Source organism: Calonectris borealis, chromosome 1, assembly GCF_964195595.1.
Source record: "Calonectris borealis chromosome 1, bCalBor7.hap1.2, whole genome shotgun sequence".
In the NCBI taxonomy this organism is placed as follows: Eukaryota; Metazoa; Chordata; class Aves; order Procellariiformes; family Procellariidae; genus Calonectris; species Calonectris borealis.
This window is the reverse complement of record NC_134312.1, coordinates 79,374,522-79,518,700: the sequence shown is the minus strand read 5'-3', so window position 1 is coordinate 79,518,700 and position 144,179 is coordinate 79,374,522. Positions and strand designations below refer to the sequence as shown.

Here is a 144,179-nt window from a genome sequence, read left to right as displayed (position 1 = left end):
GGGCCTGACTATACTTCTTCAATGAAGTGAAAGACAAAACTTCTATTGACTTACTCGGGAACAGAATGAGGCCCTAAGAGAATTACTGCTGGGTGTTCCCTGTGCAGAAGCCAGGTTTATTCTCCTTTCTCCCTTCAGAGCGGAGAAGAGAAGAGGCGGACGCCGAATACCTGTTAGCCCATTCTCCCGCGCGGATGCGTTAGCGGTAGGGCTCGGAACCGCCGGTACCTTCCCCGGGAAGGGCTGTGGAACCGGAGAGGGAGCGCTGCCCGTTTCCCTGCCCGAGCGGCACGGATGCGCTCCGAGAGCTCACCGGCGCCTCTCCCCACCATCCCCGCCAGCATCCCTGCCTTGCGCGGCCGTGGGGAGAGGAGAGGGGACCCGCGTGGCAGCTGCCCGCTGTCAGCGGTTGCCGCCCCATTTTGCAGGGAGCCGGAGGAGGACCTCCGGACAGCAAGACCGACTGACAGACGTGTTAGTGGGCTCCCAGCCGGCGCGCTCGCTAGTTTCTCAGTGAGCGAGTGTTCCCACGCAGCAGAAACAAGCCGGGGGCTTTGCAAATGTTCTTTCGACGGCGGAGTGAAAGAGGCTTAAACTGAATTATCAAGTACCCCGAAATATTCTGCTTTCATTCACGTTTCAAATAAATTATTTTATTAACGACCCATTAATTGTTTTAATGACCCATGTTATTCAATCACCAATGCTCCATGAAAGTTATTATTTATTTGAAACTGCATTGCAATTTCCAGTCGCTCTCCACTTACCGTGGGTATAATATACACTATAAGAAGAAAGCGAGAGGGCTCTCAAATAGAAAAACACAGAGTTAGTCCCACATATTGGAAGACGAACACTACACTTAAGCTCCTAGTTCCATTTTTAATACAAATAAAAGTATTTTCCCACTTGCTAAGCACTCACTATTCCTGTTGATCTCCCTGGAAGGTGTTGGCCTTAGCATAAAGGCCTAACTATGGATTTAAATAGCCTAACTTTAAGCACCTACATTAACAAACAAGAAGCCCTACGACTTCATTTCAATCCCCAATTCACTGTACCACGCTCCAAAGATGACATAAACAGATGTGAGCACTGCAGAAACAGTGTGCGAAAGTTAAAGCCAAAAAAAAAAAAGGCTATCGTAAACGAAAAATGGTTTTAGGGGATGTCAGCACAGTGATAGCCGCACTTCAGAGCACGATCTCAAACTTGTTCATTCCCTCTGGAAACACAGTCAGTCCATTCCTACCGTCGTCCCAACAAGAATATCGGCAGTGCTAAACTCGCCCGTCAATCCCCATAGCACCGGCACCGACCCGCGGAGAGAGTATTTACGGAACAAGGGCCGCCAAGTAATAACCCCGTAGCAAAACTGCCGGGGGGACCAGAACCGGGTGATGCCCCCCCGACACCCACGATTTCTTTTCGTCCGGGTCCGGCCTTTGCAACCGATCGGATTTTTGCTCCGAGACGGAGGCATAAAATAACGCCTCAGTCCCCTAAAACTTAACCGTGATGTGTCTGAAACATGGCTCTGCGCCTAGCTTGCAGACTTCAGATGCAGCGGAACAGATTAAGCCCACGAGGGAACCGAGGAAACCACGGCACGAACAGGGTGACACGGGCAGCAGCTGGGACTCTCCGGTGGGGCTAGGCAGGGCTGCAGGATCGGGCCCGCACGCTTCGTTCCCTGATCGTTAAATTAGCAACAGAAATAGTTAAAAGAGTTACCGCAGACCTAAACTCAAAACATTGTTGAGATCTCAGTAAAGCAAAGAAAAAAAAAAAAACAACCCACCACCACCACCCCCAAATAAAAACAGCTTAGGGCGGGCGGTCAGCACCACAGCACTACGTGTTCCTAACGATTGGGCTGTCGCTCGGATTTTCCTCCGCGACGCTCCCACCACGGAGGGAACGAACCTTTTTTCCCTGCAACGCCTGTTACCTTTTCTGCACAAGGCAGAAAAGATCCCGTCTCTCCGCGCTAGGCCTTGCACAACGTCCTAAACCAGTGCAGTGTTAAATAAGGGGCATGCCCCAGATTGAGATATTCTGCTGGACATTTATTTTATTAAAAAACTGTATCTTTAAATACAGCGGGAACAAATTAGACCCGAGGTAATGCAAAGTCAGTAACAGAAGCAGCTTTTCTAGCCAGGCATTGTCTTTATGTCTGGTTTGTACAGTGCTTAGTAAAATGGATTAAACAGAACGATCGCTCGGTGAATCTGAGCAGTATGATAAACCACAGTGATAAAATATGACCGTACCATTCTCTACATAATACCTCCGGATTATTTTATAATGGTACATTCCCCGGTTATTACCTCTGCTCATGACTAATGACCGCGGGGTCGGCTGCCAGAATTAAAATCCACAATCTAACCCGGGGAAAGTTTTAAATCCCAGGACTGACCTTCCTCTGCACAAACAGTAAAAAATGCAGAGTTCAGGAGGTGTAGCGATAAACTCTCATTAAAAAATTGTGACACCGGAGCAATGCATATATTTTTAAATAATCGGTGTGATAATTTTTAAAGATTTGGTATGATTTCAGTAACCGTGTTTTAAAAATACACTTCGGGGCCGCTGGGTATTACGTGTTCAATTACTCGGGAGGCAAAGGGCGGACCGGGGCACTCTGGATGTTCGCATTTTGGTAATTTTTTAAGAAATAAGGCAGTACAAAACGAAAGGAGACCAGAAGCAGGAACGTTCGGTCGCTCCACACAAGCAGCACGCAGACACCCTCGCCATTTTAAACAGTCACCACGAAGGCCCCGGTTCCTGCGCATTAAGAAAGGACAGTGGAGGGTAGGATTACATCAAACAGGAATAAAAGCATTAACTTGGGGACTGCGAAGAAGCCGAATAACTGCTCAGGGAGCGAGGTGATCTCTCCGCGCTGCCGCTCACACTCCCCGCCCGGCTGCGGAGCGGAGCGCAGCCCAGCACTGCGCCGGGCGCGCCCGGGGAGGCCGGTCCTGCCTGCGGGGTTCCCGCAAAGGCTTGCGATGGGAGACGGAGGAGAGAAGCGGGATACGACCGTCCTTCGGATGGCGACACCGCCGTTGGGTTCCCACAGACAGACAGACAGGCAGGCAATCACAGCCCTGCGCTCCTCCGCACGGCGCCCGTTCAGCGAGAGCGCTACCGTTTCTGAGGACCGAAAAGTAAACAAATAATAATACTTAAGGACAAGAATGGCAACCCTTTCGAGTCTTTATTTCCAGGCAGGGCCCTCCAAGAAAATAAGCCTGTCACCCAGCCTGGCGGAGGGGCTAGGGCCGAAAATAAAGATGTCTGCGTGCTGCCATCGGGTCCTCCCCCCTCCTATGGCGGAGGGAGCAGCGGGGCAGCTAGCCTCCGCCTCGCAAGCCCGGGATCCCGCTGGCCGGCACCTGGCGGGCCCCGTCGCCCTCCCGCGGCACCCCGGGGCCGTGACAGCCCGCACTCCCCCTCCCCGGCCCGCAGGAAAAGGGCGGGCTGGGGGCGGCCGCGTCCTGCCAGGGCGTGCGTGCAGCGGGGGGAAGGGGGGGCCGGGGACATCTGCCTCCGGGAGGCTGCGCTCCCCGGCACGCACAGCGCGGGGGGGCCGGGCACAGCGAGGAAAGCCCGGAGCGGCGAAGGGCGGAGAGAGAAAATGGAGGAAGGCGACGGGAAGGGTGCCACCGGGGCCGGGCCGAGCCGAGCCGGCTGCGCCAGCGCTTCGCAGCTGCATGGCGGCAGGCGGGGCAGGCAGTCTCGGAGCGGGGACGAGGGCGAGAGGAGCGGCGCGGAGGGGCGCAGCGTTTCTTTTCCGCCTCCAAAGGCGGACCGGGGGTGGGGAGCCACTCGAGCTTCGAGCCAAGGGGGGAGCGAGCGAGCCTCCCCCGCCCGCCGTGCCGCTCGCGCACCCTTAACCGGGAAACTGCAACGACACGCAACCTTGTCGTGCCTCCCCCGCCGCCCCGAGCCTCCCCAGGAGCGCGTCTGGCCCGCCCGTCACGGCCGCTGAAACTCCGCGCCTCGACACGCAGCGGCGGCAGCGCCCCGGGGAGGGGGGTGGTATCGCGGTAACGGATGGACACGGGTGGGTGCCCCCCCCCCGCCTGGCGCCGCGCGGGCTCTCCGCAGCCGCTGCACAGTCAGAATCCGCTGGGGACGGGGTGGCGCGCCCAGGCCGTGCCGGTCGGCAGGGCCACGCCGCCCCCTGCCCGCCCGCAGCGGCTCGGCCCCTCAGGAGGGTAACGGGCCGCTGGGCGGAAGACGTAAACAGCGCCTTCCAGAACGTTCTCCGCGCGCTGACTGAGAGGCCGGTGCTGCCTGCGGCGAGCGGAGGGCGCCCTCTGCTGCCGGCGGGGGAGCACGCCGCCCCGCCCGGCCCCGCCCCGCCGGCGGGGTCGCCTCCCGGGATGGCGAGACCCCTGTCCCGGGAGTCCTGCCCCGTGCTCCGCGCCGGGACCACCCCTCGGAGCACCGGGCAAGCAGAGGGAAAAGGTTACAATTAAAAATGGAAAATCTAATAATTTTGTAGGGAAGAAAAACCGTCTTTCAAAGCTGATTTGGCATCCCACAATATATATTCCGCCCCCCCCCCCCACCTGCTGTTTGTAGAATTTTTGTCAGGATTGTGTCAAATTTCTTTTATTTACACCCTGAGCGTTTTAAGGCGAAAGTGCTGAGTTGCCGAGTAAAATTAAAAGTTGAGTTAAACTCAGCTGACGAGCACAATATAGATGTTTTCATTCATTTTAAAAGTACGTGCGCGATTTATTACCACTTTGTGGTGGTTTGTAGTTCCATTAAATGGCTCCAAATATCAGATCGCAAATACCAAAAATGTAAATCCAGCTTGTCTAATCCAGAGTTTAAAATATTCTTGTGATGTCACAAAATGATGGCTTATAAAATATTTTCATTTAATTAGGAAGCACTAAGAGGATTTCTGCAAGGAAAAAAAAAAGCGAGGAAGCTCAGTTTGAATTATTTATGTGCTGTGAACTATCATGACTGCCGCTGAAGCTTTTCAAGTACAAAAATGCAGGCTTTGCTCGCTTTTCATTTTTAGGCCCTAATTCTTTAATTATTCAGGCATGCAAATTCCTGTGAACGGGGATTAATTATGCAGGTAATCAAGGTTTTATTCTGTTAACTTTGAAAAAGCAAAGATTATCTGATGTACAGCATTGCTGACGCTGTGTTCATGCACTGAAATACTATTTTAAGGTAGGGTAATGGTGTGGGATTTCGTGGAAGTAAAAAGGGGTACGGATGAATTTGTGCCTCGCGTAAACCGAGGAACGCCGTTCATTGCAGCACTGCGATGGTCAGCTGGCACAGCTCGCTGTCCTGCAAGAGAGAAGGGTGTCCTCCGTCGGGATCGAGTGCTCGTCGTCCCCTTCCTTTTGCAGCGACGTGTACAAAGAGATGTACCGCAGCGTATGCCGTGAAGAAGTGGGGAGATCGGAGACTGTTTCGCATTGGGACGAGCGAGCTCGGGAGTGAGAGGCAGGAGGAAGACCCTTAATTCCACCATTTGTAAAGCTGAGCTGGCCTCTGTCCGGGGTGCCCGCCCCTGCCTTCAGGGGGCTGTCTCCTCCGGGAAGGTGCTGCGTTCATGACACAGTGTCGTGGCGCTTGATTTAGGTGCCCTGTTCCCACTTGCTTTGTGGGTGCTTGGACACCAAGATGGCATTCAGTGTCTCGGTTTGGGTGCCAAAGCCCCCAAATCTAGCGGTGGCAGACCGTAACGCGGAGAAGCTCAACTTCCGTACATAAACGCTGCACTGTATCATTTAATAAATGATGCTGTCAGAAGTACCACAAGATAACACCAGCAGTGAGCACCATTTACATCTCAAAAAATTTTTGCAGCTGTAATCGCACTTAGACACTTCAATTAGCAATCCCTTATTTAAAGCTGACGGTTATACTCCTATAGTTTCCAGATGCAGAACTGTCATTGTGTCTTTAGTATGACTTATTCCAGTAGAACTATAATTCGTTACGAAATACCTTCTCCTGACCCTTCAGACTAATATATTTGAATGCAGAGCTGAGCTTCAGTCCCTGAAAATAGCGAGGTTCGGGGCAGGGAGCGGTGGAGTCCTGGCAGGTCGCCGCAGTGGCGTGGCCTGCCGCCATCCGGCCCTGGGCCATCCGTGGAGCCATCTTGTGTGAGGCGGCAGGGAGGTGGCCGGTGCCTGTTCTCACAAGCTGTCAATCACTTCGGTGCTTCTGGCTTCAAGGTACAGTGAGTTATGAAGTCAAGATGTCTGGATTGGCCTTTTTTGGGAACCGCTTAATCACGAGTCCCTTCAATCAGTTAAAGAAATAAAGCCATATCCTACAAAACGCCTTTTTGGAGTTGGAGGAAGGGAGTTGTTTTATGCCTCTGTCAAATGAGCTGGGTCTGACGAGTTAAGGAATAACGTTACTTTATTCGTGATCCAAGGAGAAGAAAATTTTATTTTAAATGCCAGAGGATTATTTTAAAACATTAGGACAAGAGCTAGAGGTCTGTAGCATGGGCAGCCAGAGTCCTTTGGAGGCCTCGTGGCTCTTTCATCTTCCTCTCCCCCGGAATTCCCGCTCCACTCCAATTGTTCGAGGCACCCTCTGGGCAGCAGGGAGGGGTCCACGCCATTAAAAAAGCTATTTTATTTCAGACTGACAAAAATGCGCTACAGCGTCTGTCTCATGCACGCACAGCAACTAACAAAAACTTTTAGCTTCTTTCTACCAAAGTAGCTTCCTCAAGCCTCCCTCAACAGCCACTCCTTAAAGCAGGAAAAGGAAAACCCAAACCCTAACCACCTTTCCCCCACCAGCTAAGCTGCTGGCGGATATCCAAAAGGAGAAACGGACCTCTTGCTTTCATTGAAGTTTTTTTTTTTTAACTCACTGATGGGGCTGGTGACTGAGCTGCATTTACAGTGTGGCAGTTCTGACAATGTCAGAAGGAAAAGACAGCATGGGGGATACCGGTAGAGCAGGGAAAAAGTCTACACATTTTATAACCAGTCACATTCAGTTAGATGAACATCATAACGAAGAAGGCTGAGAGAGTTGGGGTTATTCAGCCTGGAGAAGAGAAGGCTTTGGGGAGACCTTATTGCGGGTCTTAAAGGGGGCTTATAAGAAAGACGGCGGCAAACTTTTTAGCAGGGCCTGTTGCGACAGGGCAAGGGGGAATGGTTTTAAACTAAAAGAGGGTAGATTCAGACTAGATACAAGGAAGAAATTTTTTACAATGAGCGTGGTGAAACACTGGCAGAGGTTGCCCAGAGAGGTGGTAGATGCCCCATCCCTGGAAACATTCAAGGTCAGGTTGGACGGGGCTCTGAGCAACCTGATCTAGTTGAAGATGTCCCTGCCCACAGGGTGGGGGTTGGACTAGATGACCTTTAAATGTCCCTTCCAACCCAAACTATTCTATGATTCCATGATTCTAGAATGCAATTAATTATATAGAAAATATTTATAGTAAATATAAATTTACTATTTACAAATAGTAAACAGCATTCTCAAAGAATAGAAATAGTAATGCTCATACTAATCAGTATTAGCATTAGTATTGGCATAGTGTTTTTCAGCCAGCTTGAAGGAAGACATCCTGTTATGAACAAAACATCCAAGTTCAAGCTCATTCTTTGCTCTGAAGATAACTTCTGCAATCTAAGAAAAAATGCTTAGAAAAGGAACATGATTAAAAGAAATCATGACTAGAGAAGCTGCACGCTTGCATCTTCTGGTGACATTTACTTGACATAGGAAAGGAGAGGAGAGAGAAAGAAATTAAGCTCACAAAGAAATCTGATTCACCCCCTTTTTTTGTCAAAACATGATGAAATGTGAAGAAGAAGAAAAAGTCCATCATAAAAATGCACACAAAGGAGAAAACCATCAGCACTTAGTAATGGAATTACGACATTCTATTTACTTCACTGTAACAGTAAGGTATCATATATTGTCCTGCTTTTGGGACAGTTTACAGATGGTTTACAGAATGCCCACACTCAGGACTTGCAAGCCATAGGGTTGCATGCTGTGCTGTAGTTACATCAATATAGCCATCACGGTGCAAATCCCTTTGTAGATACTGTAGTATTGGTGGGACTTCTGAAGAAACTTCCTGCCTAGGGACAAAAGGGGGTGGAGGGATCAGGCATCTCCTCTTCTCCCTTATTCAGTTTCTCAAAGCATTGTTTCTCCTGCCCCAGGGGTGGAAGCCACTTCCAGCTTTGAGTGGCTGGAAGAAGAAAGGCCAAGGAGCTGATCTTCAATTGTATGGAGTGAACAGCAACAGATGGAGAAGTAGGAGACAAATGAATTGTTCCTTCCCTTTCTGGATCTCTCTCTGGATTTAATTATCCAGTGATTTTGTAGCTGTCAACTGATGGATGTGCAGTCTACCAGTGCCTGCTGGCTAATCCACTTTGGGGCTGTATTAGATTGGTTGAAAAATGATTGAATTAGAATAATATTCTGCTGTAACATAAAACAATAGTGGGAGAATGAGGAAGTCTATGGAAAAAGTATTATTGGTATCAACAGAAGAAACTGAGTTTCAATTTCTAAGGGGTAAATCCGAGTTTCAGTTACATTAGTGCAGCACTACAGAAAGAGTTGGGCTTGTTCTTATGAGATTGAGAATTACATAAAAGAAAAAATGAGAGACAGAAAAAATTAGCAAAAAAATAATAGAATATATGGTCTTGTGGTTTGGTAGGAATCCAAATAGAGGATATTAAATTTGGTTTGTGTGGTCAGTAGCATCTTGTAAACCCAGATGCAGGACATAGTGAGTGGTAAAACAATAACAATTGGAGGAAGAGAAATGGAAAGTTGTAGACCTATCAAAAGAAACACAAGTGAGCTCCTTTAAATAAGTACTTGAGGTTTACATAGCTGGAGATTTGTCTTATGCCATGAGAATTCTCTGTGTGTGTGTTTTTATTCAATGAATCATGCTTAAATGAAAAAAAGAAAAAAACAGCACCAAAATGCAGAATGGTGCATAAACTGGAGTTTTGATGCTGTGTATCCATTCTCATTATCTTACCTCTGAATAATGGTTTACTCTTAAAGCAGTGATTTGGAGTTGAGCCCTGAGTAAATGAGGGATACTCTGTATAATTTAAGGTCCAAGGAAACTTGTTTAGTATATTTTTTAAAAAATATTTTGTGCTTAGTGCAACAAACACACTGTGTGAAAATTGTTTCTGCATCAATCGTATGCCTTTATCATCCTGAATTGTTTTCTCTTAGATATATCTACATACCAGTATCACCATTATGTTGGTTGAATTGAATCTGACTCTTCCATTTTCCCTACGTAACGGGAAAAATAAAGTATTTTTTCATACAGACTGCTTGCATACTGGGAAATAGCATAGAAACAGAAACAGAAATAGAAATAGAAAAGAAAAGAAAGAAGAAAAGAAAAGAAAAGAAAAGAAAAGAAAAGAAAAGAAAAGAAAAGAAAAGAAAAGAAAAGAAAAGAAAAGAAAAGAAAAGAAAAGAAAAGAAAAGAAAAGAAAAGAAAAGAAAAGAAAAGAAAAGAAAAGAAAAGAAAAGAAAAGGAAAAGAAAAAAGAAAAGAAAAGAAAAGAAAAGAAAAGAAAAGAAAAGAAAAGAAAAGAAAAGAAAAGGAAAAGAAAAGAAAAAAGAAAAGAAAAGAGAAAAGAAAAGAAAAGAAAAGAAAAGAAAAGAAAAGAAAAGAAAAGAAAAGAAAAGAAAAGAAAAGAAAAGAAAAGAAAAGAAAAGAAAAGAAAAGAAAAGAAAAGAAAAAAGAAAAAAAAAAGAAAAGAAAAGAAAAAAGAAAAGAAAAAAGGGAAGGGAAGGGAAGGGAAGGGAAGGGAAGGGAAGGGAAGGGGAGGGGAGGGGAGGGGAGGGGAGGAGAGGGGAGGGGAGGGGAGGGGAGAGGAAAAGAATATTTCAGTTGGAAGGGACTTACAACGATCATCTAGTCCAACTGCCTGACCACTTCAGAGCTGACCAAAAGTTAAAGTGTATTATTAAGGGCATTGTCCAAATGCCTCTTAAACACGGATAGCCATGGGGCATCGACCACCTCTCTAGGAAGCCTGTTTCACTGTCTCTGGAAACTTCAGTGCTCTTAGGAAAGATAGGTAAATCATTATTTTAGTATCCAGTGTTTATGAAGGGAGTAGAAATGGCCACTGAAAGCAGAGGCCTTGTACTTCCACAAAATTCCCTGAACAAGTCCAGAGTGATTCAGGGAATGTCAGTATATCTCACAAGATACATACGGGTTCTTCAACAAGATAAGCCTGATCTCCTTACTTGTTTCTGTCCCTGGGAGGAAATGGTAATTTTTCCCTGTTTCACCCGTATCAGTAGTCAAACAGATAAAGAAAGGAAGGCGTCTTAGGTGAGAACACCAGAAGCAATATTCCCTATAAGGAGCAACAACTGATGCAGTCACTAGCATCTACAGATGACTTCTCCAGTTCTTCTCTTTTGTTTGGTTCCAAAATCTTTCTTTCCTTCACTCCTATTCCGATCAACACGTCTTCTCTTTTCACTGTCAGCTGAACTCTTTTCTGCACACCATTTTTCTCTTATATCACTGTTTTTTCCCAATTTCTCTGGAAATTACTAGCTTACATTTTCTGTTCTCTTACAGTCTTTTTTTGTCAATGTGTAAGTAGGTATAATAGCCACCCTTAAAGGCCTTTGAATACTTATTGTCCTGTATCGAGTTCTTCCAAAGCGTATACTTATGCTACATATAGAAAACAGATTGTTCTGTATTATGACATCAAAAAGTAAGATTTATTAATAGGGCTGTCTCTACAAGAGCTGACAAAATGCAATTCTAAGGAATGACAGACAATTAAGATTTGGTTTCCACATTACAAAGGAAAAGTACCATACAACAATGGGAAAGTTACAAAGAAATTTCTAGAAAATTGCATGTCTTTTTTTTTTAATTGCCAAAAGTAAATGGACACCTACAGCCATCAGCTGTAGGGTTTACCCCCTTACCATTATGCTCCATTGATTGTGAGAGACATTGTCTGTGGACAGAATAGGACACTGCTTTTAGAATCTAACCAAGTTATGACTTTCTAAAAGAAGAAAAAAGAGAGGGAAAAAATTGAATAAGGAGATTTAGCCAAGAGACTGTGTTTAGTAAAAGCAATAAATACCTTCTCAGTGTACGGCTCATGGAGACTCAGTAGACAATAGCGTAACAATCAACTGTTGTATGAACGATCCCTGTTATACCAATCGAAGAGCAAAAGGCAAAAGACCGTATTAGCTCCGGCATGCACACAAACAAGGCCATTATGATTCTGTGAATAAAGCTTTGTATCACTTCAGAGGGAATAATTTACTCAGCGTAAAACTCTCCTGCACCCAGAGACCCTGCAGACAAAATGTGAAGTGGTGAGGATCGTCCCACAGAGTGGTACTAGATTTCAGGGCTCTACTCTGGATTTGGAAGGATGTTGGGGACTAATCATTTAAGGTTGGTAATCAGCAATTCTGTGTTGCAGTGCCAGCTTGGGGAGGAGGAGGATGTCTAGTAGATTAATGGAGGAAACAAGAGAAAATCTAGCAGTCAGGATTCCTAGATTCTTGACTGTGTTTGTTCTCTAGCTAGACCAGACAATAGACAGCCATTACAAATAGGAAAAATTATGATTGGCTTACATGCATTGTCATATATAGAGAGACCATATCAAGACATTTCCTGGTGCGAATTATGTTTCATTTATATTGATGCATTGTCTTTGTTTAGGACCCTATGAGTGAACATAGCTACTTTACTGCTACTCTTTTTCATATAAAAAATCTCCATTGACAGATGATCCTGCCCCACCGTTTCCTACTAGCACAAGTAGCATTCATTGTTAATGTTTATATAGTAGTATCATGTAAAGGTCACAAAGTTAGTCTCCAATTTGCTAACCCATGTAGGAACATGTAGAAAAAAGGCATTGTCTGCACCCAAATAGGACTGAAAGAATTTCGTTTATGCCCTGATGTGAAACCTGTCCATCCTACAGGAGCTGTTTATACTTTCTCCAAAGATGCCCCAATTCTTCACTTTTCTGGAGGCACAGGTAGGGGTGCACAGGTACAAGCACAGTGGCACCTATACTTATTTCCTCCCTTCTTTTAAAAAAGCAGAAAGATAAATTGATTCTAGAAGCCACAGAGAATCGAAGACTTTAAATAACTGATTTCTGCTCCATGCTTTACATGTTTTGCCATCATGGATGGTATCCATGGAGCCCAGCATCTGCCAGCCCAGTATCTTACAAGATTTGTTTTGCATGCTTCCTTAGGTAACCTGTCCTCACACTTTGCAGCTTTCAGGGAGCACATTGGTGGGGCGGGGGGCGGGGGGGAAAGACAAAGACTATGGCAGCCACATGATGATTTCAGATAGTGCAGGAGTGCAGGTGTCATGCCAGGAAAGCCTAATGGAGAAGCTACTGCCCTTTTAGGCCCATGCCCACTAAGCCTGTGCTTAGTTCGGAAATAATTTTTTTAACATCTTTTATAATGCATGTAAGGTATGTTAGGGCTGCATCAAAAAAAATGCTGAGAACCTTCAGCTCCAACGAAGGTGATGGAAGAGGCAGTCAACACCACTTAAGATTTAGATCCTGGTCTCTACAGAAATCTTGTATTGAGATTAACCAGACACTGGATTCAAGGAAAGAGTTAAATCTGAAAACTAAAGTATGCACTTTTAAACATCTCATAAATTGCTTATAACTGCACAAAATACCGCAGGGTGCATGTGAGCACCCCCACATGAAGCTGAATTGCAGCCAGATAAAATATCCTGCAGCTTTTGCTGATAATCCTGATGAAAGAGAGGCTTATTGTAATAGAAAGAAAATGTAGGAAAGATTTGTAGATAAGTAATCATTATAATTCAGTGACCTGAGGGAGGACATGACACAAACAACATTATTTGATGAATCGTTGAAAACCGTACAGGGAAGAGTGGCAAACCTTTCTAGATTATTTCCAAAATCTGGCCATTTCTGTGTAACTAGGTTAATATATCCAATGCAATTATATCATAGAACTGCAGTGCGACAACATAGCTAGGTTAGTCAAAACCTGATACACAGAGGCAATGATTAAAATATCAGTGTAAAAGAGACAAATGTTGTGGAAAATGGATGGAGGGTGAATGAAGGGTAAACTTAGTTGGACACAGCCTTATAAAACTACTCACTAGGCATCATCTTTTCCTGAAAACCTCTTTAATGGGACAGTTTTTTTAGATTTAAGACACTAAAAATAGATCAAACTCTTACGAAGTAGGCTAATGAATGGACATATATCTCAGCACTGTCATTACTGTAGCTTTAAATGAAATGCAGTCCCTCCTAGGTAAGAGCAGTAGATGGTCCTTGATGGAGGCTGGGTGGAAGGGACAGGAAGCTAAACAAAGTAATGTCCTCATGTTTAGGTTGGCAACATTAGTATCATCAATCCTGTGCTTTCAAAACTAATGCCTGGACTTTCCCTCCCCCCACTCCCATTATTAGATTTATTTTAAAAATCAGGGTAATTTTAAAAATAGCAATTTTAGATGTGTTTTCTTTTTTTAGAAGGCCACAGTTTCTGGGAGGAGGGGAAAAAAAATCACATTTAGGAGTTTTTCTTGGCAACTCACATGTATGGAAAAAAAAATCCAGAGGTTCTCATCTCGTCTGTTATTTAAAAACATCAAGCATTGAAAGGCATGAGATTAGCTTTTGAAATCTGGCAATGATGTACTGTCAAGTGTATAAAAAAATGGATCATCAGAGTAATTTTTAAAAACAACATACACAAAATTGAGAGATGATACTTTTATTCCAAACAGGAGGGCACCCATTCATACAGACTTATCCCAAAATAGTAAGCAGTATACAATAAAATAAATTAATAATTTCAATATGAGTAAAGCCTATAAAGTCCTGTACTTTTATGCAGAGATGGTTATCGAGTCCTTTAATGAGTTATTCTTAGGAAAAAAAAGAATGTTTAAAAGCTCAATTACAAGATATAAAATATGACCCAAACATATGGCTGCTGTTATAAAGTTTCTTAGTGGTTGCTGAAATCTGTTTAATATTTTCTTGATATGAGAGGAAAAAAAGATACTATTATATAGTTTTCTGCACTTACTGTTGGCCTTTCAGGATGTTTCCCTAACAGGAGACCGTACCAGATAGCTGGAGCTGTTACAGCAAGAGACGGATGTGCACTTTGACTCTAGACCTGAGATTTCTGGGAAATGTAGTTTATAAATCAGAAAGAAAGAAAAAAAAAAAAAGGCGGGCTTTGATATGGTTATTTGCAATTAGTGAAATTACAAGATCTTTGTATTTGCAATTAGTGAAATTATAAGATTTTTGTATGCTTAAATGCAGTGATGATCTACTGGTCTGGTGGCAATCCCACAGAGGCATGTGTTTCTTCTGATGACAGAAATGCAGTTAACGGTTTATCTGAGAGATTATGAGTAATACCTTTGAAAGCAATAAGATGAACTGCTAAAGAAGATTCACATGATTAAGCTGTATCACCAGTCATATATTGATAAATGAAAAAAGAGGTAAGCTCATCCACGTTGTGGTCAAGCCAATGGGAAGTGAGTAATCTCCACACCGCTCAAATTAGAAATGAGTAAATTCTCTCTCACTGTCTAGCAATGAGGCAGGGGCATGGATGGATGGAGTTGAGGCAGGGTAAGTGGAAACCTCACTAGACCTTAGAGCTCCAAATGTTGACCTCTGACTCAATTGGAGGAGAGCACCATTGTACCATTTTATTTATCACTAATGCTTTTTTCCCCCTATATTTCTCCCATTTCTTTTTTCTTTCTGTATACCTTTAACGATTCTTACCAAGGTGGCTCAGCTTCTTACAATGAAAAGTACCTCTGCAGAGGGTCACCTGAAGAAGGAATCAAAAGGACTTGCAACTCCAGATTCACAATCTAGCTACACAGAATAGGGATGAAGCTAACATCGAATGAGGGTACAGCTGCAGTGGCAGAAAGGCTATAGTAGGGCCTGGTAGAGTTTTCTGTTTGGTAATTAAAGGGTAAGAATGTTTCTCTCATATTTCTGCAACGAAGCAATCTCCCCTTAGCATTGGTAGAAGAGTGCCGTGCTCCATATCTACAATCTCATCCCATAATTTTGCACTGTGGCCCCTCTGGCCTTACCGACACTGGGGTGCTGCCCTAGTGACAAACACTCTGTGTGGCTCATTGTATCTGAACCAAGACAAAAATACTGCTCGCCTTAGAGAGATTTCAAGGTTTGTTCCTGTGATGCAAACAATAATTTCTACGTCATATTTGAAATCCACAGTCATGCAGTTTCACTGGGACAAAACATCAGACCAAATACATAGAGTAGGTATGGCTTTAGTCTTCACAGGCTGATTATCAATGCTTATGGGTTTGCAACTCATAGAAGCCAAAAATAATTTTGCATCAGATGGCGTAAAGTTAAAACAGAAGATCAGTTAGGAAAAAAGCCTGTCCTATAGACTGCTTAACAATGAGTAGCTTGCCTTTTAATATTATAAAAATTCCAGCACACCATAGGCAGGCAAAAAAATCTATCACATAAAGCTATTCAGTCACCTAGCTTTTGAAAAGATGATTTTAAGGGGTAAGTGTAATCTAAACCCACCATAGTATCTTTTGTACTCATCATTTGAAAACACAGATAACTAAAAAGATGTGTGTCCACCTAGACATGTCTGAGAATATGATTAGAAGACATGACTGGAGCATGTAAGTCACAAAAAATTACTTCTGAGTCCTGATTTTCATTTGTTGCTTTATAGGTAGTTGTTGACCTAGAGACCTGCAATGGCTCCTAGAAAAAAGGAAGCGAAGGGATTCCTCTTTAAGTAACATAAAAACGACAGTAGAAGATTGTACTGATTACAGATTAGATTACTGGACTAAATTTATTTTATTATGATTCCAGTGTAAACCTTGCTGAACTCAGTATTTGGTCTGCATTCATTTGGGCTGCCTTAGTATGGCTACCTTAGGCAAACAGCAGACTTGGGTTCAATGAGGTTGTTTCTCTCCAGTACGTTACCTGAAGTAGGGGATGAAAGTTGTTCACGGAGTTTCAAAACTGAAAGTTTCAAACCTTTAGTCTCTGAATTGCTGACCTAATTAGAAATGTGCAGAGACTCCTTTTATTAGACATTTTCTCTGTGAGAACCAGTGAGAGCACTTGCTACTGCAAGATTAGGATGAAATGGGTCACCTCATGAAATACACCCTAGACACAACTGCTTTGGGTGTTCCTCTGAACTCCTGGATACAAACTACATCTCCTTTGGTCAAGCTAGATGCTTTCTGAAACTCTTTCAGAGTAAGTTGGGAAGGTTTATTTTTTATCTCGCCATGCTTTATGAAGGAGAATAGAATTTTCACAGAACAGTGCTTGAAAGCAGAGTCACAAAATCACAGGCATCGTGTCTAAAAGGGACCTTTATGCTTGTAGCCTGAGGTAGATCCTGTAGGATCCTGTACTACTACATTTCTGTAGATGTTTACTTAACCTGATCTTAAATCTTGGGATTTTCCCTAGTTCTTAAACTAATTTTGTCTGCTCAAATCCATTTATCCCCTGTGTCTGTGTACAACAATTCCTTACCTTGCCATCTTTTCAACATGTTTTTGCACATTTGAAGACTATTACCTTCTCTTTGCTCAGTCCATGTTTCTTTAAAATAAACACACACAGCTGATTCAACTTTTCTTCATGGATCACATCTTCTACACATCTTTCTGTTTTTCACCTCTGGGTCACCTCCAGTTTATCTATATCCTACTTGAAGTATGCTTCCCAGGAGACACAGTTCATCCATCAGTCTAGGCTTCCTACTGCTGCAAAGAGTAAAAGAATTAGCTCCCATACAGCACGTACATACAACATGCTAGTTTATTCAGAGTATTTAACTTTTTTTTGCGGCTATATGATATTGCTGATTCACGTTCCATTTTAACTGCTAAAACTTCTTCTGCAGCGAATTTTTCAGACTAACATAGACAATGGAGTAAGAAGCCGTTTCATGAAGAACAGAAAAAATGATCTAAAATTGTATTAAGTGCAGTGCAACAAAGCCAGTAAATATCCACTTAGTAAGGGAGGAGTTAGTGAGAAAGTCTGTTAATGCCATTTCATGCTGGTACCCCAGCCAGGAGTAATGTATGTAATTATTCATTTCTGTGGTTTGAACAATGCCTCTCAGCTTTGATGAAAAAAAAGTAAACAAACATTTTCAAACCAGGATTAGCCTGAAAATGTGAAATACATGAAGCAACTGAGAATGGACTCCTATGTTACTCATTAATCTAATTTGGTGTCTGCTAAACTGACAAAATGTTAGCAGGCTTAGGAATTACAGGAAGCAGATACCCGGAGAAGTAGAACATATTCCAGGTAATGAGATGTAAAAGAGAGAAAAGAAGAAGAGGGAGAGAAATAAGGAATGGAAAATAGAGAAGGAAGATAAACGAAAGCTAGTGGCAACCTAAGGTGCAGACAAATGCTATTTTGCATAATACCAAGTGAGAGAACAACTAAGAGTAGCAAGGGAAAGCTCAGTTACTATCTAAGACCAGATTCAAACCTGGACCTTGGTGCAAACTTTCTATTACCATTAATGGGCGCTGTGCTGGACATCTTGACAGACGTATGCCCCGAAAGGATAAACAGCGTGTAATTTGCCCGCTCCCATCAGATGAGTTTCATACCCTTCTGCTGAATCAAAGCTCAAAGACCAGATGACTGAGAACAGGGCTCTGCATTGGAAGCTCACTGAAGGACATCCCGAGTCTTAAGAAAAGCTCTAGAGGCAGACAGTGGGTTTGGTAGTCTCTCAAAAAGAATGGCCATCTTACACCTAGGAAGCAGCTGGGTACATGAGAGAGACTCATTTAAGCAAAGGCCCAGTAACATAAATACAAAATATTAAAGACTAGTAGTAAGTGCATATACTTAACATACACATTTGTTAAGAACACGTGTAAATTGTGCGTAAGATCCTGCTCAGGTATAAGATACCTCTCTCTGTAATGCTTCTTATTTTCATTTTTCTTCTTTTAATTCTTTTCCTCTCTTTCTTCCTCAACCACATATGCTCTGCATATTTTCTCTGAGGAACATTATTGCGCTTTTATTTTCTTAGTGTTGGATGGGGCCTTCATCTACAATTGTGTGGAGCAACAGTGCCAGACAGTGGCTGGCTGGGATAAATGCAGCTGGATTCCCCCTGTAGTTAAGCCTTTGGGACCTGTGACAAGCCTACTAGTTACCTGTGGTTGATCTGAGCAGTACAGAAAGAAGAGAAAGGCACGTAAAGCAGCCTGTCACAGAGGAATTATCCCTGTTGTCTGCATTCCCCAGAAATTTCACGGGATTTGTTCTGATTTTGAACACTATGCTTGGAAATAAGCTCTAGGGAAGATGATGTGAGCTGTGACCGAGAATTTAAAATTCCTTTGCCCTTTGGCACTGCTCATACTTCCATTGACGGAGCTTTACAGCGGGCTGTGAAGCTCTCCTCATACAGTGAGGGTTGCTCCTCCTGCTGGGACAGAGTCCCCTGTCTGTAAGGCCCTGCAAGCCGTGGTAGCCCAGGTCAGACCAGCAGCAATATGTCCCTTGTGGCACAGGACGGGTGATGTGCAGTCTGGAATAAAATGAAACCCATGCCTCAGCCAGTGAATCTCGTTCCTGTCATCTCCTTTTTTTAAGAGACTGACACCCAAGTTACCCAAGTTACCCTTGAGTAACTGCACACCCAGTAGTTACCTCCTGTTGACTAAGCTGTCGGACAAATTCACAGCCTGACTGGTAACTTCTGAAGGTCACTTGGTGCAGGAAAAGCCTTTCCAGTTGAAGGAGTGGAGATAAATGCATTTGCAATGGATTGTGAAAGCTGAAGTCCAACGGGCCTTTGAAATATTTTATCATAGGAACCATTTTATCAGAAGGTTATGGGGAGGTATGGGGATCAGGCAGCAGTGTGGTATAGATGACCTTTCCTTCTGCGAGTTTAGAGGACTGAACCTTAAGCTTTGTCAGCAGAAGGTCAATTGGTGGAAAAACGAATTTTCAATTGACTGTATCACCTGCTACGCCAATTATTTTGGATGAGTAAGAAATAATGATTGTGCACTAGAAGAGCTTTCAACAAATGGTTTCAACGCACATCTATCAATACTTTTGTATTTATGAACATGACCTTACTTTCTGGAAGTCTTTTAGCATTACTGTGGTGGTATTTGTTTAAAGTAGTTTAACAAGCTTTACGTATTTTGCCTATAAAGTTGAAGTAACTGTATGAATTTCTGAATAGTAATATAAGAATTACCTATTTTAAGATTCTATGGGTTTGGGGTTTTTTAAATCACACAATTATTAAGCTTCATTAAATCTTCTTATCCTCAGCCTAAGCTTTCAGCAATAGTTAAACCAATGTTTGAAGGAAAGAAAATCTATCATTTATCCCCAGTCCAGCATCTTCAAACTGATTAGCTAAAGAGAACGGTGGAGTAAGGGTCAAAAATACAAAAAGATTTTGCCCTGAAAATGATGCTATCTCCAAGCTAGTTTAGACACAATCTAGTTTAGTTTCTTTTGCTGAAACTTCTTGGGTTTGCATGGAAACACGAAGAAGGCTTACTAGTTCAAGGAAGCAAGTAGGACGCGCCAGCCTGATGGTTAGTACACAGTCATTGAGGAGACGAAGGTCATCTGAACTGCAGTCCTACTTCCATGGGTTTTGTGAGAAAAAAAGCAAACACACCTGCATATGCCATCTTTAGAGAAGTAACACAGCAATTAATAGTTGTGTTGCTGAGCCCCTCACTCTTTCTTCATCTCCCTGGCCCTGCAAAAGTCTAATTCCTGTATACAGACCGGCACAGCCTCACAGCGAGAGGGAGCGTGCCCCTCCACGCTGGTTTTCAGACCCACGCCCGGGTTTGTGCGCGGGTGGGGGGGGTGCAGAGGAAAGGAAGGCAGCCCACGGGCAACACACGGATTTTGCGCTCTTAAAGCCAGCGGCGGGGCCCGGCCTGCTCTGCCCGGGGTGGAGGGCAGAGGCCGGGGCTCGGGAGCTGCGGCTTATGAGCCCGTCACAGCCCGGCGGGAATGGGGAGCCCCCTCCCCGCGCCCTCCGCCCCCACGAGTCCCGGCAGCCGCCCCTCGCCCAGCCGTCCGGGCCCTCCTCGCCCCGCCCCGGCCCGGCCGCCCCCGTCGGCGCCGCCGCCTGCCGCCCCTGGGTGGCGGTGTTACCCCGCGGGACGCGGCCGCGCCCGACGCCGGGGCCGCCCCGGCCCTGCTCTCTGCGGCTGGGCGCCGGCCCGGCGTTGGCGGGGCCTGAGGCAGAGGCTCTCCGCGACTGCCCGCTGCCGCCGCCGCCTCGGCCCTGCCGCCGCCCGCGGGCACGGCTCGGCCGACGCGCCTCCTCCCGCCCGGGCTGGAGGGAAGGCTTTGCGTCCTCTGCGCCTCCCACCGCCGCCCCGGCCGCGGGCAGCGCCCGCTCCGCGCCCCGCGGGCGCCCGAGGCTCTCGTGGGACACTTCGCCTTCAAAAGGCTTCAAAAAGCGGAAAAAAGAGGGGGGAAAGAGCGGGGAAGGGGGGGCGGCTGCATCTTGAATGCCCTTTGGGTGTTGGTCGAAGAGTTTGGATGGCAGCTTTGGGTAACGTTACGAGGCTCTAGGAGAAATGGTTTTGCAAACGGGAAACATGGCCTCGCCTGACCTAAAAATCTTTTAAAAAAGAGTCGGGATGCAAATAAAAAAGTGGTATTGGGTCGGGGGGGGGGGGGGGGGGAGAATAAAGGACACTTAAATACAAGGGAAAGAGCGTGAAGGGAAAACGCAGCATTTTAAAAGGACAAATTGTTCATAGTTAAGTATTAGGAAAAATGTAGCAGAAGCGGTCTGGAGGAGGGCCGGCTGCCTGCAAGAGCCGGAGCGTTGATTATTAAAGAATAAAACGTGAGGAATGCGGGGGGAAAGGCAGAGCGAAACCGATCAGCAGGGAGAGATAGCGGAGGGCGGCGGTGGGGTGGGCAGGCTCGGCCGTCTCCGTCCGTCCCAGGAGACTCGGCGGGAGCTACCCCGCAGCAAGGCCCTTCTCTGTCCCGCTTCGCTTCTGCTTCCCTTTCCCAGGGACCGGCTTGGGACCTCTGCGCGATGCCCCAAGGAGACACTGTTTTCGGGAGCTGGGTGGGTGATGGCAAGGTGCGGGCAGCGTTGGCTGCGGGAGTCGTCTAAAAATGACCTGCGATTTCACACTGCATCTCTTCAACCACGGCAGCCTGGCCGGGCTTTAAAAAACCCTTTGTTTTCGCCGTCAGGATAGATACTTCACGATGAAGTTCTGTGTTCAGCCTCTTTTGCTTGCTTGTCACTGCCTGCTTTCCTTTCAGCCTTTACTGGTGTGTGTTTAGCCGATTCTCTTTGAGAGATGCCTAGAGCTATCTATGTTTACTGTTACTACATGTATATAAATGTATGTGTATAAGTGGGCATAGGTGCACGGGTTTATCCATATCTATGTAACTTACCACAGCCCACAAACTTGTATTTGAGTCCTATTTAAGCGTGCATATGCATGCAGATATATGCCTCCAGACAGGGACACATTGTGTAGTAGACTGGAATAGATAATTCCATAGAATGCAGGAATAAACTGAGCAGCTCAGAAATCAGTGAGAAAAAAGGAAAGAAAAGACAGAGAAAGAAATAAAAGACAGAGAGAAAGAACAGACAGAAAGAAAAGGAAGCCTTGCTTGACTGTTAGTGCCTGAACACAAAGTGAGTTTTTGTCTCACCGATTAATCTCCCTAGGAGCAGCGAACTGAATATCCTAAACTCGTGCTAAAAGCCGAGTATATCTGTTTCTTAAAGGAGGAAGAATGTTTTCTTACGGTAGAAAATGAAATGAAATTTAGTGACCGGCTTTTGTAAATGTTCAACAGGGTCGGATGGCCGAAGAGGAATAGTCTGGACACACACACACACCGCCTTTTAGGAGACGGAGCTGTAAGCAAACGGGGGTTAACGCCTGCCTCTTTCTGATTGGGGGGGGGAAGAAAAAAAACTTTTAACAATCTCTTTTACAAAGTCCATACATTGCAAATCCAGCCGCATTACCATACTAGAGGAAATGAAAAAAAATGCTTCGGTTTGAGAGGACGAGTCCTTTATTTCCCTTATTGGATACGTTTCATGTGTTTTCCCCAACACTCCGGCTGAAGGACATGCCTTCTGAAACACAAACACACGCATAACTCGCACACGCACATGCACACAGACAGATAAGATATGTATTAGATCCTGACACATACGGGGTGGGGGGAAGAGCAGGAGAGAGAGAGAGAGGGAGAGAGAGAGAGATCCTCCTACCTGGAGCCATAGATTGCAAGATACGTAGTGTTACCTGGGGAAGTCAGAACAAGTAAAAACACATTGAACTTCAGGGCTCTATGAGGCAGTTGATCAAGATCAGTGCTTGCTCATTTTCTCCCTCAGACTGACTGTCTTGGGTTTTTGTTTTACCGTTTTGAGCAGCTCTTTCTATTTTTGCCTCTCTCTTTAGCTTTAATATCGGAGCCCGTTTCGGTCACCATGGCTCTGGGAAGAGCTGCTTATCTGCACGGTGTTGATTTTTTACTGTTCGGCCGGCTTTGCTCCTGGGTAGCTTCAGCAATGCTCTTGACTGGGATTTAATCGACAAGATCAGTTCGACTTTTTGTGCAATTTTTATGGCTCAGTCCATTCTCTAGATCATGCACAGAAACTTTCGGAAGTGGATTTTCTACGTGTTTCTATGCTTTGGAGTCATCTATGTCAAATTAGGGTAAGTCCTTGTGCACGACAAATCTCCTTGGCTTTTGGGTCACGCTATTACAGAGTTGTGAACAAAATGTTGCAAAGGAAAAAAAAAAAAAGGAAAAAAAGAGGTGATTACTTCTCTCTCTCCCCCCTCCCCCGGGTGTCCGAGCGGCGGCAGCCTCCAGAATCACGCCCGTGTTTCTCCCCGGTGCCGGGGAGCGCGGCGGGGCGATGCCCGGCTGCGGGGCCGCCCAGCGCCGGGCGCTCCAGCAGCGCCGAGCCTGGAGGGAGCCGGTCACGGGTGATGACGGATCCTTTTATTTTGTACTGCTTAAGCGAACTTAAATATTATCTCTGGCGTACAGTACCCTCAGGAAAAAAAAAAAAAAAAAAGCAGCCTGACAGAGTTAACTCAGCCGCTGCTGCTGGGACAATAGAGCAGAGCTTAAGTATTAAAAAGGCGAAGGGGGCGGGAGGAGGGGAATCCCTGCTCTGAACCTGCACTCAGGGATTTGTTTTATGCAGGCCTAGACACAATTTGCGTTTCTATCCATCACACAGACGTGTTGAAATTAACTTGACAACTGGTCCGGCTACCTCCGCGCTGAAGCGCCCGGGAAGCCGAGCGGGCTCCGCCGCAGGGACCGGCTCGGGGGGCCGCAGGCCGGCTGGCAGCGGGGGCTCCCGGGAAGCCCGCTGTTCGCTCCTCGGTATTTGATCACCGCGATCGAGATCACTCTGTTATTTTAGTTGCCAAGCTTCTCCCTCTGCCTCTCCCCCCGTACCTGTATGCCCTTATTAATATTGCTCGTCGCAGTAGGCTGACTTGAGTTGAATTTCCACATTCCTGAGCCCCAGCCGAGTCCTTACCTGTCGAGCTACAAACTCTTTAAAGATCCTGTCTTTGCATAGCTGCGGGATTTTTTTTTTTAAATGATCAAGAATGCATAAGGTGAGTTGCAATCCAAAAACTCTCGCTTCCCACCTTGAAATCAATACGGGGGAAAGGGGTGCAGCCGAAGGGCAGCCCCCAAAGGCGGCAGAGCGGGGGCAATTCCCCGGAGGGACGGGCAGGCCGGCCGGCAGCGCGGCGCGGCGCAGCGCAGCACCCCGTCCCGTCCCGGAGCGAGAGGGCAGCGGCGCAGCGACAAGCGGGGAGCTGCCCGGCCCTGCCCGCCCGGCCGCCGGGACCTGCTGGGGCCGCGCAACCTCCCCGCCCCGCCGCCCCTCCTGCCCGCCCCGCCGCCGCGGCGGGCGCTGCTCGGGGCAGGATGCGCGGCGGGGACAGCCCCAGCCCCGCTGTCAGCAGCCCGGGTAGCGGCGGGGAGGAGGTGGCCGGCGGGGGAAGGGAGGGAATCGGCAAGAGGGAGCACGCCAGAGCCGAGAATTAAGGTTACACCGCGGGGGGAGGCATTAAATCAGGCTCCTCGGGGATGAGAAGGGAAGCGGCGCTGCCCAAGCGGGGTCGGTGCCTCCCACCGGGAGCTCCCCCAGCCCACTCCTTCCCCAGCGGCGGGCAGCGAGGGCAGGGCTGCCGGCGAAAGCCGCGGACTGCCTTCTGGAGGGTCCCCGGCAGGTTGCTCGGCGGGCGCCAGCCGGATTGCATCCCTGTGCGTGCTTGCTTATTTATTTATTTTTGGCACGGCTCTCAGCCCGCCCCCACAGCCGCAGGTGCTGCCACGGGGGCCGGCGGAGCACGGCGCTGTCCCGCAGGGGACCCGCGGAGGATGCGCGGACGCGGAGGGGGCGCGGGAAACGCCCTCCGCGCTGCCCCCTGCCCTGCCGCAGCGGGGAGACCGCGTCCACCCCTGCCCTGGCCGGCGCACGTGCCCGGGAGTAGCCCCAAATCCTTCCTGCTGGAGACAGGGGGTGTTTTCCGTGCCCTAACCTCTGCGGGGCTACATACCTGCGCCGGCCTTTGTCGTAGCTGTCGTCGGCAGCGATGGGCTCTGTCGTCCTCCAGGCTCAGATTGACAGGGGTTTAGTTGAGGAGTGAATTTGGTGAGGCCGTGTATCCATAAATGAAGTGACGACGGGGGCACCCCATCTACTTCAGTAGCTGGAGGACTTCGTACAACGCATCCCTCACAGAGAGGCAGGCAAGCTCAAAGAAAATGCTTTGCAAAGTAAGAGTAATGATATTGCTATTCGCTTTCACTGCTGTTTTATTTTTAAAGGGAACAGAAGATTGGGCACATGTTATAGTCTGGAAGGCAGATCTCTTTTCGAAATTGATTGTGGCTGTTTTAGAAGGGAATTCAGAGCAAAAATCACAAGAATGCCGTTGGGCTGAGGCTGGAAGTAAAACCGGGTAGACAGCAAGAACAGTAAAAGCCCTTACAGAAACCCCATCAGATCCATCACCATGCCTGTAAGGCGATGAGGATACTTCACTTTCTCTGAACAATAGGAGAGAAATTTGCTCTGAGACCCAGGGCTACTTCTAGGCTAGGCATGTGGGATGCAATTATTGCCTCTTTCATCAGCCACTGGAACTACCATTTTGTTGAAACCATATCCGTTGAGTGTAATGATACCTTTTCTAGTGAGCTCTTCGTATAGAAAAGGGGGGAGATGAAGTGAGATAAAACGTAGTTTGTCTTCCAGTGCACTAGGTTTATTTTGCTGCGTGAAGGAGAGCGCCATTGTGTCAGCGATAGCAAAGAGGTTAGACTTGGTAGGCTTTTTTTTTTTTTTTTTTGCTGCGGAGCACGTGTTCATGTCTTAAGAAAACGTGCTAAAAGCTCCACTTTCAGTGGCAAACATGAAAACAGAGGAGAGAGAAAATAACGCAATACATAAGTGTTCACCCAGCTGTTGGACGTGGCGGGGGGTGTCCCATGGGGTCACACGGCAGGGTACCATAAAGAAGCCGCTATGTCCAGTTAGGAGGAGAGAGCAAGATCCCGCTCAGGTAGTCCTTCCTCTCAGGGAATTCCCGTTGTTCCCATTTCTATTTCCTATCCCCGAGTCTGCCGGAGATAGATAGAGAGGCGTGAGGTGAAGCATCCCTTGATATTTCTGTCGATGGCGTTTCTGTCCAGGGACCGAAGCTTATGCAACCCCGCTGGCTGCACGTATCCCTTCGCGAAAAGAGATCACATCAAATATTGACCCCGGCTAGCAGCGGGATTGAAATAGAAATATTTCCTGCGAAGATCGCAGAGCACTCGGCTCCAGTTTAATTAATAAATACGTCGGAAGTTAAAAATCACAGCTGTACCACAGATGCAAATCACAGCGGACGCTCTGGGGATGAGCGATGTGACCTTCGGAAAGACGGAGCCGCGGGCAGTGCCCGGCTCAGGGCTCTGGGGGCAAACCTCACCTTTTTCCTCTTTATCTTTTCTGGAGGGAAAGAAGGGGGCAGCCGGGCAGCGCCAAGGGGAGCGGAGAGGACACCCCCCCTCCCGCGGGGAGGAGGTCAGGGTGCGGTTCGAGGGATGCAGGCGGTGGGAGCTGGCGCTGCCCAAGGGAGCAACGAGAGGTGCCGGCACCCCTTCGGGGGGCGGCGGGGACGCCTCCTCCGTGCCCCTGCGGCAAAGCCGAGCGGAGATGGGGGCGCACAGGGCTGCGGGTGCCGGGCACCCCGGCCCATCCTGGGGAGGCCGGAGCATGCCACTCCCTCTCGGGACTCCCGGGGACTCTGCGGCGAGGAACGGGCCAGCCAAACGGGCCGGCGAAGCTCTTCTTGGCTTTGCGGCGTTTGCAGCAAACGCCAACGAAATCCCGCTCCCCTCGCTCACCCCCCAGGCTGTCCGGCGGCGGGGAGCCCGGGCGCCCGGCCCGGCCCGGCCCCCCCGGCCCCGCGGCAGGCAGCGGCTGGGGCGCAGCCTCGACGGCGGGCACCACGTGGCAGCGCCGGGAGCCCCGGCGAGGCCGCCGGGCCCCCGGGAGGAGACCCGCGGGACTTACGCTCTGAGCCCCGGACGGTGCGGCTGCGGCACCGGGGCTGCCTGCCACCGTCCCCCCGGCGGGACGACACGCTCCCCGGCCCCTCCGTTGTGCTGCCGCCGCCGCCGCCACTCCTCGCCCTCCCCGCCAACCAGACATCCGCTAATTTCAAGCGACTCATCATTCCCCGCCGCTTCTTTCCCCTGGCACTGGACTCGGTGAGCTACAAGAAATACCCGGTTCCGCCCAGAAAGGAGTGCGGCGTGTTGCCTACCGGCCGTGCCTTCAAAGCTCTTCCCGGCTTCCGACGTGCTCTTGTGCCGGACACTCTGCAGGCTGGGGGTAAAAAAGAAACCGCAGCTGGGAATAGACAGATACAAGAAAAAAAGGAAAGGCTTGATTCGTGCCTGCTCTGCTTCATCTCCCGACTATGGTGTCGGCAACCATTTCAGTGCCGTTCTGCCCCTATTTTGTCCAAAATGCACGTGTTTGTGGAAGAAGGAACGACAGATGCTGAAATGCCCATATTAGGTCTTACCGACAATATCCTTTCCTCCAGTGCCACATCATTTTATTGAAGCGTGTATATTCGGCTTCAGTCAAGAAAACAAGTGCACTTCTCGCTACCCCCGGCTGACATAGGTATAGAAACCATTTGGATGGAATTTAGCAGGTTATTCTTATCATCATCATTATGAATTTTCCGACGTAATAACCGGCCCGTGGTTTTAGAATAAAATTTAACTTCCCGAAAATAAACGGCACGTTTTGGTTTCTTTTGTACAAATTTCCTCCCCCTACACAGCTAAGCTGTGGATAAAACCAGCTTCGATCCGAAAATTGTGGCGATTGGTAAACCGTCTTCGTTTCAGCTGGACTGGGTCAGACTCTGCCAGCACCAGTTCGAATTTTTCCAGCCCCAGCCTTTACTTTTCATTTTTACAATTCACGTTTTTTTTTTCTTCTTTCCCCCAGGCACATCTTTAAAAGCAGATGCACATTTAAAAATATATCCGAAGCCGAAAAAATGCTAGAAATAAAACATCAAAAGTCGTTACCCGTTCTCCCAGTTCACGCTCAGCACAGCTGCCCCAACCACAGCCTGCATGTCTGAGAGGGAGAACGAGCATTACAGGAGATAGACATATAGATGTGTATCTATCTATCTATATATACATACGCAAACAAACACTTACAGAGGTATAAATACGACGATTTCAGAATCTTAAAGAATTACAAATAAGACGATTCTGGGATGTAAACAATCGTTGAAAGGTTTAAGCTTCTGTCTCCTGTTAATCGAGATTAGCGTTTCTCAAAAGGACGTTGACTGTTCCAGCGTCTGCACCGAACTGGTAGATGAAAGTGGTTAGATGAAACCAAACCCCGAGAAGATTTTTATCGCATATTGGGCGGCAGACGACGTTTTTACACCAATTCTGCAATTCCCATTCCATCTGAAGGAATATTTCGTTGTGTCACGGAGACAGCTGCACCCATGTGCCGGGGCTGGTTAACTGGAGGAGGTGTTCCCAGGGTGTTTGGAAGAGCTCTTGGCCAAGAAAACTCCTTCAGTCATTAGGCAATTAACCTGAGACAAGCATTTACAAACCCTACGGACCGAGGAGACTTCGGAGCCTAGTTCTTGCTCATTTCGGCTGCGTTTGTATTAAATTACCTGTGCCAAATTTGTGCACGTTTCTCTTTCGGGGTTCGTTTTCAAACCCTAACCCTGGCGTCCGCAGCGCAAGTCTTTCCACCATCTCTCCCACCGCTAAAACGTCGTTTTTTTTTTTCTCCGAAAAAAAGGACAAAAGCCCGAGGAGGCAAAGAGAGAAAGCGACTGTCTCCTGCACGGCTGGGGCTGCGCGGGGCGAAGGGCTCCCGCCCGCCGGAGCAGGGAAGGATCGAGCATCCCCTCACCCCGGGGCGCGGCGGTGCCGAGGGGCAGGAGCCACGCGGCGCGGGGGAAAGGCAGGGGAGAGGCAACTAACCTGCCGGGAAACGTCTCTTCGGACTGGCATCTTCTCAGGAAGGAGAGAGGGAGAGGGAAGAGAGGAGACGCCAGCTCTTCCTGCGGGAGCGGCGAGAGGTGCGGGGACCCGGGAGCCGCCGGCAGACGCTGCCGCCCCGGCCAGGCGCTGCGCCCCCCGCTCGCCCGCCTGCACCGGCTCTTTCACACCAGTCCTTTCCCTCCCCTTCTCTCACGCGAAATCCAATCTCGCCAGGAAGCTACGAGTGTGCACGTCTTTATTTCTCACTCAGGCGGGCTACGACAACATATACGCTTTTTTTTGCTTTTGCTTTTTTTTCCTTGGAAAGATCCCCCTGACACCGGAGCTTAATTTTCAACACCGAGGACAACAAGAGCCGAACCCCTGCCGAGGCTGGAGGGACGGCGGAACCCTTCGGGGGAACTGGGGCAGCCGCCCATAATAAAGCAATTAACCGAGAGCGGAGCTGGGAGCTGCCAGCTCCTTCAGGATCTCTCCCGGGGCGAGCTGAAAGGGTGCCACGGCAGGCGCAGGAGCCAGCAGCCGGCCGAGCGCCGAGGGAGAGCTTTAAAAATGCCCCATGAAGCGCGTGAGGAGCGCTTGCGGAGCGAGGCGTACGGAGAGGGCTCAGCCAGGGAGCACGGATTCGTTGCAGCCCGAGCTAGATCAGTGTCTCTCCATTGTCATCCTCCCCTTTAAAAAAAAAAAAAAAAAAAAAAAAGGGAGAGGGAGAGAAAAAAGTAGGCGGATTGCAGTGACTGACTGCCCAATGGCAGCCCCGAGTCTCAGGAGAGTTACGGGGGGGGGGGGGGGGGGGGAGAGAGAGAGAGAGAGAGGCACTTTCTGCCATCCAAATCCCTTAAACCATCCTCATTCCAACACGAGAACCCACTGTAACAACTTCCAACCACTGAGACATGACAGGCAGGAGCCCAGAGGCAGCAGCAGCAGCGAGAGCAGCAGCAGCAGCACATACTCTGCACAGGGAGCAGCATTAGCACCAGGGGAATACTAGACACAACAATACAAACAAACAAACAAACAAACAGACAAAGCCCCCCAAGCCCAAGGGACTGGATTCCAACTCAGATTCAAGCCACAGCTGACACCAAAAAGGGTGGGGAATTACGACCAGGGGGGGCCAGAAAGGAATAACCAAGGAAGCGAACTCCAAGAGTGTAAACGGGATTCAGCCATGATCCTTTTTTCATCTCGCAGTGTGTTACTCTCAGTGTATTACCCTCAGATTTTCCTCATCCTTACCAGTGGGAGTTACCTGTAAGTGATCCAGATTTTTTTTTTTTTTTTTTTTCAAAATACTGTTTGAAATGACCCCGCTAGCAGCTACCTAGGGGTAATGCGCAAGGCAAGCAGAGGGAGCCGGGAGAAGGCAGCACGGGCGGCAGCTCCGTGCAGTGCGCGGTGGTGAGGATGATGGTGGCGGTGGCGGCGGAGGTGCTGTGCCGGTGGCGGTGCTGGCGCTGCTGGTCGGACCCTGCCGAGGGAATGTGCACACCGCCAGGTAACTCCCGGGGCTGCCCCGCCGGCGGGGCCGGGGACCGGCGTGCCCGCAGCGGGGGCGGCGCACCTTGGAGGGCGGCGGGGCAACGGGGCACGGAGCGGCCGGCGTCTCCCCTGGGGACTCCGACCCCGACTCCTCCTCCTGCCAAACCGGAGATGGGCATCGCTTCGCGCTCGTCGGGGGAAGTGTGTTTCTGCGCGGAGATCCCGAGGAGCGCGGGGCTGCTGCAGCCGGCGGCGAGCGCCCAGCCCCGCAGCCCGGCGAGAGCCCCCCGGCCGCGGAGGCGCTTGCTAGCCGGCTGCTTTTGCTCCGGAGGGATCTCCAGTCCTGCAGTTAGCGCTGGCTCCAGGACCTTTTCCTTGTGAGGAAGGGGGTGGAGGTAGGGGTGGGGGAAATGAGAGTCGGTGGGTGGGACTGCAAGGAGTTTCGGTCTCTTTTTTTTTAATATCTATATCTGTATCTAACGTTGCGGTGGATAAGTAGCGGCTGGGCTTAGTCCGTGCGGGCTGCGGAGAGAGTGTCCGCCGTCTTGCTTCTGCAGGTCCCCCGGCAGGTCTCTGTCCCCGCCGGGCGCCGCGTTAGGGGGTCGGGGGTGGCGGGCCGGGGTCCCCGCGCCGGCCAGCCGCCGTGCCGAGGGGAGCCGGGCCCGGCCGGGGCTGCACGCCGGAGCCCGGAGGGGCTGCCGAGGAGCTGTCAAGGGCTTCTGCTCTCCCGCGCTCCTGGCGAGACCCGACCACGCTTTGGGGCAGCCGTGGGGAGAGGAGGGCGCTGGGGGCGGCAGGTGCCCCGGCCGGTGGAGCCGGTTTAAAATCGGGACCCTCCTCCCTCCCTTGAGCATCCCCCCCAGCCCCGGGGCACGGCGTGCCCCTCCGTGCGGGGACTCGTGGATCGGGCCCGGGGGAGCTCTGGGAAGCGCAGCGGGAGGTTCGGGTCCGGCCCAGGCTGCCCGGGTGCCGCGGCAGAGGGGCTCACCTCGGGTCGGGCGAGCTCTGGTCGGTGATGGGGGCCTCGGAATCCCCGGTCCCGCATTCACCTCAGCGGCGGGCTCCGGGCGGATTTCCCTTCTCTCCCAGCCCCGTGCCGCGCTCAGACGTTTTTGCACCCCGGAGGGTGCAAAATTTGAGCTCCTACCCCTGAACTGTGTGTGGATTTATCTCTCTCTCTCTCTCATTTTTTTCTCTGTATGCATGCACGGGAGCACACGCACATAAAGTAGCACGTGTGCGTGTGTTCCGCTGTATGTGTGCGCGTGTGTATTTTCTGTGGGCTATAGGAAAATATAACCCACTTCTATGCAAGAAAAGCAGGAATACACACACCCATAAAAAGAAACTAAACGCCTATTTCTACATTCTTAATTCTTAATGAAATGCACATGCCTTGGCTACCGATTTTTAAAGGCGGTTGATTTATGGAAGCACGTTAGCTTTAATTCGCTTGGATGCTATTGATTAAACCAAATAGCCGGAGCTGCCTGTTTCTATTCACAGGCGGGATATGTCTGCTGGTAGGTGACCAATAGCTTGTAAAAAAAATTGCAGTGCTATCTTTTTTTTTTTTTTTTAAAACAGGAGGAAGGAGTCGTAATAAATAAATAAATACACCCTTTTAATATAAGCGTAGCCATATTTTTCTCAAAACCGTAGGAAATTACTATCCTACAAAGTTTTCCTTCTATAAATAGTTCAAATCTTGAAACAAAAGTTTTAAACCGCACACCAGATGCTGGGATGCTAGCGGTTTCCCTTGCTGTGTGACATAATTATAAGGTCCGAAAGCAAAAGCTATAGAAGTATAATAATAATACTAAGGCGACTGCTGAGGGGAAATACAAGGGAAGCAATGCCTGCTTTATTTAGAGCGAACTGCTTGGGGATCTTTTGAGTGCTGCCCCGCGACAATGAGAATTTGTGGCGGATAAATAATGCTCCCTCGCCTTTCCCTGTGCCATCGCAGTTCATCCCCTCAGCGGCAGGTCACTCGGAGCTGGACCCGCGGAGCCGGAGCCGAGGTGGCTATTGCAGTCCATCAGAGCAGAAGGGAAAGGGATCAGGAGGTGAAACCCAACAAAGCGGAGCCCCAAACCAACGCGCACCTCCCTCCATCCATCACTCCGGAGGGAGGGAGCCGGCTGCCTCCCCGGGGAGAGAGCAGCGCGCCCGGGGCCGGGGGGAGAGGCTGCCCGTCCCCCCTCCCCCCGCGCCCCGCTCTCCCTCCGTGCCACCCCCGGCCCCAGCCCCCGGCCGGGCTTCCTGCATCTCGGCTGTGCCCCCCGCTTTGCCCCCGGTAAGCGGGGAGCGGCGGCGGGGAGAGCCGGGCAGGCTGCGATGCTTCGCCTCGCTCCCGTTTGGAAGTTAAAAGAAAGAGGAGTTATTTCGGTGCTTAATGGATAGTAGTCTAGCGAACTTGTGGTGTTTATCTTGTGGGTAAATATACTTCTCTGGCTTACTAATGGTAGCTTTTGAAGATTAAAGCATAGTAGAGCCTGTTCGAGCATTATCTTCTGGTGTCTGTTTCTGCTACCCTCGCTCTCTGGAGGGCAGGATGCTTCCCAAGCTGCTATTTAGTGAGCTCCCATGCACTGTCAATGGTTATGTTAATTTTGCCCGAGATCTCTATCATCTTTTGGCTATGGGAACAACTGCTCGGCCTGGGAGTTGCTGCTCCTTCGGGGATAGAGACGAATCTACCAGGGGCAATATGTAGTGGATGAGCAAACCGAGCACAAGGGTGTCCGTGCTCTGTCTCTCTTGGTGAGTGTGAGTCGGGGCGGAACGGGGGGATACACGATGCAGCTTGTACATTCTGCTAGAAAAGCTGGAAAGTAAAAATCCCATCGTGAGGAAATGGGATTTTCAGAAGGAAAAAGGCAACGATGAAATGAAATTTCATTTTCAGAACGAAAAAGGTACTGGGGCCTCAGTGTTTTGTGTGCACTAGCTGGGAAGAAAGTTAAGTTTTAGCAGCCTACATCCAAAATTAGTTTAAAGAACCAACTTCTTTATGAAATTGATTTCTATATTGTAAGTATGGTATCTGATAAAGTAATCTTCTTTGGCGTGCTTGCCTACTAACCCTTGGCCCTCTGGGACACTGTAAACATTTTTACATCCAGAAGCAATTAGTGTCTGACTCTTCAAAAAAGAAAACTGACTGAAGCTAGAATAGCTGGTAGTAGGATGATTGATACATTTTAATGCTCTGGACATATTTTGGTAATCCAATTATATATTTAAAGTATAAAATTGACATTTAATAATATCGATGTAATTAGTATAAATGTCTAAAAACCAGGATTATATATAATACTGTCTGGCAGCATTTCTTGCGGTACATGTTTGAGTGCGCATGTGTCCATACATACATACATATTTAGCTTCTTCTAAAGAAGATGGTGCTAGTCTAACTTCCCATTTGTGTACTCCTTTCAGTGTTGATCTTTTTTAGAGTTGGATGCATTCAGCAGCAACATGAGAGTCAGTTCTTAAGAAGCTTATTTTGGGGATTATCTGCTGGTACATAGACAGACTTAACTCAGTTATTTGCTATAAAGCGATTGGGAATAACTCGTAAGAGAGAGTGTGTGTCTTTAGTAATAGCAGCATAAATCTTCAAAGCGGCTACGTATTCTAACACCATAATACAGTAAATAGTTTGTATTAGTGAGTAGATATTACTGGTTGGTTAGGAAATGTAGAGGGAGAAAAATCCTCTGCACGTTTTGCATCTGTTCTGCTGATGCTCCCATGTCCTTACAATTCCACACCCTTTACAGCAGGGCTTCTCCACACTCGTGGGAAGTGGGTTAGAAAGAACACATATTTTTCATATGCCTACAGGAAAGTACTCACGCCTAATCCCTAAAGATTAGGACTGCTGGAGGCAGTCCCTGAAGTTTGTCTCTTAGTCTGTGCAGTGCGGGAGGGAGCTACACAAGCAGAGAACAGCCAGCCTGCTCTGTGGTGCAGACCCTTCAAGAGGACGGCGGGCACGGCTTCCCCATTAATATCAACCAGCGTGACTGATGCTCCCACATTAGCTGATACAGTCAGGGCTACACAATCTGGCCCACTCTTCCCGTCCCATTGGATCAGGACTGTATCGACCTCCGTGATAAAACTGGCTGTTATGGGAACTGGATTGTCCCTGGCTCAGTCACTGGACTGTGGTGTAAATCCGTCATTTCCTTGCTTTTGCACCTTATTCATCTTGTAACTGAGACTGTGCACTCTTTAGGGCGAGCTCGCTCTCTCGATCTCTATTTGTGCAGTGTCCTGTGCCCGAGAAGAGCTCTGTTGAGAGCTTTAGATACTCCTTTTACATAGTACTGCAATAATAGTCATCTATAAGAGGATTTGGAATAGGACTTCAACTTTACCGTCCCCCAGAGATGTGTTGGCTTAGAGACAGAACAGGTGAACCTCCAAAGGGTATCGATTATTTTCAGGATCACCTAAAGCTAATGCTTTTGCTCAGCAGAAACAAGAAAGATAAAGAATATTTGCATGCTGGGCTGCCATAATCACCGTGAGCTTGGCTTACCTGCCTGAGAGAGGCTATTTCCACGTATTGAAGCTGCCCCACAAAGATGGGAGAGTGATTGTGATATGACTTCTTGGTAGCTCTTGAAGATAAAGTCCACCATTTTTCTGAGAGACCCAGACTAAAATTCCCTGTCTAAAACCGCAGAGCTTTGGTAAATCTGTGACTGGCCACCCCTCTCCCTGCCATGGTCTAGGCCAAGCACCCAAGTTCTCAATATCCTTGAATCCAAATGTGGATGCATTTGGATGTAGGTGCCTCTCTCAATCCGTTGTGGCAAGCAGGTTCTGACAATTAGATGTCTAGCACGCCTTAAAATTGAAAAAAAGTAATGACTGAAGTAATTATAAGGAAAGGTGGCAGCATCCAGAATTTGTAGGATGACAGCGTGGAATTATTACAAGTGCTGCATTGCTAACATAATATAACAAGTGGGTATAAAGCAACATGAAATATTCAGATGAGTTGGTAAGATTAAATGCCGATATGGTTGCATATTAAACAAAGAACAAGGCTAATCCCTCAGAAGACAAATCTTTCAAAGGAGGTGTTAAAGAGCTAAACAAAGCGAGCTGCAATTACACAGTTAGACTGACAAACACATTTTATGCAGTGGAAAAAATGCACCATGTGTACCTGGCAATATGGCATGGTAAAGGTAGAATGGTGCCAAGTATTTTCTCAGTGCATGGGGCTGCGTAATTTGGACTCAAATACTATCAGAGAGATTCCTAACCCCCAAAATACAGTTTAACCCTCTAGTCCTCCCAAATTACCACAAGCAACAGAAAGCTGGGACCAGCTATAGATCAAAGGCGTTCTGCAGACGCGCTGACACCACGCGTTACAGAACTGGTTAATGTTGCAAGCCCGATTTCTTCAGCCCGTAACCTTTGCATGCCGTTTTACCCTCAGTGGACTCCCAGCGCCTGTTGGCAAAACACCTCTACCTGCTAACTACCTGACAGATGGCTTTTTGCAACTCCAGGTTCACCTGTCTGCTTGATTCTTCTCATTATTTTTGCACTTTCTTCCTTGATCCTTCACTGCCCTCCTGTACAGCATTACTCCAACCTGCCCCAGGTATATAACTTATATAGAATTACAGCAGTGTTCTACATGGAAGAGCCGTATGACAAACCAGCCAGGCCTATAGTCACGAGAACCATGACTAAAATATCTACGTACGAAAGCAAAATCTCCATGACTTCTGGGTTCTGGGATTGTGTCATGCACATGTGAATACCCTGGCAATGAGCTGAACAAACTTGTCACCAAAAGCTTCAGGTTTACAAGCCCAGAATTACTTGGGAGGCTAAGACCAGGAGCTCAGGCGCAGGAGTGCTCTGGAAGAAAAGCCAAGGAAGGCATGTTCCTGTAGAATATCTTTCAGTCCTTTAGGGGTTATTAGCACCCTTTCCTTCTCTTTTACTCTCCCTTCAATCCTCCCCCAAAGGTAAAAGGATACATTTTCCCTCCATTGTGGGGAGCTGCATAGGACTTCCTGGCTACTTCTTGTCAAGACAACTCCTACGTATCTGCTTTTGCTACAATACATGCATAAGGAGCATTGCAAATACTTCAACTAGAGCAAATGTGAAGAAATTCTAGATACAGAGACTTAAAGTATTTTCTCAGTAGGTTTTTCTGTCCGTATGCAATATACTTCTATGACTTCTCTTCTGTTACCGCCTAAATGTTGTTAGGACAAACCTTTAGCTAAAGCACTGAGTTGTCTTTTCCACGCTTTCCTCTTGGGCTTTCTTTCTAAAAGGCAGTTTTCTTGATAGTGCGATGGAGCTGAAAATTAGCTGCCTCGTTCAGTTTTAATGGAGTATAGGCAGCTTTTCTAAAGTTAAGATAGTTAAGGCCAAGTAGTTGCTCTCATCATAAGAAAATCTTTCTTCCACTAGGATCTGACAGCAAGATGATTATAATCTTTTTAATTATTTTACAGCAAATCATACCTTCTTTAAAAAATCTGAAGACAGGCTAAATTAGAGAGTTATTTTATGTTTTTCTGGAAATAATTTTAATAGTGTATACCGTTTGTACCCACGTTGTACTTACAGTTTTGAACAATTATTTTCTTTTCAGCCTATGCTTGTGGATCAGATTTCTCTCGTGGCAGGAACCCACAAAGGATAAAATTCACGTTTATGCAAAAATCCCACTTAATCATCATGGTGAAATAGTCTTTGTTCCAGCACTTTGTCCAAGGTCAAATTTCACCCTGAGTTCCTAAGTAATAAGAAAAAAAGGACACCCAGTGGTATAGCAAGTGTGCAAACGAGGGCAAAAGCTAGCCTCAGATGTTTAACACGTGGCAGAGGAATTTTCCCCTGTGAAGTAGCACCAAATCCACTGGTCACTGTACTGCACATCCCAAATTTTTTATTTGAAGTAGAGCCACCCTGTTGCTAATCAGTGGCATCACTTTCAAAACTGCTTGAACTCCAGGGACTTTACTGGCAGATTTGTGGTGCAAAGATAATGCTGATGAGATATATCTTTCACCAGCACGTACCTGGAATGACAACAAAGGCATTCAAAAATATTTCCTTCTGGATGGCCATCGCTGTAGAGCTGTGCAGCATTTTGGGAAGCTCTTATATCTTGTCTTTGCAGCCCGAGGCTCCTCTCCCCTGGGGTTACATCCACAGGTCAGCAAGTTAATAAAGCAGGAGCAACCCTGCCGCAGTCAACGGAGCAACTCTGGTGCAAGTAGGAGGAGAACCAAACAGAAAGTCAGCAGAAGCCTTGTTCTTCCAGTATCCATTCAGCCTTGGCACAGGCTGCCATATTATGCAATTTAAAGGGAATGTGGCCATATTTCCCAAGAACATACAGCAAAAGCAATATTAAGGGGAGGCCATGTCAGATAAAACCCAAAATCAGTTCTATGGCCTATTGAAAGAATCATTACGGCCTCTGGTGCCAGTAAAAGCTGACATAAAAACAAAACGTTATTTATTTTTCGAGGGGAGAAGCACTTCAAAAGCACTGCGGCATTTGCTCGTTATGTGCAAGGCATTGTGGGGCAGCCCAGCTTTCAAAGCTGGAAGTAAGCATAAGCCATACAGATACAAACCACTGTCTGCCTGCAAGTAGGGCCTGGAAAATAATTTGAGGTGTATTTAACTTAAAACTGTTTAAGTGCTGCAGTACTGGGACTGGATATCATATCCACCCTCCTAATCTGGCTGAAGTGAGACATAATTATGAAATGTGACTACTATTTAATAATAGTTTCTTTCATTCAAAGATCGTAAGTGAATTAAGCCTCCCAGTATTGAAGTGAACTGGGCAAGGATCATTCCACTCACTGCCGGGGTGGAATGCAGCAGCTGCTACGTAGCGCCCAGCAGAGCTGTATGGACATGCAGGACCAGCACCGGTCCTAACGTCCCCAGCAGCAAGGCAAGAAAGCATCTGAAAAAGCCCAAGTGCATCTCTAATTGATCTGGACCCTGGCCAGGGCAGCAGGACAGCCCCTCTAACGAGTACGCTTCTCCATGGTGGGATTTGCTCTGCTGTGAAGACAGGCAAGGTCAGAGACTCGACCGATGCCTGAGATGCTGAATAGCAGTATGCTGACTTCTGCCTGCCTCAGTTTCCCACAGCTTTAATAGGGCAATAACAACGCTGGCACGGCTTGGAGGTAGGGGAGGGGCAGGGAAGTGGAAGCTGCCACAGCACTTTGAAAATGGAAAACGTGGCGTAAGTGCCACGTCATTACTTTCAGTGACTCTTTTCCGACCACAAGCACTGGAGACGGCATGGTTGCGTCTCATCTGAAACATGGCATCGCTATCGCCTACTTCACCACCATGTCCAGAGGGGGCAGGGGGGAAGCGCCACTTACCAAAGTCACGAGCATAATTTCTGACACTGCTTCCTCCTTCCACGGGAGCCAGCCAGCCACCCAGGGGCACAGCCGAGCAAGGTTTGGCTGAGGAGAGCTGCTGGCCTCGGGGTGCGAGGTGGCTGGTGGCAGGCGGGGTAGCAGGCAGGACATGGTTAAGGGAATGCTGAGGGGAATGGCAGCATCTCTCATGACTCCTTTGGCTGCTCGCCAGGGAGCCATGTGACTCCTTGGTTAAAAGAGTCCTCTCAACCATGAGACACTTTTTCTTCCCCCTCTGGTTGTACCTTTTCTTTTCTGAACTTAAAAGAAAACAAAACGTACCCACAAAACTTTCCACATTAAAGTTATATTGTAGTCCGATGACTCAGGGTGAGAAATTCAAGGAGAATGAAGAGGACGGGGAACATTTCTGAATCAGACCTGTTGTGCTGAGCCTTAAAGGAGAGGAGGATTTTGCTGGGTGGAGAACAGCACTGCTGTACAGCACGGTGAGCAAGGAGCAAAGGATGGGGCTTAAATCTCTTCCCTACTGCTGGGGGCTGCAGCTAAGTCTCTCAGAGTAGCTTCAAATCCAGTGGACTTTGATGCTATCAAAAGGGCCAAGAGTGGGAGTGCGAATAAATATGGCTTCATCTGATTCACAGTAAATTCCTTTTTCTCCACTCCCATGGCCTAAAGGGTACATCATCTAGCTTTACAGTTTTTGGTTGTTTTCTTTTATTGGCACCTCTCATCACAGTATCTGAGCACCGCCCACAACAATTAGATTGGCACATCCCTCGTAGGCTTCCCGGAGTCTTTTGTTCTTCTCCCTTCTCTGTCTCTGGGGAGCTCTGCCCAGGGTAGGTGCTTCTGAGGGGAGGGATGGGGTCAGGTTATTGTTGTTAACGTCACTCTGGTTATGTTGTAAAAGGTATATCAAAGAGGAAGTTCTTGCACTATGACCTAAAGGTCATCAGACTCTGGATTAGCCTAATCTCTGAAAGTTTGTTCCCCAGACACATCCTTTCGACCGAGAGTAACTTACCTCTGGGCTCAGAGCTTTGTCTTGTGTTTTACGATCTTCGTTGTTCCAGAGGAGCTCAACAGGCCTGGCAGAGGCAGAGGTTTGGTCTGTCTTCTCTTGCTGGGCCATGATCCACTAATTGCTGTGTGGAGGTTAGGCTTCACACCTTGAACTGGGGATGAAAGAGAACAGGCGAGATGAGAAGGACTTGCATGCAGAGGCAATATGCACAGCGTAACCTCACCTGGACACATGCTATCTACTTTGAAGTCGGCATGCTGTTTTCATGGTCAGAGCACTTTGGAAGTCATAGAGCCTGTGTCTCACTTTGGCTTTGTCCTCTTTGGGAGAAAAGGGCAAAACGTTTTGAAAATTGCCAACAGGGCAATTTTTCAGGCTCATTCATCTGTTCGGGGGTCTTGTAGGCTGCACTGAGTGGTTGAAAAAGCTGTGGCTGGAGAGTGGCAAGTTCAGGGATGTCCATTAACTAGTAACGCACAATGCAAGCGTGCTGAGGATGTGAGGGGCGCCGGAGAGGATTTAGAAACAACAGCTTGCTCCTTTGTAACCCCCAAACGCAGATGTGCTTCTGAACAGAACCAAGGCATCGTCTCGGTGTAAATACTCAATTTTAAGGAATGCACTTGAGACAAGCATGTGTGCCTGCCCCTGTGTGCTCCTCTCTTCTCCCCACCCCAACTACGCAGCGTGCCAAAGCCAGCTCCTCAGCAACAAGACTTGGCAGGTGGCACCTGATGAGATAATCATGCCCCTGGGACATTAGGAGGCATGAGGTGCAGCCAGGTGCTCCTAATCTGTCCATGGGTGTGATTTGCTGTGGTAACCACACCCTCAAGTGTTGTCTTACTGCAATTAGGAAATTTGTTCAGTTTAGGTCAAGTACTTCTATTAGGGTGCTCTTCACATCTAACATGTGTTGGCACGGCAGGAGCATGTGGACGTCCAGGGTCAGGCAATGCACTGTGCTGAGCGGTGTTCCTGCAACTAACAGGGAAGAGATCCTACTTCTCACCAGTTTGCTCTCTGCTTGTTTCCGAACCTGGACCCTCTCTTCACGAAGACTCACTAATCTGAGCATGAATTCAGGTGCAAATAAAACCAAATGGAAATGGCTCCCTGGGGCAAGACACTCCATTTCATATCTGTCACAGACAAGGAACCTTTTAAGAGTTTGCCACTTTCACTTCCTGGGATTTCCATTTTGCAAGAAGTGCTTTAAAAATTAAAACATATGAGGGCCATACTGCAGCAAAGGTCAAATGACAGTTCCTTCTTGTAGGTAGAAAATGCCTTGCTTTCACAGGCTGGCTTGCATTTCAGTCTTACTACAGGCAGGCATGGAAGCTAGGTGTTGAATCAGTCTGGTAGTGAAAAATACCAGTCAAGTACTCACACAGGTTCCTACCTTCTTGTTAAAGACTTGGTGTAATAAGGTCCAACAGACAATGAGGCGCCCTGGCTGTCAGAGAGGTGAATAGGAAAGGGGGGCCTCCAGCTGCTTGCAGAATTCGTCCCCGTGTCTTTTCTCGGGCAGAGCTGTCGTTGCTTGCCATGTCTGTTGCAATACTGTAAGAGGTATAAAATGAAACAGCACAGAAGTGACTTCAAGTGCTGCCGAGGTCTGGGTGTGACTTTGGGGAAGCCTTTCCTGCCCGTGTGCTGTGGTTCCTCTTCCAGCGTTGCCTGCTCGGGCTGCAAGCGGGGGAAGATCTCTTTGTGCCTTCACACAGGGAAGCACGTGCAAAACTTGTGCGTCACTCAGCCAGCCCAGGTGCTGCCTAGTTTAAGTTCAAATTTTGGCTCCATCCAAACATTGCCTGAATAACTGCAGGATTTAACTCACGGTATTTTGTTAGAACAGTGCTGTGTATTGGAAAGAAATGGTAAAATCCATCAACTCACTGAGGAAGATCTCCTACTCCTACCCTATTGGGTAAAGATAAATCAGAGGGACTGGTGTAGGTTACCTCTCCGAAAATGAAAAACACGTTCAGTGCTAACAAAAGTCCTGCTTTTCTTCATATTGCACAGGTATGTTTTTTGAGGTGTATCAGATCTTCGCTTACATGATAGTTGTCATTGCATACCTAATTAGAAATCAGCTTCAGCTTTCTGACAATAGCTGGCACGGATTATGTTCACTCTAAGACATCTTGTGAGATAATTAAAGCGATGACTGACAACATAGCACAGCAAAAGGAATGTTTCTCAAAGTAGAGCCGCTTTACAGGTTGCTTGTATGCATTTTGTTAAATGCAGCCCTGGTATAACTCCCCTGGCTTTGATGAATTCCCTGGAAATGAATCTGGTGCCTTATTTTTTGAGAGCAAATCCTGAAATTCTCTCTGTTTCTGACTCCTTTTAAAATTCATGTTTAAACGCATGTACATGAATATGCTGCTTATGAAGGGTGCCTGGATCACAGCCCTGGAAAATGAATTCCTCTCCTTACCCACAAAACCAGTACAGCACAAGCAGAGGGTGTGTGAGCTTCCCCACTCCACCCCATCCTTGTGTCTCATCCATGACCTAGAGGGGCAACCTCTAGCTAGGCATAAGCGGGTGGCTCAGTCTCTGTACTTATTTAATCCTTGGCCAACCTGCTAAGGCTGCCAATAAGGGTGCCAATTGTGGTGGTGGTTTCTGTGATGTGGATAGTCATCCACTGGGAACTGGATTAAGACCATCAACTCATTTCAAATACTCTAGGCCACAAAGCATCTGCCAAACGGTAACCATTTTTTTGGTCACTACTGACTTGGGTCGTGTTTGGATCAGCGATGAAAGGCTCCATATCCCAATACCAATCCCCTGAGCCATACAGTTTCCCGGAATAATTTTTTTAAAGAAGGAAAACATTATTTATTGTCCTAGATTCTACTTTGATCTGCTGATTTTTAGGGTGCATATCGGCCCTTTAAGGTGCACAATTTTCATTACTTGATTGTAGAGGGTTCAGATGCTGGGAAAGATTTTGGAAGATGGCAGGTGGCAGTGCCATGCGGTGTGATCCAAAATGAGCTCTCAGAGATAGTGGTTACACACTCTGGCACCTCACTTGGCATTATATTTGGAGCTAAAATTGATCTTATACCTTCAAACTTATCACACAGTCCCTCAGCAGGGAAACTGCCATTAAATTGAAGAAGATCACATTGCTTCCTTTGCTCTTGTTCTTTCAGAGATACCTAGATATCTGTGTCAGATCTGTGGCATCAACCAGATGCCAGCTTTGCTGGTAGCTCTTCCAGCAGCTAATTATATTGTCAGTGGTCCCTGCTGAACCCACCACAAACTTTTGTGTATGCCCACTAGCACCCCACGTTGTCTGGAGATGACTTATTTCACAGATGCTGCAGAACTGCAGGAGGCAGAGGCTAAACCATTTGGCTCAAATCACACAGCCCAGCAGGGCAGCGAACTGGAGCGGAGTTTTCCTGATCTCAGCCTAGCCCCCAAACCATTAGCAGTCCTTCTCTCCAGCACACCTGAGAGTGGAGCTAGGGCCAGCTGAAATTCTTACTTTAGTTGGCAATGAATAATATTGCTTCCTGTGGCGGTGTCTCTTGTCCGGAAGAAACCCAGTCTCAGACAATGCCGAGAAGCACATTGCCAGCATGCTGAAGGAATGTCTTTCTGGCCTTTCTTGGATAATACAAAGCTGCGCAATATTGCCACCAGTTCTCCCTTGAGCTGAAGCACATCCTAAGAGGTGACCGGGTTTTTCCTTTCCTGGGGGTAATTTACATCTACGCTGGCACAAAGGCACTGCTTTGCTTGCATTAGTTCCTCAGAACAGTGAGTCACCTACCTTCTTCTCTATTACATGTGGAAGTGAATCATGATATCAAAGGAGGGACTGTTAAGATGATAGAAAATTCTGAGCAGATCCATTACAGTTATGGATGTTCAGAAGCAACAGATAGAGGAAAAAATGATGGTACTGAGTTGATGGTATTGTGAGGCTGTGGTAGAATCTGCTTTTTGTCACACCAGAAAAGTGTCAGGAGCATCTTACCAGTAGATATCTCACAGTGGTTTATTGGTATTAGACTGTGAAACACATATTTTGGATATATTTTGGATTTCCCTTTATTCTGTTTAAAATAATAAACAAAAAATTATTTTAGTCAATGTATCCCTCCACTGTGAAAAATTGCTGCTGTTACGAGAAATAGAAGAAGATGGAAAAAGTAGGGAAAAAATTGTGTTTGAAAGATTATATGCAGTCATATAGATATGTATAGAAATCTTAATTCTTTAATTCTTAAAAAAATAAATGCATCACTGCAAAGTCCTCTTTTTTTAAGTTTCTCTGCTTATTTGGAGCCTTTTTATGCATAGTTTCTCTTTCCAGAATAGAAGCTTCCCTTTCAATAGCAACCGAGGCTTAAATTCAAGAAAACACATGGAGAAATGTAGGCATACCGGCTTAAGAGAGCTTGTAGTTACATGCATATATTTAAGCAGATCACGTCCCAAACGTAGAAAACACAGGACATATACAGTGCCTAGCACCCTTCTATGTTCCCTGAGTACAAAGGGATTCCAACATATGCTTAACTCTTCCCTAAACCAAGTTCTAAATTCGGGTGATAGCTCTCAATTTTACTTTTTCACGAGCAAACCCATGAAAAGTGAGCTGAAAACGTACAGTGTCAGAGTGTCAGTGAAATCTCAGCTTGGGACGTATGAGTTTATATAAGTCAGTCAGATTTTTCCTTTCAGGCTGTTGGCTGTGCGCGAGGACCAGACTTGCCGTCTCAGGAGTTTTGAGATGCAAGGTGATGGGGAGGGATGGGTAGCAAGGGAGGGACAGCCAGGGCCGGGCCTGCGTGTTCCCCAGGGAGAAGGGAAAGGAGAGAAGCGGGGGGGTAGAAAACTCAACGGGAAGGAGAGTGAGTGAACCAGGAAAAGGGGAAGGAGCCCAGCAGCTGGAAGGAGGAAAGTGAGAAGTCAGGGAAGCATGGAAAACAGAAAAGATGGAGCTGGAGAACGAAACAGGCTTTAGGGTGGTTGCCAGAGAGGGAGGCAGTTCTTGGGAGGTTCAGCGTTTAGTCGAATTGTCGTTCAACCTGTCTTGATGGCCCCATCAGTTGGTCAGAAATTTAATCACCTGAGAGCAGCTTTGTTTGCAAATCAGCGTGAGGACCACAGGGAGAGGAGCACAGCCTGGAACCAGGAGGCAGGCACCAAGTTGGGAAATATGATCGGAAAGAGTGAGCAGAGCAGCTCAGGAAACCGACCTCAGCCCAGAGACACCCGCTGTGCTCCTGAGCCTTATTTGTCCCCAGAAAGGATGCGACTGACCATCACTGGTCAGGAAGAGAGACAACAAAGGACAGAGCACAACTCATAGCTGGCTAATTTCAGCTAGCAGAGGATGATCCCCCTTTTGAGGAGGGGGCAGGGGGAGAGGTGCAGGAGAGGGAATGTAAAAGAGGTAAGAGACAAAGCGCAGTTTGCATCAATAAGAGAATTTGGCTTTGGAAGAAGATTTTCTGCATGGCTGCTCCACATAAATTGTGCTTAGCTCTACAGTTGCAGGATTTTGGGGTCTCTGATGAGGGTCTTGAACTCCTAAGGACAATTTTACTATTTAGCATCCCAATATGCTACCATCACAAAACCTAAAGCCTTATGTGGGTGCACTTTTGAGTTTAGAGGTTCAGAAATGCTGTAATACTAATGGTTAAAAAGGACATGGATTAAAGGCTCTCTTTACAGGATTTCATTTGTGAGTATTGGGGTAAATGTACTATTTGGCCTGGGAGTCCACAACTGGAGTGTGTAATGGCAATACATAATATTACAATTCTTCAGTCACAGCAAATGCTGTGTAATACCGGTGTGCAAAGCTGAACTGGGACAGTCACTACTGAGGGGATGCTCAGCTTTTCTTTCCTCTAGAGCATGAATTCATTTCAAAAGCCAAGCTTTCAGGGGGTATTGCATTGTTTGTGTGCAGCCAAACCATGAAGGATTTTCTTCTCAAATTAAATTCAGCTCTTTTCTTCCCATCTCTAGAGCTAACTCTTTTCAATATTTCAGCTGACAGGGATCCAGTTTTTAAAATATATATAGGAGCTATTGCTTGGCACAGAATAGAGACCTTGGCTTTTATAGCATCCATGCACTACCAGGGTCTAGTTTATTAGTTTGTAAAGTATTTTTGGGATATAGCTTTGTTTATATAAAACTAAATCCAGTACCATGCATATTTCACATCTCTTCTGTTGTTTTCTTCATGGGCACAAATATATATAAAGGGTTTATAAGATATAGAAAGGCTGTGGAGAAGGTCTTTTATGACTGACTATGGTTTTGGGATCTTCTTTTTAGCTTTGTTTAGAGTTCTCTTTCCAAAGTTGAACACAGTTTTAGTTGAAATTGGTGCCTCATACACGCATATATGATTTCAATCTATGTCTCACAAGCCTGATTCTCGAAGTTTCACTCAGCAGTTTTCACTAAGGACATATATGCATAGACCTAAGACCAGGCAAAATTTGACGTAAGCTGGCTATCGCATCTCATCTTCCTGAGGTGCTCAGATTAAACTCTTTGGGATGAACAGAGCAAGATTGTCATCTGAAGTAAACTATCTTATAAAAACTAATCTCAGTGTAGCTATGCCAATTTCAGTCTTGTCATACAATCAGAGAGCTGTATTTTTTTTTTCTCCCTCTCCTCTATTCCCTCCATTATTGCTTCCAAAATAAAATGATTAAGGAAGGGGAAAACTGACAGAGAAACACAAGAAACTGAAAGGAGGCTCAGAAACAACCTATGATCCCCATCAGTGGATTCTGCTCTTTGGAATAAACCTCAGGTCACCCACTTTCCCTGAGATGTGAACCCAAAATATGCTTCCCAGGGACCAGGGAGCACCTGGCAAATACCTGGAGAGAGACTCGCTCACATGTTCAGCCACACAGGCTGGCACACACGTGCAGTCACCCAGGCAGAAGAGTAAATGCTAGCTCCAGCGCTTCCAAGTCGAGAACACATATCTGGGCAAACATAGGTTATTATAACTCTGGACAGCAAACCACAAAGGCATTCAAAGAATCACCACCACAACATTTTACAGAATATTATTACAACTGTCACCAGCAGTTCTGTCAGAAATCTGAAAATTGCAAAGGACAAAATTTAACTACTGAGGAGCAGGAAATTCTCAAAAATTGTCTGGCAGTATGCTAGCACGTTTCAGACCAGAGAGGAAAATGCTGGATTTTGCTGCTAACCATCCTGCAGAGCACAGGGGGAAAACTAATATCAGAACGGTACTCGTCTACACCTCTTCCTTTAAGATCCTACATGCATTCTCGTTAGTATTTTTATGTCTGCTTGCTCTCCTCCTCTGTATTGCACCACCTCTGGAGCTGGACTAGCTCCAAGGACTAACTCAAACACTGTTCTTCATCAAAATCTCCAATCTCACCAGAGCTGTGACTTTGCAAACAAGTTTCAATTTTATGAGAGAAAAGAAATGGAGCTGTGTTCATCTGACCTGCACCAGCAAAATGTGTCTCAGTAACGTTGCAATTAAATTATACCTCTGAAGTCACATAAGACGTCTGGTTGGGCATGACCTCTTGTGCTGTTAAAAGACTTATTTTATGCATTTATATATTCTGATATAAAATACATGGCATTTTGTGTTGCTCCAGATTTTAATTATGCAATATTAATCCTTTCCCCATGCCTCCTTAATGCAAGAGGTTGTCAGACGAGAAGTAGAGATTTGGACACAAGGATCTGGGAGTTGGCACTTCTGGAGCTGGGAAGCTTCCACAGGAAGGGTTTTTGGTGGCTTGAACCCTTGGGATATCTTCTAGACAGGAGGTGGAGCAGGGCTGTTATACAAAGGTGCAGAGCTTGAATTCCTTCCTTAAGTCCCACAACCAACAATGGCTCTGAGGAACCTTCTCCGTGCTGCATCCCTTTTTGCTGCTACTTCAACCAAAAGTGATCCACGAGCACATTGCCTAAAAGCTTTTAGTTACATTATTAGGAGTGAAATGGTTAAGCACACTAATTGTCATTTTTGCCAGATTTCAGGAAAAGCAGATTTGTAGCATGAACTGTGCAGCTCACATTTGTCTCAGAGATATTGTTTCGGACTCCTTGCAGACTGAGGGGAACAGCAAGGTTGCGATAGTTTGTATGTTGAAGGGCTAATGAACCAGTTGAGAAAATATTCAGGATCAGAATGGTGTTGCAGCTTCCAAATAGTGAGCGAGGACATGTTAATGTAGTTGGCCCCAATTACTGTCTGTGTGAGAGCCTGCCAGTATATGTGCAAAGTGTTGCCGTGCGTGTGTAAACTTCTGCCAGCAAAGCCTTGTTGCCTCTGTCTTCATGTATTCCAGGGATGGTTTTCCTGGAGCCCCACACATGGCTCAAGCAGACCCTGTGAGCGCTCCTGTATGCTGGGATGTGACTGCAGTGCCCAGAGTGATGCCCGGCGGTGCCTGCCTTCTACGTTCCTGTGTAATGCCCTGTATAGAAAAAAGATTTATCCTAGAAACACCTGGGAGAGTTATAAAACATACTGGTTTTACTACCGGTCATGCCCATCTCCCTTTAAAGCCAGGTGTTTTTAATACTAAGGGTTCAAGTATTAAACCCTTGTGCTGCTGGATAGCACCAGCGTTGTGGAGTTGTGAAAGTGTCCAGTTGTGAAGGTGTCCAGTTGTGAAAGTGTCCAGTTGTGCAAAATCCCTTCAGCTGGCACTGCCTTGATGACTTGGCAGTTGGTGTAGATCTGGAAACCGAAGTTCGGCATCATGTCCTCTCACTTTGGTCCCAATGCTGGACGGGCTATTTTGTTATCTAGTGTAGTTATTTGCAACCAGGAGAAAATGCAATTGTAAGTGTAAAAAGCCTCCTACTTTACAGGCCACAGGGCAAATGAGAACATGTCATAACAGGAGCGCTTTTTAGGCAACCTGAGGCCACTCTCTACATAAAAGTGCAGATTGCCCCAGAGTCAATAAGTATGATCGTGTAAGGCCTAGAAATGGACAGAAGACAATTCCTAGCTCCCCAGTGGTACAGCACGCTCCTTTCCAGCGGTAATGACTTATAAGATATTACACATGAAGCCTGTCAATCATCCAAGGCTGACTGTTGCATCTCTGACGTCAGAAATACCCATTCTGGGGGGAAATATGTTTATTTACATGCTAGTGGTTTTATAACTGCTGCTTAGGTTTGGAGCTTCAGAAGTGGCTCCAGCAAGCCTGGGTTAATGGCCGGAGAGCAGGAGAGGTGCAGGATAAGTAACGCAGGAGGCATTTCCGCAGCTTACCAGCCGATATCACCACAATGTAAGTGATATCAATGTATGTGCTGAACAAAGCATTCTGTTGTATTGGGTTCCCGCCTCGCTCAGTTCAGCAAGAGGTTGACGTTTTGTGGCCTAATTTCACCAAAGTACTTAAGCCTGGGAGTATCCCACTGGCTCTGGTTCGAACTCAGTGGGAACATATGCGTGTTTAAAACTTTCCACACGCTCTTAAGAGCATGTCTAAAGCCCATGCCCGGTGTGCTCCGTGGGACGAGCACCGAAAGGCTGAGTGTCATCAGCAGCCACTGGTGACGTGTGTGCTTCGGTCACAGCACGTTCCCTCGGGTGGGTGGTTGCTTCACCAGACTGTTTTCAGTTACATTTTTTTCCTGACCAGGGTTGTTTAATTCGTCCCTTTGCTCTCAGACCTTTGCTTGGACAGTTTGTGTTGCTTTTTAAGAGCTGCCTTTAATGCAGGAGCTCAGACCTCTTTGGGAAATCCGCCTGCAATCATCAAAATCAAAAGGGACAAATCTGCATATGGAACATGCTGAATGTGTAACATCACGTAGATGCCTAAAGGAGATATGAGCTCTTTAGGAAATCAGACTGCTCCTGTGCTGGCTTTCAACTCTCTGGAAAATCTGGGTGCTGGAGAGATTTCCTTTTAATTATCTGTCTCTGCTGTCATCCCTAGCACTGTTAAAAGCTTACTGAAGGTAATCACCTTCCTGAAAGCCTGGAGAACATTCATTCACTCACACGTGTGTGCTATTGTCCCTACCTCCAGCTGAAGATGCTCGCATTCCCTGGCTATGTGTATAGCACTGACTCCCTTCCCGGTGCCTCTTCTCACCTATTCTGCACCCCCAGCTGCCTCACCACCCCATATGCAGAGACGTGGCGTGACTCTTTATTTTTGGTCTTCTCCAGCTTTGCTCCAGGGACGGTCACTCCCCCCCCAGCGTTGTTCTTTCCCGTTCATTGCCATTCTAATAGTTGCTATTTATTTACTTTTAAGCTGAACCTTTGCTCTACAGCTGCCCATACAAAGCAGCTTCTAGAAGGGCCAATCACCAGCACCAGTGGAGTTCATCATCTACCACCCATCCCCTGGTCTAGCAGGGAAGGAAAGGGAAAAACCAGTGCCCAGGCAAGTGTCCTGTGCGGAACAGGAACACTAAGGCAACAGGAACAATAAGGCAACACTAAGGCAATAATAAGGAAACTAACCCTGGTTTCCTATATACATATTGCCAGAGAGGACAGTCATTTCTTTGGAGTCCCCAGAGACTCTTGTAGAGTTAAACGGACTTTGGCTCTGGCCACCTTTGTTTGATACAATCATTTGCTTTAATGGGGTGAGTCTAATTACTCTAGTTCCCTCCCAGTTTGAGACGCGGCTGATTGAAGGGGAGGGTGTGGAAGTTGCAGTGGGAGGGAGAAAGAGGGAATAGTCTCCTTTGAAAGCAAATAAATGCTACCACTTCTGCTAATTGCATAAAAGTCAAAAGCTAAGCCATAAATGGTAGTGCAAGTCTGAGATTACTTGTTATTCAAATGCAGAATGCTGTATGAAGCAGATATAGAAGAGCTTAGTGTTAGAAAAGGCTCTTATCTTCACTTGTTAAACCACTCATGTGTTATGACAAGTCATCCCCAGCCTAACAAATGAAGATTAGTGCACCACCAGCAGCATTAAAAAGTATAGATACTAGAAACTCTAACAGTAGACCCAAATGGCCCCTGATCTTTGGAGAACCGACACCTCAATCCAGTTGTAGCTCAGACCCCGCTCTCATGAAACATCTGAAACCCACCTGTCTGTCACGTACCAATGAAGATGGAAAGTACTCTTTTTGATATGAGAACTGATTTCCCAGTCCAATTAATCTAGTGAAAAGACTCCTGCTGTTTTCAATGGGCTTTGGATCAAGCCTAGGAGTGGCTAATAATGCACACAGAGCCTTAACATGTGGCCCAGAAGGGTGGCAGCTTCTGCTCATATTTGGTAGCCCCTGTTAAAGCCAAGGTGTATCAGAGTGGCTCCTCAGAGGTGACTCACTGTGGAGTGGCAGAAAATTGGCCTCAGTGTTAATATCCAGAGTTGTTTTCCAAGTCACCTGGAATACATATTTGTGTGTAGGATTTTTTCTTTGAAAAACTCAATATGCGGAAACCACAACTGCTCCATGATAAGAGGTAAACAAAGAGAAGAACAAAAGGAGCTGTGAAAGGCAGTGGCGTGTTGCAATCCATTTGAACGTTTATCTGCAGCAACATGCAGAGGTGGATTCATACAACCAAATTTAGGCAATGAGGAGAGGCTCTCAAGTTAGGAGTTTGGTCTCCCTGGGTACCTCCTATGGTTAATGGAGAAACAGGCAGGTCCAAGGGGTAATTCAATCCACCTCCATTCTGAATCATCCTGGGAGGTGGCTGACTCTTTCCTTGATGGTAGAGGGAACCTGGGGCGCCTGGTTGCCTAACTCAGGCACCTCTGGCAGCACCGTGAACCGCACAGAAAATGGGGCCCAGTGAAGAAGACTACCAAACATCTTTGTTTAATTCCCATTAAAATGAATTAGACCTAGCCTGACTGCCTGAATGCTGAGATGCAAGAGCGTTAGAAGGGAGCAAATGGGGTGGATGCTAAAGAGGCAGAGGACCAAACTCTGCTCTGTGCCCATGATCCCATGATACACGTGGGTCACAAGTAGTATAAGGAAAAATGCAGCACTGGCAGTCTTTGTGCTGCATGGATTTTTGGACTGATGAATAGGAGCTCTAAAAGCCCCTCACAAGTTAAAATAGTGCTGAGGTGCTGCAGCAGTGCAGCTGCTTCTCTAGGCTGTTGGACCGAGTAGCGTGATAGCACTGACAGATAGCAACCTTTCTTTGAAGGTGGGATAGTTCCATCAACACACCACTGTTCCTGAAGAAAAACAACTTCTCAGCCTTTGTTATAGGTTATCAGCACCATGGTCAATGTACAGTTGAGGAGGAGGCAGAGCAAACCTGTTTTCTAATTCAGGTAAGGGGTTCAGCAGCAGTTCGGGGAGAAGTAACACAATCTCTAGAGCTGCCGAAGTGTGCTTGGGACTTCCAGGCAGCAAGAGTGAGTCACAGGGAGGGACAGAGAGAGAGAGAAAGAGAAGCGAGCTCAAATCTGGGAAGGTAGAGAGTGTGGGTGGAAGGCAAATACCATGAAAGAGCAGAGGGCTGCTGTGTGAGTCAATTGAATCCTATAGATACTAATATTTATCGTAAATACCAAAGAGGTTTTAGCAACCGCAAACTCTCAGAAAGTATTAAATGGAAACTGTTTCCTGTGGTTAGAAGGACCAGAGAAGGAGACGAGAGTGGAGGAAAAAGAGATAACAAGACTGTGAATGCAAGGGAAGGGGTATGGCGGAGTATGACACAATGGAATATGGATTAGCAGCAATTATGTGGCGTGGACAATAAGATCAGTTGATTAGCTTTTCCAGAAAGATTCTGTGTTGTTTTTCCCAGTAATCTCTTATTAAAAAGGTGCTAGAATGCATGAACAATACAAGAAAACCCCTTCTTATTCTAGTGGCTTTTCTTTCTGTAACTCCGTAAGTTTTGCACAAAAAGCATTGCAAGATTTTTTTTTTTTTAAGTGCTGCTTCATTTCAGTTTTATGCGTCTTGCTTGCTTTGGCTTTCAGATGGCCCTGAAATGTGAGGCTTACGATCTATGCAGAAATATTTTTAACTCTGAAAGTTGCTTTTGGGGAGCTCTGTCAATGCGGAGATCATAATTTACTACTTTCACTTCACGACATTATCTCTCACAAGGGCCTGCCCTGTGGGGCGCAATAGCCTGTCAATGACTCATTTTTCTTCTTTCTTCAGAAAATGCACTGGAGGGTGAAGGAAATGATAAGCATTATAACAATCTGCTTACATAGATTTTTGATTTTAATAACAAAAAAGACATTGTGGAAAAAATGATAGAAATGCATCTTCGAAGGCAAGGCAGCAAAGAGTGCAATGCCTAGGAAAATACAGAGTTTTCTTTGACTCTTTGAGAATATTATAAAATAAAGCCTAAACTTTGGGCATTCCCAACATGCAGAAATGATTTTTTTTTCCTTATCTGGAGGACAGATTGCAGTGAATTTCAAATATAATTGTCAATGCTGGACTCTAAACCTTCTCAGGTGGTTCCATCTACAGGTTAAGTAGAGCACTATTCAAAATGGATGTAAGGGTGGGAAACTGGGCCACAGCTGATATAAGTTAGGACTATACATACAAGCCAAGGCAGGGAGGGAGAATTTTTATCTAAAATTATAGGAGGGATTGTTGCGCATTTAATTTGGCGTTGAGACTTTTCCTATTCTGTGACTGCCTCAGTGATTTCAGACAAGACAGTTCAAAAGACTCTTAGAAAGAGGCTACAAAAAAGGATACTGCCCTGACCTTCATGACTGTTTCTCTCATAATGTCTAGAGTGCTCTTGAACAGGAATTCGCAATTGGTATCGGAGTTGTGTCCAAATTTGACATTTGAAAGCTCCAAGTTTGGGTTAAAATTTCAGATTAGTAGTTATTTCTTTTTTCCTGAGAACTGCCAATGGATCCTGAGTGAGGCTCCCGCCTAAGTGTGTGTTAGTATGTGGTCTTTAATTCACGGTCACATTTTTCTATAGGATCTCTGCCTCAGGAGCGCACACTCTGGGGCATTTACTTAAAGTGACTTTGGGTCAGTAGGCTTTCCTCCAGGGGCTGTGATTGAGCACAGGCTGTCCGGGAGGGAGTGGGAGGGTCCTGGGGGTCAAGAGTTTGAGTGTTTCTATTGGGAACTATGCCCTGTTCCTTCCATTGGTCTGACTGCCTGTGTATTGCTAGCTGAGTCCTTTAAACTTTTTTTTTTTTTTAAAGTTAGTGGTAACTGTTCCCTGTATTTGATTGCTTGATTCAGGTTCCCAGGATGTGACTTGCTGAAGTGGGGAGCAATCCCAGCTGCAGCAGAAGTCAGAAGGATCAGTGTTTCAGACAAAAAAATTATTTTGAAGGCTGGTGTCCTAAGAGTTGTCAAACTGAGCTCCTTGGATCGGCAAATACTTCATAGCTAAATCTTAAATTTCTAAGGTGGGAGGAATCATGTTTCCTCTCCTCAAAGGGGTATTATGAAATGATTTTTCTGTGATTCCCTCACACATTGTATTGATCAGCACTATACAAAAGCCAAGGTCAAGCTCAGAATTCGTCAATAAAATGGAGTTTGAAGCGCTAATAAAGCCTGGGGTGTGCACAGCGAACAAGAAGAAAGCAGGACAGAGCAATTCCTCATCAAGTGAGTGCATCTACCCTGTGCACTAAGTGGAGGAGAGGGTCCTGTGGAAAAAACTGTTGTGTTCATAGAATCATAGAATCATTAAGGTTGGAAAAGACCTCTAAGATCATCGAGTCCAACTGTCAACCCAACACCACCATGCCCACTACACCATGTCCCTAAGCGCCTTATCTACACGTCTTGTAAATACTTCCAGGGATGGTGACTCCACCACTTCCCTGGGCAGCCTGTTCCAAGGCCTGACCACTCTTTCAGTAAAGAAATTTCTCCTAATGTCCAGTCTAAACCTCCCCTGGCGCAACTTGAGGCCATTTCCTCTCGTCCTATCGCTAGTTACTTGGGAGAAGAGACCAACACCCACCTCACTACAACCTCCTTTCAGGTAGTTGTAGAGCACGATGAGGTCTCCCCTCAGCTTCCTCTTCTCCAGGCTAAACAACCCCAGTTCCCTCAGCCGCTCCTCATAAGACTTGTGCTCCAGACCCTTCACCAGCTTTGTTGCCCTTCTCTGGACACGCTCCAGCACCTCAATGTCCTTCTTGTAGTGAGGGGCCCAAAACTGAACACAGTATTGGAGGTGCGGCCTCACCAGTGCCAAGTACAGGGGCACGATCACCTCCCTGCTCCTGCTGGCCACACTATTTCTGATACAGGCCAGGATGCCATTGGCCTTCTTGGCCACCTGGGCCCACTGCCGGCTCATGTTCAGCCGGCTGTCAATCAGCACCCCCAGGTCCTTTTCCCCTGGGCAGCTTTCCAGCCACTCTTCCCCAAGCCTGTAGTGTTTTATGGGGTTGTTGTGGCCAAAGTGCAGGACCCGGCACTTGGCCTTGTTAAACCTCATACAATTGGCCTCAGCCCATCGATCCAGCCTGTCCAGGTCCCTCTGCAGAGCCTTCCTACCCTCGAGCAGATCAACACTCCCACCCAACTTGGTGTCATCTGCAAACTTACTGAGGGAGCACTCGATCTGCTCATGCAGATCAATGATAAAGATATTGAACAGGACCGGCCCCAAAACTGAGCCCTGGGGAACACGGCTCGTGACCGGCCGCCAACTGGATTTAACTCCGTTCACCACAACTCTCTGGACTCGGCCATCCAGCCAGTTTTTACCCAGCGAAGAGTGCACCTGTGTAAGCCATGAGCCGCCAGCTTCTCTAGGAGAATGCCGTGTTGCCTTTGAACTGCAGGCTGTATCACCGTGCGCATACAGAAGACAGATGAATTAAAGTTTCACTGTCAGTCCTCGCTCTGGCATTTCCTAACTTACCAGTACTTGGCCTCATGACCTTAAAATGTTAGTGTAGAGTTGCTTTCTATCAGTTAATATTATGTATGCTTACAGTAGTTTAAATGGAAAGACTGATAAAATGAAGTAGGACATGAAACCCTGATGTAAATTGTCTTTTTTTTTTTTTTTTGCATTTTAGGGAACAGTTCTTTCCATACTTGATTTTCTGAGGCTTCCTCTACGATACGTCATAATCTATTGGCTCACGCACTTTTAAGTTAACAAGTTAATTGAAGCCTGTTAAATCCCAGAATTTAGCAGTTTGGAATTTTAGAGGCGTTGCCCAAATTCATCCTTCATATTACTCTAATGATTCTGGTATTTGGCTTGTTGCACCCCTTTCATTTTGGAAGGTTAATCCTGCTAGCCTTACTCACAATGAAGAGATACATCGGCTTGGCCTATTACACTGGACTCCTTTGTGTCAACAACTCAGTAAATGAAGAGACATATTTGGACGTCTTTGCAGGGGAAAAAAAAGAACTACTTTGTGTCTTGCCAAAGAAACAGAAGCATTCAGAGGGCAAATTAAAACTTTGCCACATAGCTGAGGGAAAACTGCTAAGTGATAATTTCACACGGCAGTTTGCTGAAGACTGCACTCTGCTTATAAGCTCTTGGTTAAATCCATCCTAACTCTTAAACTGTAGGTCTTACTAAAACAAGGTGTATTTTTAGATAAAGACGTTAGAACACACTGTAATTTCTCTGGCTGATTACACTTTGCAAGAGAAAGAAAGCAAGGTGAATGACTGGGTGTGAGTGAGCATAGGTACGTGTGCGTGTGTGTGCAGGGATCTGTAACAAAGGTGGAGTTAACTATTATTTGAAAGAAAAAATCAACCTGGCAATTTCTGGTTTTGCTTTGTGTTTTTTTAAAGAAAAAAAACTTGTAAAAGGTGCAGCCTGCAAACCAGCGTGGCTGTGTTAGGCCAGGGTAAATGAAGAAGGGTGGTAGTAGAAGCAGGATATCGTGGAATACATCTGAAGAGAAGAGTGGTGGCCTGAGGTTGACCAAAGCTCATGGAAAAGAGATCTCCCAGCTGGACAGTGATCAGCCCAAATTCTGTCTAGAGCAGCATTAGTTGGAAGACATCATCACACCACAGCTGCTGGGTGGTTGAGGAGAAAATGGGTGTTGTGGCTTGACAGCAGCTCCCCCATGGGTCCCACCAAGCCACTTCTGTAACTAGCAGTAATTAACATCCTTATTTCCAGCGTTAGCTCCAAGGGCAAGAGGCAGGCCTGGAAAGGTGAGAGTTCTCCCTCTGAGAGGCCCTTAGGTTGTGGCTAAAGTTGTAGAGTGAGCACTGTAGTACCCTCCGGCCTTTGAACACCCAAACAGAGTGGGCGGCTGGGAAGAACATAAGTCACGGGAAGCAATGGGTTAAATTTACTATCTCACCATTTCAGTACCCTGAGGAAAAGCAGTGGGATTGGTTAGTGAAGAAAGAGAAAGCAACTATATCTCAGGATGCTACTGTCAGCGTCATAGGGCACAACTAAATTTCGTACTGGAGAGGTTTCAATTTTATTTTGGCTGTCGTTTGCTCTTCTGTAGCAAACGTTAGTGTCTAAATCAGTGACTGGAAGCTGACCACAGAATCATTCACTTTTTTATGACAGCAAACATTACAGCAGGAATCACTAGAGCAAACCGCTAAGGGGAGTGATGGGCTGTTCACCTTGGGAAGCGCTCACGTAAAGTCTGGATCCTTTCTGGCATGTGCTTTAGTTCTGTGTTTCTCAGATGAGTAATTCGTGACCTCTTTAGGGGTCAAAAGAGGATTTGGGTGACATTACAAAGTTTTAGATGGCAGCATGCAGCCACTTGGTTCCTCCAAGGTGGAGGACTGAGAGGCAGCGCAGGTATGGGCGTCCCGTGGTTGCACTAGCCAAGGCACCGTGCGGAGCTTCAGTTTGTTGGTAGGAGCTCAGCTCCTCCAGACCAAGGGGGAGGAGGAGGGCAGCAAGCAAAGAAGGAAAGGACAGCGAAGCAGAGAAGAGGTGTGTTATTGCCAAGTGGGGAGTAAACATAGTCAGCATTTATAAATTCACAAAACTTCTGCTGTACTTATACTTGAGATGCATCTATGATAAGAATTTGAGATATAATATATTCAGTATGTCCTCCTTGTCTTTAGTAGGAGATAGTTGATACGCAAACTAACATTAACATCTTAGGCATGTAACTAACATGTTAGTTAATGTTAGTCTGTTTAACATAGCTGAATTTGAAAATGGTCCTTAAGGTGGTATTGCTGAGCCACCTGAAGGAGACATTTAAGATTTGCTATACCTACACTCAGGTATCTTCTCTGGAGCTGGAAAACACTGACATATGTTTGGCAAAAGTCAAGAGGATGGTTTGTTTTAGAATTACTACTTTGACAATAACATCAGCTCAGCTAGGGAAAAAACATATGGGCAGCTAGAAAGACAAAACAAAATCCCAACCCAACATCTTTCTTCCATGCAAATGAATAACAGCAACTACAGCAAAAACGATCAGGATCATTTAAAAGAGTTTGAAAAGGATAATTTGGATGTCAGAGGGAAGGACTAAAAATGATGGTACTTTTAAATTTTTTAGTGCCTCCCTTCTTTGCCGTCAGCTTGTTTGTTACTGGTGGTACCTACGTGGGAGTCAGTAGGTATGTGCCTTCTAATTAATTTTTCAACTAAATTAATGCCTAGTATTGAGTCCATACCATGGAAGAGATTACAAGAATGGGCAAGTCACCATCCTGGCCCACATACCATCTAGGAAGGTAAAACAGATGAATGCAATGAAGCAGGAAAGAAACACAAGGCGATGAGGTGGCTTGCCCAAAGATATACAGCAAATAGGAGCCAAGACTAGGATCAGATCTTGTTATTCTGATCCACTACCCGAGCCACTGGAAAAGTGGCTCTCCACCTCTCATCTGTGGACCTCCTGGAAGAATAGGTAAGCGAGGAGAGCAACTGTAGGCTGCTCATCAGGACCATGAGACTCAAAATCCTGCACCTACCTGATGCATCCCTCACACAACCTGATAGGTTATGAACATGGGAAGTGAGCTGATACCCTAGATGTGAACAGAGCAGTGTGACCCCTGAGTCAGGTTGCCTGATTTTTCATAAGTCTGTGACTCCAGAGGACAATCTCTCAGATTTCCATTTCAAATCCTAAACATATGGGATGGTCTGGCTTATCATCTCCTTGATTTGACATTATAGTGCTAAGGTCTCTCATTCAGAAAGACGATAGGAAGTTAAATGTGGTAAAATACTGCACTAAGTATATGCCAGAGAGGCTTCCCATGCCATTTAGAAGCTGTAAGCCTCTAAAATGTGGAGGATAGACAACTAAAACCAGCAAAACTTAATCTAGTGTCCAGCAACTGCTTGGTTTTGATCCTGTCTAAAGGTGTACGTCTATTGGAAACTATAGCTAACAATTTTCTGCAAACTCCTGTGTGGGGTTTTGATCCCTTCCTTTTACATTGTGCTATAATGGTTGGAATCACTCAACCACAAAAGGGAACGGGTGATTCTGCAAGTTTCAATAAGCACTGAGAAGCTGAATAAGAGTTTGCTTCACAAAGATACTACATGTGAAAAATTTCACTAAGTTAAGATGGTATGGAGCCATTTAAGATATTCTTCTCCAGTTTTTCCATTAAAGTTCATTAAAAACTTTGTGAAGCAGAAGATGTTTTGGATTAATTGCCACATTCTAATTCAAAACAAACAGTTTTTTGCGTAATTCTGTGCCTCAGTATTCACATTTCTAACAGTACCACTTCTCATCTATTGCTATTGCTAGGAGTTTTTAATCCCTGATTTTTTAAGACCCTAGATTTTTCTTTATTTCACAAAGGATAGGTTTGAAAATGATTTGGTTTGCCTGTACGGTGTCTCACCATGCCCAGAGGAAGGTTCAGAACGTGTTGGATCCCACTGACAGCTGATGCCAATTAAGAAAAAATAATGGAAACTAATGCTTTGTAGCAAGGATAAATGTAGCGTTGCTGCAGGAACACTTAATTCCTTGATAAAGTTGCTGTACAGAAATCACAGAATCAGGCTTTGATTCCTGGCTGCAGTAACTCACAAGACCGTCACAGGGACCTACTTCTTCATGTCTTCTTTTTAGTCATCTATACCAGTGTCAGGTTACAATTTGGTTGCTTTCTACACAGGTTTCCTTGTGACTTAACACAGGCCAGGACAGCTTGCAAGTCAACAACTTGCCATCAAACCCAAGGATCTCGGCCACTAGGAAGACAGTCTGTCAATAAGACAAAAATAAAAGCCACCCGACAGTTTACCATGCTTCAGAGTAAGGGATATTTCATTCCATCCCCTCTAGCTTGAAGTAACAACAGTTTGAAAATATTAACTTACTTCTGTGTGAGTTCACAGAATTAAGTGAAGTGCAGGTGATACTGGTGGAATCTGCAGTATTTGGTGCAGAACTTTAAACCCATGAAGACATAAGGGCATTGCAAAGAATCAGTGACCAAGGAGACATGTTGCTGTAGGCAAATATAATACAGCTTTTTATTTTCACACAGTTGATTCAGACAGTGATGAAACTGGTAGTTTTGAATGACGTGAGTTTGACCAGCCTTGGGATAATTTCCAGCAGGCCAGAACACCACAGCTGCCATTATCTGCCACTGCCTCGTTGACAGTTTCTACGCAGAATTCAAGGACTAAATGGTTATAGAAAAGGAACTGTCTTTTCACCCTCAGAGAAGATTTTTCCAGTTCAGGACTGAATACTGCAGTCATTGGCTGTGGAGAGGGAAATAAGGGAGGGAGAACATCAGTTTCTAGAAACTTATCAAAAGAAATGTGCCAGAATTTTTTCGTCCTCTCATTCTCACATTGAAAAATACACAAACTGTATCTTGGAAGAGCTGGAGGAGAATTTATTCTATAATGGGAAAAAAGCCATCAGGCAAACACCCACTATTGAATTATCACTTATTTTATCTTGGCTACGTAGAGTTTTATTTTCCTTTGCAATCCCTGTGTTTGTCACACTGAGTCATCTAAGATCGAGCAGCTCAATCATCTCTGCCATAGCGTATGTCTTTTCTGGGATCACTATTGCCATGTTTGCATATTGCAGCTGTTGGTGTCACCAGACCCTGCTTAGCCTGGGTACCACTAGCAGCGCAGTGGGGTGCTTGGTGTGGACTAGCAGCCCTACCAAGCACAGCTTCTTCAGACCAGACTGCATTCCCTTTTGCCTTCTTTACGTTGCTTGGTCTCTTGCATAGATCTTCCCATGTTGCTGTCACAGCTGTGACCACCTTATGGACATAGGTGACATTCTAACAATGGAGGGCAGGAGGTTTGGTCTACGAGGTCTCTTTCTCCTAAGATCTCCAGTTTTCTCTGGTCTTTCCTAACTCGTTCCTGGAAGTTACTAGCATTTCAGCCAGGTCTTGCTGTAGACTTTAGTCAGTAAAAGTTACTTTAGTGGGCTGCAATGTGTTAGGACCTTATACCACAATTTTATTTCTTGTATATTTTTCCTTCTGAGTGACTGATTTTTTTGTCATGGGAAACATTTCTTATTCTTGATGAACTTTTATCTGTGTTAGGGTTTTATGCAGTGATATTGTGTAGAGTTGGAGGATACACTGTGCTGAACATTTGGCAGAACTGAGAATAATCCCTTCACCAAGAAACTGCCTGTCAACATTTATGTCTTTCACTCAAGTAGCACAGGGGTGGTTTTGAGCTAAATAACCAAACTGGCTAGAGGACCGATCATGACATCTATGGTTCAAAAAGGGTCTATGGTACAAAAATGATTATAATGTCAAGGTTCCTGTTTGAAGTCTCTAGTTCTGTGAATCGCATTTTCCTCTACTAGCAAAACAAGAAGGGTGATCATCTGTGCAGTGTGGATTCATTCACTGCCATTTCTAGAAAGCCCTGAGATCCTCAAAGTACACCATTTAAGTTCAAAAGTAGTAAGCCTATTTCATAACTCTGGACATACTGTAAGCCAGCTCTTTTGCCATCCACAGTTCCTCTGTGGTAGGTTATGGCCAAAATCCATCCTGGCATCACTTCACTTCTCCAGTCAGAAAGCATCCTAACACACACACAAAATCATACACCTTTTATTTCTGGGTTAGAGACACATACACCTACGCTTTGTATGTGTTGTATATAATTAAGTCATGAATATACAATATTTCTGTCCCTTCTGAAGGAGTCCCAAAGCAGTTGCAGGCCTCTGACACGTGTGCTCAATTCTACATTCACAGAGTTGTCCCACTGGGTCATAGAGTTAAATACCAAACCATGGCTAAATTCCTGGGTAGAATCGTTCAATTCGGAACTGGAAAATATCAGCCATTCAGCAGAAAATGGTATCATATTTACTCAAGTAATCAGCAGGTTTCTTGCCCCCAGCTTTACCAGAAAAAAGCTAGGATGGTCAGTGTGCAGACCAAATGCAGAAAAACTGTTTAAACAGAAAGAGGAGAATACAATATATAGTTAATACTTACAGGAATTCTACACAGGCAAGTATAATTATCTGATTTTCCATCAGTTCTCTGACTCAAAAAAATGCCAGAGGATTTTTAACACCACAAGAGATCAAGCCCTCTTTTTCATCTCTGGGAGGCAACATCAAACTGTAGGACATGCGTCATCATCTATCACCATCTATTTTCACTGTGAATTAGGTATTTGGTATCTCCAGGGGAACTGGATTTTGGGTTAGCATGAGATCGCATTGTTTTGTTCGACAACAAAGACGCTGATTTTTGTTAGCTTTTGGGAGTTGGTTTGTGATGTTTGGATTGTATTATCAGGATCGTGCACCATACGGGTTAGTTATCAGATCCTTCATGAAGCTATAGTTTTCCAAACACTAAACAAAAAACCCCAAAGGGGTGATTTTCTTACTCTTGTACTTCTGTAAGACAGAAAGAATGCTGTGATTTTTTTTTTTTTATTTCTGGGTGACAGGAAGTTTTGAAGCATAACAAACAAGATGCTTAAGAGAGGTCTAAAGTATACTTTAAGACATGGCATTAAGGTATTATTTTATAATACCTTTTTTGTGAAAACATTTAAAACATTCTCTTTATTAAAGTTACTGAACAAATACGTGTGGTGTTCACCCACTGCAACTAGTTTTTCCTTTAAAATAAAGATTATTACAGCATTCTGTAAGTATTTTTTACAATACACCAGAAGTCAGAATAAAAGCACTTGGCTTGGAAAACACTAGCCGCCACAGGAGGATGGATTTTGAACAGCATGAACTGTGATTTTTTTTTTTCTGGGCGTCTGTGGGGTAGGCTTCCCCCCACAGAAAGGCAGTTTGTGTCTCACGGTCAAATTTTCACAATAAGCGAGATTTCTCTTGACCCTCCAAATGGGTGGCCAACTCATCACAAAGAATTGTCTGTCAACTGAGTAGATTTGTGACAGGGGTGAGTGGTCCTACTTACGGACTGAACCCATGACCTCCTAATCCTATCTCATGTGTAGTGCCCGCTAGACTGTTCAATGGTCATTAGACCTGGGTGAACAATTTGGACAAAAAAATTGAGCCATTCTGGGGATTAAAGATCCAAAGAAACCAAAACCCAGCTCTCAAAGTTACTTTGGGCTTTCACCTTCCACGCAATTTTGTATTACAGTGATGTCTTTCCTGTGCTGTATGTTTGTTTTGCCGTGACCGTAAACTTTCATCCTGGATCCTATAGGCTAAGCTAGGAAAGCTCGAGGATACAGTATAAGTCCTTTGCGTGTGAGCTAGAGACACTGGAATTTAAGGATTCACTTTGATGGAATAACGCAATGGTAATCCAATAAAATAAGGCACTTTGATTTTTACTAGGACGAAATGCTCAGAAGTTGAATAAAAAATATGAACGTTGGCTTAATTCTAGAGCTGTGTATTTAAAGTAGTATTGGGTAGAAATCTTTATACCGCATTCTACAGAAAATCCACGAATTATAGCAAATTCAGAAACATCTAATGAGTTGGACTCTTAATCTTAACTCCTAGGGCCCCTTGAGCATACAGACTGGCCTAGAAATTAAATGAAGAGAGACTGCATTTTAGCCTGCCACGGAAAGACACATTTTCACCAACACATGTCATTCCTTACAACGAAAACTTCTTTTTGAGACATGAGAGAATGACCCCGTAAGGCTGGAAGTGATGCCACCTCACTTCTCTTAACCAGTTCACAGATCTCTGATTAGAGAAATTCTCCTGCGCAGTTGTTCTGATTCTCAGAAGTACAACGAAACCAAAACGCGTCAAGCCTACTTGGCTATCACTTACTGGGAAATTAGTTTCCTCTGCTGTAATTCTACTCGATACTGCACCAAAGCTTGGTTTAGCTTTATTCAGACTGCATATCGGTGGGATCCAACATATGCAATATTTCTAAGACTCTTAAAATAGATGTTTTTAAAACATGACCTTTTTGTATTTTAAGTATTTAGTGAAGATACTTTTACTTGCAGAGTTTATCCTGTCTCAGACACTAAAAGCTTTAATGTAAATATCAAGCATAATCTATGCAAATTATGTTTCTACACTTTTTACGATACTTCCCCTCCATCTGCCTCATGTTTTCAAAGTCAGATGCTGCAACTCCCCTTATTTGCAAATCAAAGGAGTGCTGATAACTGGATGCTAATTGCACAACTGCTACTGCTCAACTAATGAGGGGGTGAGACACAAGTTCAAGAAGTCAAAATATTTTTACAGGGCCCATTTGACACAGCTGCAAAATAGACTTAACACTGGGTCCATGCAGGAACTGAAGAAGTCAGAAGCAATGGAAACTCACTGTAAAATGAGGACTAAATAGTCGCTTTACTTCAGGTCTCAACTCTGTTTCTCTCCTCCCTCCATGTGTACCTATTTGCAGATTTGCCAGTGTTTTGCTTCATTTTCCTCCTTTACTGCTACGAAGGATACAAAAGAAGACCTCAGTGTTGAGCCAGTATTGGTTTTTATACACTCGATATATTAAGTTTCACTCTCAATATGATACCAATGATTTCTCAAATCAGCTCATTCCCCCTCACCTACAGCTATCCCAGGGTGTGGTGGTTAATCTAACGCAGGCAGTCAGGGAGCCTCAGTACTGCAGGTGGCCTGAGGTCGCTGGTCCTTAATTAAGTCCGTGGAATCGGTCATCCCCCTCATATAGGGCAGCTCTCCACTGGACCAAACCTGAGAGGAGCAGCACTCCTGCCTTTTCTGCTACATGCCTTTTCAGACTGTGGTATGAACAAAGGAAGGACACTCTGGCGTTTGGTTTGGGACGTAAAGTTGATGAGCAAGGAAGGGTAAGAGCGTGATATAGAAGATACCCACTGATCACAGCTGCGTTGGGATATCGCCCAAATTAGAGCTAAGCCCAGGATCAGTGGGTAGCAGGCAGCATCCAGAGTGGCACTAGATGTATGGGGTATCTTATTATTGTATCCCTGTGAGGAGGAGAAGGGAGTGTATTTCCTTCTGTGCCAGCCATATTCAGTTTAGCAGCTTCTTGTACAGAAAAATGTGGACCAGTGGGAGGGAACATTGAAGAGAGCAATTGAAATGATTGGAGGTCTCATGCCTGAGAGGAAAAATTGAATGAGGACTCTTTTGCTCTGCAGAAGATTTATAAAAATGTAAAAGATAGTGCAAGACCTCTGGGGACAACATATTCTCTGTTTCCAAGGGGCATCAGAGAAGAAGCACTGAGATTTAACTGTTGGAATTTAGGGAAAATTAAGTTAAAGTCTTTTTATAAATAGTACTAAGTATCTGTCAGGGGTGAGAAGTGTGTAGCTGATCCTGCCACAGGGAAGATGGACGGACTACTGTCTCCTTAAGGTCACTTTCTGTCCTATTTACTCCCTTCTGTTGTTAATACTGTGCCTTCCCATCACCATTCAGACAGAAGTGATTACCACATTGCTTTCTCACAAGACTCTCTCTGGGGAATGCAGCTCATTCAGTCTCCAGCGTTTGTGGTCTTGTAATATCCTAACGGAAGCCTTTCAATGTAAGCACACAGTGGCCAGCTCTGCACGCTGCTGTGCGTACATATGCCGGTCCAACAGAGTGCTTTGGCATGTGTTTATAGATCCTTTGATGCACGCGTTCTGCTGGTACGCTTGAAGATAAGCGTGCGCTTTGTTTTGCCAGGGTTGGCTTAATACCACATCCAAAGGCATGTCACGTCGTTTGGGTACCCGCTGGGAGAAACTAAGAATGCAGGTTGCAGATATCACATCTTAGAGCATTTCCATGACTATCCTTGGCTATAATCACAACCCTTTTTAACTAACCTCACCTTCTGAGTAGTGGTAAGTGCCATAGGGCTTAATGATATTTAATTTGTAGGATTTTAGGAAAATTTAATAGTTTCAAGACTTAATTATAGTCTATGATGTTATTGTCAGTTTAAGTTTTTCTCCGCTAGAATGGTTAAATGTATTCAGGCAGAAAGTTTACACTTCTCTATCAATTTCTATTGGACTTAAGGGTAAAAAGGTTAAAAAAATCAGTGGCAAAAGAGTGACAGAATTGGGAAAAAGTCCCAGAGTAAGTATTTGTTAGCAGTGAAGGAAGATTTATCTAAGAGCGTGAGGCCAGCAGAAGACTAGAGTGTGACTCAGATGTAGTTGTTAAGCCATGCTTAACCTGCTCTGGGTGCTCACTGACTGACACTGCATGTGCCACACCATCTGCCTATATACCCTATAGGTTTCACATCCTTCATTTTTATGTAGCTGTTTTAGTACCACCTCTGCTGGCTCAGCTGTGAATCCCAAATGTTTATTATCGCTTACCTCTTTAAATATGTCCATTCTTTGGATTACATGGCCATAAAGGGACTTCTTGGAATTATTAGCTTTAGAACGAGAACTGGAGGAAGAAGGCATGCAAAGATGCCCATGGCAACAGCATCTTCAGTTTGAATGCAGGAAGAAGCTTAACTGGGGTCAATACACACCATAACAAAAATGCAGGTAAATGCTTGCATATGTATGATTGTCAGTATGTGTGTGATCTTTTGAGAGAAAATTTTAGAAGGAGAAGTATTTCATCCAGCTGCTTTCACAAGCTTATAGCGATTTGCAAAAAGCCAGGGACACACCCAACACAGGCCACTGGGATAATAACACAGATGCACGATTTTTATGGCTGCCTACCAAATTTAGAAACTCCCTCTGGAAAAAAACCTCAAAATGGCTTTGCTAATCCTTCTGAACACCTGGAATAAGCTCATCAAGCCAGGGAACTAGAAAAGTTACTGTGTGGTTTACTATGGCTATTACATCATTCAAAATTAAAATTTTGAAATAAGCAGCTGAAAGAAACCTTAGAAATTCATGGATAGCCCTGTTGGGTGTTACATTGTTTTGCGCCAGTGTTGACAGTTCAGGTTATAAAACGCAGCATTTCTGTTCACAGAAACCCCACATGCTGAATACAAGAATGTTTTGAATGTTTGGAAATCTGCATAGGAAATATATTTTTTTATTTTCTACAGTTTCTGGGGGGTTCCCCCCCTTTTTTACCCTCAAGGCTTTCTCAGACTGCAGCCATTTTATAGTAGCGTCCAACTTCTGGGAACAGGTCTGAAGATCTGATGAGTCTCATAGTGTGCTCACAACCAAACCCTCTTTCGTTCTCTTACTAACGTGAATAACCTCACGTACACAAACTGTCTCACAACTTCAATGGGATAATTCATGTAAGGAAGTTAAGCATAAATTATCTATCCAATGGATCAGAATTTCTCTTTACATGATTATCAAGAGCCAGTGGGAGTTTCGCTGGGTGCAAGGAATGCAGGCCTGCTCCATAAAATCTGCAAGCAGTTTCGCTTACAGTTAATTAGGATGGTGTAGAAGACTGCAAATAATTTTGTCACTGGGAAATAAAGGTCACGGAACAGACTCTGAAGAGAAAAGGCAAGATTAGTTAATGCACTAATAGGCTATTAAAAAAAAATTTTTTACAAGGGCAATTCAGTTTGGTATTTGTTCAAAAATACTCTGCAATTTTTTTGTTTTGTTTTTAGACAAATATTTATTAAAAGCAGAAAAACCCTACCGAATGCAGTGTTTCTGCACTCTGTTTTTCTTAGGTATCTGCCTTAGTGCAAAGTTTCTACCTCTTCGATTTGTTTTGGGATTTGGTATTTACTATGAAATCTTTATGCAGGGATGTATTCTGATACATTTCCTTAGGCTGATTTGCAGCTTAATAGCAAATTTCCCCCTGAAGCAAATAGGACTACATGACCAGGAAAGCATGAAGGGTGTCAACTATAATCTAGCATATTGAAACTTGTGATAGATCTCTTGCATTTAATATGCTGGTCCTCACAGCATTTTCCTTCTTTAAATCAAGGCTTTGCAAGATCTTATCTGAGCTCTGCAGGCTGAAGGGGACTTTCAGGGCACCTCTGTTTGAGGACCATGCTCACGTCGCAGCAAGCCTAGTGAGCTCATTTAAAGCTACCTGTCGAGCCATAGCACAACCTTCTGGTTGCCAAACCTGTCCCGGGAGCAGGACAAGTACCCAAGCAATTAGCCCGTGCCGATCTCAGGTCTGTGGTGGTTACACTGCAACTTCTGACAGATCACCTAAAGCTAGTCTGGATATGTCTGCATGAGGCTGAGCTCACGGCAGGGCGATGGTGCAGAAGTACCCTGGTCTGAGAGGCGGGTTGGCTATGCAACTTCTCTGCGTCTCCAACACGAAGGGCAGGAGGGAGGCTGTATCTGCCATGTCACCTAAATTTGAACAGATGCCACTCTGCTGCTTCCATTAGCTTGTGCCTCTGTAATTTTCTGTGGACTGTCTTTCTGGTTGTGCCAACCTGCCACTGAGTAATGTGACATGGCATTTTGCTTACCAGTAGCAACATGACAGTACTAACCACAGAATGGGTGTGGGGCCTCTAAATCAATAGAAAAATATGAGAAGAGACAAATTATCTTGATTCCAAAAGCAGATCACCCGGGAGAAACTGATCTAATTAGTTGCTCTGAAAAAGGGCAAAGAATACCTGCCTTCATGCCAAACCTGGAGAGGTCAATGGCTTCTGCTTCTGGGACTTTGTGTTTCTTTCCCAATTTTTCCCACATCTTGGAAACAATGCAAGTGTATTCACCATAAATGCGGGTACACCAACTAGCGTAATTTGAGGGAAAGGTAAAAGTGGGCCATTGAGGAGGAAAAAGTCTAAGGCTCAAGGCTCTTCAACCAAATTGGGAGTATGTCAAGGAGCCAATGATCTGCCTGGTACACTTGGGTGCTGCCAAGGATGTGCCCAGTCCTCACACTCGCTTCCTGACCTCCTGCACACCTGCGCAGGAGAGGCTGCCCTTCCCCTGATGGTGTGTCATCCCAAAGCTTCATCAATTGTAGAGAAAAATCAAGAGAAGACCTTATGCTCTTCATCCTCTGTATTGGCAGCCAACGGTCTTGCCTTAAGTGGGACAATTAGAGCGGATGGGAACAACAAACTCTGCCACTGGTTTGAGCAATGCACCCATTCCAGATGTAGAAATAGGCCAGTAAGTAAACCTGACAGCATGAAGCCTATGGGTTTTTGGTTTTAATTTTGTTTGCAGATGTTATTTAATTTCATACCCTGATATCTCATGGCCTTAGCAAAGATTTACCACCATGAAAATAGTGGTCAGGAAAGGGAAAGAAGAAATAAATCATGACTCGGGGTATATTGGTGTATTTAGTATACAAAAATTCAATGTCACCGACAAAGTGAATTTAATTTTTTCTTTTCTGCTGCTAATTCAAGACCAGTCAGACAGCTTGATTTGTGGTCATATATCTGTGCACAAATAGCAACCTCCAGTGGTCATTTAGTCCAAATTGCACATTGTGTGTGGGGTCAATATGGCCTCTCTGCCTTCCTCACTTAAAAGCACCTCTGGGACTACTTTGTACAGCTTTTCAGGTATAGCTTAAAGCCGCATACATGCTTTCATCCTCATGATTAACAGCCACTGCAGTGTAGCCTTAAGATGAACATAAACGACTAAATTTTCCAACATAATGGCTCATTAGTAGATTTTCAGAATTTATTCTCATTGACTACTCAGATCTTGGCTAACAAAAATGAGCTCCGACCTGAACCACCATAGCAGTAAAGCCAGATTATTTCCTTTTGGGAAGCAGGTATATTCCTTTCCTGTAGACTCACTATTACATGCTTTCCTCTTTCAGTTTTTGTATCATACCCATGAAAGCCCTATGTATGCAAAGCCAAAAAATTAAGATGTATCATATACTTAAATGTTAAATGGAAAATATAACAAAGCATATATTTTAAAATAGATTCTACCCACAGTCCATCTTTAATATTTTAAACCCACAATGCATATCTGCTATTAACTGAATGACATTTTAGAGCAAGCTGACCAAGGAATATATGCTTCTGTGAATCAGAACCGTTCTACCATGGTTTCAGAGCCACACCATGAGTGTGACACACTTCCATCAGATCTCACAAATTATGCAGGTTATGGTCTTGCCAAGTCTTGGACTTTGCCTGAAGGACTTAATCTTTCTCTTCCCCTTTTAACCTTTTCACAGGAGAGAGCAGACTGTTAAACTTTGGACAAAGCCCAAATATGCACTCCAGTTATGCTTAATTGTGGCTTGGAATTGATAAAGTTTGGAAAATGCCCATATCTATGCATATGTCATGTGCGATGGAGAGATTTTATTCATTCTTATTTGCTATATGAAAAACATAACGAAAGCATGGATTTTACATCTTGAAGTGTGAAATTTTTATTTCTCCATAATATTGAATTGTTTTTGTGTAGACAGAGAAAATCTGCAGCTTATCTCTTCCAGTCATGTTTTGGTATTTCAAAGTTGTATTCCCCCACAAGAGAACTGCAATATCCCACCACAGTTATCCTGCAAGGTAATTTTGCTTTCCACTGTGGTGGATCACTATTCAGCAAACAACTCTGTAACTTTCTGTTAGATATCAGCATGACTCTTTCTAGTGCCAAAGGAAAACAGAAATGGGGTGGAAGGCAAATACTAGTGCTAGGCATTGATACCAACTCCAAGGGCTCAGTGGGCATCTTGGCATGCAGGAAGGGACATTTTTGTTACTGATGGTGGAAGTTGCTTGTACTTTGCAGGGCATAACGCAGGTGTGTGGGTGCTTGCAGAACTGAAATGGTAGGTCCTGTTAAGTGTGTTTATATAGCCATAAGAAAAAAATGGTATGAAACAGAAGTGTTTCAGTTTGATTTCTAAATCTGATAAGGTCCTGGGCTTTTAAAAGGAATCAAATCATTTTATATCAACACCATTTTTCATTAAACTTACTCAGATAAGTTCAGTTATGCCATGTGTGTCACCACCCTCACCACCGGCAAGACCAAAGCAGGAATATTCCAGCCTTTCACGAATTGCCCCATGCATGCCAGGAGAGTTGTTGCCTTCCTGCAGCTTCCAACACAAGCCTATCAGTTTACTCTGGTTTAGCAAACCAAACGCTTCTCGAAACCCAAATTGCTTTGGAATCAATGTTTCCCACACTTCAGATATTTTAACATCCTATTTTACTTTTATTGATTTTTATATATACAAGATGTGAATGTTTTCCACTATATAGCAAGATGCCCCTAGAATAATGTGATTGGAGACATGAAAGAAAAAGCTTATTCAGAATGCCTGCTGTAAGACAGTAAATGTCCAATGTGAATGTAAATGTCCAATTTGCCAGTGTGATCTATACAATAGGACATATAAGGCATGTGGGGCATTTCTGTTTTCCATGAGTCTTCCCTTGGTGTAAAAAAATTGAATACAAGCAAACTAGAGATGTAACAGGTCTTCAAGATAACCTGTTACATATCAAATATTGCCTTACTGACTGATGAATAAAAATTATTACAGTGGACCAGCCATGCACCAAATAAGCTATGGGTCATCTTACAATCAGACTGGATTGCCATTTTGAGGATAATTCTCAGGAGACATCATGCCAGAAATACTCCTGAATCTTAGATGCTTTTGCTATCTCTTGCTCTGGCATGACCAGTAAGAATTAGCGAAAGGCCAGTACCAAGCACTGATGGGATCTCTGATAGCTGGTGAGTTGGAGAGTCAAATTTTGTCTCTAACCACTCCCAGCCCTCTTACCCTGCCGTAATGCTATTTAGATGAGGCTCCTGGGCCTTCAGTTGGAGCTTCTTGCGTTAGCAAGCCAAAGCAAGTACCACTCCCCAGCTATCCTCCATTTCGGGCTCAGGACCACTGGTAATCCTATGGTTTTGCACAGCAACTAAAAACACAGTGCAAGCTACAAACCCCTCTTGTAGAGGAAGGTGCTCTGTTGAGTAGTGGGGCTTTTACCATCTCCATTTTGTCTCATAATGTTCACATCTGCACTGCTGCTTCTGGAACTCGGTGTAAGCTTTTCTTTGGTATACACCAGAAAACTAGTGGGGTAAATGCTGCATCAGCAGGGATTGCATAAAAGTGTCATCTCCAAGGAGTCAAAAACGTGTGGGCCCTGAGGACACCCCTTGTCAGAGCCGCTGCTTGCTGCTGCGGTGCAGTCCGTGAGCGTGGGTCGTCCGGCGCTGTGACCCAGGGACGTCTCTCTGCTAGGCAATGTCTCCCCTCCTTCCTAATCATTCACTGCCGGCTTCATAGCAGCCATCCTGTCCCTCCCAGCTGGCAGGTAGGGAAGGGCATGAATCCAAAGCTTTGCTGATGTTCCCCCCATCACTATTGCATACAGGGATGGGGTCCTTGTCCCCACTCCTCTCTAAAGCTCTGCCCTTTTGTGAGTCCCTCCCTCAAGCTCCCACCACTTTCATTCTTGACCATGCCAGCAATCGCACTATATAATCGAGCGAGCTCTTTTTTCTGGGTGACCTCCTCAGAGAAATCTCCGTCTTACATTTAATGGGAGCGAACATGTTGCTGTCCATGGCCCCAGGTCCGAAGGCTCGGCTTGGAGCTCCAGCAGAGACAAGTGCACCACAGGACAGTACCACGCAGCCCGATTTGATTTCCATTTCAATAACACATGCGCCGAACAATGATTTCCCAAAGCCAGTGGTGGAAAACAAAATTGAAAGCCTAAACATATGCAGATGGCATTCAGAGCCCAGGACGCTCCTGCCAATTTCTGCAACTGATGCACGCTCAAAATATTTACTTAGGAATTCTTAATTAAGTAAACCATTCGGTAGTGGTGTAGTGTTTCAGATGAGTCGCAAAATATCTCAGTGGTTCCTTCTAACAAAGAATCCATTATGGGGATTTTTATCAGAGATGGTGGGGCAAGTTTTCGGTACGGTGCGCCGAGGTTTAAGCCATGCAGCTCCTCTGCTGTTAATGGGATTCGTGCGGCTATATCCCTTCATTCTTTGCTGAAAATGAACCCCCTGCCCAACAGCAGCTTCAGGTGAATATCGAGTGGCAGGGTTAGGGGTGAGGTCATGGTGACCCTATGGGTGCCTATTCAAAGGGCTTGCAGTAAGGCTGGCTCGGCGGCTTGGCGGGAAATGTGCACTGTGCTGCTATGCAGCCAGGAATACAAATGAGCAAGGGTGTTGGAGGAGAAGGTGTAGCTCCTGAAGCCACCCCTCGCCTGCAATAAAATGTCATTTGCCCAGGGAGAAAGGATTGCTAGAGAAGAATTTTTAGGGCGTTTTTTTTTTTTTTAATCATCAAAAGGTTAAAATCAACTTGGTTAAGTGCTTCGTCTATATGAAATGTGTTGTCGGTTTAATCTCTTTATTTTACATCTTCTTTTGTTATACATTTGTTGGAACTTAATTTTAAGCTCCTTGGAGAAATCTCAGTACACATGTGTGCCTGTACAGGAGCTTGGGGACAACTCTGAAGACTGGTTAGTTACTGTTGCTTATCTATAGTAGACAGCTCTATTTCATAATTTTGTCAAAATTCAGATTCTTCAAACAACAGTAAAAATTAGAATTTTCCTCATGTAGCGCATATGGTTGTACAACTGTCCGTTGTAAGGATTTACTTTATATTTATATATTTTCCACTGGTGCAAAGACTCTAGGACCCTCTATAAACTACAGTTCAAGCAATGACCTTCCTGTATGTGAAATTCATCTGAAGTTGCCAGAACATAATAACATTTGAAAGCAATGAAATCACTAATATGTGCCTCAGTTAAGTAAATGCCTACATTTGCAAATATAAAATAGAGCCTCGAGAAAGCAAATTATGAATGAGGAGTACATTTCTCTTCTGACAAGCAATACTGCATTAAATTTTATGCTCTTAAAACTCACATGATTTTAGGTCTTAGTGTTTAATTTCTGCAGTGTTTTCAAAGACCTTTACTTTTATGAATTGCTTGGAATATATAATAATTTTCATGGTTGTGATTTTTCAATTTTTCCACATAACTTGGTGAAAAGGAAAGCTGTAGTTGTTTAGGTCCCGGAGAGAAGACACAACCATAATAGGAAATACATTTTGAGGGAGAATTTTCATTTTTTGTAACAGTAGTCATCTGTCTTTGCATAATTAAACAAGCATTATTTCAGAAAATAAGCTGGAACTTGTCTCCCACTGCCATGAACTTTTGCTTGCTATGACTGCAGTCATAGTTATTTTTTCAAAGAATGAAAAACTTGATGTTTCAGGATTCTGATGCAGAAGCCAGGCCTTCCAAAACATCACTCCTCAGGTTTAGTTTGTTGGAAGTTTGAACTGCAAGGTCCTATCCAAGCCTAGATCAGTGTTTTCTTAATTTGGGTGTAACTCTGTTTATAACTATTGCTCAATTTCAGTGCTGGTGTTTCCCTTGGATTAATGACTAAGTGATGAAGAAAGGTGAAAAGTGTCCATATGCCAGCCACGACCACTAATTGCTTAGGAAATGTGACATTATTCCACTAATGCTGTTTAGTTGGATAACCCATGTGGATGGTGTTTAATTGGATAACCCATGTGGATGACCCAACATAAAACTCTGAAGCGTGCGCGGGCTTTCGTGGTGCGGGGTGGTTACAATTACTGTAAACTGCACCAGAAATCTTAACAAAACGCTGCGCTCAGGATTTCCTTGTGATAAGAATCAAGGAAGTTTGCACCGCAGAGAAAGATTAGATGGGAGAAGATGCCAAAATGTGGCACGGGGATCTGCCTTTTGACAGTTATAAAGTGAAACGTTCTCCATCTAGTAAAAAAAAATATGTAGCCTTCAACCTGCCAAGGGCAGGAGCACGGCACATCCCTCCTGAATGTGTGACGGACGCACAAACTGAGGGATGCCACAAGAAATAGCAGAGAGGAAGCTTGAAATGCTGTTGGGTGCATTTCTTTAATATAAACAAAGTTTTCCAAAACCTCAGTTTCATGATTCAGCATTTCGTTTGGCACTGAAATTATAGTAACAATTTAAAAGTAAGCTAAAGAAGTCTGAGGGAATATGCTGGTAAGTTCAGGCCAGAGAGGGGGAAGTCCCTGGAAGTAATAATAAAAAAACTAAGACCCCCTCCACCCCCAATAATTGCAGTTTAATTCTTTTAATGAGGAATGTCTTAGAGCACTTTACAAACACATAATAATTACGATATCCTCACAATACCTTCTGAGGCAGATACGATCATGCTTATTTTCTGGATGAATAAACTGACTGTATTAAAATACTTTGACCAAGGTCTGCTCCAAAAACAATGGGAGACCAAAGAATACACTCTTTAACTTAATTATGAGACAGCAGCAATGTGTATGGAGGAAGTAACTAAACTGAAAATTATACGTGGGGTAGATAATGTAGCCAACTCTTTCTTGCTTTCCTTTGTTTTAAAGTTTTTGCTGCTCAACTTGAGATAGTTAGTGGAAACTGTGGGGGCTCAGCACTTTTAAAAAAATGATGTCAGAAAGTTATCTCATAGCTTTTATCAGTATTTTTATTTTTTTATTTTTTAAAAAATATTTATATCATATAAAAATAATTCTTATATATAATTTTTATCAGTAAGTTGGTCATGTGGCCTCAGTAAGTCAATGACCATCAGACAGCCAGGGGACCAGAACTGCATGTCTTGTGCATGTGTATCGAGCATCAACTTAAATTTTGAATGCTTGTGCATGTCTGTTTCTTAGGACCCAACCCTGGATTCCTTCAGGATTAGGTTTTCCTAGATGGGTCAGTGTCTGAAGCAGCTCCTGCTGCAAGGGAAATGGGTTACCGGACAGGGAGGTCTTGCAGGACACTTGGCCACCTGCTCCGTCTCAGAGAACCAGGCAAAGCCAGGTGGAGATGATAGGGTAAGGATGGGGCACAGCCTGAGAGGCACCGAGAGAACCGCTGCATGTGCCAAGCCGGGGAGGTGTTGCTGCCAGGGAGCCCTGGCTGTTGCTCTCCCCTGAAGAACGGCTGCAGAAATTCACCCTTTCCTCAGCTGACCCGCTGCCTGGGCATCCCGGCAGAGAGCGAGTGGCCGACCTGGGTTCCCTTCAGCCTCCCTCGGGCAGAAGAACCACAGACTTAGCTGTAATGGCAGAGTCCCCTGTCCCCCTGGCATCTTCAGGTTACTTACTCTGTACAAGATATCTTTCCCTTGTCATAACTTCAAAACCATGGAAGGGCCAGAACTGGATCCTAACATGATTTGGGAAAGGGTCCTGGCATTTTAGAGTCATGAAAGAGTATATGTTTCTGAATACAACACATCAGCTATAAAGGAAAAATACTTTGCTTTGCGTTTTACTTCAACGTTTTCAGAATGTACATCCTACTTGATGTGGAAAGTCGCTGAAGTCAGAGAGATAAAAGCTCCATGAGCTATGAAAGAAAGCAACACTTTTACTTTTCAGTATTGAGAAGGGCCTGATTTTTAAAAAATTACATATTGATAATTTCCCCTATGATTTTCATTAACTTTTGAAGCCATAGGTTAATATATAAAGTGCCATTGTAAAGGTCAGAGAATCTTATTATCTCCACACCAAACTCATAATGTTTTTTTGAAGATTATCATATCTCTTGGAAAGTCCTGATTTAAAGATATCATAATTTAAATATTTTATTCAGTTGTTGAAGTAGAGGTGGGCCAGAAACAAAACCTTAACTCAAAACCTGCATGAATCTTGGGGACTCGCTGGTTCCAATTGATGCTCCAGCTTTGTTGCTCAGTACCCAGGGGAACATGAATTAAAGCAACAGGTCTGAGCACTCCTGCTCCAAACACTCTGAGTGGTCAGAGCTGGAACTACATTTTGTTCTTATTTTTGTTTAATAGGTAGTACCACATGGCATGCATGCTCTGTGTTTGCAATACCTTGTCTCTATATCTATAACCCCCCGCAAGCCATAAATAAAAAAACACAATTGGCGAATTTCTCATGGATTGTTAACTTTGGAAAAGGTATACATAAATACCTATTAAAGGCAGAGTGAATCATCATGGAATTTCCATTCCACAGTAAAAGCGGTATTTCATTTTGGCCAGGGAAGAGTTCTCCGTTTCACCCTTTTTGCTCTGGCTTTACTGTAGTTTATTGAAATGGCAAAATGAAACACTCTGATTCCGTTGAAATGCAACATTTATGTAATTTTGCAGTTACCTTTGTGATGAAGTTGATAAATTCCTATAAAATTCTTCAATTTTGTTTAGTCAGCATTTTCCAAAAGGAGCATTTCCAGTGGGAAATTTTTAACACTACGAAGAAAGGCTTAAGTCAGTGTTCAGGATGGAGAGGAAGGTAATGGAGAAGTTAGTCTGTATCCTGTTACTAACCTCTTTATATATGATGACTTCTGTTACTGTGAAACTTAACGCCAGTGCTGCAGCATGATCTGGGCAACCATCTTTACATTATAGAGGCAGTCAACAACAGCATTTGACGGGAAAATGAAATTACCTGTATGATCCAATACCAGGCTTGGACAAGTTAAAGAGGGGAGAGGGTTTGTGGAGATACTTCCTTGCAGGTGCCGAGAAGCAGCGATGCTCCCCTGAGGAGCAGGACAGCCAGCTGGGCAGTGTGGCAGGGGCTTTTCCAGGTTTTGGTTGCGTAGCTGTCTCAGGGTCCATCACACTATGCTGAGCAAGGCTTGTTTCACTAAGGCAGCTATACTGCTCTCTTTGCTCCTGCTGACTTGTCCAGAGCCAGTTGAAGCATCCCAGCATGGGCCTGGCTGGTACTCGGTAGATGCGACCTGAGGCATCATTGAACATGTTACCCATGTTGTCTTATTTTTCCAAATATTACCACTTAAAATGGAGCCTGTAAAGTTGTTGAAAAATGAGCCTGTAAAGATGTTGAAAAGTGAGCTGAAAAATGAAAAATAAATGCACTAAAGTGAAAACATATGGCAGGTGTAAGTTATACGCAAACTTTATAATGAATTCTGAAAATATACTTGAAGAATGAGAACTACAAATGTTTCTAGTCTGGATGGCACATATTAAGGATCACTCGTATGTGCTCCGTGATATTTGCCAGGTCTAAAAGTATGGTTATGCTGGTGAACTTCCATTAATCACTCAATACCCTGAGTGTAATAACGGGCAAGAGGGTTGTCATTGTAGCGTGAAGTCATTCTCTAAATTGTGCTCAACGGTTTCAAATGGGGGATGGATGAACTGGCTGCAGAAACTAAAACGCTGAGCGTGAATCTATGTAGGCCATTCAAAGCAGACATGAGTCCAAAGATTTGCAGACAATCAATTATCACTATTTTTTGCTTTTAAATATGTCTTGCTTTCCACATCTCATCAGCTGATGGCTGCGTGTAGGACTGGAAGCAAAAGTGCCAAAATTCCATTTGTTTGTTGTTTCTGGCACAAATCAGATCAGGAATTACTGCAAGATTTCCAACCTCATTTACCAGACCAGAGAGGTTGGAATAAGTCTGCATAATTATAGGAACCCAACTTCCAATCCTTCCCCTTTTGCCCAGCGCCTTGCCTGCCACACGGCAGCACACGGCAAAAGCAATTAATGGCCTCAATTTGGTTATAACATGTCTTTCTGCTTTTTTTTCTTCAGAGCTTTGTCATCCGTGGTGGCTTTAGGAGCTAATATCATCTGCAACAAAATCCCAGGCCTGGCCCCTCGGCAGCGAGCGATCTGCCAGAGCCGCCCTGATGCCATCATTGTGATCGGGGAAGGGGCACAAATGGGAATCAATGAGTGCCAGTACCAGTTTCGGTACGGGAGGTGGAACTGCTCCGCGCTGGGAGAGAAAACAGTCTTTGGACAAGAGCTTCGAGTAGGTAAGGGTGTCTCTAATATGGTGCTGAAGTGGTATGTTGGGGCTGTTTTTCTTTTAGATTTCTCACTGCGGTCCTGCAAAGGTTTATATCCCTCTGGAATTTGCCTACTGGAGTTGAACAGTGATGCTCTCAGAACTGTGGTCTGTATGTTTGCACTCATTGAAAAGTAACTGGCAAGAGACAGGAGATCTCTAGTGATCTCTAGATGAAGTCATTTGTATCTGTGCAACTTCATACCCATCAATGACCGAGATGCCTGCGCAGGCATCCAAGGACACCGTCATCGCACCCTGTGAAAAAATATTTCCAATTGTCAGCCTGTTAGAAGTTGCCATGATAACCACGGTTCATATTATGACCAATCAAAAGGGAACTAAAATCAGCTCCAAAAAAACCTCTGCAGACTTCCCAAAAACTTAAGTAATGGGAGAGTCCCAATTAACTGGTGGAAGTACAGTGCATATAACACTGGCCTTCCAATATATGGCAGTGATACGTATCCATTTTAGTGTTGCTATCATATTGTAAAGAAAATATTGCAAGTGATTTGAGGCAGGAAACCTATTCAAAGAAGATAATACAGGACCTTGGCCTGACGAACTGTTAGCTGGCAGAAGTTAAAGTGATTACTTTCCATTTACCCTATGTCTGATATTATCTCATAGGGGAGATTATGCAAATTTTTTCCAGCACTGAGATCATTATTTTCCTCATCACCCAGCTGAGCATCCTTAGCCTATTCCTGACCTTCCCTCTCTCCTCCAAGGGCTTCCCACTAATGATCCTCCATGCTGTCTGCTGCTCAGTGTTGGGATAACATTTTGTGGTGTGCGGCTCTCACAAGGGCCATTCAGCTTCTCAGTGGGGTCGTAGCCTGTTCTTCTTGTGTTTGATTCTTCTTTGGGTGACACCTCTTTCTTGAATTCAATGGTTCAGGTGAGTCTTGTGCCTCCAACACAACTGAATGTGGTCAGAAATAAGATCTCGTCAAAACTGCGTGAAAAAAAGGCATAGTATTTCATCCCATCTGTGCAAAGAGGAAACGACTTACATGATGCTTTGGTTGTTACTGGAGATCAAGGCTTTGGGGTTTTTTTCCAACACCTTAGTGAAATGATGCTAAAAGCTGAGGTATGCTTAAGTCAATGATGGAACTGAATATTTTTTCAAAGAACATGCAAGTCTGAGAGTCTGGCTGAGGTCTGGGCTTTTTAAGGGCAGAGTGGCCCAGCTGTAAAGTGTTGTAATTGAATAAATCCGTTGGCATGAGGGGAACTGACTTACACCCACAGAGAATCTGTTGTATTCTAGGAGCATTACTCCACACCAAATCACAGAAGTGGAGAGGACTAAAACTAATAATAAAAAGACCCAGTAAACCAAATTAATGGCAAAGCAAAAGTCTGAACTTTTTGAACTTCAGAAAAAAGTTTGGTAGAATTTGGTTTTGATGCTGAAAAGCTGGTGGTGAGGAATTTGCTCATCAGTGTCTCTTCCCACATTTGTCCTAAGATATTTCTAATTCTGTTTAGATAACACTTCTTGCCTAACTTTTGTTTCTTAAAAAGACTGTAAGTGGAAGGCATTAAACAACCTCAAGACACCATATACAGGAAGTACCCTAACATTTGACTTTTACCTTCAACTTTAAATGAACCAGAAAAACATCTAGTCACTTGTCTTGACTATTAGAAGCACAGGTCTGGTCCTCCTTGGTTGGTCTTATGCTTGTTTGTCTTAAGTTGATGTCCAAAATGATGTTGCTGCCAGAAAATATAGAGCCGCCAAGCATGCCACCATTGTACTTCTTCGTGCTATGTTGTCTTGATCTGCCAAAGCTTGCAGGCATGCTCTGCCCCTTAGACAAGTAAGTCCTCCTAACTTCTGTGAGATCACTTATGTCCTTGAAGAGGCACACTCTGGAGGGTTGTACCAGATTTGGTGTCATCACTAAGGTTCCTGGTGAAAAGGCTTTCACCACTTCTGCTTTCCTCTTCAAGCTAGGACTCTTGTGACACCTCATCAGCTCTATCCTTGTACTCATGAGTATTAATCCTCTTCACCACTGAGAGACTCCTTTCATCCTCAGAAACCTTGCAAGTGAGCACAGTCCAAATGCCTAAAGAGGACTACAAGTTGTGCCTGTGCTTTCATTCTGAACGTTTCTATACAAAATAAGAGCTACAGGGAACAAAAATGCTTTGGCACCAGGATGGACCAGCTATCAGATTGCTCAGACAATACAAAGTTTGAAAAAACCAGGGATTTCTTGAGCCACTGTTCAGGTCGTATTTGCCAAAATGTTCGCCAGAGTTTTGACCTCTTCACCGAACCTGGGTGGTTTCTTGCAACTCTGAAAAGACTGATGTGGAATTTGGTGGGTTCTTTTATGGCTTAACCCAAATACAGACGAAACTTGGCAGTTGCAGCTGAGTTCTGCTTTGACATTTGTTGGGTGTGAAACCACACAAACTGTAACGGATGGAGAAGGTTTACATGACCCCTGCCAGCTGAGCCAGATGAGTTCCATGCAGGTCTATAAAGGATCCCATAATCCACATGTCTTTATTTGTTTTATTAGTGGAGTAGCACCCAGAGACGATGTGGTCAGTATCTAGGAAAAGGACAGGGTTTAGGAAGTGGTGTTATTACGCTAGTGAGGGGAAAAAAGTAAAAAAAAGGACAAAGTTGAAAAAAAATACTTTAAAGGTACAAAATACTTGTAAGCATAAATATTCATGTGTAACAAAACACATCCGTGTCTGACATATACAGAAACACTATACCAGACATTTGGTTCTGCCTCAACAGACTGAAGAAAGGATTAAGACTAAAAAAATCTTAAGTACTTAAGTACTTCACCCTAAAGGAAAGCTCATCTAGCTTTTTCCCAGAATCACTTAGGGAGATGAACAATCAAGGCAAATTATTCAGGTCATAGGGAGGAGAGGGCGAGTAAGCTATGATAGCATGATATTAATTGCTCTCTATCTGTATGGCAAAGAGAGGACCTACTCTTTAGCCACTGGGCCAACGCTCTACCACGAGCCCTGACAAGTGCAGATTTAGGGTTATTCTAATTCATATCCCGATGCAACACTCCCCCCCTCCCCCCCAATTCAAAGTAAACCCCTAGACTCACCCAACATGAGGTTTCTCCAAGAGCTGTGCATCTGTTGCCAACACCACCTCTTGGGTGCCATTGTGCTCCAACTATGCATATCTTCCTGCCACAACCAAGCAGCAGCCAGAAGGCATGCCACGGGAGCAAATGTCCACCTTTGTGACTTCTGGGGATCCTACTGTGCCAGGGAAATCCCCAGTACGTTAGCTAAGCTGGATTGGTGCTGAGCTATTTTTTCAAAGAAGTACTTCAGTGAATGAGGGCTGTACTACCTATATAGTACATTAGAGTCTGTATTTAAAACAACTGAAATAGTTCAGAGGACAGAATAACAACTGTAGAAATTATGTTACGCACGGGGCATTTGTGTTGGTGTGAAAGATTTATAGCAGCCAGAGATAAAAAGTGACGGAGAGATCCAAATTAGTAGCATGAACAAAGGATGTGGCATGGGATGAATTAGCCAAGCATTGTGTATAGCTTTTTTTCGTATATTTATAGCTGGGAACTTTTCCATAGTTATGCCATCCCCAGAGGAAAGCACTACTACACTCACTTTACTCATCCTGTCTGTGTACATGTATTTGTCACCTTCCTGCACTCATCTCTAGTTTTCATGCCAGCTTCTCACATAAAGTCATCTTTTGCACTCTCCACTCGCTCGTCTTGCTGTAAGCCTCTTTAACAAATTACCTCTTTAAAGATTACCTTTTAACAAATGGATTCAAAAATTAATTGGTTAATGATACATCAGTTGCTACTATTGATAATCATTGTTGAAAGGTAATTGTCCTACCTTTTGAAGGCAAGGATCCTGATCTGGAAGAGTAAAGCCCCTGGTCCTATCAAGTTATTGATGCAAAAGAGCTCCAGCATTAGGGACTGGTCTCTATTCCCCCAAATGATGGTTGGAGCAATCTGTCATGTCCTCCGAAGTATGGAGTCAGAATCAATAACAGAAGTGAAACCTAGTGTTGTTCTATGACAGTGGATTATTCTGGCTAATTATTTGTGCATTGACCATTTCTGCTGGAATTCTACAAATGGGAGTGCTTATAAACAGGCTGCTCTTACCAGTGCTGAATCCAGGGCAAAAATGAGGTATTTTGAAAAATACAGCTGTTAAGATACCAGAAGTAATCTGTAGATGTCTTCTTTGTCAGACTCATGATGTGGAAAATGATCATGATTTAATAGTATTCATTTGTCTGTGTCATTGATACAATGATTTGGCAAATCATTGAACTGGATACCTGACAGGGAAGGATCAACAAATAGGCAAAACCCAAGGGAGTTCTGAAGTTTTTTGAAAAAATCTCCCACGTTTTTTATTGATCTGTAGTTTTCTGGCATGTTGAAAGGATGCATCTGAAGCGAGGTTAAAGCCCTATTGCCGTGGGAGGTTTAGGAGAAGAACAACATCTTAAGAAGCTTCCTGTCACCACGCATTTGCTCAACTTTTGATCCACTCTCCAGGCAGAAAGGGGGAGGGATGGGAGACAAAACTACAGTTTTAAAGACTAACAAAATCTATGCATGGATTTTATTAACTCACAGGTGAAGAAGACCTTACAAGTTATTTTGAGAAACACAATCAGAAAATAAAGTTGAATGTCACGGTTATATACAAGCATGCACTCATACATGCACACATAAACCACTAAGAAGACAGCATAATTTCAAACAGAAGACTAAGAAAGGGAGGGGAACATCTTCTGAAGGAAAGATACTCATAAAAAAAGTGATTCTTTCTATATTTGTACTGGAAACAGGTAACTAAGTCCACACTGGATCCCAATGTTTCAGCTGCAGGCCTGAAAGAACATGGGAATTGGGCATGAAAGATATGTAAATGATGGCATCATGGAGAAATGGTTGGCATCTTATCATACATGCTGAGGGGGTGTCATTCAGTAAATTATTCTTGGTGCAGGCCATATATAGGCTTAATTAAATTTGGATTCATCTCACATATGAATCCAGTCATTTTTATTCTGGGCTATGATGGTGGTTTAACCGAGGTGCCAAATGTTCATAAAAACTTCCTACCAAAAATGGGAGGAGTAGAGAGGCTCATTATTCTCCAAAAATGGAAATTCGCATCCAAGCAGATACATTAATCTAGCACAGTAGTGTCTAGTATGGTATGAGTTGGCCAACTTGGAAAGTTTGACTTTCAGTACGAGCAGAAAACTTCCAATACATGAAGACAGGCGGCATTCTTAGGAATGCTTTACAACCATACTTGTGCTTTAATGCTATCAGCAAATCAATAAAGGGAACCATAAATGAATCCAGATAGTTTGCCTAAAGTAAGTACATTTCTATCTCACTTTTTGCCTGCCTTTCCTCCTGCTATTTCTTTCTCTGTTACTTTATGTTCTCATTTTCCAATTTTTTAATCGATTTATGTTGCTAGTTATATATCTATTAATGCTTAGTAATATTCATATATCAGGTTGACTGTATGTTTATTATTCTAACATCTGTATATTTATTATGGGAAAATCTATCTTTACGGACTTGCGTTATATCCAATAAAAACAATATGGGGGAAAGAAAGGAATCGTACAGCTGGAAACAATTTGGAGGGGGAAAATGAGTTGGAATTAGATTATTTTAAATATGATACAGAGCAGGGTACACACTTCACCGACGGAAAGGCAGTAATTATCTTTGTCATAGCAGTAGGTGCTATGATTGGTTTAGGCATTTGTCAGTTATTGTGAACCTCAATTGCACAGTGGCTTTTGGACCTAATGTGGAAAAATTTCTGGGTTTTTGTTGTTGCCATATAGCATGGTCCCAGACAACAATGTCCTTTCAGCGTTCAAGCAACGGAGCAGAAAGAAACTTGTTTTCAGTAATTTGAACTGGATGTCTGTGTTGGTGCTAGGATATGGTAAAAAACATTCCAGTGTGAGAGGTGGCTTCTCAGGGGATGGCATCAGCTTTCAACTCCCAGTGCAGCAGGCTGCCTGGGATGCCAGGAGAGAGGTACACAGGATGCATTCAATGAGCTGAAATCTGTACTAGGAGCGTGTGCGACTTCCAGAAGAACACGTAGGACCAATACAAACTGGGTCTTTATTACTCGTGTGGCTACCTTGGAGTGACTGCCGATGTCTGTTTCACAAAATGTCTTTGTGGAGCCATTGCGTTTGCAAGTGTGATTTAGTAAAACTAGTAGATGCTATAAATACCACAGCAAATTTAATGAGCTGTGGTTTATGCAAGGATAGTTTTTAATAGAAGCACAGTGGTGTATAACAAGATGTATAATCCTTGGTTTTTTAGAAAGAGAATTTTCTCATTATTAGGCTGAATTAAAAAAAACCCGCAAGACATGCATAGTGAACCACCATCCATACCAGCTGCATAACTGACAGGCAGGCAGGCAGAGGCAGCTGGTAAAGAGAAAAAAATACCCAAATCTGAGGACGTCCTCGGTGTGCTCATTTTGCAGGAAAGATTTATCAAACTACAAACACCATTGCAAAGCCTTCTCTTTTAAAATGTCTCAAACAGCGCATTTCTTTTCACAACTGACATGTTGTTGCTGGAAGGAGAAATAAAAATATCCTTAACCTTAAGGATAGCCAGTATATTTGTTCTAGCTTCTTAGATATATATTATTGCAGAAAGATTTCAGTTATGTCAGTGACTATCCCACAAGTTGCCTTACAAAGGTAGAAAGGCCATGCTGGAACAAAGCTGGGCTATTCCACCTAAAGACCCGCGCACTTCTTTTAGTTACCCTACAGGCAGTAAAGTAAGCACTGTAAGGTATGCAAACTGCCTTGCAAGGACAGGTTTTCCAGTGCAATTCATTTTGACGGAAAGCTAAACAGTGGGAAAAAACCTGTGATAATCCAGTTGTTACAAGGTAAAGTAAGTGAGAGGCTATCTTAGTTTCCATTATAATCTTTGGAGGAAATTAAAGAATTGATTCAAACTGTTCATACTTTCTGGCTGTAGAAGGGTGGATAAGCTTTTTACTATCACAAGTAGCAAAGCAAGACAGTAACCCAAACCAGAATAAGAAAATAAACCTCCCAGCTGGCAGCAGCTGAGGTTGGGAAGGATTGGTAAAAAAGTTATGAAACAACTACTGTGCTAAGAATTTGTATTATTTCAGCTGAGGAGACAGCCTATCGTGAGAGTGGTAGGTTCAGACTCTTCTTCATTTTAGTAGGTTTCTGTCACTTGGAGGTTTTTAGAAAAATAAAAATATCTTTCTATTCTAAGGAAGTACTGTCATATTAAAGAAACATCCTATTTTGAGAGGATGGAGGGTTCCCAACTTAGCGAATCAATTCGAAAAATTGTGTGTGACAATTTCTCTGTGCGTCAAAAATGTCTTTAGATGCCAGAGCCTCCTAATGATCTGGTGAGGCTTAATTAATGTTTTCAAAACACACTCAAATCATAGATGAAAAGATAAATGTGAATGGACAGTACCATTTGTAAATTATAAGTTGACAGTAATAAATTTTGTTTGACTTTACTAGAAAAAAAGTTGCCTTGCTACGTTCATTTTATCATCTCTCTCTCTTTTTCTTTGCCTTCCTATAAAAGAAATGTCTAGCATATATAATCTGTAGCATATAATAATTTCCAAACACGAATAGACAAATTTTTATATTTCCCAATTTATATTCTCTACTCCCTAGTCTTTTTGTAAGGTACTACTGTCTAGTTCAAGTGTAGCTCAGTTGTGTTTTCTTTTCGCTCAAGGGTCATGAGTTTGAAGAAAAATACAAGTTCTCTTAAATTAAAATGTTATTATTGCCATTTAAATATTTACCTCTTTGGCAGCAGGCTTGCTTTAAAAGTCAGACATCCTTATTCTAAACGTAGCACTAATATGTTAATACAATTACTTCATGAACTCTGCATGGCTTGTAGCTGGATGAGAAATGGTAGATGTTGACCTGAATGAAATCTGGAATGTCCATCCTGAGGGAAGTGCTAACTTTTAAAACTCCTGTTTCATTCCATGTTTACATATAAAAATGAAGATTTTGCTTGGAATGGATGTTTTTGTGTAGACATTTTCAAACTAAAATACACTGATATACCTGACTCTGAACAACTCCATTTTGGTCTGTTAGCGCACTCAATTTTAAATTAGTTAAGTGCAGTGATGTAAATTGATGCAGGGAACTGTAACTGGGGAGAGTCAAGCCTCTGTATCTCATGAGCTCTGCTCTCACATGCTTCTGTATGTATTCTAAGCTATACGGTTCCATAACATACCACACAGCTTGATAAGAGACATCACATAGCGTGACACACATGCCTTCCTGTGACCTTAAACCTCAGGTTAAAAAAAGGCCATTATGCTCTCAAAAAAACAATGGCCTGACGTGGGGATGCAGTTTAATACTTTGTTTCAATGGTTCAAAACTAAATGGACCTGTTTTTTATTAAATGGAGTAGCTCCATTTAAGTGTTGATGTGGAAAAGAAACATTTTTTTGGAGATGGGCGGGTACTTATGGTTCTTGATATTCTGCGATCATCCTAATAAATATGTAATTAGCTGTAGTGAAAAAGGGTACTGTTATGTATAATATGGCCTTACAGGCAGAGTCTGTAACGACCTGTAACTCTGATCATCTTCTGCTCAGCAGAACAAAAATCCTCATTTTCTGTTGCTTTTAACTTTGTCTTTAGCTACTCAGGATAAAATTTTCCATGTTACTTTCCTGGTCTGCCTTGGGATGAGTGAGTCAGAGGTCCTGTGGAAAAGATAGTATGCAAATTCTAGGCTACTATTTGTACCAAAGTTTGGACACAACAGGGCTAACTTTGCATAGCAACATTAAGTTTGGCATTTCCTTACTTCCAAGTGCCTCACTTGGAACGTTAATGTTCCTTTAATATCATTTTTTTTCATGTCACTTTGTAGTAAAATTGCTGGCTACAAATGATCCATAGCATGCTAACTCAATTAGTTACTTCCAGTGTCCCAGTCCTACTGGTCAATGACTTACAATGCAATGCACGCTTAAAACGGGAAGGCAAATAGCATTTAGAACGGGAAGGCAAATAGCATTTAGAGTTAAATAAAGTGGTGGTGGGCTTAATCCAAAATGACAGGGGCCAAATTCTGGTCCTATTGCAGTCAGTAGAAATTTTGCCACTGCTTTCACTAGACCCAGGATTTTACAGCCACTAAAAAGGCTCCTGGCTTTTGGGTACGAGCAGAAGTTCAAAGTGGAGCTGAATTTCATACCAGGGTCTCAGCTAAAACCCAATTTTTAAATGGAAATCAGCTATTTAACATTTGATTTTTTAAGTACAGAGCAACTTTGCAAACAGGCAGGTGCTGCCAAATCTTGCCACTGCAAGGAAAGTTCTTTACGTAAGACGACAGGTAGAGCGGGACGGCAGCTAACCTGCCGGTATGCGATCCTGTAATAACTTGGGGTTCTAATGACTTTGGAGATGCCTTGAGCTTTACTCCTGCGGTTAACTATGTTGTCAAAATCTCTTCCCTAGAATTACAGATGATAGGTTTGGTCATCTAGTTCAACCTCTACATCAAGCAGGACAGGCTAAACATAACATTAGACTTCAGAGTTACATGTGTAGCAGCATCGCACCCTTTCCTCCTCTGTTCTTTGGGATACGTTCTGTTTGGTAAACCATCTGTTTCTAAATTGAAAAGCTTGAAATGCACAAAGAGGCATTTACAAACATTACAAAAAACACAGTATTTCTTGTTCTGTACATTTTGGTTTGTCAATAAATGTTTTAGCATTCGGGTTTAAATCACCAATCCATGCAGTTTGCTGACTTGCCTCTAGTCATGAGCAATTTCTTTTTCTAATGAAGTGGCTGGCATATTGCAAAACATTACGTCTGACAAATATCTTATTTTCTAATTGACAAAATTTCCTTCCTGAGTATCATGCATGGCTTTTTAGCATTGGATTAAATTACCCGTGACTGTACTTTATATCTTACTGACGTATGTCCATAACTGTGAAGTATAATATTATTGTTACTGATACAAGAGTCAAATTAAAATGAAAACAAGCAAGCAAGCAAGCAAGAGGACTATATTATCTATTATTTGAAGGCTTGAAAAACATGAATCTAGCATGGTAGTGCTAAGGTAGCTGTTCCCTCAGGATTCAAACTGGCCAGCAACTTTAGTTGTGCTCTAATATTTACCCAATATGTGCTTAGCTTTAAAACCTCCATTTTAAGTCCTATTAAAGTAAAAGAGAGTTTGAAAGTGTTTCACTTCAAATGCATGCCCACGTGGCTTGAGACAACTTTTAGCCATGAGTGTAATCTGTGGCAATCTATGATGCTCTCTCCACTGCAGAGGTTCAACCTCCAATTTCTGGGACTGTGAAAGAAAGATGATTCCCAAGATTTAACCAGTGTCGGTGTAAAAAGTGGGCTTGGATGGCTGAGGAGTCTTTAAGTAGACTGCGCCTCAGAAAGCTCACTGGTCCACTGGGAGAAGACGCTTCTGTCTGTAGACAGAAGCTCAACAGACATGGACTGAATTGCTGTAAACTGGAGAGCTCTATTCCAGTTGCTAAAACGAACAAAGTTCACGCACGGATCATGATTTATTTATACCTGTTCACTCATTTCTTCATGACAACGTGGAAAATTGTTTTCTGTCTGATTCAGCCTCCACCCATCCTGTTCACAAGAGGTGTCCACAGAATGTCGCATCTGACATGGTCAATGCAACCTTGTAGTTTGTGAGGGGAATGGCACAAAAGGTAGCAGTGGTTTCTGTCTCTGTTGCTGAACTAAAGGACTTTAGACAACAGAAGCAGAAAAATGGGGAGCCCCTTCCTCACTTCTTTTCTTTGGCCCAGTTTCATACCACATAGCTCCAGGCATTTGGATGAGATGTCTAAGATAGGAACCTTGTCAGCCTCTATTCCTTGTATGGTCAAAGAAGAGAGAGAAGCACTTCCAGAGGGTGATTTGGATCTTAATTTGACTGCATGACTTTCTGGATGTCCCAGTTGACTATCCTGGGAGCTTAAACTCCCTAATTAGGTATCAAGCCAGTTAATATCTAATTTTGGTTTGTCTGTGAAATTTTTCCTCCTCTCAAGTACGTTTCTCAGGGGAGCATGTGGTCCTCTAATATACCTGCTTGCGCCACATAGCAGACATGGAAACCCGACCTTCACTTAAAGTCCTAGCTATTCTTGGTACTCATTCACCAGTAGTACCTGCAAAAGTTGTCTTAGCTGATGACTTTCAGACAGATACTGGCAAAAAAAAAAAATGCTGCAACCACAGGCATAACTCCACCACTGCTATTTGGAAATTTAAGAACAAGTGGGAGTCCAAAATTACCACCAGATGGTGCACCTATTTAGCAAGTGACAGAGACATGTTCCACAAGAAAGGGTAGCCACAGCCTCCAGCAACCCATCAAGTTGCTTCCCCTCATGTTTATTCTCAGCTGTGATATAAATTGAATGTGTTTGAAACATGGACCGGCCGGTCATACTATTCTGTTACATTTAATATGGAGTATGTTTTCAATCCCTGCAATGGAAGCCTTTCAACTGCCTGGCTAGGGACATGAGGAAGTGGGAAAGAGCGCAGCAGATCTATGAATGGATGTAAAGGGAGAAGGAAAGAAAAAGAGAGAGGCTGGGAGCAGGAAAAATCGGTAATGGTGAATGGCAAAGAGCAGGCTCCAAAATCAGAAGTGGTCAGCACGGAGCATCTGTGCATTGCTGTTTCATTAAGTTGGGTTCGTTCTGGCTATTAATGGTAAGTAGCTGGAAGAAGGTTGAGGTCAGGGCATTTCTGAAGGGTAGTCTTGATGTATAAGTCAGTATTTTGGAAAACTGCCAATGCCAGTATCCCAGGCGAAAACACATGGGATATTTTATTAACTGCATAGCAAAGGTGGTGAACTTTCCTGAACAGTGAAGTGGTTTTTATTCTCTAACGGCTTCTCATTCCTAAGTGCTTGTGGTACTCCATACTCAGAGAAAGATTAGCACAAGTTGATAACCATATGTTTTCTGCCATATTTCTCAAAATGTCACAAGGCCGCGTGATTCTTTCAACTAGATTTGCTGTAAATCAATACATTACCACATGTAGGACACGAGTAGATCTCTTTTCCCATTCTACTCCTTGCTTTAAAGAAAATTTTTAAGTAATATGTAGGTTCCTGGCAAGACTCTTCCATGAACATTACAAAATTGATGCAGAAAAAAATATTGTGAGTCTCTCATTCCTTTGCACAGATGTGTCTTTTACTGCCTTCTATTGTTTTGGTGTGTTTTAAAGGATGCCATCAATAAATTTAGTATATTGCTAGAGAATGATTAATTAGAAAGGTTGTTCTTTTAATTACAACTTGACCAGTAAAGAAACATCTGAACTGAAAATTTCCTCTGAGCAAAGAGCGAAAACACTTGCATATTCTTTAACCCGAGAAGTACTCATTCTGAATGGATAAAATCATTTTTTGTTCTCTTTGTCCAAGCTGAGAGGAAGGCGTCACCTCAAGAAGCTCAATACAATTCCCTTCCTATCATTTTTCACATACCCTGTGGCTCCTAGTTCAATGTGAGAACTATCATTTTATGGTTAAAGCATGGAACAGGAGATAATGGACTTGGACTCTGTTCCTAGCTGTGCCATATACTTTTCTTGTGACCTTGGGCAAGTCACTTCATACCTCGCTGTCTGGAGACAAAAGATGACTAATTTCAGTGGGGAATTGAAAGGCTTAATTAATGTGGACTAACCTCCACTTAAACATTTGTGAAGTACTCTGGGATCCTCAAGCAAAAATGGTTGCTGTTAAAGTCGTCTTATCCAAACAGGAAGCAAAGGACAGAAATGTCATGGAGGGTCTTCTAGAAAGCGAGTCCAGGCCTGAAAAAAGACCGTACTGAAAAATCTCAAGAGAATAGGCCTGGTAAGGTTATTAGGTGAGTTTGCATAAGAAGGACGTTTGGAAACTTTAGGTAGTTGTCTACAAAGAGCCTAAACTCAAATTTCGCAAAGAGAAAATACTTACATGTTCAGTACTTACATGTAACATAAAAGAGAGAGAATAAAGCCCAGAGGGAGAGTAACTGCTGGTTACTTACTGTACGCTCGCTGTATGTGTGCTGTGATTCTTCGAGTAAATCCTCCTGTCCAAGGCCCTCTTTTTCTAGTTACTGGTGCACAGTGACATCCTGACACCAGCAATGGGGCTTGAACACTTTTTCCCTCCTTCCCTTTCTTTTTCTCCTTGCTGTCTCCCATTTTCTTTTATTTCAGCAGTTCAGTGATGCTGAAACCAAGTTCCCTTCCCTTTTGTTTGCTTTTCCCTTGTCCATTGATCAACCATGTTGCTTTATTACAGACACTGTGGTATTAACTACAGTATAAACAGAAGCTCTTAGCAGGAGAGTTAGCTGGGATTTCCCTGCCCTCTTACACAACCGAAATTTCTGCAGCGCCACTTTCTTGTTTGTTTTCAGGGATTAGTGGCAATATTCCACATACTGCTGACATAATGAGGCATAAGCTTCACTCAAAGAAAGCAAGACACTGATTTTTGAAAGACCCTGGACTACTGTGCTGCTAGGGATGGGCATGGAAAGTTTGAAAGGCGGCAGACTACCACACAGCTGAGTGGCAGTAAGATTGCTGATGGGTTTTTGCACAGCATGAAGTATTTCCGTGAATACCGTGTCCTGCTGAAAGTTAAATTCAAAGTGTCTGCATGGAATATCTCATATAGCAGCATGTGCATGCTGTCAGTTTGTGTTAGCCAGAGGAACATGACATCATGTGATAGACAAAAACACTACTTGGTACCATATAGCCTAATCCAAGACTTTTCACGTGAAACATTTGTTTTGTTTTGGTTTTAAGACATTTGCCTTTCTAACTGGTCTGTTTTAATTAGAGCTCAACCTGAACCACAAACGATAGATTTGAACTTTCCCAGAGTTCAGTGGTGTTCAGATCTGGCTTTTGGTTTGGCCCATCACAAAGACAGGGGTCAGCTTCAAAGTTCAGATCTGGAAACGGGCTGCTACAAAGCGGGAGGCTGAAAAGATTATTTAATGAGACCCATACCTCGTTTTAATGGTGGATTTGCAGTAGAGACACTTGCAGTAGTTTTTTAAAAGTACTTTATGTAAGCAGCATCTCAAAGACTGGTGTTAATACCAATCTATCTATTCAAATACTCTTGTATTTATACTGCAGAGAGGGGCTTGTCCCTCCTTTCCTGGTCACAAAGCCTGGATCCTGGCCTGAAGCTGGAGTACCTTAAAAACCTACAGATTTTGCTTCTGATCTTTGTTTAAAACTCATCCTTCCATTCTAGGGTGTCATACTTTAAAAAAATGGAAGCTCTTTGTGGGCTAGAAATTTGATCTTCTTATCCTCATAACATTTAGTTTTTTCAGCTGAAAGGGCAGCTAACTCACAGGGCTGGCATCCGCCCATTTGTCAAACTCTTGCAGGTGTGGATCAGCATCTTAGGATGAGCTTGCTCAGTATCTTAGGATGAGCTTGCTCAGTACCTGGCAAAACACAAGCTTAGCACAACGCAAATGATAAGTAACAACCACTAGTCTACTAGATAAGAGAACCTGACTGGTAGGGTTAGCTGGACAGGTTCAGGTTAAACACTGATTCCGTACCTTTCATGAGTCCTGAGAAGATTAGTATAATCCTTCCTTGTTTATGTGAATCTTGCCACTTCCCAACTCCTGTCAGGACCAGAACTCCAGAGCTGAAAAAAAAGACTTTGCTCTTGTGACGCTTCCAGGCTCATTTTGCAAACCAGAGAGGTTTGGACCAGAATCTAAACTTTGTGTATTTATCCAAAACCCTCTGAGCTCTTTACTCTTTTAAATCTCTTTCATATGTGTGATTTGTGCCGTGTCTTGTTCACTGGGGTTACAAACTTGACTACCAGGCAAAGACCCTTTAAACACCAAGAAGCGTAGACATCGTTACTTGAACTAGCTCTCCTCCCAGAGATTGTCAGGCAAGTCAAATGTATCAGAAATGTGAATGCAGCCACACAAGCAGTGTAAGAGCATTTGGAAAATATTTAAGCAAATTCGAATGCAACTTTCAACCCAGCCCTTTCACCAGAACTTTCTTATTTGCTTTCCACAAAATCTGAGCTCTGACAGGGGACGCCAGTGACTTATGGGGTTACTGCCCAGCTGTTTGCCCTACGCCTGGAAGATGTGATCTCTGCAGCAAAATTAGAGCAGAATGCAGGCTCATACTGACGATCTGCACACCCAGCCTCTTCACTGCAGCCAACAAGGAAGGGCTGGTTTGGGCTGGACTCTAAGCTAAAGCCAATGAGGCATGGTCCTTCTGCTACCATGGGAGATATCAAGGGAGCGGTAACACCCTAAAGAGCCACATCAAGACTCACCACGTTTCACCTGTGAAACCTTACCTTGCCAAGAATGCACCAGAGAAACACATTAAACCCCACACACCTAAAGGATGAGTGGTGAGTCACCAGCGATAGTGCTCACGTTATAGATTTCCTTGTGAAATTTGACATATTGAGTTGGTCCTCCAAGGTGTCCTACCAGGCATCAGAAACCATGCCAGGAATTTATGTGAGCAATCAAATGACCTTAATGAACAATATGCAGAATTATCCTCCATTGTCCTGAGACAATCCAACAGCAATTCCCAGCAAAGGCAACGAGAACCTCTCTGCTACATCCCTGTGCAGAATTTTACAGAAAAAGGCAACATTCTGGTACATTATTTGATACAAATTATTTTTCCTTTTTTGTCAAGCATAGGCAATAGTCTTTTGTTTACGTCTATTCAGTTTTGAAGAATATCTTGAGGTCACCTTGAAGAGCTCTGTTATGAAAGCATAACAATTTCTGTGCCTGGAAAGTGCTATCCCAGGCACACAGGAGCTGTTTCTCCATGACCAGTAATCTGAAATGCTTTTCAGAGCCTCCAGCCTGACTGTCACCGTTTCTGAGGTTGGGCAGTACTTCCTCCATATTCATTGCTATTACCACAAAAGGGTGTGTAGATCAAGGTATTTCTAGATGTCATTATTTCATAGTTATTTGACATAATACTCCTCTTGTATTGCTGTTGCAGTGAAAGCTACAACATGACGGATGGTTATGCCATTTTATGATATTTCTCTGGATTTAGATTGGAAATCTGACAAATACTTTAAATAAATATTTATTTATTAGATCCTGTCTAGACCAGTAAGATGCCTACTGTATGCGATTCAGTTTAAGAAAAGATACTGCTGCTTTTCATAAGCCTTATTTTACAAATGTCATGACTAGGTAGAATTAGTACTTTATTTTATATAAAATCATTCCTAATTCTGTACTTGATAGAATCAAGTTAAATGATACTCTCAAAAAAACTAGAAAAATACACTAGAAGAAGTTATATTGTGTTCAGTAGAACATCTTTATCCTAATCAGTGAAACCAACAAAGTCATCTTCTGGCTTTTAATGTAATGAAATCTTTTTTCCCCAGTCAGAATATAAAACAGGGTAATGGACTGATAGTGGAGTATTTTAAGGGTGGGATCTCCTTTTCTAAAACCACCATATACTCTCAGCAATTACACTTAGATGACTGCTGCCAGCATAGCTGGAAAGGCTCACTGTGCAGGGAAATCTGGCTTAACTGCCTGGTGGGATAAGTTTAGACTCTCTCCCTTTCTTTGCATTTTCTCCTCCCAGTTTTGGGGCTTCCCCATGCAGCTTGATAGCTTCTGGAAGTCTTGCTTTTTTGGTGTCTAACTCTCTCAGTGCTTGGTAAGGCTGGATTCCTATCCCAGCCACATAGAAAATACTAGGTGGCAGAACATCTAAAAGACAGGCTTTAGAGCCAACATCTCTTTGCAGATTTAGCTCTAGGTGTCTAACTCTTGCCCTATAGATGTAATTAATTTTGTATACTGTAAACATTGGCATCTAATCTGAAAACAGTACCTCATACCTGCAAAATATCTTGGGCTAGGCTTGCTACCGCTCTTGCTTTGTATGTGTTTCCAAAAGGGGTTTCTAGATTAATACCTATATATACCAAACAATTGTGTTGGCTAGCATGGAACTATAAGAAATGAGTACGAGCAAAAAGTCTATGCTGACACATAGAAGAAGCCAGATATTAAGATCCTGCTTAAAGTTGCACATGTCTTACTAGTAGTCAAGAAATGTCATCAACTCCAAATGGGTATGTGAAAACATTTAGCATCTCTGAAACAGAAGCAAATGCAACCTCAGCAAAACCTCTGGCAAGACACTTAAATCAGTTATTTTTTCAAATTAGAAGTAAAGAAAGGATGTGGATCTGATGCTATGCAGGTATGGCATGTGAGGAGGTGTGAGTGCATAATGTTAGGAGCGGGCTTTAAGTGCCGTGTACTTCTCCTGCACTGCTGGCAGGCATGGTGGTGCTGAGTACGCCTGTGTCCAGATCCCTTTATGACTCTGGCAGTAGATGACTAATTCAGTACTATGGTAGAACAGTGTGTGGAAGAGCAGAACAGAGAAGTCCCAGTCCCAGGAGCTGCTGCTTCTTTCTTGGAGCTCTCCTGTCCCACCACGCAGCTGCATGGACATCCTCCCTGAAAACAGGGTTGAATTTGTGTTTCAGTTGTCGGTTGAGAAGTCTACAGCTAAATTCCTCTGTGGCCTCCCCACAAAGAGAATCCAACAGGAGGCCAGCTTGTTCTGTTACGGGTCCTTCTGCCATATGCATAAATGCCTTAACTTCTTTGTGCCCCTTGTGTGAAAGAGAGGTAACAGTATTTCTCTTCTGTTGCCCTCTCCAGCTGAAAGTCGCAGCTTCTTAAGGCAAGGACTACCTCTTGCATAAACAGATTTGTGCCTAACACCAATTTCAGCTGGGTATCACTGAGTATATCTGTAATTCAATAATTATGGCAAAGTGGTACTGGCCCACTAACAGGCTTTGCACAATATATTGAGGTAACATTCATGATTTAACTAAATGCCTCAAGAAATTCTGAAGCAAGAGCTGAAATTTCATCTGCAACGTACACAGACATTCGCACCCACAGACACCCACCCTCAGACACTCTGGCATGCCCAGGTATGGGAGCTTAGTGCTTGCAACTACTCATAATTCAGTGAACCCTTTAAAAGGTGTTATTATTTAACATGTTTCTACAGCAAAGCACAGGTGTGCACAGTGATTTACAAAAGAATACAGACATGACCACTGCCCTCAGGGATTTGTTATCTAGGTTAGAAGTGACATAAGATAATACAGGAAAAGATGACTTCATGCAAATGGCAGTGCAGATTTATTTTTAAAGAAATGTTCTTCAACACAGTATATTTATGTCAGGCCACTGAAATGATTGAAACAAGTTAATTAAAATACTGACCCAGCACAGAGTCCACTGAGAAGGTCTGATTCTGCAAGGCGATGACTTTTTAATATTCATGGGCATGGCAGTAGGGATGACAGAGTATTTGTGAAATTGGACCATAGCAAAGTCAAATATAATCACAGAATCATAGAATAATTTAGATTGGGAGGATCCTCTACCGACAGCCAAGGAGAATATCCACTCTGAACTGATTCACTCACTACAGGCTCGAGTCTATAAAATTCACACACAGGAAAATCTCAGTGACTAAAATGGTTTGGTACCAACCCACCCTGCTGTTGCATCCTACTAAATTGGAGCATGAAGTTGACTTGAAAACAAATTTACTTTAAAAACGTGGTAGTACTGTCCTCCATTTCTCTGACAGGTTCAGAGTGGAGGTTTATTTTTTGCAGTTCTCTTTTTTTTTTTTCAAATGATGTGGCAAGCATATTTTCTATTTCTTAAATCAGAGCGGACAATATTTCCCTTGCTGAGCACCACACAGATCTCTCAGAAACTTTGAACAGGCCATATTGTAGTGCAACAGCACTATCAAGACCAAGTCTAAAAAAAGAGAAATGTGTGTCCACATACTGTAGCTTCCCTTCCCTTTCTTAAATATTGTTTTTATTTCTCCCTGTGACATGCCCTTAAAAAAGGGACCATAACGCATAGGCAAATCCTACACATAAGAACTGTTATCATGAATAGACTGATGTGATTGAATTATTATAACAACACCTGGTTCTTCACAGCCCCATTTGATATTAGGAGGTTAGCATACTTTAGGACCCAGTTTCTCTGAGATGCCTTCAGGAGTCCATGCTTTCCGACAAGGGGTGCAAAGAACTTTCTAAAACCCCAGTACGCTGCAAGATGTCTCCAGCTAAGCTTTCACATATTACGATATATTAAACCACTAGTCATCACTGAAAAGAAAAAGCACCAAACATTCAGCAGGGAATCATTAAATCCCACAACGGGACGTCAGTAGGTCCAGAGGAGAACACAGGCAGGAGACAATCTCTCTGCTCCAACTATTGCTTCCCACGTACTACTTTGACAGTATTAGCAGTAGCATTGTGAAAACACAGCCGGCTGTGACACCGCACAGGCTTTTCTCAATGGTACAGTGTATCTGGGAACTACCCCCTCATGCTTTGTGCACTGTGTATTTCTCAAGCCATGCTCTTGTGCATTCTTTAAATGAGCTCTTAGCACCATGTTCTGATTAAACCTTGACAAAAACAAGCAGTGGTTCTTTTGGATCTAAACTTAATTTCCCCATTTTCTGTAAGAATGAGACACAAATTGTCCATTAGGGCTGAGTTAGTAAGAAATATTTGTGACACGAAACATAGTTTTACAGGGGACAGTCCAAAAATTTCATATTTCTCTGGGCACTTATAAACACCCTTTCAAAGATCACAGCTAACTTACTTACCAACCTCACAGGACCTGTCCCAGAAAACTCCACCAAGGGATGTGCTGCCAAAAGACAGTCAAAAACACAACAGAATTACGCTCACTTTGGAACAGAAATGCTGACTATTGTTTATGGTTGCCAGGAGTTAACTGAATGTGTTTAGGGGGTAAATTAAGTAAAAAAACCCTGTAAATTGTTGGAAGCCTCATTACAGAAACCACTGTGGAAAGTACCACCAAGTCTTCAGAAAATAACCATGAAATTGGAAAAATGCTTGAAAAAATGTGAAAAGCAGAGGCATAGTAAATAGCTCTTTTTAATAGACATGCTTCCAAAAGTATATAAATAGTGACAGCAAGGAGCTGCAAAAAGGCAAGTGTGAAATAAATCTGGCTCATGTACAGCCCATTCTAAAAGAAAATTTGACAAACCCACATAAGCAACAGAAAACAATCCAGTTGACAGAGTGATTCTAGACTGATGGCCAAAATTCTGGCACCTCCAACCATAAAATCTTAGTGGGAGTCTAGAGATGAAAAATGCTGAATAAGAGAAGAATCTGTAAATAAACCATTATGTCATAGCACTACACGTTTTCAGCTTTGAAATCTGCAATGTTCTCTCTCCCAACCGTGTGTAATTGGAAATAGCCATAATGAGCAGTCTAGGAAGAAGCTGCTGGAATCATGTGCAACTCCTGCTCTAGCTCTATCTGGATGAACCAAAATTAAACAAGACTATTTTAATTAGACTGTAGTAGGAAAAAAAAGATTTTAGAGAGGAAATGGGAAATGAATAAATATTGTAAAGAGAACATTACCCAACGTGAGCATCGGAAGACTCCATCAGATTTGACCAGAAAGTCTTGCCAAAATAACAGATATTCAATCTGCAGCAGGTTCATCATTCAGGAGCACCTCTGAGCACAGGTGCTACAAGAAGAACCTCACGACCACAGATGACCATATCCGTTTTTTTGACAACAAGCTACACAGTAATCATTCAGTCGGTACTTTGTCAGTGAGTGGAAGATGAAGAAAAAAAGCTGGTCCACTACTCAGTGGAGTGGACCCCTGAGGAGAGTTGTAAACCAAGGATGATGTCAAGAAGGCCAAGCACTTCTTGCATCAACCTTCACTAAAAAGGTCAATGGTGAGCAGATGGTTATAGAACTAGTATCATCGACAGAGGAATACCATCTCAGCATTGGATAGAGGGAAGAATTTGTCCAGGTTGAATGCTTTCCAGCTAGCTGTCCCTCATCTCAGAACATTTAATGAAGCCATTTTAGAGCCATTAGTCCTGGCAGCCATTAGCGCTGAAAAGTTGTGGAGAACTCTAATTAAGAAGAATTGAAAAGACAAATGTATTGCCTTTGTCTAAAAGCAAAAAAGAAAGGAATTATAGGCCCAATCAGCTTAACTTCAGTAAATGAAAAAATATGGGAACAAAAACCCATTTGTAAGCTCATAACTGAGAACAGGGATCTGTCAAGAACAAATCATGTTAAACCAATCTAATTTCCTTCTTCTACCACCCAGGGCCTCAGAGGCAGAGAAGAAGCAGTTTATACCATATATCTTGGACTTAAATGAAGCTTTTGACACTGCTTTATATGACATTCTCATAAGAAAACTAAGGAAAAGCTAACCAAATGGGTACATACTATCTGGAAATCGTACTTGGAGGGTAGTTATCAAAACGGAAGGATGTACTAACTGGGTTTCCTTTGTGATCTGTGCTGGATCTGGTACCAGTCAGTATTATACACTTGACCGAGGGAATAAGCTGTGCACATTGAATTTACAAATGATGTCAGTCTGGGAGGGACTGCAAGGAAGTTGGAGGAACTTTGGGTTAAAATTTAAAATTATCATGGAGAAATGGTCTGGAAAAGAAGAAAAAGAAAAAGAAAAAAAAAAAGGAGGAGGAGGCAAATCAGAACGACAAATACATGGGGATCTATACGTGGGAATAATCAGCTGCACAAATGCAAGATGGAAAACATCTGGTGTGATAGCAGCTGCACAGAAGACGACTGCAAACTGAGTACGAGTCAAAAACGTCCTGCTGCTGTGAAAACACCATGCTGGCATGAGTAAACAGGAGTGTAGCATGCGAGACATATGAAGTGCTCCTTCTGCCCTAGCCCAGAGCAGGCAAGGCCTCAGCTGGAGCTCCCTGTCGCATCTCAGCACCGCACCGCACCGCGAGGCACAGGCCAGCCGCTGGGAGAGCCCGGGGGGAGCAGGGGGAGTGATCAGAGCTCCTGAAACGGCTCTGCAAGGACTGACGATGGAACACATCTAGAAAGGGGTGGAAGTCTTTTAATATTTAAAGGCTGCTGCTAGAGGAAGGGAGCAATCGGTTCTTAGCATCTGTAGAGAAAGAAGCAGTGGGTTTGCGTTCAGCAAGACGGTTTCAGGTTAATATTAGTAAAATGTGTACCAATAGGGGTCCTGAGGCACTGAGACTGTGGAGTCCCTGCCGCTGAAGGTCTTTAACAACAGGATAAATAAAAAGCTGTTGTGAAGGACACCTGCGGTTTTAGCCTACATTAGGGTTGAGGGGTGGACTAGAGACACTCCTGAGGCTGCTGCCAGCCCTGCGGTGTTTGTGCTGCTTGTACAAAGTGATTTCAGTGGTCTGTAGTTCTGACATGCAGCACCGGGTATAGTAAATTAGAGGGATAGAGAAATTAAACCAATCCCTGCTTTTAGATTATAAACCACGAAGCCCAAAATTAATTACATTGAAAATGCAAATAGAGAAGGGATCTGCTCCAGAGAGTGAGAAAAATCTCACTGACTTGCATTGCCCTTGGATTGAACCCAAAGAGAAGAGCCTGTACTGTTTTCCTTGAGAATTGCTAATGAGTGTGTTGAATAAAACACAAAATTACAAAGGAACTAAACTTGTCTGTAAAAGTCTTCATCCAACCCTACTTAGGGTGCTGTTGTCTGAGTTCTAGTTTACTCATCTGGATGTATCTATTGTCTTTTGCCCATAAAAAAATGACTCAATGTGTCCTTAGCTTTCACTGGCAAAAGAAGACTTGTTGAAAAGGATAGGTTTGGCAAAAAAATAAAACTTCTGCCGTGGCTCATTTCTTCTTACCACTGACCTATATTGTATTGTGTCATATAATCAATCTGGTGTCTTGTGTAAGTACATGAGGAATTTGTTTTGTTTAACAGCAGCGTGTAGTATTTTTTTCTATCATTGTTGATCCAAGGTTTAGCAAATTACTGGCTAAACAGTGTATATTCTACAGTTTAATATTTCAAGTTAAATTACAGTTGTAATAGCTGACATTCGGTGGCAGTCTTATTCATCTAGCTGCTGACATAAGACTTTTCAGAATGATGTGTGGAATAGCAATATTCTCATCTAGTTACTCAGAAAAATAGATGCCTTGTTAATAACTACGAGACAGTTAAATCTTCAACCCTGCACTCACAGCTGAATGATCAAAATATGTATTTAGCATATATGATTCTCAGCTGACTGTGGTTACATGCTGAAACTACGCTGCTGAATATAGGCATGTTAGTGTGTAGTAAACTATCACAATTATGGAACTTGTAACAATTTCCACATCAGACCATACTAAGTTTAGTGCTCAGCTAGCAGTCTAAAACTTAGTCGGAGATGACATCTAAATTAGGGGTAAAGTATAGGCTGCTCCACCACTCCAACAAAGGATAAATAGGCTCCTCTCACCCTATCTGCCAGAAATCACTCATTTTAGGAAGCAATGATCCAATATCTGCCTCTCTGAGCAGCAACTGCCCGCATTACTGGGTATTAGAGCAGCCCTCAGTTAGAATGCAAATGAACTCAAGGAAATGGCAGCAACTCAGACCGGCAGACCACAGGCAAGACTTCTCTCATGGCCTGGCAGATCGCAAGAAGTGACCTTCACCACCTTTGCCAAAGACAAAAGGCTTCACTTCAATTAGTACTGGTGGTGATCTCCTGTTGGAGTTATTAGATCAGACAGTTATCAGATCAGGCAGTTATTAGATCAGACAGAGTAACATTCACATTAATCATGAAAACATTCATTCTATGTGTTGGGAATTAAATCAGAACTGTTGTCTTTGACACCAAAGCAGGCATTTCTAAGAGGGAAACCCAAGGGTTGCACGAAAAAGTGTCTTCTCCACCAAAATAAAATCTCGACAGAATTATTCTGGTCTACATAACAGAAAATATTAAAAAGTCAAGTAAGAATTTTTCTTCTGAGACACAAATAGTGAGTATATATAGTGCCAAATAACTAGGTGACCAGGATATTCACTGGAAAAAGAAAAATCTAGCTTCACAGTTGGGTCAAATCCCAAATCTTCTGCTATTTATAATCTTTCTCCATTTCATGAACATTTTTGGAAAGACTTGTCTCTGTTCTGTTGCAGAACAAGAATTTTTTTGAAATCTCAGAAAATTCCATAAAATGGGATTATTGTTCTCCATTCAGGTATCACAGCAATCGTTACTTAAGTATTTTTAGCTGCCTAACAAAAACGTGCTTAGAACTGACTCCAAGTGATGACATGCTAATGGAAAGCTTTGTGTACAGCAGACACATTATTTGAGCACAGAGGTTCCCCTCCCTCCTCCATCAGCATTTTCTGATAGATTCTACTGATCCTAGGACTTTAGAGAACTGCTGAGGTAATGTTTACACTGAAGTTCAAGAGAAGTTTTGGAACATCCTCTAATTAAAAAAACCTAAAACCAAAAAACCTTAATTCTTAGCAGGACAACTTAACGTGCAAAAGGAATCTGATTTTCAAGCCAGATCTTATTTCTGAGCCCTTCTTATGTAAGAGCTGCATTGAAACAGAAGAGTAATCTCTTCAGAGAGTCAATATGGTTTCCATTTGGTATTATCCCATGACTTGAGATAATTCCACCACTGCTGTAGCTCTCAAGGGGGTGAAGGAAAGATATTTTCCTCTGTTCCTGAAGGTAATCAGGGGTATAATGGGAACGAGGGGGAGCAAAAGGCAGATAACGACAGGATATTCTTTAGTTTTACAGAACTGATCAAGGGAAGCGCCATGTGAAAACTCACGGACAGGTCACAGACACAGTGGCCATGATAAAATGCCTTACCTTCTACTCTGGGTACATGTAGAATACATTGAGCTTAAACACAAAACGTAAGCAACCACTCTCTGGTTAATCTCTGAGTAAATCTACTGAACTGTAGCTCACAGCTGCTATGTTCCCTGACAGGAATATGTTTCTGCTTGTTTATAAGCATTTCTACATGTGTTTCAAAGGTGTTTAAACTCAAAAAATTTCCTGGGTCTGATTTGGCACTCTCATCTACTCTCATCCTGAAGAAGAAGAAAAATGTATCTATATATGTAGTTTCTCTTATATCTCATATTTCCAATCTTTCAATTTATAGATTAAGAATAGATTGTTTTGAAAGGAGATGAAGAAAGAAATCGTGCAAGTCAACAGGATACCTTTTAAAACACGGGTCTCAGCTTTTGCTTCAGCTGGCAGGTGAAGAAGAGAGGAGTGAATATCGATATGCGTTTTTAGAGAACACATTAGGAACTAGAACAGAAGTTCCCAAACTTTTTTGGATTGCTATCAACCCTCAGAATTTCTTGCGGACCACCAGGCATCGTTATCATCAAACTTTTAATTGAAAACACTATTAAAAACAGTGTTTAATATGGCTCTGCGGATTAGCTGCGAACCCTTTACCGTGGCCTCCTGGACCACCAGTGTTCTGCAGACCACGGTTTGGGAACCACTGAACCAGACTACACACATCGTACACCCCAACAAAACACTTCTGTGTCTGAAAGCAAAGTCAGTCCTTCTATTGCGCGATGTACTCAAATAATACACAAGTCAGTTTAACCTTCTTGGTACTTGAAGAACACAGCACCCTTTTATTTTTCTCTTACCTTAAGTTTCTTTTTTTATTGCTTTGGAGAAAGAAGTAAATGGTGCCAAAAACCAGTTTATGATTGTTTCTTGTAGGATCTTTCTCGTATCCGGCAGCGGTGTAACCTTTCAGGAAGCTATCTATGAAAATAAGAAACATAAAACATAAAAAACCCCACACCGTGCACTGGTCATTCCAGAATAGTTATGATATCTGTGAATCCTAAATAAAAAATTAAAAATAGCTTCTAAGCTTTTTGGTTTTTTTTCTCCTCTGGAAAATTCGGTTTTTTTCCTTCCCAAATCCATTAACGATGTTAAAACTCTGTGTGTGGTCATTAAAGCATTTCAGCAACTTTCTGCAAATTCTTTACAGTTATTCTTTGGCTGCGGTATGACAAGATTGTCTGTTTATCACCAGATAAACACACAGAGGAAAATGATGATAGCACTGAAAAGGGAACTTGCAGGGAAACACTATAAACATGAACAGCAAAACACCAAGGGCCATGATCCAGCCCTACATTAAGTCAGTGACAGAGTGCGGTCTCACGTGAGAGCAGGAATGGGCTGTAGCATCCCTTTCGATCGTTCTGCCTCTGTATCTCCTTGCTTATGTGCATCCCACAGGCATCTCAGCCAACCAGTGTCTAGTAAAGAAAGGGGGTTTGTTTACCTCTCTTCATATACTCAATATCAACAGCTGTAACGTGGAATTGGGAATGAGGAACCTTGGCAACTAGTGGCATCACAAAAAAAAAAAAGAACGTTTTGCTAAAAAGACTTTTTTCTAAACAAGACTGGGCTTCCATGACAGTATCTCACTTGTTTTGGAGAGGAAAAAATGCTGCCACAGCACTTCCATACCTCCTGTATGCTCAATAGCCAAGGTAGAGCAGAGGTTTGAGTCAGAGTAGGAGTGGAAAAGGGTCATTCCAGCAAAACTAATACACAAGAGAAGTCAGCAAGGGAAAGGGGTAGCCTCTATTTTACCTTGAAAGAAAACAAACCCCACCCAGCTCTTGTCTCTATAGGCCTCTCTTGCAATACTTTACACTCAGCGTCACTAATGGGCGCTACCGGAGCATTTATAAAGGTGGATTAATAATCTTTCCCACTTGTGTCCTAGCCCTCTCACACATCTGAAAGGGTCTGGTATTTCTTACGTTGTCTGAACACTTTTCTTTTCCCATGCAGTGCCAACGGTTAGAAGTAACCATTGTTTTCCAGTGAGCATTGCTGCCAGTGACTCGCTTATTATTCATCTGATATAGATAAAATTCTAGACTACGTAAAAACAAATTGTATTGCCTCTCCTCACCACTGTCCAGACTCATTGCCAAATTCCCCTCTGGTGAAGGGAGTTAGGTGGGACTGTCATATGGCTGATGCTTACCTGGGGGAATATGCCCCAGGTAAGCCAAGCGTTTCAAATATGTATGTAATTCTGTAAGAATGAGAATTACCCACCAGAAATAATGCCCTCCTCGCATTCCTGCCTGACACCGTTGCTGTCGATAATGTGTGTACTTTCTTTAGTAAGTGCTGCCTTTCTGCCAACCCATCAGCTTTTGGCTTCTCTCCACAGGAAGCAGGGAAGCTGCGTTCACCTATGCCATTACTGCTGCCGGGGTTGCACACGCTGTCACGGCCGCCTGCAGCCAGGGCAACCTCAGCAATTGTGGCTGTGACCGAGAGAAACAGGGCTACTACAACCAGGAGGAGGGCTGGAAGTGGGGAGGCTGCTCTGCGGATATCAGATACGGCATTGAGTTCTCCCGGAGGTTTGTTGATGCCCGAGAAATCAAAAAGAATGCACGGAGGCTGATGAACTTGCACAACAATGAGGCTGGAAGAAAGGTATTCCAGAAAGGACGAGGGATGGGGAAACGTGTGTGCTGGAGGACGGGGGGAGGCTGGCTTGGTGGCAGGAGGCGTTCCCCGAGAACTTACCCCTCTCTCTGCTGTTATCCCGCACCCACATCAAGTTACCTTGATGGCATCTAATGTTCACATTTTGTTGCTGTTTCTTTTTATTCAGAGATGGCCATGTGTTATAGATGTTCCTCTAAATGTTTCTGCTTCCTAAGCCGCCTTTCCAGTCCCACTGATAACAGAGAGGACTTTGCTGGAGCTGTTTGGCATAACGATAAAACTTTGCTTTTCATCTCCTTTGCAAAAATCTAGCAAGAGATGTCAGGGCTTGTGATGGGACAGGACGGAGTTTCTGCACTGCTGAACTCCCACAGCACTTGCAGCTATTTATTCCATCCAAAACCAAAACACTTCTTTGACCGCAGCTCTAATGAAATACACACTTCGTAGCAAATGCACAACTGTCCGTTTCTCACTGGCGGGCTACAAACGGCTGCGTAAGTGTCACTTTGGAAGGAGAAACAGTTTCATGTCTACAACCACGACTGAGTTACTTGCAATGGAAACAATAAATATCATGGAGCTACGCCAATTTATGTCCATTGAATAACAATAGCTCTCAAACTTGCCCTCTAAAAAGTATAACAAGTCTTTCTGCATAATATATACCTTCCTCGGGAGAGATTTTACTATACCCTTCAAAGTGTTTTCCCCCAGGTACAAAAATGCTGCTTCTACCCTCCAGTGTTGTAGGAGACTCCAACATATCATTCCTCCACACCTAGCCCCCAAAGTTAGACTGAAATTTGCTCCTCTAAAATAGTGTGTGCTTTCAGTCCTACACCGAGCACCAGCTGCTGAGGTGGGCAGAGATGGATGAATTGGTGGTGACAGAAGCAGTACAATTATCTCACTGCCTGTGTTTTGGAGAATGCTTATTAATAGCCAGTCCATGCAACAAAATCTTCTGGGGATTGCAGCTGGTTGTGCACTGAAACCGAAGGTGGCGTATGGACAGTTATCCACTGGGATGAAAGTACTATATAAATTCAACATGGCGAAAGAGACCAGTTATGGGGCATAATCTCAAGTGTAGAGACAGGATCGATACTCGATTGATGCTCGATAGTGAGGTCTCCAGATGTGAAGGAGGCAGCTGACTGAAGAATCAGACAGAAAAGCATCCTTAAGAGGGACACAATCTTTTTTCCCCAGACTCGCTCTGTTTAGGGAGTAAGAATACCTCATACTGCTGTATTGCAGCTTGGAAGACCAGCTCCAGGTCTGATCACTTCTCTTAGCCTGGACGTTTCACCTCGGCATCAGGCATCGCATTTGGATGCAAAATAAGATGGAATTCACATGTTAAACTTGCAACGGAGCATTTATTACTGCTAGATGCGTTATGATCCCTGCTTAAACTGGCAATCCACTGTGGTGGGCTCTGTGCCACCCCCATGGAGATGCTGATGCTGCATGTCCTGTTTTGAACATGTTACAGTCTAAATGGGAAAGAGGGACAAAAGAGCAAAAGCGGATGCATAGATGGAGAATGGTGAAGTCCCTTGCCCAAGAACAGAAGGCGGCTCACTATCTGAGCCAGGCACTGATCCCAGGTCCCGCAGCTCTAAATATAGGCCAGTAACCACTAGACCACATTGCTGATTATTATTAAGCAAATTATATTTTTACTCTTCATCAGAATTTCATAAGCAGGGGGACATAAGCAAAGCAAAGGGTATGTTTTTACAGATATTTCTGGTAGCAGCATTCATGCAAATGCGTTTCTTTTAACATTTCTAAAAAATTAATTTTTTGCAAATGTTCTTGCAAAAACAAATGATAACACTTATTTTCGTGTTTTTGAGACAGGAATAAAAAAGCTTGTAAATACTGACAACATAAGTTTTTTCCCCCCAAGTACACTTTTTTATAAATAGTATTTTGGAATTTACCCACTTTTTTGTTGTTGGCAGTTTTCAGTAGTTATTTGTACTCATATATTTTCATTGTAGTCATTAATGCATCATATCACTTTCAAAAGCTAATGATGACTGAAAGGATTTGGTGCAGCTTTTTGTTTTTGTTTTTAAGTACAATCCATCAAATCCCGAGGAATGCGCTCATATAAAAGATGGTTTGGGGGTCATGTTTAGAAATAATGTTGGTGTTATGACATACATTCCCATGAAATGAATATGCAAAGTTGTACAGTATATAATACTTAGTGATTTTGGTTCATCTGAGATCATCTGCTATTTGTATAAATTAGACATTCTGAATTTGAGACTGACTGAAACTTAAGGTTAGAACAAAACTCTGGAAACAAGAATACGTTTTCTTTGTTTTCTGGGTTGGACCTTTAAGAAAGCAGCCACAGAGTTTTGTGCAATTTCATTGTGAAATCACAAGTCCCTTCTGAGAACCCAGGCAAACTTGAAATCTGACCTACATCCACCTGAAATTGGGCAGTTTTGGGGATCCTGCGTAAACTTGGATTGCAAGCGTGAAACAAAATCCGAAACCAGGAAATTTTGCTTTTGTGTGGATGTCATTCTGACATACTCCACATGGTCCTTATTCACACTCCAGTCAGAAATACTGCGTTTATGTCTGAATCACGACACTGAACCTCCAGCTTCCTCCTTTCCCCTTCCAAAATCTCACACCGCAACTGGGAAAAGCTCGTGCGTCTCTGAGTAAGACTCTGTCAGTACCATCCCGCTGATCTGCATGAGACTTGTCTTAAAATCTGCAAACAGTTTGGAGCCAAGCTTCTGGTTCATGACTGCTATTATTAAGGACCAAAGTAAGGCTATTTTCCCCTTGTTATGAATAGGAATAAAAGGTAAGAAGGAGACCACAAGCAAGATTATTTTTTAATTCTTTGTTGCTTCAGAAGTTCTCAAATAATCTTTTCAACCTTAGGGTGGGAATGCCAAGACAGTAAAGGAAATGTATGCTTTTGTAGCTTCCTACAGAGATTCTGCCAATCATTAAAATATTTCTTAGTTACAGTTCAATCTTATCAAAAGTGGTACAGGGAAAAAAATCCAACAACTTAATTATATGAACGTTGGTCCATTTCCAAGGTCTTATATTTCACAGCACTTTCACTATTAAACACCCCCCGCCCCGTTTACATCTATAATGGTAAGGCTCACAGTTCTTATTCAGTCCTGGCTTAGTTCATACTGAATTGTTTTTTTCAGTTAGGTAAGAACAACAATATTTAGCCAATAAATCTGTTATCTTCATTTTAGTCTTCTCTTTAAATCCCAGAGCCTCCTAATACAGAAACGTGAGGAAAAAAAGGATGCAAAGAGCTCCCAACCCCACCTACAGTTATTTCCAACTTGCTCTGAAGTCAGTGGAAGGCCCCTGATGACCTCTACCAGGTGCCCAGAAGATCATTGCTAGGATCATTACCCAGGACTCTGACCAGCAGGTTTGCCCCCAGATGCGATGGTATCGCATGGAATTTTTCATGCTCCGGGGCAGGAATTTTGCCCATCCTCAATCTCTCCCAGCACTTGTCCCAGCCACGCCTGGGAGTCAGAGGCATTTGTAACTATAGCAGTGACTATAATGTTTTGCTCTCACAGGGATGTTCTCAAAAGCCGGCCTGCTGGTATTTCACTGTTGTTAAAAATAGAGTCCTGAGGAATTTTTCTTTGAGGAAAAAACAGCACGCTGTGTAAATAATTGCACAAACTTTGCAAACAGATGGGGGGGAAATAGTTCTGGGGGCTCTTTAATTTGAGTCTGGGGCTGAGATGCTCAGCATAACACTGATAAAGTACCTCCTTGGAAACAGACAATATTTAGGCTTTTCAGGGAATTTCTGATGACTCTGAAAAGAACGAAGCCCCTAATTGCCCCACATTGCATTCCCTAACTGCTGTGCATTGGATTTCTAAGAATTATTTCAGCTAATGGCGAATTTGCGAAGTTTCTAGTAAATTTGTAACGAATAGCACCAGTGACAAAATAATAAACTTGCCATCGGTGCCTTTTGGAAGATTCCTGGTGACATGAGACGCTACTGATGGAAGATTTATGCTTTGCGGCAAAGCAGCGCCATGCTGTGTATAAGAGCGAAGCAGCTAACTTCACCATCAGTTTTTAAATGGCCGCTATGATTCAGGATGGAAAGTACAAGTGTGGTAAATGAAAACAAGCCCCCAAAGGAAGATTGGTGTAAGTCTAACGCAAATGTTACTGAAAGAATGCCTTGTTGCAAATCTGAATGTTTACAGAGAGATCTGTGGGCAAAACTTTGATAGAGCAATGAAAAATTAAATACCAACAAAACCAAGTAAGCTTTGATGCTGTTTTATGAGACAGCTTTCTACCATGTATTTTTAGAAACAAGTGTCTTTATTCTGGGATAAATGAACTTAGAAAGAGTAACATCTGGGAATGCACACATTAATCTTAACTTTTTGTTGAAAGCTTCAAAACAATGACCGGCTCTCATGGGGAATCTCAATTATAAAAATGGGTTTTTCTGTTTGTTTGTTTTTAAGGGGGGAGCTAAAAGAACAAGCTGACAAATTGGTAGCAGATCACAGCTTTTACCAAAAAGAAGAAAATAAATGTTTCTAACAGTTTATCAATCAATTAGGCTCTTACGATAGACAATGACTGTGGTTATGTGGAGAAAAAGCTGGCCCTTCCAGAAACACACCCATCACACTGACTGCCAGCAACTCAGCCTGGTACCATCCCAATATTTATTCCTTTGTAATGTCGATGGGTTTTTCTTGCTGTTTTTTTTTGAATGCCTGGAAGTTGACAACATCTTATTTTACATTTGAAACAATAAGAGTGTGGTGACAAAAAAAAAATAAAATTCAGACTCTCTTTAGAAGAGATTATTCAATTACTTGGGACGACATTTCCATCTAATCCATGGCTCATTCTCACAGTTCCTGGCGCCACGGAAGGTGGTACTGGGAAGGATTTTTTTGCTGACATGCTTTGGCGGTAGAACAGCTAATGAGGTGATTGGTTGGTCACCATTCACATTATATGTATACATACACACACACATGTATGTATGTAGGGTATGTGTATGTGTACACAATTATGTAGATTTATATATATTTGTGTTGTCTGTTTGTGCATAAAATATGTAAGAAAGTGTTAGCTCACTTCATCCCACATGAAATGTTTAAATTAATAAGCTCACTTCTGCAAGATGCACAGCATGCCCTAATATGTTGCAAACTGCCCTCACTGTCACCTAACAGGACAGAAAAATTAGAAGCAATCCCTAGAAGAAGACTCTGTATGAAATGCTCCAAAGTCACAGCGGAGGCTGAATCCCAGTTTCAAAACTGAAAGCCAACTGATTTTTTGCTCCTATAAGCCTAAAATATTCTTCAAAATGTGACTTTGTTACCTAAGTCATTTCAGCGATTTAAAGAACCTGACTTTCCAGGTTTTACAGCCCTAAGTCCATCATTTGCTGAAAGTTTCTTTCTCTCAAAGAGACAAACTATCTCACTGCACATCCCCTGTGAGAACACTCCTGAAGGAAAAGCTTTCGATACTTGTGCTTCATGGCATACTTTCCACTTTCCCACTTAAATTGATTTGCAGACAGATATAAATCCAATTTCAAAAAGTTTGGTGTTACAGCTTGGGTGGGTTGGATGGATAACTAATGCTTATCCATATGTCCTGAATATGCAAGCTTTGGCTCAAAATCTCATGAGGATAGTTCTCCTGCTTCCAGTTGGGCTGGATTTACTAGCCTATTTTTTTCTTCCAGAAACACACCCTTAACATTGACTGCCAGAAGCTACATCTGGTACTATCCTACTTTTTGAACATTTTGCTTTAAAATTAGAGGGGCGGAATAGGACATGCTAAATGGTTTTATTCTAGAAATGCGCATGCCCATGCATCCCACGCAGTGTATGCAAGACAGTTATCATCCATCTAGTAAAAGATTACTGCACCCCCCCAAACTTGACAATCTCTATACTACCTGACAGAATAAAACCAGCAATGAGATATTTTTAACCCTTTAAGATGATATTTAAAATTTTACCTTCTACCTTTACAGCAAATTCCATAGAAATGAGAGTGAAATACTGCAGTTCCACTCGGTTTGGGAATGATTTAAAGACTACTTCTCAAGATTGTTGCTTTTTGCAACATTTCACTATAAAAATAAAATTCAGGAAGTTTTAACCAATTGCAGCAGTTTATTGCTCAAACTTAGAGGCTATTTTCTCTTCTTCCAGAAGGTAGGGAAGAGGCACAGACGGGTCAGGCTCTATAGCCCATCCTCAGAACAGCAGGGACTTTCATCTGATGGGCAGCAGGTCTCAAAATCCCAGGCTTATTTTCCTGCTAGCCAAGAGGAGAACTTGGGTAAAGAGCGCAGTGGGCCTTCTTCAGTTTTTTTAATGCATTCGGTGGGAATACTACGGGAGTGGGTGCCTTACCTAGGGAGGCAGGTGAAGGGTAGGAGGAGGTGAATTGACGCCCCTCGGTATGCCAGAGGGTCCCCAGTCCTGCTGAGCTCTGGCCAGTGCCAGGGAAAAGCCATCTCACGCTGTGACTGGATACTGACCCGCTGCAAAGCAGAGGCTCCCTGCTCCCATCAAACTAGACAAAGAAAAATAGGGGTGTGACAAGAGAGGGAGCAAGCACAGTAATTCCTCATCTCCCATCCCACAGAGTATAAATACTGGCTTGATGCTCGATGGAGCAGCCTCACAGAGGAGCAGAAAGAAAAATATGCAGCTGAAGCAGCCATATTCCTCTCCTGCTGGCTCCATGTCTTCTCTTCACAGGGCTGGGCACAACCTGAGGAGACATGACATGAACTGCTCAATTTTGGGCTCTATGATCTGCTATTAATGAAGAATATTTTCAGGACATTTGCATTAGAGGAGTAGTGCTACACCCTACTAATGTTGGTTACAGCCCTGGCTATCGGAGTTAAAAAGCCAAACCCAAACAAACCCAACTTTGTTTCCCAGACGGGTCCATGAGATCAGCATTTTGTCAGCAATGGTGGACCCCAGCCTGCACTGAGACTAAGGTTAGGCAGTGCCCACACACCGTCAGCTTGCGTGGCTGCAGCCGCTCGAGTATCAAAGGGGTGGTGACATCTTATGACCAGGATCCATCTCTTTTGGTACTGGTACTACCCAACACAAAAGTTGATCACTTACATATTTGATGGGAGAAAACTCCTAAAGTCTTCTATTTCTTTTTGATACTGCAGTCAAAAAGTAATATGGATTCTGTTACATTCAACATCTGGTCCAAAAATGTGCATTTCCACTAAGGAAAACACAAACCAGAAAAGGCAAGCCAAAACAAACACACACAAAATGTTACTATTGTTTTTACATATTTTATCCAGATAGGATTTTTAATATGTACAGAAACTGTATCTGATGTTATGCAGTTGGGTCTAGATACGGAACTTGAAAAAATGAATTTTTTTTCATGCGTATCATTTTGTTTTATTTCAGTCTTCGCAAGTCTTTTTCTACTTAACTGGCAGCGGACAACCCTCAAATTGCATTTTCAGTGTATGATTTATATAGGTATAAAAATATGTGGGATAAGAAAGCTTTAACATTCTATTTCACAATTCATTTAACCAAGTAGCAGTAGTTAGAAAATTTTACTTGGCAAGATGATACTGGGGTGGGAGTGGGCCCGTATGTGGAAAAGGGACCTAAGGAATGTTCCTACGATTAGGCTGAGGCAGCACAGTCCAACGATGGGAATTTGCTTTGGGAGGTAGGTCTTGCTGTGAACCATTCAAGATTAGATACGAGGCACTGACATATGACAAATGAAACTGCTGAGAGAGTGGGTCGTACGAGCTAATGATTTTCAATCTTTAATCAGGCACCTAGCTTGGCATAATGTATTAGATCTGAGTAAATAAGTACCTTTAAGGCTCAGGGTCAAAGCTTTGATGGGAATTTTGCTGAGGAATACTGAGCCGGAGGGACATTTAGGAAGAAAAACATTAGTTGTTCTTCATTCACAGCATTGAGCAAACAGGGTCAAATCCTGCCACCTTCGCCAGGTCCAGTGGCACCTTGCTGGCAAGCGGAAAGCTGCTCGAGATACCACGCAGCCTGGTGCGGCTTGCCGCCTACACAGTAAGCTGCAAAGCAGCAGTGCCAGGGCGTACGTGGGGACCTCCGCACGGCGCCTCGTGGGGCTTTACAGACGTACCTCTGGGAAAGCCGGAGCGTGCTGGCTTGTCAGCAAAGAGGAACGCTCTGCAGCATCTGGGTGGAAAGAGGGGAAAAAAATCTTGCTCAGAATCTGCTTAGTTTGGGCCTTGTATTCCCTGACCTCCAAGTTTTTGGGCACAGTTCTATACCCACAGCTGACTGTGGGCACACAAATTATAGCATTCAGGAATTTAACTACCTGATGATTGGGCCTGCGCTCAGTGTTGTAACCCCAAGCATTCCACATTCATGAGAGAAGCCTCCAAAAAAATAAAAAAACCTGCAAGATTGGCTTCAGGATCAAGAATTAATACTTTTTGAAACTTCTGCTTTTTTGGGCCTGCATGGCTTGCATTTGCAAATTCTTCCACCATCATAAACAGTGGGAACCTTTGAAAAAACACAGCAGTGAAATCAGATTTCTATACAGCAAAATGACTCACGAAACTGGATCTTCAGAAAGGCAACAACAAAAAAAAAGAAATCAAGACAGGATACTAAGTTGCTGGAGATTGTACCACAGAGGGTGCCAGGCAGTGCTGTACACAAATGGCAGCATCTCAACAAATGCACACACAGAGGCAAACATATATATATATACACACGCACATCCATATAGAAATATACATATACAAAGGTATCACCTAGGACACCAGAATGGGCGATATCTTTGCCTTTCAGGAACAATGACACTTTCTGTTGTAGCAGGGAAGCACATCAACGACAGAGACGGAGGCTCCTTGGAACTGTGTCCAGAGTGTTGAGCCCACACAAGCATAAGGAGCCTCACAAGCTTCACCTCCTCCTGCTCTGAGCAAGTTACTGACTTGACCTTTTCAACAAAAAACAGACATCACAAACACGTGCAGTACCTGACAAAACGCGTACTAAACCACAAGCCTGCTCTTCACCGAGATTTATTGTTTAGGGGGAAGAGGAGCAGATCCATCCCATTGGTAATGCTTTCCTGGAAGTCCTTAGATCCTACAGTGCTTTGTGGTGAAGGTGCAGGGAAGGCTGCCTCCATCCACCTTTTGTCATGGATTTTGCTGCAGTGCTTGTGGCTGCAACTGTATGTTAATCAGAGGTTGAAAGAGAGAGCTGTAGCAACAGGCTAGTTTAAAAAAAAAGAAGTATTTCAGCAATAGCAAGCAAAACTTATAAGCAATTTTTGTGTGTATATATATGTACGTGTGTGTGTATATATATATGTGTTTATATGTATATATACACGCACATCTAAATATCGATAGATTATTTTAACCCAGATTTGTGGAACAGGATTGGAATCTTGTTTTGAAAAATCACATCCTTCTGCACAGGCATGAAGTAGAGACAGAGGAATCCTGAAAGACCCTGGAGTATTTCATAAGGCATCCCTCTACTCGCTGCTACTGAAATGCAGCTGCCACTGCAGAAGGCATCAAGTTTTCCAGCTTCTTTTTTTTCCGTAGGGAAGACAGGAAGGTGACACAGTTTGTTGGCGAGCAGTGGCCTTTCCAGTGTCCACAAAGAGCAGCTCATCAGAGCCTTGCTGGTTTTCTTTTTAGAGTAGTTGCAGTTGTAGTAGCTTCTTCCCTAATCCAGTAAAGCTTCCTGGAAATCACCTTTTCTGCCTCTGAAAGGCTAACTTGACCTTGACCTGGGAAAAGCCTGCGGTTCCAGAAGGTCTAAGGTATTTTTGAATAGGATGCTCAGCTATCTTGTACTTGCTACTGTATGTTGGCAAGGGAGAATCAAAAACAAATATTCTCTTTAATATTGAAACCCTAGAAATTTGGGAAAAAAACAAAACATACAATTTAAGTGAAACTCGAACAACTCAGGAGGGTGCCCTCTATTTGCAGGGATAACCAGATTTGTACAGATTTTATTTTAAGGCCAGTTTCTTAAGCAGTAAGCATTTTTTACTTCCCTTCTACTTCATTATGCCCTTGTACTCAGATTTCGGCCCTTTTATCCCTTGCCCATTTCAGTCATGTTCTGGGATCTGCAACGAAACCACTACAGGAGACGGTCTGCAGCATCAGTAATGCTTTAAGACAAGCTCGGTAGCTCGTATTTCTTTGTTAGCATCCCATTGCGAAGGGGAAAGGTCAGTTTGCTTTGTTCTTAGGCCTTCATTTTCATAAGCTAATGATGACGGTGGGTGTAATTGTGGTCAGGCTTAAGCGGCAGCGCGAGGGCAGAAAAACAGAGAGGTGTTTCCGTGAGGCCGGTTTCCCCTCCGCAGCGCACACGGCGCGGGCGGGCATCTGCTTGCCTTCCCCCGGGCACGCGCCCCTGCCCGGGGAAGGAGGGATGTGCCAGCCACGGCACGGCTTGGCTGCAGCGGAGGCGGGAGGGCGGGAGCGGAGCGTCAGCCCGAGCGCCCGCCAGTTTGGGTCCCTTATAGGGACCGTCTGATGCTGGGTTAACCTCCTCCAGGTTAACCTCCTCTAGCAACAGCAATAATAAATATTCCCATTTCTCTTTGGCTCACAGCTTAGCAGGACCCTTCAGTGCATTTTATTTCCTCTAACGCTGCGCAATAGTTGCCCTGGTGCAAAAAATGTATTTGTGGCTGAACACTTGCTTGATATTTGGGCTAGATACTGCAAGGAGTGCTGCTTTTAAAGGGGATGGTGTGCTCTGGAATAGTTAATAGGTATGGTGGTATTACCACTACCGGTAGAGGCAAAATTTTTAATTATGCAGCAAACATGAATGCCTATTCCGCCACACAGTATATATTGTTCTATGATATTAAAGCTAGCTGAAATTTTTTAAACACTCTTTGAAATTACTTAAAGCAATTAAGATTGAATATTCTGAATCTTAAAGCACTTCTTTTTTTTTTTTCTGTTTTCAAAATGAAAATTTGAAAATTTTTTTTTAAGACACCAGAGTCCCATGAATTACTTTGGCTCTAAAGACGTCTTCTGAAATTTAAGTAAATATTCTTCCGTATTCGGAAACAGAATGCAAATGTTTTCTAATAAAATGACAAAACGCTGTGTTTCCGAGCAAGTGTCATGTAAAACAAAATGTGTTACAAGCATTCTGCTGCGAGGTGAGATTTATGAGCATGCATTTGAAAAATTCCAACCAGCAGTAATGAATATTCATATGAACTAAACAGACTGAGATTTAGGCAAGCTTGCAATACCGTTTTCCTGCAGTAACAATATGCAAATGTCTGTACACATAGGTTCTCGAAGAGAGAATGAAATTGGAGTGCAAGTGCCACGGAGTTTCAGGTTCCTGTACAACTAAGACCTGCTGGACCACGCTTCCTAAATTCAGAGAGATTGGATATATTTTGAAAGAGAAATACAATGCTGCAGTGCAGGTGGAGGTGGTACGAGCCAGTAGACTAAGACAGCCAACCTTCCTGAAGATCAAGCAGATTAAGAGTTACCAGAAACCCATGGAAACGGATTTAGTGTATATCGAAAAGTCACCCAACTACTGTGAGGAAGATGCTTCCACGGGGAGCGTCGGTACCCAGGGACGACTCTGCAACCGTACCTCTCCCAATGCGGATGGGTGCGACATGATGTGCTGTGGAAGAGGGTACAACACACACCAGTACACCAAGGTGTGGCAATGTAATTGCAAATTCCACTGGTGCTGCTTTGTGAAGTGCAACACCTGTAGCGAGCGGACAGAGGTGTTCACCTGCAAATAACGGCATCACGTGCAAATGAACAGAACAAATCACCACGAGTGAAGAAAGTGGAGTACAACAAACGACGACAGCATCATTTTGCACATCTAATATTCTTTGGGAAAAAAAAGCAAACCAACGAACACCACAAGAACCAATCCCTCCCCACTACTTACACTCCTAAGGATGGTGCATTTTGGCTGGCTGGCTGTTGTAACTGCTTTGGAAACAAGGGCAACAGGATTAAGGTGATGTTGACAACCACATGATACTTTCTCTCTCTTTCGTTTTTTTTTTTTTTAATTACAATCTGGGTGTTGTAGAGTTCTCCTAGTAAGTGTTTTAAGTTATACATATCAGAGAAGCTGATTGCATTGCAGCTCCCATGAAATTTAAAAGAAAAAGACACTTTCTCCTATTTTACAACAACAAAAACACCGAGCCCTGTGCAAATAAAGACTTTTTTTTTAAGGAAATGAAATCTTCACTGACTAGAACACAGCAGTCTTGCTGCAAAAACCTAAATTTCTAAGAAAGCAGGTAGAGAGAAAACAACTGGTAGGGAGACAAAATCTATGACAGAAATACTCCACTATCAGTTTGGAAAAAAATAACGTTCACAAAATTACATCAGCTGCCAGTGACACTGGAACTCTTTGAATGAACATTAAAAATAATTATTTATGTTTTTAATAGTATCAAAAAATTCTAAGCACTAACGGGTAGCTATGTCTTAATTCTGTACTAAATGTAAACTTATTGGAACTCTGACTTTATGATTTTTGTATTTGGTTCTCCCTAAGTTCTTCAATGCTACTGATCTGTTGTCACTCCACTATTAGAGAGTTCAATTACTGTAGGCCTTAAGCAATTACCAGAACTGAGCAAAAAGATCACGCGAAACTGTGGTTACAAATGCTTGATAAAGACTTTTCCCGCTTGCCTCCTGAATAAGAATGACTCTTTTTAGACTCAGGCTTGAGGCGTGGAGCACCTGCCCGCAGCTCCTCGTAGGGAGTTTTAGGATACAAAGACAAGCTTCGACAAATATCAAAGGTTTTGCTTTGCTGTCAAATGCACTGGCAGGATCTTCCAAGCATTGCATTTTGCCTTTAACGGTTGAAAGTTAATACTACCAATAGTTTTAAATCACTTATGCTCAGTGTGAACTGAGAAGTTAATAAAAATATGGTAGCTGAGCTCTAGGCTGCTGCAACCTGTGAGCTGTGGTGGCTTCACGAGCATAAGAAAGCTAAAATTTGGGTTAGTCTGTGTCGTCATTATTCTAAGGTTGGCAATAACGTACCACCTGGTAAATAGATGAATGTTAAGAAATGACTTTTTACACCAGCACTCAATTATAATTCACATATCTTTTCCCTATGAGAGATTAAAAAAAAAATCTTCAGATATTTTACTACTGTAAAATCTAGTTGTTTTAACCCCAAGAGCCAGATATGCCCACTTATAACACAGCACATTCAATTACGAAAATGTTTGCCTGTAGCAAGGGTCCCTACCTGATTTTCTGAAAACTTGGATTAAAAATTTCCTAACGTCTGCATATCTGCATTTCTACCTTTTGTTCCATTTTACTACTTTTATTGAGGGGCTGCACAGCCATGAGCCCTCCCCAGCTGACATGGGAGCACTTGCCATACCATACGGTGCTCTTGGGGCAAGCGGCTGGTGGAGCTACCGCTCCGCCAGCTCCCACGCTGGATATGTGAATGAGCCAGGATTACCTCCAATCTATGGACCTGTATTATCAAAAGTAACTCATCACCTGGGGACCTTCGTTCGAACACTCATGAGGACCTGCCTTTCTGACCCCAAGCACTTACCCTCTGAAAATCAGAGCCCTTTGATGAGTCTCTCACGGAGCAATCTAAAATTGAAGAGTTCTTTTTCATTGTTGCTGTTGGTTTCTAAATACCAGCCTTGGTGTGAACGAGTGCAACTCCACAGAAGTCAACAGGGGCCCCCCAAAATGCTAGAGTCACTCCATATAATTTAAAGTCCCTTTGATTCATGGATATTGTTGTTGAATTATAGTGATATACTGTACTTTCACTACATTCTTGACAGGAAGCAAATAAAGCTCCCAAGCACAGTAATGCACAGTCTTATGGTACTAGATACTGTAAATATATTAGAATAGTATTTGTTAAGTACAATTGAGGAATCCAATTAAGTTATATTATTGTATATCGTTTAAATGTCTATAGAGTATTTTAAATTATTGTGAACGACACTGCGTTAAAAAAAAAAAAAAGGTTATATATTATAACACCAACCACTCTGAAAAGTGGACCAAAGTGACACTTTCTCTTTTTTTTTTACATACCCCTATTTCAAATAGCTCTGTCAGCTACTGTAACACCATTGTAACAGTCCTACGATTGGATTAGCTGTCTAGAATATAATGTTTCAGAGCATCCTATAAAAGCTTTGCTCATGTGGGGGTGCAGCATTCAGAAAGGTACTGTATGGCACAAAGCAGGGGCTGACCACAAAAATGCATGGACTTTGAACTATGTCCCAAGAAAAAGCAGTTTTGGTCAGAAAATACCATTACCACTAATGTACTGAAACATCCCAAAAAAGATGGCGACCTTTTAACGAAGGTGTCTGTGAACAGAAGTGGGTTACACACCTTTCATTTTAAAAAATATAGTTTGATGTCAAAGAACTGTGACAATAGAGGTTTCAATGCGACCAGCAACACAATGTGGTTTAACCATACCTTAGCCATGATAAAATTCAAAATATTGTATGTTATTAAAGAATTTAAGAACAAAGATCAATTTGTTTACTATGTTAATGTTTTATGGCAAGCAGAAAACAAAAGATGAAATGTGTTTCCATTAAAACTTAATTTTTTCCCCTTCTACTTCCCTTTCTTTTTGTTTGTTATTTACTTAGAAAAAAGAAAGAGGGCAACAAGGCCGTATGCACAGTGTACAGGCTTCTCTGGATGGGAAATGATAGGCAGATTCCAAGTCCAAAGCAGTTTTTGTGTTTTGTGAGAAACAGCAATGAATGTGCCTGTGTTTGATATCGAAGTCCAAAGTCACCTACAGCAGTGGTACAGGGAAACGGGCACTAGCACCCACCTTGCCACTACCAGAGACTTTGGGTGGCTCAGATGAGGAGGAGATAAATGTTTTGTGATAGAAACGTAGCGTCAGACTCCAAAATGGTTCTCGACCGTGAACCTCACACAACAGATGAGCGAAGAGAGAGGAATGAGAGGTGTAGAGGAGAGGTTTGAAGGCCCTGACTTCAGCACTTGTACACGCTCCAGCTTATGCAAGCAAGTTATGGACACGTCTAAAAATCTCACTGAATCTGGACCTAAAAGATTTTACAGCATTTACCTTGGTCAGAATAGTAGCAACCTCCTTGATACTGAGAATAGTGTCTTCCTATACGAAATCTAAAGAAAATGCACAACCTTTGTTGTATTTGCCCCTCGGGGAAGATATCCAGCTATAGATAAAGGTATAGCCAAATTCCACATGAACGAAGTCCAAAATAGCTTCATTAAAATGAACTGAGTTGCCCTGGGTTTATAGCAGTATAAGTATGCACAGCATTTTACCCATGGAGGCCAAAGAAAACACTGCACCTTCTTTCTAATTACATCATGGGAAACTTGTTAATAGAGCTGCAGGAAGTTTTTATAGCAAATGGTAATATTACATGTGTTTCTACGATGACATCTGGAAAGTAGATGAAACTCACCAAAAGGTTTGCAAATCTTTTAACAAATCTAAAGCGTGTTGCGAGTAGGTCACTTGAAGTTTCAAACACGGATTTCTTTCTCAATTTAAGGTTAAAACCCAAAAGTGATAATGAACATAACAAATCAAGACCGCCCCTTATACCAGCTTTCCCATGCAAATAACTCGATATGCCTTTCACTATTGAAGGCACTATTGGCGTTCAACAGAAAACGCTTTTTATAAAGCCAGAGATAATTTGCATTCATAGCAATTTTCATAACCGGACAGAATGACTGCACGTTTCCTTTCCAATCCTTCAGACCTTTTGTTGCAATGACAGTTCCCACAGCGAAGGTGGTACAGTAAGTGGTACGGCAAAGACCCGGCATTCTTCTCTCTGAGTGACGGCCACAAGGAGATGTGGGATATACACAACTAAAACTACGTCTAAGGGAAAAAAACATCGAAGTTGGAAAGGCGGGGAAGTTGTAAGCAATTGCAGTTTGTGATACTGATATTGTAAGAAACCTCCTGCATGCAAAACAAACCACATTGTAGGCTGAACTTCACCCACAAACTTTTTTCCCCTTGAATACAAAGTCCCCGTCTGCATCTCTGCACATTCAGACTGTTTCACTGGAGAACAAGCGCGCCCAAAGGCTGGCAAGTATTTTCCTTTTCGTGTTTTAGCTGCTATTAGGAAATTATATGGGATCATTTTCTGAGAAGGGAGATGGAGTTGCAAATTTAAAATTTGCATCTCATTTTTTAAATGAAGATCTAGGATTTTTTTTTCCCCTGCACATTTCTGCAGTACAGATATATGTGCTTTAAAAGATTTGTTTTGTGAAGAATAAAGATGGCAGTTTTCACATAACACATGGTTGTTGTTTGTAATGTGTTCCACACAGCGCTGAGGCAGAGGGAATAATACTGCTGTAAATTCAAAATCTTTAGTTGTGCTGTTTTTCCTGAAAGCAATACACTAAATATTACCTGTTTGGAGACCCTAGTGCGATTCTATTTTGTAGGATGGTTCTTTCCGTAAGTTGGTACTATGAAAGGCCAAAAAAAGGGGAATAATAAAGTTTACTTTGGTTCCAGGTCCTCTTATTCTCCCTGTAAACAGACCGTAAGATCAATGAGGAACCAGCTTAATGACATTTAAACCTGTGCATAGGTATTAAAAACGATTAAGATATTTGTTTCATAGATGATCCCAAACAAATGTCACCACACCAGGCATTGGAAATGTTTGCATCGAAAGCCAGCTGTATGATTAGCCTCTGCCTTCATTTGCCCAGCAATTTAGGGGAAAACCAGCATTTTAGATCCCATACAGCTAAAAGGAATTCCCAAGGAGATTACAAGATTTTGATCTTATTGTTTAATTCCTGTGGCTGAGAATGAAAAGGAGCATTCCCTCAATCTTTGGGTAAAGGGAAACCCAAAGGCATTTTGAAGACTATTCACACCACTCAACTTAAAAGACTAAAAGATGGGCTGAGCGAGCTGACAGTCTCTCTGGACTCCCTCCACAATAGGGAGAGCGAACTTGCTCCGGGGGAGGTGTTAGATGGACCCCCCCTCCTTCTCAACTGGAGAAAAACCCCAGGGAGACACGCCAGGATAATTTATCTGCTGAAATTAAGCACCGAAAATTGTGTTGTGTGAATGAACTCCCATTTCCCATCCACCGTTTGCTTCAGCTGCTCTTGGGCACTAATTATATTTTCCTCAGGTTTTTTTTTAACTGCAAGCTTTATTATTTTACGTGTTGTGGAATAGATTCTCTATTATGTCAGTGAAATTGGCTTTGCTTTTCCTTTTTGCTGCCACCCTGTTCTCGTCTCTTCCAACCAATCTCCGACTCCTGATTTTATGCATGAACTATTTTCCCCCAGAAATGCTTTCAAAGAGAATTGTAAAAGCTGGGCTATTATCCAGTGATTTGATGAAGCAGTTTCCTACAAAGCGGCTTATTTATGATTTTGACTTCTCTTAGGATTTGCGCTGTGCAGAGAACTTTAATCCACGGGGTGAAGGCTTAATAGTATTATGATACTGGTCGTAAAGGATCCTAAGGGGTACGCATTGCAATGCTCTCCTGGTTGTTTCATCAGAGTGCACCCAGGCTGCTATTCTTGAGCACATCAGGCTACGCCAAAAGGCTCTCGCAGCAGCTGCATCCCAGTTACCTGCACGGATTGCACCCTGCCGTTGAAGCCGAGTTCAGCCTACAGGCTAGGCTTGTTACAAAGGCAGTGAAATTTAACAGTCACGTATTCTCAGTAACGCTAGCCATCACACAGAATACGGTTACCTCTCTCAACACCTTTCTGAGGTAAGTATTATATCTTTTAAAGACAAAGAAATACATACATAACTACTTAAAAAACATTAACCTACCCAGAGAGAGGAAAAAAGGCACTCCTCAAACTGCATCATATATCCCAAATAAAAAGTCAATTATGCACACACATCATACATGTATTTCCATACACACACGTAGAAATATATGTAATTATATTAAAAATACATAAATATACGTGTGTGCGTATTTGAAAAATACACACTGCAGATATTCAGAGCAGTTTCTCTAAGATCCTTCCTCAATTTTTCCCTTTTCAAGGAGAGTGGATTTTGTGGTCTCTTACTGAAATACAGGGATACAAATTTTCCACATTTCCTTCCAGATGTGCTGTGTCATCAGCACCATAATAACACCTGAGAACACTTCTTTCTTTCATTTGTAGGTCTTTTTGTCCGTAGGTCTCAAAGAAAAGCAAAAAAGCTCTCATTTTGCAGTTGGAGGAAGATGTATGGAACCTCTCCCCCCTCCCTTTCACCTACTCAGGAAGAGGAGGCAGCCTAATTTGCCTCTAAAACACTTGCCAAAGGCCCCAGCGAAAGTCAAGAGTTAGGGCTACAACTCAGATGTCCTGGTTTTCGGCCTGGGGCTCCGATTGCCAGCCCTACCCGCCGTGGTTACTGCAATGCACGGGAGTGTCAGTTGTGATGAATATACGTTTATTGGCAAGCACCTCACAACCCTTCTTCCTTATCTCTCTCTTTAAAAGATAAGCTACTTAATATTTGCCCCTGGCTGGTATCAACAAATGTGTCATGATATGCACTTACTTTGCACCCGTGTTAACCTTTTGAGCAGATGCAGGCACTTTCAGTCAGAAAATCATCACGGGTATGCTCTGTTAGTACATTTACAGTAATGAGTCAGAGAAATGCTTTCTGTTTTTAAAAGGCTAGAAGCAATGCAGCAGGACGGGTTTGTCCACCCACTGCATTTTGTTCCAGCAATGCTGGCACAGAGCTGCATCTGGGATCAAATAGTCTTAGGAAGCCAACATGCCAAGCTTGAACAGGAGGCTAATGTAAATATATAATGGCGTGGGAAAAAGTCTTTTGTTTGTTAATATTAGGTGATACAGAATATCTGTTGCTCAGGACAAGGAACCGGAGAGTTGTTGGGTTATGTTCAGCAATGCCCAGTTGTTGTTTTTCAGTGCATAGGTTACTTTCCTCTCTGTGCATTTGTGTGTGTGTTTGTGTGCACGCGTGCAGGGGGACTTGGGAAGCATTTAACTAAGTCAATGTGCTAATAAACTTTTCATTTCATGGACGAAAGGGGGGGGGGGGGGCGGAAAAGCATTTAGTGGGAATCTAAGCAAGAAGTACCTGGAGATGGGTTGCAGCAGCATGGTAAGAAAATATGTGCTTTGGAAGTTTCAGCTGACTACCTAATCCAAACCACTCCTGGAGGAAGGAGAAGGAATGAGGAAGTCAGTTTGCGGTCACCAGCTTCTCTGCCTGTGATATCCAGTACATAATTATTACAGGGCTACAGTTCAGCCAGCTTTTGACAAATGAACTACCAAGAGTTTTCTCTGCATGTTTTCTATTCAAGTGTGTTTAGTCATAAATACTTAGTTCTAATGGTATTTTCTTAGTCAAACAGAGCCACTCCTAAGCATTAATAATACATTTTATTCTTGGTATAAGCCTCTGAACAAGATTCTTTTATTCTGGTTGAAGGTCTCTTTACAGAAGTTGAATATCCTGGATTTTTTTCACCCACACTAATTTTGACTAATTATACCCCTAGCACTCTTCATCTCCAAACCCTTTGCAACAGTCCATATATTCTGTGCTGAAAAGTTTCCATGAAATAGAATGTGATATCCAATAAAATTATCAAATTCATTTTATAAAAGGAAAAAGTAATAGCAAAGGATACAGGCATCAGGCCAGAACATCAAATTTCCTTGTTCCCAAGGACCTTCCTCATTCTCAGCTTCTCTAGTCTTCAGGTTCATAAAACAGCAACTCCTGAGTGCACGTAATGCTCCCATTAGCTCATCGAGAGGTAACGCCATTTTAGAGCTATGTGTAAATACCAACTTTCAGTCCCAAAGATCTGAAGTAGGAAGCAACGTGCCATAAACACTCCGTGGTAGTGCTACTGTATGATTTGACTGTATTTGCAAACTTAGTATTAAAATGACAATGTATGTATGGAAAATGTTTATTTTTAATCAGTGCATATTTTTCAAATCGTATCACTTTTTAAAATGAGAGGCAGTACTCATTTTCATTCAACGCATTTTTACAAGCAGATAATAAGAGGCCATACACCCCTTTGGTGATGGTTGCCAAGAGGAAATTAAGATTTAATAAGTCAGATGCTCTCTACTAGCATTTGAACCGTTTTTCTAGTCTTTGACTCTGTATGAGCAACTCATGTATATGTAAAACACATTTAGTGAAAGTACCAGCACTGACAATTTTTGTTTTCAGGTATTCCTGAAATTTTCTCCCCATCCGAAACTACCCACCAGCAAAGAGAACAAACAGAAATCAAATTTTTTAAAAACCAGCCAAATGGAGGCCCGAGGACCTCCATTTACTTTTCTTTAAAAACAGTACCCTCAGTTTTCTGTTTAAAACCTTTTGCATTCAAGAGACGCCTCTTTTCCCTAGATGGGTTCACTTGAGCTTTTTTCTCCACTTCAGTTTTTCAGTTAGCTACACTCCCTCACAATCTGATGCCTGTTCATTCAAATGTCTCTACTCAAGCTGAGACAGATCCAAAAAGTACTTGTAGAGGGTGTTGGCCACAGTCCTGAAAGCCTTTCTGCTGGCACTTCAGAGCAGTGAAGTGTTTGCCTGCTCCCATCGTCTCCAGCTAAAAGAGGAGGGAACAGAGCTTACCCTTCAACCACCGATGACCGCAAGGTAAGCCACATCAATTTAAGGAGCAATAAATCAAATCCGTCCCTGCTCAAGCTACTGACCTGAAACTTGTCAAAGGTGATGGTTATCACCAAATTCAGCTCTGACTCTATGTCCAGCAGGGCCGGACTAGAGGATGCTGTGACCTAAATGAGAGGGTTTTCTACCCTAAGTCTGGCTTCAGAAGTGATTAAATCCCTCTGACTCTGACTTTTGAACACCTTGTCCTAAATATCCCATTTCAGTTTTGAAAATTTTGAAACACTTTTTGTTGAAAAGCTTTGTGTTTAGCATAATTCTCATGTTTTACGACCTTTCAGTAATTCAGCTATTGAAAAAAAAGACCTCTCAACAAGGGATTTTCAGGATTAGTCTCAAAATGATAATGTAACTCACACACTCAACAGAAGCACCAGAAAGAAGAAAAAAAAAAAAAGCAGTCACATGAAACTTAAAAAAATGGAAACTACTGAAAAGATGGAGTCTGCACAGAACAGTAGTGTTAGCACAGATCCTACTCAGTATATAATTGCAACAGTTATGAGGCTGGCAGGGTTGCACACATTCATCTGCCCTATAACAGGTTCACACACTTACCCTGGTTGGAAAAAAACCCCACACCTGTGAGAGAACTTTGCAAAAAATTTTCTTTGGTGAAAAAAGAGAGGTTAATCAAGACCGAAATAAGGTAGAGTTGGGATGAATCTCTCAAATTGATCATAAAAAATGGGACACTAGCAAGTGAGAAAATTTTTTAGAGTAGGCTTCCTCAATGTCTTCATTTTTATTTAGTTTTAATTATATATATGAATATATTTAAGCTAAAAGCTCAAAAAAGGGAAAGAAACAAGGAACAAAAAGATTTCACAACTATCAGAATGAAATAAGTTGGCTGGTCCAAAGCAGACCCTATCTTAGATCCAAGAAATCCCAGAACTATAAATTTTTGTGCTCCCTTGGAAAGAGAACACTTTTCAGGATTTTTTTTTTGTCTGCGTGTGCGTGATGGGAAAATCATTTTACTCCTAGCTTAAGGAGTATGTTATCTTTTTGAACATTTCTGTTCAAATAGAGCCCATAATCTTTCTTCCCCTCCCACTTTGGTAAAAAGACCGACCACGTGACAGTGGTGAAGTTTCATATTTCAGTTCCAAAAGAAGACAGCTCCTTCCTTTTCTTCTCTCTAAGCTTTCTCAGTTGTATACTATATATTATAAGATGTCATTCTTCCAAGTTCAGACACCCGAAACAAACAAAACTGGAATATACCATCAACTTCATGTTAGATAAATATATAAAGCCAAAAGGTGTCAAGAGTATTTTTTTAAAGGTAGTGGGAATATAAAGAAAAAAAAAAACCCACAGAAAACAACATTTAAATAGTAGAAGCCTAATATTAAAACAAAGCCAGGTTGTCATATTCTCTCACAGTTTTAAAATAAACACAAGTGATTAAATAAGAGCTTACTGGCCAGACTTGAGATCTCATTTGTGAAACACTGCCCAACGACTAGATAGTTTCCCCTTTTTCTTCATTCAGAAAACCCTGGTAGAACTCAATCCTGAGGTCAGGTGTAGCAGAGGACACTTCAGGAAGACCAAATCACACCTGGGAAGCCAGGGAGCACACGCCAGGTGTGGCAATGCACAGAGCAGCATGGCTTTTTTAATGACACCACAGCCATTTGCGAAACACAAAAATACTCATACCAACAGCCGTACCATAGGCAATTCGTGGCTGGAGTTATTTTCAGCCATGAAAAGTGCTCGACTTCTCCGCACCGTCAGGTGGTGACGGCTTCTGCATCCTCTGGGGGAGAAGAGAGCAGAAAGCAAGTCTCCAAGGCTTGATTTTGGGAGCTACAGGCGAACTGCTGGAAAACCAGCGCTCTGGCATCGGTGCGGCCATTTCTGCTTATCGCGGCGCCAGCTCAGGAGAACACTCGGTGGCCAATGCTGGAGAAATTATTTGAGAGAGAAGAGCGAGATGCAGTCGGTGCCCAAGCACAGAGTTCTTCTCAAGTGACGCTGCAGCCCTGTCATAACGCTGACAGCTCCCTACTGAACCCCACAATATTTAGCCTCTATTAATCGGAAAGCCTTGGGTCATATTTGTTTTCTTGGTGCTTTCCCAAAAGCCAGCGGCAAGTGTCTTTCTTTTCAAGACCAGCGACAAATTAGTGCAAAATAAGCACGCTGCCATGACAGCGCGGTGTTACACATCGTCAGCACAGGCTGCAGAGTCACTCCAAGTGTGGATGAGGCAAACAAACAAACAACCCTCCCCAGCTGATAAAGTAAGTATGCCATTCGTGCGGTTTGGCAGTGGCATGTGTCAGGGACTTGAAGGCCGGAGTGGGATTGCTGCCCTCGGGAGGCGGCCCTGCCACCAGCAAACAGCCTCGGCGGGGACCGAGGAGCCGGAGAGGCGTAAGCCCAGCCTTCAGCACACCTCGCCGCCTCGCCTGCAGCTCGCGCTGAGGAGATCATGTTTGCATACTCAGGGCATGAATAAAGGCGAAATTTTCCAAACTATTTTAATGTAAATACAGGGGCGTCCACGGCAAACCAGCATGGCAGTTTGACTGGGATGACTGCCAAGGAACAAATTTAATGCAATGTATTTCTTTTACTCCTAAACAATGGGTAAATGGCACTCTCTTGCTGTTTAAATGGCATACCCACCGCTGTCTACGTGTCTGCCCACAGGTGTTATGCAGTACGAACACTTACCGTCTGTTAACATAAATTTGTTCGCTTGTGTTTGCTTCCCTCTTCCAGCCTGGCTGCTAAGCCTATCAAAGGTCCCAAGCTAAACAAGTACAAACACCACTCGCAAAGTGTGTAGGCAGCAATTAAAGCACGCCGAGGTAGGGTGCAGCGTTTTAATCGCGCTGGCCGGTGGCCAAGGAGCTGCAGAAGTGAACTGTGCTTCCCCAGCCACGGAGGAGGAAGGAGGAGGAATTCCCTTCGTGCCCCTAACGTGTTGCTATCATCGACAGCGCTCCTTCATTTTAGAGCTGCGCTCTTGTCCGCGTGTTTCTACCTGCCGGTGGATGTTCACATGCCTTTTCTTAAAATTTGCCTTCACTGCAACTATTCTTGCAACCATATTAAATAGTAGTAATAGCCCCTTTTTTTCCCTGACAATTATTTGCGACTAGCAAACAAGCTTCTACTGAAGTGAATTTATTACCTTATTTGAGCAAATGCCAACGGCTCTTTGTTGGTTTTGCAGTACTCATGAAAATTCAGTGCCAAAAAGAAAACTCAGAAAATATTCTGCTATTATACAACAACGGGGGGAAAATGGAATTTTAAAATATTGAACTAAGATATTTTATCAGTTTACAGGCTTAAAAATGAGATGCACAGAAATGGTTTGTTGAATTGTAACCAAAATGTTTTGTCCCTTCTGGGACAAAACCCCGGTATAGTAATGATGATGAGTAGCAAAAAAATCTGTTAATTCTGTGAGTTCTTCTTTCTAGTTTTTTTTTTCAGTTATTATGATAAGGAAATAGATTCAGCTCATGTAGTTTTTCCTTTGGACGTAAATGCTGGGGGAAAAAAAATCACACGGTTCACTGCAGCACTCCCAAAACTTCAGCTTTCTGTTCGCTATTCTATTGCTGTGAGATAACGGGATGTGCATCTCAGATATTAGCATACAAATAGCGTGCATAATTCAGTATAAACCGAATTGTTTATAAACATCAAACATAATTTATAGCACGCTCTCACACACACATCACCATGGAAACAAAGTAATTGCCATACTATTAGGACGCAATTTCTTTGCGCAGTGAGGGAGAACGGCAATTTATCTGCATCTGGGTGGTTTCACGTTACTGTTTGTGGTCACAAATCTCCCCTCCAAAGCATCTTTTGGATGTGAAATTAGTTTTGATTACTGAAGAAAAGATTTGATCAATATAAGAGTGAGACGATTTGAAACAGAAGAGCGCATGTGAAAACACTGCACTTATTCCACAGGAGTGATGTGAACTATTCAGCGGTGGGGATTCAAAGGCAAACCAAGGAATTTCAAGCCCAGTCGAAGGTCACTGTAGGCCAGCGTTTCCCACCTTGCCGTTGGCGATGGTCAATGGTTGCTGCCATCTGCTTGCTGGTCGGCAGCCCAAATGAAGTAGTACTGATTACAGATTCCAAAGGTAAAAAATTAGTACAAAGAGACATCTTTGTTTATAATCCTTCTAGTGAGGTCAAGGATTGAATGGACCAGAGAAATTTTTTCCCTCTTTATAGAAAACAGAGTATACACAGTACCAGTACTTAGGGGTTCAAAGAGCTTTATCAGATCAATATAGGGGCAGAGTTTCTAAAGGACAGATATGCCTGCATATAGAGATAGACATCTACTGAGACTTTTGTTTTTTAATAAAACTAATAATGTAAGGCATTAAGATCGCTGCTTTCCATCTGGCACTTGAAAAGGAGGCTATGATACAAAGAAACACATTCTTAGCCCTAAAAGTGTTAATGGCAAGATTATCACACCTTGGCAATAACAGCTTCCTACTTGGTCACCCCTGCATAACAAGAGCCCTTTAAGAGAGTTAGCAGAAAATGGATGATAATTCATCACAGTATCATACCAGACTATTAAGCCATGGCTTGAGTTAATCATATATGTTTTAACACAAGAAAACATAATAAAATTCTCAGTTGAAATTATCAGTCCTCTCAACCAAGATGTGTAAGAGTGGGCTGACAGAATCCTTCTGTTTTTGATGAAAGGTTCACACTGAGGCTAATTTTGCAATATTACTGCAGGCAAAACTCCCAGAGATGTTAAGTCAGAGTCGCAAGGTTACTCCAAAACGATTGTATGTAGAAGGTCCCATTACTGCATGAACCGAGTTTATTCCCCAGCTAGATTTCCTATGAATTGACCTGCATTCTGCCTCATTAAAAAGTGCTCCTGAATTCAGAATGGAAGATTCCTTTGTGCAATCTCTCCTAATAACAGTGAAACCAGAATGGCTTCTATATTTCTGACAGAGGCTCGTTCTCAGAGGGGGGAAAAAAAGAGTCTTCTCTCTCCTTGCAGATGTAAATGGTGCAAAGTACTTTGGGAGCCTTTAGGATAAAAAAACCTGCTCGAGTTAACACAGGGTATAATTATCATCATCTGTCATCTCTGCGAATCCATACATTTTATATTCCACTTAAAACAGAAAAAAAAAATCCTCAGTGGGATGTCTTCCAGTGAATCAATTTAGCTAATGAGAGTGAATATCAATGACTGCTGGCTAATCAGAATGGTATTAGCATAAATTTTACTTAATGAGGACATATTTGCCTGGTGCCAGGAGCAAAATGGTACTGAGCTAGAGTGTAAAATGCAAAGGATGGGTAAGTCTCAACTGGAAAAAAAAAAAAAACAGCAGAGCAAATAAACAGAAATGTATCTGAGGTCACTGTCATACTGGCACTTTTTATGCAACCCTGGATTTTAACCTCACTTGAGGCTTTTCAAACTTTTTCATTATTACAGAATCTTATCAATCCTTTAACTGTGATGAATTAAACACCCTGGGGAACAGCGTGACAAGGGATTCAATTGAACTCTTTTAACCTCATGTTGGTAGGTAGATTGCCGAGGGAACTTGCTTTCTTTTTAATTTAAGGCACGCAATACACGCGCTCTGCTGCACAAGGAAAGTATATTTTTCCTTTGTGCATTGTGTAAGGCGCTCTTCTGAAAAATGCCCAAATATTACTCTCAGCTTCAAAACCAGCAATGTTACATTGCCCTCTGTCTGCCTGTGAGCGATCTCGGGCGGAAAATTCCCTTCGGCCGCTATTGTCTTGAAGGAGTTAAGTCCCAGCAGCATCCAAGTGCTGTTATGCACACAGCGTTTCTTCCTCTTTATATAGGCTCCATATTAGACAGTCTGAGAAGTCTCCACAAACAATATGAAGGATTTTTGTCTACAGTAACATAAAGGGGTTAGAGTTCAATGCTCTCACAAAATATTTAATCTTGTGAAATGTTATTTGTAGTGTCATTCTTGTATATACCTGCTTTGAAATTCCTAACCTTAGATTCTTCTATGTAAAGGAATATAGGGCACAAGTGTTCTTACCTTTGATATACTATAGGATCTAACAATATTTAACTGGTGAAGTCATTTTTGTTTCCAAACCTGTGTCTCAAATATGCTTGGGAACGTGGAAACTCACAATGCCCTTATTCATGACATCAAAATCAGTTCCATGGTAACACATTGTGATGACAAAATACACAGATTGCAAGGTCACAAGTCACACTTAAGAACAGGCAGGGGAGAAATTGTTAGTTTAATGAATAACATTAGCCAATTCCAATAGGAATAAAAATAAAGAAAAAAATAAAGTGCCTAAAGTAAACGCCCTTAAATGCACTTCAGAACCATTTCATCTTAAGTAGTTCTTCAAAGGCAGAAGGCTTCCGCAGCTTTCACCTCTGCGGCAAATAGAAGCCCACGTTAAAAGGGAAAGAAAGACGCTGCACGCTAACGATGGCACTCGCATTGCTTTTCCTCTATATGCACAGAGAGAAACAGCAACTGCAGGGAAGAAGTTTTAGCAGAAAAGGAGTCATGTTAATCCCAGCCTAAAACAACTAATGATTCTTACGCTTTGCAAGGACTGGGTTTTCACACACAGCGACGAGCCCCTTTTGAAGCCTGCGTTTCCTTGGTCTATAGCCAGATATTTGAAACATTTCTGTCACAGAAGTCAGCAACGGCAACTGTGGCACAGATCATTCTAACGAATTTGAAGTGACTCCTTCATTGCTTCTTTACTGAACACTGTATCACAAGAAAACAATCCAAATTTACAGGGTTTTAATGTACACAGGCCACCTCTGAAATTTAAGCCCTTTTGCTGCAAGGACCCTAACATACGTAGGTACGAGAAATCACCACAGCTAGCTCATCGCCTAAGCAGATAAAGCCTGCAAAAGAGGGGAAGGAAGGAAAAACACAAAAGACAAAATTGCCAGCCCAGTATCCGAACAAATGCCAGACACCTCTAAGACTTTGACATCGCCATCAGATTTGCTTGTAACTTCTCAGGGCAACGACAGGAAAAATTTAGAGTAGTTCAAGCAAATGAACCAGAAAACTCCGTGGTTAAGGGAATGTTCTTGCATATGGCATGTCTTAGGTGTTAGGTGGTTGGTCCATGAAGTTACTGTACAAAAAGTAACAGGAACACACTTCAATGGGTTTTTCCTTCTAACTCTCACGATCGAAACCTTCTTTGAAATCGCAACTAAAATATATCATATACAATCTATTTGACGCGACTGTGTCATAAAATTGGCACTGTATGTTCTATGCTTACCACAGTCTGAAAGGTCAATGGAGAGGATAGATTTCCTTTAACTTCTTGTTTAAATAGCATCTTATTTTTATTAGAAAAGATGTTATTTTTTTTTACCATATCATGGCAGACAGCCCTATCCCAATACATCCTTACATAAACAGTGACTGAATAGCCAAAAAACAAATTGCAACTTAAATTCTACAAGGAGAACCTCAGATTAGCTTTCTTTCCATATATCAGAGCAAAAGATTTGAAAAGCTGGAGCATTTAAAAATAAATTAGGGAGCAGCATCTTTGATTTTATTTAAATGGCGTAAAATCACCGGATTTTTCAAAAATAATGAAGCATGCTTTGGTAAGGCATTAACATTTTTAACATATTCCTGCACTCTGGCAGCGAAGGGGATGGTAAAATCCCCTCTATATTACATAAAACGGCTTGACAGTTGCATACATACTTAACCACAGGTGGGGGGTTCTTCTTAATTTGGTGTCTATCATGTGATGCTTCATAAGCAAAGAATAGCAGGCCATGCTGCTTTATTCAATTGGGTTATGCTTTTACTCTTTCTTCCTGCGTGTGAAAAGCATAACAGAGAACTAGCAGAGCAGAAGTAAGATGTGTTTTGTTAGTTGTCTGAAGCCCTGGGGCCCGGAACCGGATAAGTCCTGATATTATACCCTGGATTGAGCAGAATAAATCCATTTTGTTTCCTCCAAACATTTAGCCATTAAAAAAATATGAGATAGAAAAACAGACTTTGCTGTCTGCATGCCTTCTTGTAAAGCTTGTATTGTGGAAATGTCAGAATCATTAGGTCATTGGCATATATTTTGCAAGCTAATGCTTCTACTTTAATTCTCACTGGGGACTGCATGTCTGCTTTTCAAATAAAACCCAGACTGAAGAAGGTGAAGAGAGCTTAAAATGATGCTGGTAACGCTCTATGATGGCTGATAACACTTCTAGATATGAATAATTGGGAAATATCAGCCAAGGTTGATAGAACCACAGCTATTAAAGTACCTACTCTAATACCAAGCCCCACAAAAGTAATTGGTAAGCATTAATATTGCCTTGTAAATATTTGTGGCTCCTTTTAAATGCACACACAGACACGTGACTGAACAAAGTTTTAAAACAAATACAGCACAAGGAATAAATTTAATATGTGAAATCATGCACATAACAGGAGAAGCACGGCGGGTTATACTTCAGAGAAGACAAGTGGATGAATTTGCGCCCGAATCACCAAAGACAGATGCAGAAGAAGCGGTCACGGAAACACAAGCCCCATTCCAAAAATAGCTACTCGTCTCTCAAAACATATATCGCTGATAAAATCTGGCATGCGTTGAAGAAAGAGGTTAACACTAGCAGACATAATAACGCAAGTAGAAACACTCTCAACTCACAACTGGAAAAATAAGCCTTGAACTTGCAGCAGTAACTCCTCTGCCTGAACGCATACTCCCCAAATCAGCTTTGCAGCTCTTTACAGACACACACCCAGGCTTTCTTCGGCGATCAAGCACAGAAGCGCCTCTACTCCCGAGAGAAAGACGGATTCCTTCGCTTACAGTCCTGCCCTTGCAGAAGCTGAGCTGGCTCCCCTGCGCGACTCCTGCAGCCCTGCCAAGGGCTCCCGGGGGGGAGCGGGGCCGGGTTGGCACCTCCAGGCTTTCCACCTTGAGCTTGGGGCTCTAATGAACTCGAAATAGCCGGTCAAAACCCAGCCAAAACCACTGAGTGCTACCTGGTTTAGTAGCATGGCCAGTTTAAACCGTACGAAACCACAAGTTTAGTGTGATTTTGATACCGGTTTATAAATCAACCCAGGTTTATTTGAAAATGAATTTAGAGTCAGGAGGCAAGTTAGTGAACTTGGACAAACCTTCGGACAAACGCAGTTTTTGTTCTGAATTTCTAAAAAAATCCTCAAACTGAACAAATCTCATGCAGTTTCTGTTTTCGTTGTGGACAACTTGCACAGCCCTAACTAGTTGCAGATTTCTGGGTCCATTTTTACGTTTCTGATCCATATTTCGTGGTTGCGTGCTCCATAACAATCTTACAGGATATATCCTGACTGACTTTCATAGGAACTTCATGTACTGTGACACACTGGCTTAGAGTTACATTGCCCCAAAACAGAGGAAAATCAGCTGTGAACACTGAAAGGTGCCATTTCACCCAGCATTTTTCAAGTGACCCATTTAACTTCTGAGTACTTTGAACTCTCCATGGGACTGGTATGATCCTCGCTAATCTTTTAACAAATCAGAACTTTTCTGTAAACTTCTTTAAAGTGAAAATGCAAGACCCAAACAGATCATGGGCAATGTATAAGCATAAGTCTGTAGCCATCAGAGCAGAGAGATACTGTAAAACCTGGATCATGCTCTGATGTAGAAAACTTTTCAGGTTTTGCTGATCTCTTTCTTCAACCTGTTCTCATTTGTTTTTATTTTAATTAAAAACAGTCTGGCTTTACTATGCTGTGTATTACAGACAAATATACAAAATTGTTCTATGTCATTCCTCTGAAATTGTAAGAATGAGAGTTGCATTATCCTATACGAATAAAGGATGAGTTTACAGGCACTCAGCTTTTATCTGTAAGTACCTTCCCCTTTCCTCACTGCAAAAGTGGGTGAGATGATCAGTAAATAACTCATTAGAAATGCAAAATTAACTTTTACTCACTTCTGTTTATGATTCATTCTTGTCCTTCAACTAATATTTGAGCAGTTCAAAGCTTATTGGGAAAAGGTGAATTCCCAAAAGCTTGAATACTGCAATAAAATAATTTTCGAAATGCATGCCCAAAGAACATTCAAAATATAATCTATGCAATGTAAATAATCCTGTCAAAGTAGCAATCCCTGACAAAGAGTAGAGCGTCACCTTAAGTATCAGTACCCTCAGTGAAAGTCTGTGGACTATTCAGGGAGGAAGATGGTTCACAGAGAAAACCGGGGAAATCTGAATCAACACAATTTCTTTGAAATATTGCGGAAGGCAAGTAAGTTTGGAAACATTTTCAAAAAACAAATACATATTTTCACAATCGGCTTTGGATATAAATTTTCTCTGATTATTGGCTCTATGGGTACATCTATTTATTCTTAACTGCTATACAAAAAGAGTTTGCCAAGTACTGGCCTCCTGTATTTTCCTTTCCAGATCAAGCACAAGAGTAACTGGAACATGATTGAAAAGAAGCCCATATTATCGCTCCTGTGAGAACGATGACAATGTTTTTGTGGGCTTGAGCAAAAGAAGACACACGCTGCAAGAGAAGTAGCCCTCTAAAAGGCATGGAGTGTTTCAATTTTATCCTGTCCTTAGATTTAGCTGACTTTGTGGAGAGCCCTCTCTGCCTCGGTTTCTCACCAATTCTGCAACGCAAAATTCTCACTGGAGTGATGATCACTCCTGAGCATTATCTGGTATCGTAAATTTGGAGGCTGTCTTTAGAACTTGAGGAAAAGATAAAGGGGTAAGTGCAGGGCTCATGTCAGTCACCGCACTGCTCCAATACATCTGGCACGCAACTGGAAGAGGTTCAAGCAACATTCTCCTCTTCAGGAAGACAATGAGTGGGGGCAAGGCAGAAGTAGCTATTATTTTCATAGTACTGGGTCAAAAGCACTAGATTTATGGAGGAGAAGAGCAAACTAGTTGTCATCCTAAATTACAGAAATCACAATGATACAGTTTTAGGAAAAATTAAGCTACGGGGATAGAAATTTCCTAGGAGAGAGAAAAAGATGGAAAGACTTCTGAGGTATTCATAACAATTTTTTGACTGTGATTGCTTAAATTTGTAATCAGATTTTGATTTGGTTCTGTGGATCGCAGAACCAAAACTGAAGAGGAAGCCTGATCTGATTTAGAAACCAAAAGGAAGTCCATAGAAGGTGGAAGCAGGGACGAGCTACCCAGGAGGAACAGAGACACTGCTTGAACTGGCAAGGATGGAGTTGGGAAAGCCGAAGCTCAGCTGGAGCTGGAACTAGCAAGGGATGTGAAGGACAAGAAGGGGTTTTTGTAAGTATGTTGGCAGCAAAAGGAAGGCTAAGAACAGCATGCGCCCTTTGGTCATTGGGATCTAGTGACAAGGGACAGGGAAAAGATAAGTTACATGATGCCTTTTTGTCTCAGTTTTCACTGGTAGGATTTGCCCCCAGGTCCCTGAGCCTGTTATCAGAGTCCATGGGCATGAAACAGTACCCACAGCAGAGGAAGATGAAGTTAGGGATCACTTAACCCACTTGGACATACAGGACTCCATGGACCGGAGTGGATGGGTCCGAGAGTGCTGAAGGAGCAGCCCAACGTCATTGCGAGGCTGCTCCGTCCTCTTCAAAAGGTCATGGCATCGGGGGAGATTCCTGATCACCGGAGAAAGGCAAATACCACACTCCTCTGCAAGAAGGTGGCAAGGAGGATGGTCCAGGCCAATCAACCTCACCTTGGTCCCTGGGAAGGTTATGGAGCAAATCCTCACAGAAGCCATTTCCAGGCATGAGAAGGGCAAGAAGGTGACTGGGAGCAGTCAGCACAGATTTACCAAGAGCAAAGCCTGCTGACCAACCTCATTGCTTTCTCTGACAAGGTGATCGGCTCTGTGGACAAAGGTGGTGGGGAAGGCAGTGCATGTTGTATACCTTGGCTTTAGCAAGGCTCTGACATAGTCAAACCCCAGGACAAAAAGAAACAGAGTGTGCATGCACATTCTGTGAAGAGGAAGAGAGAGGAAAACATTGTGGAACTCTTTTCATATACAGCTACAACCACTAACTGAAATATCATGTTTTTATAGGTTAGGCTTTGGTGCATAAGTTATTCTCACACCCAGAGAGTGTGTAGAGGCTGCTAGTTAGCTGAAGTTACAAAACCGGTTTTGAAGAGAAAATCTATTTTTATGAAAACAAGTTGATAAAAGCTTCCTTTGATGACACTAGAGTGAAATCAAACTGTTATGTGTGGATATGAACTCCCTATGAAAGTATAACAAAATCTTGAAGAAATAACATTTATAATTGTTTTCTTATAAAACATTTTCAGGAAAGGGAGTACTTACTCAAGGGGTGAAAATGCCAGATATTACGTTGTTAAGAAAGGGAATACAGTAGGAGGACAGAAGCCACTAAAAGGCAGAAAATATATTCTCAAATGTTTTTAATGGCATAGAAAAGCTATCAACAGAATACAAAATAAAGTTAACAGAACTTATTTTCCCTGTTATATGTGTGCCAACACATACTTAGAAGTGTACTTAGATGAAAACTTAAGAAAGAAATTAGACTTACTGCTCTGAATCTAGCAGAGAGTACTGATGCACTTTTAGAAGGGATCTTTTCTCTGCCAGCTCCAGAAGAGAAAGGGGAAACTCTTTACCTACACCTACCTCCTAAGGGGCCGAGCCACTTTCCTTTCTACCAGCGAAGACGTTTCTTAATAAGTGTATTTTGTCCCTCTCCCTCTCATCTCACCCTAAGTACTTCCACCAGCTTGTGGAAAATTTCTTCAGAAAGACAGTTCACGTCTGTGAAATTTTAACTTACGCCCGCTGAACACAGTGCTTTACCATAACTTTTAGGCTATGCTGTGCACTCGTATCATTTCACAAAAGGATATCCAAGCATGGGAAGATACTGAAGCTTACCGATGGCATTTTTCTGTGGGTATAAAGAAGGGACGGTATCACGGACACAGAGCTGGCGGTGTAAGCTTGAAACTTGACAGGCGGCAGTGTAAATGTAGGGGTGAATAATTAACTCATGTAGGACAACCAGGACTGATCTAGGGGCCCCGCTAGGCCTTGGGGGGTTAGAGATGGTTATCAATATTTCTCTACTTACAGAGAAGGAAAGTACACAGGAATGATAAATTTGGCTGAAAAAAATTATATCCAATCTGGCTGCCGTAACTGTTGATCTAAAAACTTTAATCGGCAAAAAATGGATAGTGTATGAAAGACGCTAATCATAACAATTAGCCTAAGGACAGTTTTTAAAGAAGATGCCCTTCCTTCGATTCTCTGATGGTAATTGCTATACAAAATCGTCAACTGAGCCCGCTATGTTGAGGCCTCGCAACATTTTTGCAACAATGGGAATTGCCAGAGACTGTAGTTATGCTGCAGGACACCTAACTTAAGCTGAATGCCAGTGAAAATGGACAGGAAAATGGAGTCTCTGGTGCTTATGCATGCCAGTTCCTCTTTTGCAGAAGCAGACTGCAAACTGCTTATGACAATGGTGGAGAAAAGGGTTTCACAAACACAACTTTGCTTGAAAAGGTTATTCTTTCAATTGCAGTTGGATGATTTATAGCTAGAATATAAACCTGGAAAAGACCTCGTGTCAGCAGACACTCTGTCTGAGCTTTCAATAAAAGAGAGGTAGTACAAACACCAGAGTCTGATGTTGTTCATGTAAATAGGTTTGAGAAATTTTTCTCGGTCTCAGACAGGATGCCGTCTGTCACTGCAAGAGACCATAATGCAAAAATGAGACTTTGCAAAAGGTAATACCAGCGATTAAGGCTGGCTGGCCTTCCGAATGTAAACCTACTCCTTTTAACAGCTTTGGAGGAGAAATTTATGTTGCAGATGGTACTTTACTCAAAGGTTCTAGATCGGTAGTGTGTAAAATTTTAACGTAGGAAACACAAAAGTGAGTACGTGAAAGGTGTGTGGATACCAGGAGTGGAGAAGACTGGTTAGAAATGTGGCAGTTGCCTGAGAATTAATGCAGATACAGGGAGGAAAAAAACCCAACACCACAACAACAAATGTCAAAAATAGGAATATTCAGAAACTGTGGGGGAAAAAAAAGAAACTCTGATCGTAATTTTAAACAAGGTTAGACCTATAGGTCACATTTGGTGTATATAGGTTTACGTACATAGATGAATAACTATTCATGTTTTGGTTGTGGATTATTATCCCTAATTTCCAGAAATATCACCATTAGAGTATGCAACCATGAAATAAGTGATCTCACATATAAAATTTCTGTTTGCATATAAGTTCCCTGCCTTGGAGAACCAATGATGCTATTAGTGCATTTTTGTAAATTTTTAAAAATATATTGAAACAAATTGAAGCAGAAGACATACTGTGACAGTGTATTACATGACTTAAAGTCTTTGTAGTCACAAAATAGCACACAAAAGGTATTTGACAGCAAATTAAGTTAAAAAAATTGCTTTTTTCCTGTAAAACAAGTTTATTTATTTTTCTGAGGAGATTTCTAAGAAAGTCCACAGAAATAGTGCCCACGCTAAATTTGCAAAAGGAAGAGAAAAGCCAAACATCCTGAGGCTCCAAGATCCAAACCAGGGCAGACTAGAAAAGAGAGAAGGGATCAGCCAACATTTGTTTAAAGAACTGAACAAAACACTGGGGAGAGCTACAAGCAAAGGAGCACCAGCTCAGAGCCCGGTGGAGAGCTATGCAGAATTTGCTGCACCGTCACTTAATTTTTTTCCCCTCCTTCGAGGAGAAAGGAAAGGTTAATGGGTCCTCAGTGAGGTCCGACATCTTATCTCCTCTACTTAGTTTACAGGTATTAATGTAAGCAGCCTGACTTTCATCAGGGATCCATCCTCCTTTCTCCAAACTCTTCCTTTGAGCAATCATTAGCTTACATTGAAAATGCCAAGTGATTGGTTGGCCACCACCTAAAGACACGAGACTAGTCTCAAGGAACTTACAGTTCAGGGAGACAACCATGATGATGGCAGATGGGAAAAGGGGAGCAACAGAAGCGGAATATTAAAAGACAAGCAGAGGGAAACCAGATATATCGATTCCTTTACTATGTTATTAAGAATTTCCCTTTCCATCTCCTCCAGCCTCATCTTTCAAGATGGTTTAAAGAAACAGGTCATCCTCTGGGCAAAGTAAGTTTTGAAAAAGAGAGGGTAAAAGACAGACAAGTTTCTTAGCGCACGTATTAATCGGCTCCAAGGAAAACTGCCCCGAGACTACGGGGTGCAGTCATCCCACAAGGTCTGCTCCTGTGCAGCTGTAGTACTCAGCCAGAATTGATCAATGGTAGTAGTTCGAGATCTCTGAAGTAAATTTCTAGATTGGCAAGCAGAGACTTACCCTTTTATTATAGCCATTTGGCCTCTCTTGACCCCTCCCTAGATCTCTGCCCTGTTTTGTGCATTTAGACCTCAGTAGAGGAAAATAATTTATAAATGTACTTAGCTTTAAAGAGGTGATTAAAGCCTACAGACATCAATAGCAGGTAAGCACATAATTACTTATGTCTAAAATAAAGATGAGATTTGTACACTTTAAGTGCATTCCTAAAAGGATTTCTTATGGGAGATTTTTTCATCTTGTTTTGCTCACCTGCAAAGAGTCTAGCACAAAGATTTCTGTAAAGAAATAAAAGCAGAAATGTTTCCTTGGCAGGGATGTTTAAGAAAAAAACAACATTTTGATTTGCTTGGAACATAGTGTATTTTAGCATTAATTTCTTCAAACATTTGCAGTATCTGTGCGAAGTGGTTTTCAAGACAGTGGTAATCTACCTTTTGATTTTTCAAGTATAATGTCTATGCCTCTACTTTTGAATCAGCCACGGTAAACAAGAAAGCTTCCTTCCCTTTTTGTAAGGCCTGTTTGATGCTGTTTCTTGATCTTGAATTAGTTGTTGACTCATATCAAATGCAAATCAAGCCCTTTTACAGTATGAATCATAGCTGCCCTTGGTTAAGGGGGTAAGAAGAGATGAGAAGGGAAACATTACATTTCTGGACAATACTGATGACTGAGGGCTGGTGTGACTCATACTTAAGAGGGCCGATATGCACTTTCAAGTCAACAACTTAGGAGATTAAGAAGGAAACTTCAAACGGGGCTTTCAAAGGGAGAAGAAAACAGGAACTGGAATAAGCAACAGAGTAATGCACACGGCCACATCCTGAAGTCCTCACTGATGCAAGATTCCCATTGACATTAACTTTATGGTTTACAAGCACTAAGCTTAGAATTCATGGTTTAAGACTGACCATCAGTTAGCTGAGAGTTTCAAATAGCTGAAAGTCCACTCAGTAGAGTTTTCAAGTAATTATTTTTTGGGCAGATTTTGTAACAAACAGGAATCCAGAGAGCTGTATGTCATTTTCCACAAAAAAGTTTCCTTCTCATGTACATGGCATTGTTATGGAAACTGTGGACATATCTGTGGTTACAAGGAAGAAGATATGGAGGGGGGCATTTCTATTTGCTGAAAATTAGATGTGGAGGACAACTCTCAAGAAGTATCAAATAAATTATTTTTGTATACCATCTAATCTTACTCTATATGG

General features: G+C 43.2%; 1 protein-coding gene across 1 annotated transcript; it reads left to right on the top strand.

The window, feature by feature from the left end:
• Nucleotides 1-29,621: 29,621 nt before the first annotated feature.
• On the top strand, nucleotides 29,622-118,659 carry WNT7B (Wnt family member 7B). Its single transcript, XM_075162153.1, has 4 exons — nucleotides 29,622-30,031; nucleotides 78,685-78,911; nucleotides 106,360-106,631; nucleotides 118,062-118,659. The coding sequence occupies exons 1-4, from the start codon at nucleotides 29,949-29,951 to the stop codon at nucleotides 118,539-118,541; spliced, it is 1,062 nt and encodes a 353-aa protein (XP_075018254.1). The 5' UTR covers nucleotides 29,622-29,948; the 3' UTR covers nucleotides 118,542-118,659.
• Nucleotides 118,660-144,179: the final 25,520 nt, after the last annotated feature.

Coding starts and splice junctions, on each gene's coding strand:
- WNT7B (XM_075162153.1), top strand. CDS start 29,949: ATGATCCTTTTTTCATCTCGCAGTGTGTTACTCTCAGTGTATTACCCT. Junction 78,912..106,359: donor TGGACAAGAGCTTCGAGTAG/GTAAGGGTGTCT, acceptor TTCTCTCCACAG/GAAGCAGGGAAGCTGCGTTC. Junction 106,632..118,061: donor ACAATGAGGCTGGAAGAAAG/GTATTCCAGAAA, acceptor CTGTACACATAG/GTTCTCGAAGAGAGAATGAA.